This window comes from Anoplopoma fimbria, chromosome 18 (assembly GCF_027596085.1).
Source record: "Anoplopoma fimbria isolate UVic2021 breed Golden Eagle Sablefish chromosome 18, Afim_UVic_2022, whole genome shotgun sequence".
Taxonomy (NCBI): Eukaryota; Metazoa; Chordata; class Actinopteri; order Perciformes; family Anoplopomatidae; genus Anoplopoma; species Anoplopoma fimbria.
In genome coordinates, this window is record NC_072466.1 from 13,063,801 (window position 1) to 13,207,979 (window position 144,179).

The window sequence follows — 144,179 nt, forward strand, 5'->3', positions numbered from 1 at the left end:
ATCAATATTTAAATATGTCCAATACTTTCACATATGACCAAACACTGATGCTAAAGAGGTACGTAGAGCGTCAGTTTGAAGTGTAGGGCCACTTCACAAGCTGCAATACCTGAAGAGTTGGGAGTGAGAATGTATTGAGTGCAGGGGTCAAACAGAATTGAACAAGGGCCTTTCATCTCTTCAGATTTACTCCTCGGAAAGATGAAAGCTTATTCCTTACCCCAGCTCTGCCAATGACTACATGCACTCAAGATTTGGGCCATAATCTGCCATCAGGAGGAACGAATAAACCTGTGCAGTACAGAAAATTGCATCTGCACTTTTACTTATAACCAGTGATTGGTCATCAGGTTTTTGAGAGGACAAAGGGAGTCAGAGCAGATGTAAGACTTAGAAGTAGAAGACAGGAATGATATGGACATGGCAAAGAAAGCCAGATGCACAGAAGGGACGAGAGCCCATTCTTCTCTCCGCCAATGTCCAGACACAAGATAACTTTTTGTCCTTTAGCTGCAGCTCAGGCTATTCTGCTGTCACACAATGACACCATAATTACAGAGCAGGGACCGAAGGAAGACAGCCACTGCCCACTTAGCCTCCACAGTGGGAAAATCAACAAGCAGGGGCAATTATACAACTCCCCGCTTCACGTCTGAATCTAACAGTCTATGTCTTTATATCTCCTCTGGATCTTCAGTGTGTTTTCCTTAAGATAACAGGCGTTGTTTTTCCTCTCATGCCTTAAAGATATTGGATATTTCCTCACATATGCATATCCAAGAACGATGAAGTAATCTCTTTTCCTGCTGGAGGCCTCGAAAATATGTTATAGTATTAAGATTTAATCACCATTCTATAGACATGCCAAAGACTTCGAGCAATCGGGGGAATTATATTTCTGTCATTCTCATTGCCCTGCTCAGAGGTAGAAAGTCCTCAACGATATATAATGCTTTTTGAATGATAACATCTCCAGAGCTTTTTATTGGTGCACCTACTGCGATAAGTGTTTGGCACTGTACATGAATGGCTGATGTATGACAGCCCTGGGCAATTATTATCCCCACCACATTCATCTCACCAACACCATTGATTTGCAATTAGTCCAGGGGTGATGTTACATACTCAGGTCTCTCCTTTACAACCAGGTACAGTATCTATTGTGCGCTGCGCTCAGCTAGTGTTGTCGAGTCCCACTGTGTCGCCTCGGGCTCTAAGTCAGCGCGGATAAAGTATTCAGCAAGGGTGATGTTGTCGACTTCCATCGTGATCCTCTGAATTGCTCGCTGTGTGTATAAGTATGCAGGTGGAGTGGCGCTGTGTGTCTCCTCCGTCTCCCGCTCCTCCCCCTTCGTGATGTATGCAGGCGGTTTTATCAAACCCTGACTGGGAAGACAGATGGCTTTGAATAGGGGGAGCCTAATGTAAAAGTGTGTGGAGTATTGCGGAGGGGGAGATAAGCAGCAGCCGGCCATTTCTCTCTGGCTGTGTTGGGGTACAGGGCCTTAAATCACCTGTTATCTCCTGCAGCCTCAGCCAGACGCTAATGGTCATCACAGCGGGCTGAACCCCGCAGGCAGCAGCAGGGGGAGGCGAGGCGGGGGCTGGATCTGTGGACTCTCCGCTCCACAGCTGCTGCAGCAAGGCTTCACACAGAGGGGTAATGGATGCATGCTTCGGCAGCAACATTACTCTTTGTGCTGTACAGTGGAACCGGCGTCCCATCAACACAGGGCCCATTAGGTTACTGTAAAGTGTGACATCACTATCCAGGCAGACTTATAGTATAGAACACGGAATATTCTGGTTTCTTACAACTCGGGTCTCAATTTCTGAGATTTGGCCATCATTGTGATTGCTTTTGATGAACATTTTACCCACTAAAAGAATTGCTGAGATAGGGAAGAGAGCAACATGGCATCAGCAAAGTCCAGTGGGGCAAGAAACATGAGATATTCTGACAAGCTGTGAATGAGCTCAGAGAGTTTAGCAATATTACCTGAACCAGGCGCAAACAGCCATGTTGGCTAATTACAGTGAATACTTGTTCACACAGTAAGATAAAGTAAGACAGGGGGTCTCTCATTAGTTCACTTTTGGGTCAACAGACACGTTAACCAATCATGTGAGTTTTAACTCAGGACAGGAGTGACATTTTCTAGATTATCTTCTTAATAAACAATCCTTAATATGGAGTCATAAAATTACGGAAAGAGACAGACAAAAGAGAGCACAAAGGAGACAGAGAGAGAGAGAGAGAGAGAGAGAGAGAGAGTGGATGTGCATAAAAAGGGAAACAAAACATGAAATGGAATCCTTTATAGGTCTGTATTTCACTGTGGTTGATCACAACACACGCTGATGACAAACTGGCTTTCTTGCATGCTGATGACCCTCTGTGGTTAAAAATCTGTGTGTTGCTATAAGAGGCGTAACGTGGGATGATGTGGAAGAGTGCATCACAGACAGACTGCCCAAAGTGAATCCACACGCCAAAATTAATTGCCCTTAATAGCGTATGAAGTTGTATAATTAGTATTCAGCTTTTATTCCCAAATCAAACCGTTTCCCTGCAGCACAGTATCATATGATCCACGGTCTGCCGATGGTCCATGGCCTAGGGATTGATAACCTCTTATCCTAATAATTTTACTTAACGGTCAAACCAAACGTTAGAGGTAATTACACCCCATGGCAGAGGAAAACTGTGCATGGAACAGTGGTGAGTACAGTTGGACTGTAAACCAAGATGGATGTTTACTACTTACAATTTGGGGAATAATTTCATACATTTCCTTAATTTTCTCTCCAAAAAAAGTCTGAACTGGGGGTTTGATTACGGGCCCTCAAAACTTACAGTCAGTTTCTTACTATGTGTAGCAGAGCATGGGTCTGACATGAACACATTCTTTAGTGTGAACAGTTTTTTTCTCACGTTACGTGATGGTTTGAAATGGACAGGCTTTATTAGATGATGTCACATTCTTCCGCTCACCAATCAGAGTTTAACAACATTTGAATCAGAATCAACTATCCTCAGAAATGTAATGTGTCCGTCACATGATTTTAATTTGGTCACGACAATAGCTAATGTTTAAGACTACTACTTAGATTTCAGGCCTTTAAATCCTGAATAATTGTCTGCTCAAAGACACTTTCTCCATATCTTAACAACTACTGATAGTAATGATGGCGAAAAGTCTGAAAATAAGACCTACGCTTTACAATAAACAAAAATTATCCTTCAAAACACAATTTACAATATTACAGTCACTGCCATCATAACCATGTATTAATATGAACTATTATGACATCAAAGTCAATAACACACTCTGCAGTCTGCATCAGGCTGGCAACACAAAGCACTTCTGTCTGTTTTGCAACAAAGGAAGCTACAGAGAGTCGAGCGACTGCGGCTCCATTATCTGTGTGACATCACAGCAGTCTCAGGCGAGCTGTGCTCCTCATGAAACTGTCAACAACTCCACTGTTGTTACATGCAACTCATGAAACAGTTGTCAAGCACGTCCCGCTTATATTCCTAGCAAAAAAATCAGCGTACGACTTTCAAACCAAAATGAATATTCACATTGCTACTTAATTAGTCACCTTAACCCAGGGGTGTCCAAACTACGGCCCCATTTTTAATTGGCCCGCTACAAATTCTAAAAACATAATGGAATATGGCCCACACATGAAACTTGCACTTAATGCTGCATTCACACCAAAAGCGAAGCGAATATTTCGCGCGTCTAGTTTACATGTAAAGTCAATGACAGACGCGAATATTCGCGAGTAGAAGCGAACTCGAGCCTGGCGGCGCGAATCAGGTGGAATATTCGCGGGACGCTGTGTTGCGACAGCCAATCAGCGTTGAGCTTCTCCTCCTGTCACTCTGTCATCGATCAGCCAATCAGCGTTGAGCTTCTCCTCCTGTCACTCTGTCATCAATCCGAGCTCTGTTCACAAAACAAAACAGGCATTTTAAAAGTGATTTCCTTCTCCTCCTGCAGAGAGAACTAACAAAACATGAATTCTGACTTTTTACAAACCACCATCATTATGTTGTTATTTCAGCGTCCCTTTTTGTACATTTATTGCAATTAAATCACAGTAAAATTGTTTATTTTCGGTTCATACGGCTCGAATAAATCCACAGATGATGTTATGAACTCAGACAAGACGGCGTTTAGTTTCCCAGGATATCTGGGACTGCCACAACAAGTATAAAGCAGAAATAGTATTTATTTATTGCATGGTTGATGGTGAAATAAATGGATTTGTTGACGGAGGTTTCCATGGAGATAAGCCCCGCCCCCTCTCCTCTAGTGAATGGCCCAGCCTTTCGTATATTTTTCTATATGTGGCCCTCAGTGAAAAAAGTTTGGACACCCCTGCCTTAACCTTTTATCACCCATTCCTACGCCTGCAAGATGAGAGCAATATGTAGAACTTTTATTGACTTCTAGAACTATGTTGCATGACTCTAAACATTTATTCTTTGTGGTCTTTTAGTAAAAAGAATCTCGGCACAATGCATGGCAGAGTACACAACTGAGTGCTTCAAAATGTAGTGTACACAGCAGTCTGGCACTCCGACAATGTAATGCATCCTTGAAAACTTTATGTCCAAATACAATCCAAGATTCTAACGACACAAAGTAATAGAACTGATGGTTGTACAGACCTCCACCTCCAAAAGGAGAGTGGAGTAAATGACGTGTTAAACCCTCTGTATGAAGCAAATAAGAAAAATACATATTCCTTATTTTATTTATAAAGATTGGTAATGTGGTGAGTTTGAACAGGTGAATAACAATTTAGTCCTCAGGTGTGTCCGCTCTCCATTTGAAACACTGATTAATTGGATTCACAGCAGGGATCGCAGTTAAGTACAGTATGTGTGCCAAACAAAATGCTTTTGTTCCTCTGAGTGATGTAGTACTTCTCAGCAGCTTAAGTTGGCCCTGCTCTGTGCCAAGAATCAGGTTTATAGCGAGTCGAGATAACAGGTGGGATTAAAAACACGGAAGTAATAAAAGACAAACTGCGGCCGATTGCTGGATTGATTTAAGGTGAAGAGGAGCAGGATTCACACACTAAAATCGTCTTTGCCATGTGAAAACCCAACAGTTTCTTTTGCTCTAGTTCCTCCCCTCAGCTTTGATGTGGGCCAGGTACCGTAGGGCAGACTTCACTTGTTACTGCTGCGCCAACAGATTACTGATTGGAGCCGGCCAGAACTACAATAATCATTTCCATTTCCTCTCCCTTTTTTCATGAGTCAGTCAGAATTAATTCAGCTGCCCTTTACAAGATTAGAATTCCACAAGGCGATGGCGTACCCACTTATCTCTCTATAATATGAATTCCATCAGAGTTACACTGAAACATTGGAATCCTGATCCATGTTGTAGGAGCATTAAAGGAAATGTTCACAATTATTTTTGTCCTAAAGCAACACTCACATGACCATATGCATATTGAAAAAGTGATTGGTCAGTCTAATTGTTCATACTTGCCTTGAGGTGATTCCTCTCTGGGCCAATCAGTGAACCCGTTGTTACCCGCCCGAATAGCAAATTGAAATTAAAGACTGGAGTTGACAGATGACATGAACGACAAGTTGCCGGTTTACAAGCTCATTTTAAACTAATCCAAATCTAAATCATTGTCTGATAGCCAGGGGGTTCCATGACTGAAATTCGTCTGATGCGTTCCGCCTCTTTTGCTCTCCACACAGACTGTTTATCTGCATTCAACCAAAACCTGCACAAACGTGATTGGTCAACACTGCTCATACTACAAAAACTGAAACTAGAACACTTCCGATACTGAAACCTTGTCATGTTGCCGACAGATATGCATGCAGAATATGTTTATTGAGATTATCTCTCAATGTGATTCCAATGTTAGTGACAAAAAACTATGATTTCAATCTATGCAAAATGTTCAATTTCAGCTTCATGGATGGCATTGTCAGTCCACCACTTTGGTCCAGACTGAAATATCTCAAACACTATGGCATAAATTGCCATGGCATCTTGCACAGACATTCAAGATGCTCAGATGTTAATCCTTATGATTTAGGTGATTCTCCACAAGGCTGTAATTTGTGATTCAGAGTGAAATATCTCGTCAACTGTTGGATGGATTGCTATAAAATTTGCAACAGATACTCAAGGTCCCGTGAGGATAACTTCTATTGACCTAATACTTGATTACATCAAATACACAATAGGTCATTCCCATCAGCCTCAGCTATACTTTTTGCTTGATGCCAATTAGAAAACTTTAGTATGCTGACACTCTAAGATGTTGAACCAAATAATGAATACCTGCTAAACATCAGCACGTTAGAGGCATCTCTCTGTTAGCATGCTGATCTTAGCACTTAGCTCAAGGCACCGCAGTGCCAAAGTAGAGCCTCATCGAGCTCTTATGGCTGTAAAAAAAAAAATTGTTTGTTGCAACAGCAATGTGAGTATTGTTTTTACGACAGATTTAAAATAAATAAGAAAAGTAAAATGTTGATACATGCATTTTGAAATGGATGAGGCACTTAAATGGGACAGATTCCCTTTAAACACACATCTTAATGTACGAGGCAAACGGCCTCACTCTGCTCTCCAGAAATGCAACAATTAGACCACAAATACAGAGAAAGAAACCCGCCTGCGAAAAACCTGAATGCTCTCTATCAGGAGCGGAGTCCAATTAACAGAATAATTAACTGAACTAACGTCTCTCTTAAACGACTGTTGCAGGCCACTGTGACAGCAACGAGTGCATTTTAATTAAAGTGCCCTCCAGTTAGTGTGTGGCTTAGAAAAGCCCACGAGGGACTCTTTCCCAGTGAATTGAGACATTCAATGAACTGCTGTACGCTGCATGTGCATTATGAACACTTTGTCAACGTGGGCTAAATTGGTTGCGGATTGTTGTCAGGCAGGAGGAAAAAACAAAACAATAAAACTATTATTCTCCCTCGCACACACCAAACAGCTCATCTCCGCTCCCAGCGCTGTGGCTTTCCTTATGGGTGTCCAATGAAGCATGCAGATCAGCGTTGAAATTAAAGAGGGATCTGTAATGAAACTCCCAGAGCCCCCTCAGTAAGAAAGTAACAAGACAGCCCATAAATAAGACACGCAGAACGAGATCATAAACGATTCAGACATGCAGGAAGTAGGAAGTAGGACACTAGACGAGGGCAGGAAGTCTACGGGTGCACTTTGACTCCATGGGGAGAAATGTTTGGTATTTGGGGCAGAAACGTCATGTAGCTGTCACGAGGAATATCTAAATGAAGAGCTGTAATGTCTCTGTTGAAGGTACTGATCTCGGGCTTCAATCTGAAATTTTCAGAGTTTTTTCTCTGTAATGACACAAAAGTGGATTCACACTCTAAATGAATGATTTATAAAACAAACTACTGAAGGGATGAGTGTAGCTCTCATCCTGGATGCCAAAATGATTTCAGAGGCAGGGTTCTCCTTTTTATGGAGATATCAAAAGATGAACTTCAGGTAATGACTTTAACTCTTCAAAAATAGATAGATACCCTTCAGGAAATGAACTCTTCAAATATGAAAAAAAATTAAACGCCTTGATTTCCAGTTTGGAATATGTGTAATGTAGTTGAAGCATTTTCAGCCTGATTGAACAAGCAGGTGTCGCCGGTTAAGAGATGGAGGAGCAGATGCCGAACAGAATCAGACTGAAAGGAAAAAAAAATGCCGTGTTGGTTTCTCAAGTTTATTCGATCTGTGGTTATCAAAGACAATGCCCAAGAACATAAGTTATGAAAAAAAGCCTTCATGATGGGGACTCTGAGTTTGATATGACATAGCATTATCATTTTTAAACATAGGCATATTTTCTCATTTATTTTAAAACAGCAATGTTAAAAAGTAAAAAACAAAACAAATGAACAAACAAACAGATGGACAGAAGAGACAGCAGAGATGCCGAAAAAGGACATTATCTCGGTGGAGTGCTTCTTTTGGTGAGCGTCGGGACGGCTCCTGTGACTGTGTGTGTGCGTGCACGATGAGTTCACCATACTCCACATAATCTTACCATTGTTCACTAAAGGTCACCAGCCGAGTGACTGGAGTTCACCATTGTTCCAAGTGCTGGGGGGCTGAGGACAGGCCCCACTGTCACTGCCAGTCTCCTGCTGGCCACACAAACGCTATTCAGTCAGGAGGAAAGCCAGAAATAAAAACACACACTGCTCATCATTAAATCAGGCACCAGGTCGTGACATGGCCCCTTAGACTTAAACAGCACACACAGGCACACATCCATCCATCCACACACACACACACACACACACACACACACACACACACACACACACACACACACACACACACACACACACACACACTGTACAGTATACAATGCACAAGCCCCATACGCACAAAATTAAGTCAATAAAAACACTCGATAAAAGCACAATATGGTATTTAAAAAAATTAATTGCACGTGTAGAGACGAGATGGAGGAAGCACAGTGAGTGGAGCAGGAAGAAAGGGGGTGGGGGGGGGGGGTCAGCGGTGAGCATGGCAAAAGAGGCTACAGTACATTCAGTAAACAAAGAAAAAAAAACACAGGAGGAAAAAGGAAAAAAAAGGCAAGATTAGAATCAGAACCACTGAAAAGAATTAAATAAAAATCCAAAACACTTTTTTTTTTCCAGTTTGTCATCTTTTTTTTTTTTTCAGTCATTGATTTTGAAGCTCACTCAGGGGGCGTGCGAGTCTTACATTAGTCCCGGTCTTGTCTCGGGAGAGAGAGCGAGTTCGGTCAGTTGTGTAGATTTTAATTGTTTTCTTGCTTTAGTTAAAATCAATGTTCATGTTAACATCTCTACAGACCCCGAAGTCAGAGCGTTGGGCAGGGGGAGTAGTGGTAGGGTGCAAGTCTTCCATGGCCTGACATACGCACAGGCATTTACACAAGTACACACGCACACACGTTCGCGCACACACTCACACACGCGCTCTCATAAACACAGAGTGCATTCTCATTCCTATCACCCTTGGGTACAGGCTTTTTCTTTTCTTCCCAGCTTAGCGCACTAAGTACGCATCTCTCTTCTGTACAAAAGCAGCCTCCTTCCCTGGAATCGGAGTCTGCGTGTTTCTCCTCGCTCCTTCTCTTCTTTTATTTTTTTTTCATTTCCTCTTTTTTTACTTCTTTTGAGAGTTGAGCAGTTTGTCAGCCTCGGGGTACGTCGGGTACTTCACGGTCTCGATTTTCTCTTTGACCTTGTAGGAAGGGTAGAGGCCAGTGCGGCCCAGTTTGCGGTTGATGCCTTTGGAGTATCCGTCCCAGTGGTTGCCGGCCACGCCGATCACGTCTCCGGGCTCCAGGGGAATGTCCTCGCTGTTGCGTGGCTGGTGGGGGTAGATGGCGATCTGGTTGTGGGCGTTTTGACCTCCAAAGTAGTAGATGTCATCCAGGGAATAGAAGAAGGACGAAGCGTCTGGATGCAGCGTCTGCATGATCTCATAGGCCACGCGGCAAACCTGAGACGGAAACACAGCCAGGGATTATTTTCTTACATCTATAAATGTCCATGTATTTGTCTTGATAACAGAGCTGTAGAGGCGAGAGAACATGCTGTTAGAAGGACAAGAAGACTTCTCACTCTAAGACATACACTTTTTCGTTTCAACCCTGGTAAAAGAGGGATAAAAAGGTGCTAAGCGACTCAATCCAGTCAGATCCTTGCGGTGGACTATTAAACCCGGAGTGCGAATAGGAAATATGAGGCTCACACTTTATTTTTAGGTCTGGCAAAAAGCCTGATCACTCCCGGTTATAACTCACTATAAAACAGCACTTTAGAAGCTGAGATGATCAGGATAATGGATGACAAATGCCACTGTAATGTCAAAGCCGTAATAAATGAGCTTTGAATCATGTGACGGAAAATGGGACAATGAGGTTGTTGACAATCACACGATTGTGATTATCAAAAACGTCCAGGGTTGCCTTGTGACAAACTGGAAACATCAACTTTTATTGTCTTTCTTATATCTCTATCAGGCCATTTTAACACAAAACCTTTAACAGTTTGACCTAATTGTGTTGTTTTTTAAACTCTGCTCTTAATTAGTAATATCATCCAGGTGTTTCTGTTTTTACATGCGATATTAATTAAGGGTTATCTCCATTACTATAAGTATTTTTCTTCATGAACTGTAATTTAGTTCTTTTACTTATTATTATTGTTAATTCAACAACAAAAAACCTTTTGAGCTTGAAAGCCCATTATTCATCTCAGAAACAGCAGTTTGACAAATAAAATGTAATCATAAGGTCCATACTCAAGAGCTTTCAGGCTCACTTAGTGGACTTCATAAGTGGATGGAGTTCACTTTGTTTTCATAGAAACAGCCAAATCTTTATCACTTGACCTAAGCATGGACGTTTGGTCATGTGACAACAGGTGGTCACACTTAGGTCATGTGATAACAACAGAACCCCATGAAAACAGAGCTCCTTCCACTGACAAAGGCAATGCTTAAGAGTCAAACCAATAATCTATTTGAACTGTAATTTATGTGCATTCAGAAACATTTTAGGGAAGTTTTATAGGAATCACTTTACTTATGTAAACTTATGTCAAAACAGTAATCATGTTATCCCGCTTCCTTGCTTCTTTGACTTCTAGCAGGCATAAATCTAAATTCTTAAACCTAACAATGCAATCAGGACTCTCTGCTCTCAGAATACCTGTCTGTCCCCAGAGTGAAAAAGAAGTCAAAAGGCCAAAGGGCCTTTTCCTATCACACCCTCTTACTCTGAAATAACCTTAAAAGCCTTACTTACTTAAAATACAAACTCAGAACTCCTGTTTTTGCCTTCATTTTCAATTAGTTGTTTATTCTTTAAATTATTTGGCTGGCGGGTCAGTCTCAGTCTCAATGTATTATTTAAGTCTAGTAGCCAGAAATAATGATATCAACCTTAAAGCCGCTGCTTCTCAAGAACCCATGTTTGTGTCCCACAAGCACCACTGTGTGCCTGTCTTTGTGCCAGTCTTTCTCCCTGTCTCTCTCTTTTCTCTTTTCCCTTTGTGTGTTTGCTTGTTCTCCTCTCTGTGTGAACGATGTACTTGAGGTTGCTTGCTGTTTGTGTAGCCTGTCCTCTTCCAGGTTACATAGTGGAGAAGAGGCTGTCTGGCTCAGGCTCCATCTGGATCTGACATCCTCCTGGCTACATAATTTTCATACAGTACCAGTCAAAAGTTTGGACACACCTTCTCATTCAATGTTTTATTTTATTTTTTTTTTTTTTTCTACATTGGAGATTAATATTGAAGACATCCAAACTATGAAGGAACACATATGGAATTATGTGGTAAACAAACAAATGCTCAACAAACCAGAATATGTTTTATATTTTAGATTCTTCAAAGTAGTTGAATGAGAAGGTGTGTCCAAACTTTTGACTGGCACTGTATATGTTCATATCATATGTATCATTTTTGTTGTATGTATTGCCTATATTGTAATTTTATTATGTTGCTTATTCTGTACACACAACATCCTTTGCACATCTGTCGTCCTCAAAGAGGGATCCCTCATCAGTTGCTCTTCCTGAGGTTTTCCATTTTGTCCCTGGATTTTCTTTGTATTGCTTAGTCAAGTTAAGTCAAATTTACTTGAACTTGACCCCAAAACTTCAGTGTCATCGAAATACTAGAGAGAAAAAGTGGACTGACCTGTGAGGAGAAGGTGCAGACCAGGAAGTCGGTCTGAGACAGGAAGTGGATGTCCAGGATGACTCCTCTGAGCGAGTTCTCAGTGTAGCGGTTGTGAAGGCCGGCCGACCACGAGATGGAGTTATCACTGATGAACTCATAGTCTGGATACCTGGAAGGGACAAGAAGTCAAGAGTCAGAGTAATTCAAGAGAAGGTAAAATGATACACCCACAGAGGAAAACATACTCTCACATATCAGTTGGACAGACTCACAATTGGCATCAACACTATCACACTTAACACACAAACACTCTCAGACACTGACTTGGTCTTGGCTTCCTGCAGCAGGGAGGGGTCATCAGTTGCCAGGTAAACTCGCTTCTTGTCGATGTGGACACGTCTGGCCAGATTTTGGAACTGCTCCTCCACATGCAGCATATACTCCTCTATGGGATGGAAGGCCGCCTCTGTCCCCACTTTATCTGTCCTCCTCACATGGACTCTACAGACAGACAGGGACACAGACAGGGTTACAGACTAGTTTTATTATATCATTTTTGATAAAGTTGGTGTTAATATTTGTACATCTGCATTCTAAGCTAGTAGGGTCTATTAACACAGTTATGGCGGAGGCTCTGAAGAATACGTATGTGATGTTATGCACCTGTGCACTTTTCTTTTGCAGTCTTACAAACTTTGAAACAATTTCAAGTTAATGAAAATTCATGACTTGCAAGATTTATCTACACCTCAAACTTCAAGAACCTTTTTGCTTATTATGCACCAAGAAACATTATCCTCAAATTGATACCTTGGTTAAATTCCCATAAAGAAATTGAACCACAACTGGTAGCTTCTGTCTCACACCAGGGGTATTATGATGGATATGAAGCTTTTACATTTGTTGCACCAAGAACGTCCTGTTTTACAGCTTGAAGCAATGTTTGTACGTGCTGTAAAGCAGCACAGCTTGAGATCCATTTTACTTTTAAGTATAATCTTTTTTATTGCTGAGCCATGCAAATATGTCGTTTTTGCAGAAACAGACCCATTTAAACCCAAATAACACAGTCAGAAATGGAGTGGCATCTTGTCTGCTTTATCCGAACTTATTTTGATGTTTAAACATTCAGGAAAGAGAGCTTGCTGCGTATGATACTGCTATACATAATACATTTACTAAATGCCTGAAAAAGTAGGTCTTAAGTTGATTCTGAAAAATGTCAACTTAGCTTGCATATCTAATGTAGCTGGGCTGGGTATCCCGGAGTCTAGGAGCGTAGTAGCTAACAGCAGTTTCCCCACTCATTTTGATGGCTACTTTATGAATAGTTAAAAAACCAGCATCAAAGGACCCCAAAGGCTCATGTTGATTTCAGTAAGAAGGTGCTATATCATAATGAGCTTTGAATTTGAGTAAGAGGACCTTAAAATGTATTCTAACAGAAATACATGGTAGGCCGTTGAAGAATGTATTACAATAGTCCAACATGCTAGTCAGGAACTTATGAATACATTTCTCTGCTTTCTTCTTTGCTAGGAACCACCTTACTTTGGCAACATTTCTAGGGTGGAAAAATGCTGTCTTGGTCTCTTTGCTAATATGGACATTAAAGCTTAAATCAGAGTCTGAAATGCCTTCAAGACTTTGAGCTTGTGAGCCTTCACCTGCTGGCGAGCGACGCTCCCAAGTCTACTAAAAAGTGTCTCCTTCTTGCAATTAGGTCCTAGCAGCAGAAGCCTAGCAGTTTTGTTTTTTGTTTTAAATGTTTGTCACTCATCCATTATTAGTTTGATGGCAAACAGGCAGTCAAAGACAAAAGGCCATTTGGGTTAGTTGGCTCAATGGAAATGTATAATTGTGTGTCATCTGTGTAGCTACGGAAATTTGTATTAAACTTGTTGATTATTTTACCTAATGGAAGCATATATAAGTGAAATAGCAAGATACCAAGACAGATTCCTTGTGCAATAACAAACAGCAAGTAATGCTTCAAAAGATACAAGATCACCCAGTATAACAGAATTTTCTACCAGTTATGTTGGATCGAAACTAGTTAAAAGCACTGCCAGAGAGACCGACCCCTCTTTCAAGACGATTGATTAAAATAGTATGGATGATGATGTCAAACGGCTGAGCTTAGATCTAAAATGATAAGACTTCTATCGAATAGAGCGAGACAAGCTGTGAGATACAGTGGGGGAAATAATTATTTGATTAACGATTTTGTAAGTTTGCCCACTGACAAAGAAATGAACGATCTATAATTGTTATGGTAGGTTTATTTTAACAGTGAGAGACAGAATATAAAAAATTAAATCCAGAAAATCACATTATATAAAAGTTATAAATTGATTTGCATTTGATCGAGTGAAATAAGTATTTGATCCCCTAACAAAACATGACTCAGTACTTGGTGGAGAAACCGTTGTTGGCAAGCACAGAGGTCAGACGCTTCTTGTAGTTGGTCACCAGGTTTGCGCACATCTCAGGAGGGATTTTGGTCCACTCCTCTTTGCAGATCTTCTCCAAATCCTGAAGGTTTCGAGGCTGTCGCTTGGCAACTCTAAGCTTCAGCTCCCTCCACAGATTTTCTATGGGATTAAGGTCCGGAGACTGGCTAGGCCACTCCATGACCTTAATGTGCTTCTTCTTGAGCCACTCCTTTGTTGCCTTGGCCGTATGTTTTGGGTCATTGTCGTGCTGGAAGACCCATCCACGAACCATTTTCAGTGTCCTGGCTGAGGTAAGGAGGTTGTCGCCCAAGATTTCACGGTACATGGCCCCATCCATCCTCCCCTCGATGCGGTGAAGTCGTCCTGTCCCCTTAGCAGAGAAACACCCCCAAAGCATAATGTTTCCACCTCCATGCTTGATGGTGGGGATGGTGTTCTTGGGGTTATAATCAGCATTTCTCTTCCTCCAAACACGGCGAGTTGAGTTGATGCCAAATAGCTCGATTTTGGTCTCATCTGACCACATTACCTTCTCCCAAGCCTTCTCTGAATCATTCAGGTGTTCATTGGCAAACTTCAGACGGGCCATGTGCCTTCTTGAGCAGGGGGACCTTGCAGGCGCTGATTTTAATCCATTACGGCGTAGTGTGTTACCAATGGTTTTCTTGGTGACTGTGGTCCCAGCTGTCTTGAGATCATTAACAAGTTCCTCCCGTGTAGTTCTGGGCTGATCCCTAACCTTTCTCATGATCATCGATACCCCACGAGGCCAGATCTTGCGTGGAGCCCCAGACCGAGGGCGATTGATGGTCATTTTGTGTTTCTTCCATTTCCGAATAATCGCACCAACAGTTGTCTCCTTCTCACCAAGCTGCTTTCCGATGGTCTTGTAGCCCATTCCAGCCTTGTGCAGGTCTACAATCTTTGCCCCGACGTCCTTAGACAGCTCTTTGGTCTTGCCCATGGTGGAGAAGTTGGAATCTGATTGATTGATTCTGTGGACAGATGTCTTTCATACAGGTAACGAGTTGAGATTCAGAGTACTTTCTTAAAGTGAGAGGACTAATCTAACCAGTCTGTGGGAGCCAGAATTCTTGCTGGTTGGTAGGGGCTCAAATACTTATTTCACTCAATCAAATGCAAATCAATTTATAACTTTTATATAATGTGATTTTCTGGATTTTTTTTTAATATTCTGTCTCTCACTGTTAAAATAAACCTACCATAACAATTATAGATCGTTCATTTCTTTGTCAGTGGGCAAACTTACAAAATCGTTAAGGGATCAAATAATTATTTCCTCCACTGTACATTCTTAAGAAAATAGCTACGGATTGGATCAAGAGCGCAAGTGGAGGAGGATGTTTGAGCTACCATTTCACGGAGGTTGGTATGAGATATGCTGGTAAAACATTTTAAAGTCGGAGGGCTGTGATGGTGTGTGTCACCCAGCTTATTAGCTGTTCTAATAATGACTTACGTAATTAAGGCAACTCTGTGTTTGGAAAAGGTAGCTTACTACTCACAGTTTACCTCTAGCTTAGTTTTCGTACATGATTTTTCAGCTTTCCTACAAGGCCACTTTATTGCACAAATATCTTTATTTATCTTAGGCCTCGCCTTGATATGAGACCTTCTTTATGTCTCAAAGGAACTTTGACTTTATCGAGCATGTCAGTCAATTCACTGTTGAAGACATCCAGTGAATCATTAAAAACATTTATCCAAGGTATTTGTGAGCTCAGCAATTCATAGTTCTGTATGTATTTTATGTAAGTCTTTTTTTTTCCTTATTGAGAGAACCTAGTTTTAACGATCTGTTTTTGATGTTGACGTGTATTCGTTCTAAGAAAAAAAAAAGGCACCTGAACTTAATGGCATACCTTGGAAATCATTCCATTGTTGGTATAAATGCAAAAAAAAAAGATGGGACAAAAGACAAAGAAAGAAAAGAAACAGAAAAAGGCATGCGGTGACTGAGAGAGGAATTTTCAGAAACAGAGAGAGGAAAATTGACGGACAGAGAAATATCCAACAAAAGTGTATTTTTTAGGTTTCCTTGTCATCGCTTGCAGTACACAAGGACAAAGAGGGACTGCTGTCACCGGCTGTACGTATGAGAGAAAAAGCACAGCTGGTAAACAGACCAAAAGACTGCTGAGAATGGAAAAACATTTCCTCTCCTGACACAGGCGCATCCCTCAAACTGATGGACGCGGAAACACAATTTTATGCCGTCCACAACTATTCAATTACAAAACCACCCAGCCACATCTGCATTGTGACTTCTGGCCTTGAGGAGCAAATTCAATTTCAAATTCTAAAAGAAAAAAAACCAAAAAAACCTTTTCTTCACAAATGAGTGAACATGTGTACTTTCCCCCACATTCATATAGTGCCACCTGGGAGCTTCCCACTACAATCAGCTGTCTAATGCTGACCAAGGAGCAGCTCCACAAGAGCTTTTTTAAGGACACTTTGTACAATATTAGTCCTTTACTTCCACCAATCGCGATCTCCCAATTGGATTCAAATAGCTTCTCTAACCTCAAGGCAGCCTCTAACTCTTTTGTGAGAATGAGGAAGAAAAAAAAAAGTAAAAGAGTGCGAGGTTCAGAGAAGGACTCCGGTTTTACCAAATTTTTACCACTGGCCACAGGAATAGCTTCTTTATTTACTTGGCAAATAAAACCCAAAATAATGGAGTGAGGACAAGTTGGTGAGAGGGCTACAAGGGGTGTCAGAGCCTTTTATTCCGTGTCTCTTATCGGACAGAGGTCTTGACTCAAAGCTTTTCCATCCTTTGTTAGGGTCCATCTCTCCTGCTCCCTCACGTCTTTCATGTTTACTGTTTTTTTGTTCACGTGAATTCTTTATCTTGCCCTTTTCTCTCTCTGTCAGAGCAGCAGAGACCACACTGAGGCATTGCTTAGCTCTCAGCCATCGGCTCCTAGCCTCTCCAGATCTCTCCCACTACCGCCTCAATAATTCTCTCTATTCGTAATGTACTGGCAAAGCAGGGCAACCATCATGGTGGGCGTAAAAGCATGCATTAGAGACATCAAACACACCCACACTCGACCCAGCAATGCTGATTCTGCCAGTTTGTGACAATAACATATAGATTGAATAAATGATTTGTCCGACAATGACCTCTGGATCCCTATTAGCTGCCCATGAAGAAGAAATTACCATATTACATCTATGCTTGCTGCAGAATGACCTAAAAAGATTTCAGAGTTGTTCTGAAGATTTACCTTCACTGTTCATAATTACAGATGGGTGACAAATTAAAGTAAAGGCCAACATAAAGTGTCTTATTAAGGTGTTCTGAACATTTCTTTGTCCCCATGCACCCGTATTTGTCCTGAAAATGTCAACTACTGTAGTTTATTGTTATAAGGCTCTCTTGCAATGAGCACCAGCTCAAAAAAAATCAAGTAGCATTATGAGAAAGTTATTAAAACATTGTGAAAATGCAAATTACTTGCTAATTATTCACTCGAGTCTCTCTAAGTGAAGAATAAAGAGTACTTGATCTAGAATCATATTATCACATTTTTGTATTATTGTTATATATTATTTATTTGCTTATTGTAGATAATCTCATATATACATATACATACACACAATGTATTGTAATAGACCTGAAACTAGATATTATAAAAGATATATATAGTAATCCATCTCTTGGTGTCCACATTGCCATGGCGATAAGGCTACTCTGGTATCTGCAACTGTAGCAGCAACCCTACCCCCCCCCTCTCCTCTCTCTCTCTCTCTCTCTCTCGCCTTACTACCATTAGGACACATTTAATGGTGGCAGGATGGAGCCGTGCTGATAGCTGCTTTTAGTCCCAGCCTTCCAGCCTTCCTGCGTCTCACGTCCTCAGAGAGCAGCAGGGAAAGAGTGGTGGTGGTGACTGAGCTGGTGGGGGTCGGCTGGCGGTTGGGTTCTCCTGGGACAAGCTGCCTTTCTATTCCTCTTGGTACTCTCCCCATCAACCCCTGCATCTCCCATTGCTGTCGCTCCCTCTTGCCTTTTTTTTTTGCATTGACACCATGTATCTCTTTCGATGCCTCCCCTCGTCCCTTTTTCATACACACATACATATCGCCTTCCCCACAGTGCTGATAGAAGTGCAAATGCACTTTGTTGCAACATCAGTGCAGAGTGGAATGGATGTATCAAGAGCTGAGAAGGGATGGGAAAAGAGGGATGAAAAACTTTGTTCTACCCAGCACATCATTTCAATAAGCCTTTCCCTAGTGATATGGAGGGAGAAAAGGGTGGGATATATGAGTGTGTGAAGGGGGGTGGTGGAGTAGGAAACACAAAGAACAGTGATAGAGATGTGTGTAAAACCATGAGAGCAAGAGAATTGTGGGTAGGGATGTGCACCAGGGGAACGTGAGGGAGAGGTGAGTGTGAAATATAACAATTTGAAATCTTGAAGCGGGATGAACCAATAAAGACAGAGCAACGATCACGAATTAAAGGATGTGAGAGGACGGGGAGATTGAAAAAGTTGGGATGAGTCATAGAAAAAAGAAATGAGGGGGAAAAAAAGGGGGAGGAGAGTCTAAGAGCTGGGAGAAAGAGTCAGAAGCTGCCGGGTGATGAAAGGCAGAGGTAAAAACCAAAGAGAAGAGCATCTGAGAAAAAAAGAGAGAGGGAGACAGAAAAAATACAGAGAGTGTAACAAGAGAAAGTCATAACTAAGCAGATGAGGACAGAAAAAAGTGAGGAAGAATGGCGACGATTGCTTGCAGCAAGACGTAAAGAAGGACAGAAATAGAAAAGTCATGAGAGCGAAAAGCCAGAAAAAGAGACTATGAACATATGGATGTAAGAGTTATGCCGAGAATGACAGAACTAAACAAGGCTGACTTCACAAACTATAACAATATAACTCTTAGCGTTTATTTTAAACTACTTCCTTTACCAGGCAGGTGGAGTCAGCCTCATGGAAAAGTGCAGAACATTGAGAAAATCTGAGCCAAGCATCTCAAAGTCATTTTATATATTTTCCCCAGACTGACAGCTATCCATTATGTGCATTGTCCTAATGGGGTAAATCCCTTCGATCACTCTAATATACCAATTAGGTCTTTTTTTATCCAGGTGTGAAGTTTGACTCAAAGACTGGTGGAGTTATTTAAGAGAGGCTGGCAGACGGCCCTTTAATGGAAACAAGTTATTAAATAGCTTAATATGTTCAAGCCATTTCTGAGAAGCTGATACATTTTTACAATAATGCATACTGGACCTAAAGAGGTCCCCAATCAGTTTCAAGCTGTGAGAGCAGAATATCTGGGGACAGAATACTAAGCGGTCACGATCAAAGTCCAGACGATATCAAAGACTGAAATCTGACGTGATAATGGCATATTTGGAATGGTTGGTTTTATCTGCGCCTCTTATGCCAAGTTTCATGAAAACTAATATCTAAGTGGTGTACTCAAGTACCAGGTGCATTGTGTTGAAAGGTGGAGATTATCCTTTCTGTAATGAGGAAGTTCATTTGTGCTCTCATGTGGATTTTTAAAAGATAAGTAAGGCTCTGGTGATGGCAATGTTGGTCGGTCAGCCAGTCCACCACTTTGATCTGGACTGAAATATCTCAGCAGCTAATGGATGTATTGACTTGAAAACATGTACAGTCATGTTCCCCAAAGGACAAATCTACTGTATTTGGTAATCCCTAATACTTTAAATCAGCACCATCATAAGGTAATTGTTTTTATTTGTCCACTACCTTTGTTTAGGACCAAATATCTGCAAAACAGATGACATTCTCATCATCTCCAGCTGTGCTTTGTGTTTGGTGCTAATTAGCAAATGTTAGAATGCTAGCACACTAGACTAAGATTGTAAACACGGTATACATTATATCTTCATGCTGGTATACCATACCAGAATGTTAGCATTGTCATCGTGAACATGTTAGCATGCTGGAGTTAGCATTTAGCTGAAACCCCTGTTGTGTCTAAGCACAGCGTCACGGTGATGCTAGCATGGCTGTAGTCTTGTTGTTATTGTCAACAACGACCAGAATCAACAATGTGTTCATCTGTATAAAATAATGTTTTACTTCTCTTCCTGTCTGTGGCACTCAAGCCTGTTTGCCTGTATGTCCTTTCTAAAGAGACTAAATCATTCCCTAAAATAGATAGGCATTTTAGTTTGTAGAACACATTTTTTAGTAAAAGAAAGTAAAAAGTGCATTTGTTGGGACTATTTTAAGCAAAGGATGCACCAGAATGTGTTTGTGGGGTCAACTTTAAATAAACTACAGTGTAATAAAGGACCATATTGTCCTGTGCAACAGTTTGGGTAATTGATGTGTTTGTAATAGTTTCTGCAATAACAATGGAGCTCTGAGGCACAGAGGAAAAACAAACAATATACTTGTTAGTGGGATATATAGATTATTGTTGTTTCTTCTTGGGAATTGTTGGCAATAAGAAAAATATAGAATAAAGCCATTCTTATCCTTTATCAACATGACACTGAAGATTGAAGAAAAGCTGCCAGGCTATTATTTTTTTAATGCAACCATTAAAATGTTTTGTATGGTTCTCTTTCCTTGTCTTGATTGGTTTTACAGATAAAACTAAAATCTGTCAGAGATACTTTTACTTTTCAGCTATTCAATTACTTTAGCAACAGTATCTGATGAGGAGGTCTTCAGTAATAAATTACGTGGATTGGACTAGAGACTGAAAACCCTTCTGGGGACATTACTACATGAAACAGGGCAGAATCCAGCAAAGCACATTATTATAAAGAAAAGAATGATGAAAATGATTTGTAAAAGTTGATTTGCACGAATCTAGTATACAATAAAGCTGTATTAGTGTAAAGCAGAGAAGTTATAAAATAATAAGGAATAGAGCCAAACTAAACACTTCCATGCAATTGATTTACTTTTAAAACTATTGTATTAACCTCCTATTAACCTCACCCCAAGCAGTGTTTGTATTCCACCACAGACCCTATGGCTATGTTTTTGTTTTCTTCTTCCTGTGCCTTCTGTTTGCTTTGATTGTGAAGCATTTTGTAAACTTTATTGTAGAGATATGCTTAAGCAACGAAGTCATTATTATTGAGGCATTTCTAAGCACAGAAAAAGAGCAAAAAACAAAGCAAGCCACACTGAGAAGTGATGGTGTCCTTACCCGATGATGGGGTGTTTGAAGCCCAGCTTGGCGGTGGTCTGCTGGATCTCCTTCTCCAGCCACGACTGCGGTCGCACCAGGTACTTGACAAACTGGGACACCCACCAAACGGAGGGGTCGCCGTGCAGACGGTGCAGGCGTGGGGCCAGGTCCTCAGGGATCGCCAGGGGCAGGTAGGGGGGCCGGGGGTGGAGACTGTCCACTATAGGTAACTCCACCACCTGGACGTCCTTATCGTGGGCCTCTCCTGGATGGTCCAAAGAGGAGAAGGTTGAGTTAAAGACACTCATTATTCAAAACTTAAAAAAAATAATGTTTTAACTGCTTACATTTGGGGCTGTACCTAGTGATTATGTTCATTATGATTAATGCAAACATGCATTTTTATCTATTCAACAATTTATTAAATAATAATATATCCGAAACAAGAAAAACATGGTCATTAAGTCTTCAAATTGCTTGTCAGGCCAACAGATCAAAAAACCCAAAGATGTTCAATTTGGAATGACACAATAACGAGAAATGCAGCAAATAATCCCATTTTAGAAGGTAAAACCAGCAAATGTTTGACAGTTTTTGGTTGATAAACAACTTAAGTGATTAATGGATTATCAAAATTGTTGGTGATTTATTTTCTGCAGATTGACTAAACAGTTCAGCACTGCTCAAGTTAAACACCTTTATAGGCAACTTCCTTATCAAAGCCGAGGTTCTATGGATAAAGGGAGCGGCAGATTTTTGAGCCCTTTGAGATTTCTATTTTTTGCTCTGTAAATTAAATTGACTTGAGTAGGGAGTCAGACCCTGTATCCGTAGCAAGCATTTGTAGGATTAAGAAAACCACAGATTCAATTGAAGTTCTGGCATTATACCCGTTTCTGTAAGATAACATAGACCTTTTCTTCTTTTCCTTTTTTAAGTATATGGAGTCTGGAGACATCAGCAAGTTGTCAGCATAGCTCTCTGTCAAATAACTGACAAAACCTACTAACATCTTTGGGTTCACTGAACCTTTCAATGTCATTTCGACTGAAATAATTACTATACAATATGTTACTCTGTCTAAAACTAAAATATTATGTTGTGATGCAGTGAGATTTTATTATATTATTCTTCAGCCCTATTATATTCATTGCTGATCTGTTACTAGCATGAATCCAAATCCCCCCAGCCTATATGAATCCACCTTTTGTGATCGACAGCTGCTCTTTGCCTGTCCTTGTTTAAAGGCCAAGGTAAACTCCTTTTTATCAAGGCTGCTAAGGGCCAGGGGCTGATGTAAGGACCTGGATTGGAAGGGTGGGGTGATGGAAGGTGGTGGGGGGCTGTTGGTCTGGCATTGGCAATGGCTTGGCAGGAGCTCTGGGCAGCGGGTTGAGCAAAGGCTGATTACGAAGGTCACCTTTCTGGGCAGAAGACAGTCCCCGTGTTCTGCCAGGCCTCCATGCATATCTCCCTGCACACCAACTGTCCATGAACACGCATGAACCCCCCCATAAAAAATACACACGGGAATACACACACATAAACATGTATGTACAGGGTCCTGTGATCAGATGGAAATAAATGTGATCCAACTGACAACTAACAGGAATCCAAATAAAACAACAATAAAAAGAAATGTGTATTCACACACCAACACAAACACAAAAAGACACACACACATGCACATAAAGAGCCCCAGCTAATCTCATCGCACCAGAAGGGATATGCCTGGCAAACCTTCACTCTCTTTCAGTCTTAAAACCCAAGGAGAGGTTTTTTTTGGGTCTGGGTGAGTGAGTAAACCCCCGATTTACACAAAAACAAGTTTGAGGCCCGTGTTCTTTCAGACTAAAGTGGCCTCTCTAACTGCCACAGACAGGGCTTAATACAGCTGCAAACACACATCCACAACACACTTCCAACTAAATGGCATAATGAGTCATTAAAAATGGCCTTTCACAGAAAGGGTACATAAAAAAACATGTGAAAAACAAGGGCAGAAACAGAGGCTTCAATTTATGTGTGCGTATGCCTGAGCATGAACTGAATATAAATTGGTAAAAGCATTAAATATTGAACAGAAAAAATATTCCCAGGCCTGTCTTTGCTTATATAACAGCATTGGCATGATTCACATAAGGGGGAATGGGCATATTTTGAGGCCTGCACTTCCTGGCATAAATGTACAGAGATGCAGAGAAGTCTGCCTCCCACAGATACTTAATTAGATCACAAAGCTCTTTTAAATTTCATCTCAACTCCAAAGCATTGGCCTATTTTTCCTGTATGCGCCTTAAAGCGTATAGGTCTGAACTGACACAGAATTCCTACACTGTATTTTTAAGCCTATGACGCATACTGAGCCTAATAAATATTGCGCAAGATTAACACAGCTACTGGAGAACCAAGAGTGACACCATACAGACACAAAATACGCAGCCTTTCCATCCATAATACATTTGAAATGGGGTTTATGAACTTGGACAGCTCTTGTCCAAGTCTTTACATGGCAGGGAACATTATGTTTCCCCTGCTGCTCTGAGACTCACTCATAAGGCAGTAATATCTTTACAGAGAAGCTCAAAGGAATACACTCTCTTTGGCAAATTAGCTCTTTGATCAACGAACCATTGTTCCACAAGGAGACTAGTTTCCCCTTTGTATGTTCAAAATTAAGTCTGTTTTACCAGGCCTGTGAGATGGTGCTATAAACTCTCTCATGCTGTCCATTGAACATAAAGTAGTAGTAAAACGGCAACATGCACCAGTTGGTTAATAGACAGAAGGGCTGGGTTTGGAACTTATTCACAGATATGTTGCCTGAAGCGCAAATAATCTAAAATTGTCAAGTACTAAAAACTTGTATTGATTGTCTGTTCACATTTGTAGTCACATTTCCCCCCCAAAAAGTATTTAAACTGTGTTTTATTCAGGCAAAGATTATTGTTTTGGTGTCGGAACCAAAATGTGGATAATGTATCAGCACCATTATCCGGGATCCAGTCCCAAGAGACAAGGTGGGTCAATCTTCAACAATATTCCCATTATATAATCATGATTAGTTCCTAATTAAAACCAAAATTGACCAATTTAAGATTGTATTTTATTTAGGGAAAGTTCTTATCATGTTGTTTGAGTTTTGACAACGTTTAAGGTTTTCGTACTTTGGTTCTCTGTTTAAATTAGAAAAAGGTTTTGAAGAAAAAGGTTTTTTTTAGCACAAAGCTAACCCTTGAGGGGTACCCTGTATGTTATGATTACTGTATTCAAATGTGTTTTTTCTTGTAATGTTTTGTTTTTCCCCACTTCCCATTTCAGGGAAGAAAAGCAGCAGGTCCCATAATGACTTTATCACATTCTATATTTTGTCACAGATGCATATACCATGCATCCTCTCTCTGTCTATAAATGACTCACATCCTAGGGGAAACACTTAAAAGAAAGGCAAACCAAGTCAAGAAAAATGATAGGGCCGCTACATAAAATTCCAAAAAAGTTAATTTCCCACATGAACACAAGGTTAGGCAAACAAAAGCCAAAATCAGTATAGACTGTAAAAGTATAGAACATCCAGAGCAGTATGCTCATCACGTTTCTATGTGAAGGTTACTAGAAAGGATTGGTGGCCTTTACCAGAAATGATGAACAGGGACCCAATGTCTAACAAAATTAGAAAAATACTATGTCTTAAAGTTGCAAAGCCAACTGCCATCCTGGCACTATGCAAACCCTATCTCAAGGCAATTGCATGGTATGTAACAAAGACTGGCTAACCATAGAGTAAAAGCCAATAATATACTGTAACACTTGTAAATATAGGGGCCATTGCAAGGTTATAAGAAATCAGTATTCCTTACATCCAAACGCATTAACTGTTCTGGCATGGGTAAACATTCCACTTAATTAGTGAGATATTCAATGTATATCTACCTATTAATCCAAGGCTTTAGCATCCCTTTGTGGCCCAGTGTCCCAAGGAATGATTTTACCTACCCTGTTAACAAATCAGGCATGAACACAGGAGTAGCCAAGAACCCAACAGGCTTACATTAGCTATGCTTGGCTTGTTAGCTGGCTTGGTCAACGGAAAAACACTGCCCCTGCAAATTACAAGACTTATAAGGATAAGAATTCAGAATGCTAAAAAGGCCTGGGGAGTGGTGTTTGTAGTGAGTTGACTGTTGGCTACAAGCAGCCAGATAGCATATATGGATCTATAGGAGGCCGTTAGTAAAACAGACACCAGAGAAAGACATTAGATAGTGGAAAAGGACACATGAAAGGCAGGAGAATAAGAAAGGGAATGCGCTAGGAGGGCAGGAGATAAGAAGGGAGAGCCCAGGAGAGCACAAGTCAAATGAAGCGATAGGAGAAATATATAGAGCTGAAAGGATGCAGTGATGAGAATAAGAAAGCAATGACAAAGAAAGTGATAGAGAGAGAGAGCGAGAGAGAGAGAGAGAGGCAGCCATGGTCTTGTTGAAAAACCTCCAAATCATCACTGGTCTTTGGTTCTGTCAGCTTAACAGAGGCAAACACACCTCCACTGTAAGACTATCCATTAATCATATAAATTCACAATTTCCACTTATACCTATGTGCAATCGCATACATATATTATTCTGCTGCCTTTGCATTAGCAGAGAGATTCCTTTACTCCAAAACAAGCACATCAATCTTCAGTCTAAGGTATGCTGATACCAGGTACACATATAAATTAGCTTATGCTTGAACGTGGTGTTCATTATGGACAATCCATGACTGATGCATAAATTCTACATACATTGACTTTTTGCTTTAACCTAGCAAGCATCCTCATACGTATGTAGAATGCCCGTACACGGGAATGATGTCGTTCATAAAAATGACTTGTTTGGGCTTGTAAAAATGTAAAGATTAAACCCCTATGGGGTAATAATTAACCATGTTTATAGCTGGAGGTGTTCTCTTTTTACAGATGTCTCTTTTACAAAGTTGGTCCGTGGGGTGTATGTCCTTTGGACTGCAGGAGATTTTTGTGGCGGTGGTGTATTCAATTACACAAAAAAAAAAAAAAAAAAATCATGGCGAGAATTGTTCGCTTAACCCGCCAGATCGTACGATAACGCGCAAAACAGTGGCAAAGAACTCAAAATGAAATCTGGCAACTGTCATTGGATTAACACAATGTCAATATTGTATTCTGGTTGTTGATTGGTTAGGGAGGACAACCTCCATTGAAGCATCATTTTGCCCACCAACAAATTGGCATGAAAAAAAGTACATTCAATTGATAAAAGAGAGCCCGCCCCTAAGGAGGACAGCAGGATCCCGTCCTCCTTTGCCCTCCACCACCACTACACACAGACTAGCCTTTTCCTTCTCGCCTGTCCTGCAGGTGTCCCTGTTGAAGCATTTTAATTAGAATTTAAATCGATTTTTTCAAAAGAAGAGAGAAAAAAATATTTTCTAAATGATACTGAGATTTGGTAACAGTTTATTTCAACCACTAACTCTTTTTTTTGTATTTGATCTCCCCTTGAGTCTAAAAAATAAAATAAACCTCCTCTGCCTCTATGAACAGCCTCCTCTGCTGAAATAAAGTCACTGGACGTCTTGGCTCTAAAACCTCTGAACAGTAACCTGCTGCTGCTTCATTGGCTGCCAAAGTGCTTTAACAGGAATTGCACAGTCCTGCTTAGCCAGGGAATTCACACTTTGTTTTTTCGCTGTAGCAGCACAAAAGATTGGGTCTGGCAGACCCTATCTTCTAGCAGAGATGGACCAAAAAACAACAAGGCTTATTTGATTATTAAGCAACCAATCACAGTCGTTTGCAGGCAGCACTGAGGCTGTGGCTGTGTGTGTGTGTCTCACAATGGTGATGGGATGTGTGTGCGTTGGTGTGTGTACCTACCTGACCAGTGTCCGGTGGTGGCCCCGGAGCGGTCGGTGCAGGTGTTACTGACGGGCAGGAACACAGTCTCCCAGCCGCCGGGGGCGTAGCGCCAGTTGTGGGACTCCAGGATGAGCGTGCGCTGGGTGCCATAAGCGATCATGAAGCAGTAGACGACATGGTGGAGCTGGCAGCCGTAACCACAGCCCTTATTGATGTTACACACCAGTTTTCTCGCCTTACTGCAGTCTGGGGGATTCTGGGAGGAGGACAGGAAGGAATGTTTCAACATTTTTTATTGCTTGACCTTCTTCTTGTATCTCTCAAAGCCCTGCTCTCTGACTTGTAATAACACATGGCTGATATTGTTTTGTTTGTTCCCTTTGCCTGTCGGTCTCATACTCCAATTCATTCTAAGTTTATACCTGTTCACTCTTTTCCTCAGCTCGCCTCTCTCTCTCTTTACCCGCCAGTTTGTTTTTTTCTTTTTCTCCCTCCGTGACAGCCATTAAATTAACTTTTACTAACTTTTTCCATCTTTTTTCTCTCCTACCTCTTTTCTTCTTATTATTAAAGGTTACAACTGGTGATGTTCTATATTTTGAATGCTTTGGTAAATCATCTGTGCAGTCAAAAGCCTGATATATGTATATTATTTTCAATTGTTGTATAAACAAAAAAAAAAAACACATAAATGAGGCACACCGTTGCAATGGGTTTCAGATTTCTTCAATACTATGAACATGGCCACTGTAGTTCATTTTAAATTTTAACCCAATTATATTGTGCTGTTGCACTGGCGCATATCAATAGTTGGCTGAATATAGTCCTCAGAAAATACACTATTTACCCCTGTTTGAGTAAATTACTAAGCTGCAGTAAAAAGACACATTTGTGACCAGCTTTTTAAGATTTAAGTTGTCAGTACGAACCAATTTGCTTGGGGCAGTGTGCCAATGATGGGGAGGAAGGTAATTATTGAGATGGATTCATAGGATTTGGTCTTTTGGCATTTGTTTGCAATAAGAACAATCCCAGCCTAGTCCTTTTATATCTATTTGTCATTATTCTCTTTTTTTTGTTGTCTGTAATCTGTTTTTCTCTCATTAATTATCCCTTTTCAATTCAAAGCTAAGGCTGCACAATTTATTGAAACCACAATATGGCGAGACACAGTATTTGTTAAAAGGGAAATTTGTCACAAAGTTAATTTTAAATTAGATGTCGTTGTGCTGCAGAGATGTCCTGGACTACAAATCATAATATACAGACTTAAGAAAAACATCTTTGTTTGGTACAAATTCCAGCAAAAAACACAATAAATATGTTTTTCAATGAAAATGAGAATAATTATGTAAAAAATGTTTATTCCCTTTAACATCGCAAATCTTAACGAATTGTATATCAGTCAGAATAATCGCAATTAGATATTTTTATAAATCCTAAAGTGTTCAAAATTATTTAAGCTGTTGAATTGGCATGAAAGTTTCAAGAACAATATTACCATAGCATATATAATCTATGCATACATGTATATCCTATGCATGTATTTGTGTGTGTGAGTGTGTGTGTTTGTTGATGAAAGGGGAAGGATGAAGGGGTACATAGGCATATTGAAATGTATCTCCAGGTAACAGTAATGGAGAGTATTCAGAAAAAGAAAAATTCACTCAGTAATCACTTCTACAATTACAGTCAAACTCATCACATTAATTACACTGTGTGTGTGTGTGTGTGTGTGTGTGTGTGTGTGTGTGTGTGTGTGTGTGTGTGTGTGTGTGTGTGTGTGTCATTCACAGTCCCTCCGGTTGTGGCATGTTGATTCATATTGGGCAGCAAGATATTGCTTGTCTCTTTCTCCTAGGACTACTTTTTAATTTGAAAGGTCATTAAGCTCTTTAAAATCGGAAATTACAGAGGTGGTCTCGTTAAAGTAAATGTTCCTTATTAAAGAAACTAAATGTTCCTCATTTTGTTCAATGAATGAATTGTAGAAAGTGGATTTCTGTCACAGCCTCACCCGTCCAACAGTGACCACATGTTCTATTTTCTCTTTGTTGCGAGGATTTTTTCGGTCTTCCTTTTTTGATTGCCAATTTGCGGACACTGAGCCTGTGCTCGGTTAGGATTTGTCTGCTATTGTTTTAGAGAGATATGGTGTGAGTTCATAGTCTCTTTTTAGGACCAGATAACCTTCTAATCTACTACTATCGGCTTTTATTTTCTTCTTTCCAACGGTCCAAATGGAATTTTTTTACATTGGTTATAATTAGGTTTGCTCTGATTGGTCTTTGGAGAGCAGTGTTGTTGTGAGGCTGGTCAGTGTGTCTGAGAGGCAGAATTTAACCTCAGTACCAACCTTTCCCCTCTCTCTCTCCCCTCCTATGTTCTACCACCCTCTATCCTCAAAGCCCATTCTTTCGGATTCTCTACCTCCATTTCTGCTTCACTCACTCTCATTCCTCATTCTTAATCTAGCTTCAATATCTTACAGTCTGAAGGGAGGAATGTCAAACGAGAGGCACTGGGGAAGGATTTTTTCATTTTTCTGCAAAAAGTGGAAACCGACAGAGTGACACATGCTGTGTTGTCGACGGGTCGCCGGGCGGTTCGTGATTCGCTCGGCAGCCGGTCGGAGCGACTCCGCAACGCCGGTGCCAACCAGCTTCCTAAACAGCAATTACCGGCTGATGGGAGTGTTTTCCTCATTAGGCTGCTGCAGCTGTGGATGGTTCGCAGTAATCAGGCCGTGTGGCACCCACTGGCTAACGCTGCCTATCACACGCTAGCAGGCAAGGAAGAGAGGCAGGAGAAAGATAGGGAAGCTAAGAGAAGGATGGATGAGAGGATAAAAAAAAACAAAAAAATAAGCAGTGGAGATGAAATGAGAACGAGGACAGAGGCACGGAAAATAAGAAAGAGATGATTGCCACTGCTGTTCAGTGACATCATGGACATAGTTCAGCAGCCACCGCACTGAAAGGACAAGACGCACAGGTATATCCCTGGAGTTACAATTTGCCAGTTAACAAGTTGCTCCATACGCGTCAGGTGACTTATTCTACTTTACTCGCGTAAAACTTTTCTTAAGACAGAGCTTTTAAGCCGTAATGTCTGCATTCCTGTCATGGGCCATGTGGCGTTTAGGCCAGCATTGGATCCCTGGTTGATAACGATAAGGCTGGAATGACTCCGAACGCTGAGAGATTCGGTTCAAGGATAATGGCGGCAGATGCTTGCACAATGGCAGCCTCTGAGTAGCGCTCCGTGTTGTAGGTTAAGTGCCTGTTTAAATGGTGTGCTTTTTGAGTGTGAAACATAGAGGCAGCTGCAGAGGGATTCAGTTCAGAGAGACCGCAGTGATATTGTTTCTGTAGGGAATATGGCTAAGAACAACGGGATAAGAGAAAAACAGTATGTCAAGCTCAGGTAATTATCCCCTGTGATGCCCACGTTCAAAAACAGTGGAAGATGAAAGAGAGCTGCGCACGCTTTAAGATATGTGAAGTAAAACTCAACTTCATTTTTGGTAAATGTCTGTTTCGTCACTCTCTGTTGGCAGATTCACATTATATCCAGCTAATTAAAACATTTGCATTTTTTCCTCATGGACGCTTTTAGTGTAAAACCACCTGTAGTGCACGGGTTGTGAGACATTTGTTTATGCATGAGGGGGCAACATTGCTGTCATTTAGAAAGACAGGGTACTTAGCATAAGCAAAAACATCCACAATGAATGATCACTGAGCTCCTCTGAGAGAAATCTCACAAAATCTTATTCCAATTTTATTACACCAAACCCCATTTTTGTACGATTTACTGATGGCAATATTTCTCAGTAAAAGCCATTTAACGTTTTTGCATTCTGTAATTGCCTCTTTGTTTCGAATATCTCCGTGTTCTTAGTTTTTGCTGAGTTTGCACTACTGGATTGCAAAATGTACTTACACAAGGGATTCACAGAAAAGGATGCATGTGCGCACTGGACAAGATGTGAAAAACATAAGCCAGTGCAATGCGCAAAATTCACATAATGCAGAAGACAACATTTGAATACAGGTTCACTATTCTCAATGATGTCTGTTGTTTTCTTTAGATTTAAATATAAAAATACATGTGACGTGATGTTGATTGCTCTCACTTCACATTTCTCTGTCTTTGCTGTAAACAGATTCACTAGTTTCTCTCCTTCTGTTCTTTTGACAGACCGTGAGCTTTGAACTGACTCTGGGAAGCGTTTTAGTAACACTGCCATCATCATCGGTAACCGCAGGTGTCCTCGAATCAACCATGAATAAAATCTTAAAGCTGCAAAAACAGATTTTTTTTAATGAGCTGTAAACACAACATCGACATATCACCTTTAATTTGATATGTCAACTTAAAGCTGGAGTCTGGTCTGAAGGAGTTTCTGGGGAAACTGCATGCCGTAACTCTTTTCACTTGATTTCGCTGGGAATCAGACCCGATGGCAAGCATCAAGAATAACGATAAAGCCATCCTTTAGCATCTAACATCTTTGGGAGTGTTACAGCTCGTCTTGCTGGGCTACCAAGTGCATTAGAAAGTGACGCCAAGACTTCTAGCCAAGTTTCAGTATGTGACGAGTTGGGATAAGAACGTGTTGCAGCGGATCTAGATGATGGTCTCATTTATCTTGGTCATATAGAGGCATGAGTTTTAAATTGAGACTGTTTCATAACCAGTTGAAAGTTCCTCATAGTAACTCTAATATAAAAATACTGATTATAGCTGCTTCAAAGATAATATCTTTTAGGTACTGAACACGTTTGTGAAGCGACAAGTGATCTCTGGTAAATGCAGTGCAAAAAATGCCAAAGATCAAAAACACCGTCTTCCTCACTATCAATTAATAATCACCATATAAAGGCATATGAAGTGCAAAAATGAAAAGCGTGTCCAACAGATCTCCATCTGAAGAAGCCAGCCGTGTTCACTGAATGTTGTGAGTGGACAGATGGAGCAGACGCGGAGAACGAGTTAGTTAAGCCACGAGTGAAGGGAGAGGCTGGTGTGGATGGCAAAGACAGCAGGACAGGAGGGTGGAGTCCGTCAGTGTGTGTACATATAGATGTGTGAGTGTGTGTGAGAGGGACAGCAAAACACACACACAAACACACACAGGGAATCTCTTTGCATACAAGTATGTGCATCAATCTTGTGGCTTTGTGTGTGTGTGTGTGTGTGTGTGTGTGTGTGTGTGTGTGTGTGTGTGTGTGTGTGTGTGTGTGTGTGTGTGTGTGTGTGTGTGTGTGTGTGTGTGTGTGTGTGCCAATTGGTCGCGTAGGTGCGGGTGAATCCATCCGTACACGACTCAGTGTGCGTGTGTGATGAATTAGTGACGGCAGCTGGTGGAGCGGTGTGATCCCTCAGCGGTGGTGACAGCAGCTGTTAGTGGTGCTGTCTCCGCCCAGCCAGACTGACTGGGTCCTCTTCATCAAACACACCGGCTCATTAATGCTGCAGGGGCCCGGTGCCGCGGCGCACCGCCCCCCAGCCCGGGAACCCGGTAGCAGCACCAGAGCTGGGGGAGGGGAGCGGGGCGGCTGGGGGTGAACGGATGTGTCACGGGTCTCAGGGTATGTGCAGTGCTGTAAGTGTATGTGCATCTCTCTCATCCTGAGTAAATATGTGTGTGTCTGTCTAGACTTTTTGGGAATTTCTGCATATGCGCCTCTGCCGATCTGTCACTCTTACAAGTCTGCATGTGTTTCTGTCTTTTTCCGCTTTTATGTGTGTGTGCGTGTGTGTCACTAAATCGCTGACAAGCAACAAGAATCCCGCTTGTCAGGCCCAACTGCTGAGACAGTCTGCTTTCACAGCCATCACCTGCTCCTTGCGGAAACTGATGCTGACAGTTATGGATGGTGCAAATGAGACAAGCGAGTGTGAAAGATGTCCTCAAAAACACATATGTGCAGTTGTACCTGTGATGGAAACATCCACCTGAATGCTTACCATGTATTTGTGTCTACAGTACATGTGGTGTAAATGTGTGTGTGTGTGTGTGTGTGTGTGTGTGTGTGTGTGTGTGTGTGTGTGTGTGTGTGTGTGTGTGTGTGTGTGTGTGTGTGTGTGTGTGTGTGTGTGTGTAAGTAAGAGGCCCAGTTGGCTGAGCAGCATGTGTGTCTGTAGATACCTGTAGGTACGTGATTCGGTTCTGGACCAGATCCGAGACGTCTTTAGCCTCCTTCATTCTCCACTCGCCCACTCCGTCCGCCTGGCTGAGGTAGTACAAGTCTGTCATGATGGATCTGCAGACACATACACGTTTCAAAAGGTTAATTATTCATAAATTATAACCAGTTGTAAAGACGCACTGATTGCTATAAACTCTGTTGGGTGTTTTTTTTTAACGTTTGTTATACAACTTGAAACAGCGTTATCAGCAATCCACTCAAATCAAATCTATGAACATTGACCAGACAGCAACACTACATCTCTGATAGGTGTGAATTTCATAATCTTTGCAAAAAACATAACTTTCTTCCCAGGATATACACATCTCTTTTTCTCTCATTAACAATGACAATATCTGGCTACATCACATCAAAATGGCAAATATTTCTAAACAGCAGAGGTCCTCGTAACTAAACATTTTACATCATCTACTAAATTTCTTTGACAATGATAGAAAAATCTGAAATCCATCCATCATTTTGACGGATTAGAACACATCTACTGTAACCTTTAAGTAATTAACATTGACGTCTTAAAGAGCTATGGACTGGAGGCGTTAGAGCTCGCTGTGACCACATTCTCTGACAGTCTGATAATGGCGTGGATGAGTTTGCACGATGGAGTTGAAAGCCATGTGCCTCCGCACGTCGGTATCAGACATCAAGAAGCACTGACCAAGCATTGATATTTGATGAGATGGGAGTGAGAACCAGTTGGTCAGAGACGGGTGCAACACCGGTGCAGAAGGAGCGCATGCTGCAACATTTCCTCCCAGTGAAGTGAGTGCTTGCAGGATACATAAATTAAAGATTTTAATAGTCTAATTTGTAAAATTGCATCGTTCAAATTTGCATGTTTAGGCACAATGACCGCAGTGTTTTAAAAACGCTTTCGCTGGCCTCCTCATTAACTATAAAAAATAAAAAAAATGAATGAAAGAAAATGAAAAGGGACAGTGTCTGTATTCTCGATCAGAAAATCAAAAATAAGATTGGTGGACAGGTTTTCAGCCACATGCATACAGATTACACACGCACACACAAATGTATACTTACACATTTGGATTCTGTGTTTGGACTCAATAAAGCCAATAAAAACTTATAGTGTGGAAGATAAACATTGGTTTAAGGTTGGGAGATATGAATATATATATATATATATATACACCGTGATATGATAGATAGTTGTCAACCTTCTTTTTTTATTGTTAATACTGTTTGAGTAGGCCTTCACAGATCCAGTTGTTTCCTAGTAACCAGAACAGACCAGGGACTTTAGTCTGACCGGGTCCAAAGTATATTTACTCTAATTGGGTAAAACAGGGCGCCGTTGTAATACTGCGGCTCACAGGTCTGCATGTCAATATGTTAAGTGGATCAGAGTGGACTATCGGTGTGTCAGCAGAAAAATGTGTTTTAGGTGTGAGATGGAGAGTGTGAATGTGATAAACAGAGAAAAAAGAACAGCTTGTTAATATGTGAAGCATTATCTTGCTGCCAGTGTTTGTGTTCTTCTTCTATTTGGATCTATTTGGATCAACGGCATATTGGATCCAGCCTTGATCACACTATCTCCTAATCTCTTTTGTATTGTGTCTATTTTCTTTTTAAAATAATTTATACATGTTGGTTCTCCAGAGATCAATTTTAGATTGGCTACAAAATCTTGTAAATACTTTTAATCTCTGGTTGTACTACACCATTGGGATATTGCAAATCTATCAGCAGGTCTGTTTTATGGTAATATTGGATTTACATGATTTTTGCATCCACTTGATTCTGACAATACCTTAATCTTATTTACTGGATCAGCCAAAAAACAGGCATTCCCACCTGGTTATTAATAGTTTCTTAACTGTTTTTGGAAAGAACTTTTACAATATCACAGTACAGTTTATCTTTATCAAAATACAAAAGGCCAACCCAACTTTAATATGCAGAAGAGTTATGTCAACACAATCTTGACTAAGTGAACTTTCATATTTTACACATCTCCCATTACACAAATCAGGGTAGACATGCAGACGTTTCTTATTCTCACATAGAATTATTTTCTATTACTTCCTGCATAGGAATGTGATTTGTGTAAAACCCCTTTCTCCTACAAAAGTTCCCAAAACATTACATAGGGCTTTAGATAAGAACATCCAGCAGCATATATTAACAGTCAACTGAGTGCTTGACATTCCCAAGGCTCATCATGCTTTCAGGACATTTATAGAAAAAGTGTTGTTTTTCTAAATCCGACTGATGATACCAGCGTCTTTTTGGTTGTTAAGCTCTGTTTTGAATTAAGTCTGCCATCTGCACGCCTCTGACAGCAGATTTGTGTCATGCCACACACTGACAAATATCGTGACCATCCACTTACAAACATGCCTAAGAGCTCTGATACTTCCTGCTAAGGGCAGATGCAAACACATCACACTCTCTCTCTTTTCTCTCACACAAACACACACATTTATGCAAGCTTAATGTATTACTCACTTCTTTGACCCAAATCAGTCACATCCTGTGTGACTGAGAGCTCTTATGCATATATTCAATAGTGCATGCAAAGACACATACGCACACAAAGCAGATAAACGCAATATGTTCCATTGCAACACCACGGCAGGCTGAATAGTGCCTTTCTCTACAATAAGACAATATCATTATTCATTGTCCCATTTTGAAGCTGGAACCACAACGTGTGCACGGATGTCAAATGCTCCTCCAAAAGCACACGGGGGAGCAATCATCGACCCTCTGAGGGAGGGAAAAAAACTAACCTGGCTGGCCACAAAACCTTACAAGAAGGAATCAACATAAAAACCCTGATGAATTTGGCAGCAAGACACCACATAGCCCTGATGTCCATATGTATTGGTGATGTGTTTGCTTTTGTGTGCTTTGAAATGTGTGTGGTCCTGGGCATCCAGTATGTGAAGCTTGTGGGCTTCCCCAGAGCTTCTGATTGGCTCCAACTGCAGCCGCTGGGCTTGGCAGCAGAGTACTGATGCTGCACCAATGGGAGAGCATTTACAAGGTGAGAGCATGTACAAGGATTGGGGAAACAAGAGGAAAGGTAAAAGTGATGCTTTCACTGGCCCATAACACGCTGTTCTATGACATGATGTGAGACATTTTGTGGGAACTAAACAGTACAATGAGTTTACCCAACATAATCTTTATCTCTTAACTTGTTTTCATTTCTTGCTCTGCGTACAACACAACAGTTCCAGTGAACAGTATTCTGTTACCTTACACTGTATGGTTACACAGTTTATAATGCCTAACAACATTAAGGGGCTAAATCTTTGTAATATTATATTACTTTGTTTTTATTTGTATTCATTATAAGGATTACTACACATATGTTTTAGTTACTTTTGTTAATTGTTTTAAACAGTTTTTATTGTGGATTTCTAGTGAGATTTCCACACACTGCATTTGTTCTCAGCATATAATGTGTAATACAATTTAAAAAATACCCACTGGTCTAAATTGTGGTATCTACACAGTATTCACAGTTCTATACTAGAAATTCTATATTTTTTTTCTTGATTGATGATTCTTGCTTTACTTTGTTTTACAAGTATATAACAACTGCAATGATTGTGGATTCATTGATAAAAGAAAACTAATCTGTGACAATTTGGATTATAGTTGTTTAAGTTATTTATATGCTAAAATAGCAATACATCCACAGCTTCTCAAATGTGAATATTTTCTGTTTTTTTTTTATAGTAAACTGAGTATTTGAACATAGTTTTGGACAGTTGGACATATAAAACTATATATTAAGATGTTTGACAAAGTCACGATGAGCTTTGGGGACTTTTTACTAACATTTTAAAAACAACACTCATCAATAATGAAAATAATCAAAAGACGCAAATATAAAGTAGATCAATAGATCAAGATCACTTAATTACTTTACAATTATTGTTTGAAAACAATAATTGTGATATTGTGGTAAAATCTTTTGTAGATGCAGAAGGGTTCATTTCCCGTGAACTTTCACACCGTTTCTTCTCAGCTGTCAATGAAACTTTGTGGAATGGAAAGCTCTCAATAACGCAGTGATTGTTTTCATTTGGATGGCCGCTAAGTTACTAACAATTTTACTTTACTTGGGAAATGTTCACGACAAGGACCATACCACCCTTCCTGAGCTGAATTTAAATGAGGGAGCGTTGCATTTATTTGAGTCAAACATTTCACTGCTCTTTCCACCTCTGCCCCTATCTGTGCTGGCCCTCCTGGCCTTTGCCTGCAGCAGATACAAAGAACGCTGGGGGGCTTAGATAGAGTAGAATGAATGCATGTGGAAGTCTGTGACTGTATGTGTGTGTGTGCGTACATGAATTCCACAGAGTGAGGAATCAGTCTTTGGAAAGCTGCTTAAACAGCAAACACTAAGACAATGGGCCCTGTAAGCCACTTCAGCAGGATTACAATGAACCACTCTGCTAAGTGACCAGGCCTTACTTCATTCAGCAGTGTGGAAGCCATCCAGATAACAGAGAGAATGCATCTATGACCTTTGCCCTTTGTTTCTCAGCAACCACCGCCAGTGCTGCTTTCAAGTTCACCTGTCAAATGTGTCAACCTTTGACATCATCAGTAGGCAGAGCTGGTAAACAGTAGCCTGTGAGTCTGTAATCAACATCCACAAAGAAACAATGGGGAGGGACTTAAAACGCTGATCAGGATTCTGAGATATTTATTGTACAGACGACCATTAGCACTAACAATCTATCATCAGAGGGATTCAGCTAATGACTGTGTTAATCATCAATTAATCTGTTGATTATTTTATTTAAAAACTGAATGACCAGTCTTTAAGATAAGAAAGACAAATCTGAATTAGAAAAGGTAGAAACAATGAATGCTTTGAATTTTTGCTTTAAATTCCAATTCCAATTACAGAGCATATCTATTGCCTCCACACGGCTCTCAAAATGGCGACGGCTGAGCCTACTTTTAGGTCGAAAACACTTAAGTATTGAGGTTTAATACCAAGGCCTGTATATGCCATGTCGACCAGCTGATTGCTCAGTAATATCAGGTCCGCTTATATCCACAGAACTATTTTTAGGTCTTTTTCTTTTACTGGTTTCAGTGTTAGTGTTGCCACAAAATGTCATGGTTTTCTTCAAATTCCCTGTGACACATTTTGACATTTCCATTTTAAAGCAACTACATGCTCACCTCTCCTGGTGTCCCAGGTCCTGCAGGAGCGTGTCCACATACTTCTGCCTTTCGCTGAGCTCGGCGTTGGCCAACTTCTTCACCTCGCTGCGAACGAAGTACCAGAACTCCTTGACGCCGTTCTCCACCCTCCTACGCAGCTCCTCCTGAGTGGGCCCAGGGCCTGAAGGAGGGGGGGATAAGAGAAAACGGCTCACTACAACACATAACAAAGATACTCATTTGAAGCACAGGTAAGATCTTAAACAATGAACTGATGACTTCAAAGCAGCTCCATGGGAATAATACAGCTGGGAGGAGCAAGGCTTAAAGAATGCCAAGAGGTCTTTAGGAATGTCTGAGCATTGTATTATATAAGTCTAAATAGGCTAATGGTACAAAGTAAGGTTTTGGAATATAACCATTAAAATGTTCCTCTGTTATTCCTTGTCCCTGGGTTTTGCTTTGACCTCAATAAGAAGCACTTGATCACTGTTTTTGTCTCGTGGCTCTCTCTCATGTCTTTTCTTACATCATCCTAACAACAGAAAAAGAAACCCTATACCCCATCTGAGCCAAACAATGTAGGGTAACCCACATGGAGAACATAGCTGAATGCTCTGGTTTCTGCAGAGAGAAACAAAATAATCTAGGAATGGAAGGACAGCCTCAAGCAGGAGAAGGAGGTGGTGGTGGAGGAGAGGGAAAAGTTTTTTTTTTTTTTTACCTTACTATCATGCACTCCCTCTTCTCTCCTCACTCCCTTCCCTGGATGGAAAAAAAAAGCTAGAGGGTATTTTTAGCTTTTTCTTCCCCTGCGGCAAGATGGAAAGGCTGACCCTGCGCTGCCCTCCCCGCTCACATGTCCTTCTTTATTCTCTCTCCGTCTGTCTCTTCTCTCTTCTCCATTCTGCCATTGGGGGCATTCACACTGCTTGTGCTTCATTCACATATTTCCCCGCTCACCTGACAGCTTTCCTGCCCCTCCGACCACTGCTTAGAGTGGCAAAACACACACCTAACCCGGCCCACCCGACGGCACGGCTCTGCCATCATCGCTGCTGAGCCACAGCAGGTTAAACAGCAGACTAGACTGAGTTTCTGGCTGCAGGCAAAAGCTCACAAGAGCCGTTGACTGGTTTTTATACCGTACGTAGTCAACCCCCGCACCTTTCGAAATCAATCCTTTCATATTTCCAAGCTCTGTGCCAAATCCTTCCCTGCAACCCTTTTTACACGGCCCTGCTCTGCTTACCATCTCCAGTGAGTTTCTGGAAGCTGTGGATCTTCTGTTTGGCTCTGGTTAGCTGGTCCTCCAGGGAGCGCAGTCTCCCCGCAGCCAGGGACCCGGCCTCTGCCTGACCCTCTGGTATCCTGGGGGAGAAAGACACAAGGAGAGGATGGGATGGGTGAGCATGTGAAGCAAGTAAGAAAGCGCAAAAAATGTCTTACACTGCAGAAATACTCTGCTGAAAGGGTAAAACTCTATCCCAGTAAACAAAAATAGCTAATGGAAACATAATTCAGCATTATTATAATCAGTGCAGAGGTGTGAGACATAAACAATTTCATTTTCATAGAAGCCACTAATCTTTTTTGGATTACGTAATAAAGTAAACTAAATAATGACAAATCATTCCCGTCATGAGTTCATAATACCAAACTTGCTTATTTAGTAAACTAGAAAATCCAGCTGTTTACCATTTTGACATCAATTTACTTACTTTTATTTAGCCTAATTACTCTAAACAATGAAACATTTATTACAATTGCTGTCAATCACTGTCTAAGCAACTGGTTCAGCACCAACTTCATGTCAAACTACTGGATCACTTGTAAAATATGTTATTACACATAATATGTATGTTTCCTATGTAACGCAAACTCGACAAGAGGGCAGAGTTCAACTCGCTTGGCTGTAATTACCAGCCTGGACTGTGCAAGACGCAGTTACAAAACTAAAGTGGTGTAATTGAGATAGAAGTGAAGGCAGAGTTCAAAGATGGGTGTGGAAATAGGGAATGTACTAAGAGGGCAATAAGCCATTGTCCAATTTACAACAGTGCCCAGTTTGTCAACGCGGCTGCTGTGATTCCGTAGCAAGATGGTCTCAAGTGTTTTTTCCTGATCTTCAATCTGGAAAAAAACATGTTGGAGGTTGTGCTAATACTATGAATTTTTGCTTCCCGCATCAACCAGAATCAATCTCTGAATAAAACATGTCAAGAAATACTGCAGGCCACGCATTTGTAAGACCATGCTTCATTTTATATCGACAACACCAAGTTTAAATCGTCACTAATGAGGTGCAGGAGTTTGGAGAGGCACTGAGAATGTTTATCATCCCAAACCAGACAGCCTAATCTTGTTAGGTCCAGCCTAACTACTTCTGAACCATACATCCAATAATCATATACAGTTTCACTATCCAAGGACTCTTCTGTAATGAATGTGAAATTATGGAAACAAGTGGCAGTTAAATGCCATTCCTTTTTTACTTTGATTTAAAAACTCTACAAAAATATTGTAATGCAAGGGACCAATGTTTTAACACTATAATGGATACAATTTCAATTTAGTAGGGAAAATACACGATACAAATTAAAACAAATATAAAAAAACCACAACTACATCAAAGCTATTCAAGTGCAGTGAATAGATGAAATATTATTTGTTTCTGTACTACAATGTGAGCATACGACAGTCACATGTGCTCAAAAGAGTCATTGTTAAAGCGCTTGGCAAATTTACAGCTGCTTATTTTACAAATTGCTCATTATAGTTAAAATGATGTTTGGGCAGCTTTTCAGTCCATTTAATATTCCACATCAATTAATACATATTTTCACAGCTCTGTGTTGATGAACAATAAATAACTACTGCATGCATGTAATAGAACCACAAATAAGCACTATGACACACAACACAGACTTCAAATCAGCCAAGAAAGAAAAAGAGCCACGACGGAAATTATACCAAATAAATTCCTCTACATAAAACTATTAAAGATGGAATATGCTCGCATGCACAGGGGCATTGGTGAAATGCTGCAAAGGCCATGATAATGAGTCATCAGGGCATGCAAACTCAATTTGCTCCATGAGTGAGGAACATCAGTCGCTGGCAGGCATAACGATGAGACTTCTTTAAGATGCAGCAGCCCTTCTTGCTGCACATCTCCCCCCCTTCGCTGTTCAAGCCTCCATCCCTCAGAAGACCTGGCCTCCAACTTCACTGAGCACTCAATGAGCATTGTGCTTCAAAGGCATAGAAATTATGGAAAAGGGATGAATATGTAACCGTGTGATGGACAAGGATAAACCTTCCCATACCTTTGCATCATGGGTATCTATATATATAACTATGTCTTAAATTCACACTTATGGGAATGCCCATTCCAGCTGCCTGACACAGATCTCTTGAAATAAAACCCAGGTGTATTTCCTATTCAAGTATCAACTCTACTGTCTATTCTCACAGCCAAGTCCTTTCAAAAAAGAATCAACCAGATCTCCCAAAGGCCACACCCTAACCTGCGCGTTAGCCCATTGTACAGGAAGTAGGACTATTTCCTGAGTGACGTCATTTCCCAGGGGTTTTAAGTGCCGCTAAAACTGTAACATGAAGCAACATGATATCTACCTTGAACAAGGCAGTATAAATAGGCCACACCAGCACAGGCTAATGAGTAGCGACGTGACACAGAGGTTAGCTAACATGCTCTAAAGAGACATAAACTGCTGAGACACAATGCTGGTGCAGGCAAACCACAAGAATCCCCAACCAAGAGATGTAAATATAAAATATATCCAAACACTCGGTGGAATCAAAACCCACAGCAAACACACACACACACACACAACACACACACACACACACACACACACACACACACACACACACACACACACACACACACACACACACACACACACACACACACACACACACACACACACACACTAACACACAGGAGGAAGGCAAATACGGTACACAAATACACAAATGATCATTGACGGTGTCTCTAGAGGACCTGAAGCGAAGACTAGACGAGGCGGCTGGATTCAACAGCGTCTTAATCAAACGATACAGGAAAGGTAACAGATGAGAAAAAAAAAAACTCTGACTCGGGGGAGGCAGGGTGGAAAAGTGTGTGTGTGTGTGTGTGTGTGTGTGTGTGTGTGTGTGTGTGTGTGTGTGTGTGTGTGTGTGGGGGGGATACTGTGGAGTAAAAGACAAGCTATGAAAGCAGAGCCCCACTGGCACTAAGCACTGAGTCAGGGAAGCAGGTGAGGTTCAGCATGCAACACAGTTTCCTATGAAATGGTGCCCCAGCTGTCGCTCCACTGGCTCCTACCCCCCCTCAACCGGTAACCATGTAGTTCACAGGGTGATCAGAGGCGGGCGGAGCAGTTTGAACGGCGGAGGCCTGGGTGGCACTGTGTATCATACATATTTCTGTAGCTAGATTCGATATTATCTGCTCGACTTCAAAAGAAAACGGGGAAGCTGCTGACCTTGGAAGCCATACATATGGATAGAGATATAAAGTATTCTGGGAGGCGCAGATGAAAGCGAGCTACATTAAACGCAACTTGCTTTAACATCAGGAGGAACATTCGATTTAATGTTCCCTTACTCTGTACTTACTATACACAGCGATGTGTCCAAGAGTGAACTGACATGTTCCAGCCTCTGCTGTAAACTCAACTATGTGTTAAACCAAACCACTTGACTCCAATAAGTCAAGCTAATAAACCACGGGAATGTGTCGGTGGGAAAACACAAGTTAACACTATAAATGGTCGGAACATCTGGTGATTTCAATGAAACCCCACTACTTCTGAAAGACATGTTTAAGGAGGCATGAACAGTGCTATCCCCATGTAGAGAGCATGACTGTATAATACTGCATTGTATCTGTACTACAGTGTATCTGTTGTGTTTGTGCAAGTATTTCTTCATTGTGTCCAATCAGTTAATCTTGCCTGGACTTCCCCTTCCTTTGCTGTCGTCGTGTCCTGTCCACCGACTTAAACAGTAGGATTAGTAAAGTAAACTGATTCTGTATGGTGCATTCTTGCATCGCCTGCTTCAACGCCTCAGTAGACCCAGAGAGAGTCAGCTCCATTCCAGCCCGATTTGAAAGTGATGTCCTGACCACAGACTCCTCCCACAATGGGTCTTGTGTGTGTGTGGTGGTAGACCTTCCTCGCTGGGCCTTAGCGCAACCGGGTCGATGGGAGTTGAGGTCTGGAAGCTGCCGCAGCATCACTTTGGTGTGGTTGGACAGGGATATAAAAACCATTACCGGACAAAATGAGTGCTTCCATTGTTTCCCTGTAGATGGGTGGAGAGTCGCCTCACCTCACCAAACTACACGTCTGTTTTTACAGTTTAAATTTGCATTTTTTGTTTTACTTGAAAAGATAGGGACCCAAATGAGGCAGATATATGCAAAAGGTACCAGATAAGATTTAAGGGCAATGATTGTAGCCACCAAAACTCTTTTCATCCTCTGGTTCCACATCTTCCATTTTCTACTTGCTGCTCCTTACTCAGTGCAGGTCCTCACGCCATCCATCATGCTTCCCTCCTCCTCCTCACCCCCCTCCCTCTGTCCCTCTGTTGGCATGCCTGGGGGGATCGATCAGGTCCTCATCGCTCAACCCAGCTGTCACTCTCACCCCTTCGCTCTCTCCGATGTCACACCATCAGGCCGCCGCGTGTCATTGTCTCGGCGAGAGCCATGGCTTCATGCCCAAGGTGAGTAACAGCTGCAGAGAGGGTGGAGCCCGACAGACGGAGCGACTCGACCTCATGCTCACCTCTCATTAATGCTGCTGGGTGATTGGTAGGTTGGCACGCTGCCTGTCACTCAAATCACTCAGGAATGGCCTGAATAAGCGAATCGCTGGACTGAATCTGTACGCCAGCCAGGTGATACTAATTTGAATCTGAGTGGTGATTGATTGATTGATTGATCGATCTCACGTGACAATTCCATTGTAAAAATGATGGCGAGTTCAGCAAAAATAGGTAAACCATGAACAGCAGTGTGTGAAGAATCTGTTTAGCAGATTGAAAAACTAAGTATCTTCATCCTCTCAGTGATGCTACAAAAATGAAAATCAATATCTCATGCAAACTGCTTGAGCACGACTATCACTCTCTATCACAAAGTGAATGAGAAAATGTAAACAAGATCCCTTCAGGTATATGATGAATGAACAACACTGCCCAATAATGCATTACACATCCATCTCGTACTGCTGTGGTGTGATGACGCTAACCAAGTTAAATCCTACTCTGAACTATAAATCAATCTCAATGCAGTTGGTTTCTACTACACAACAACTCAACACAAAAGGTCTAATAATGTCAGTTTTATGGGATGGAATCTCTCCGAGGCCACTCGTAAAAAATGAATGCGGTAATGTGAAGGTTAGGCTCTTTGGATGATACCTTTACTGTCTAATGCCAGCGGGATGCTTGCAAAAGAACTGGTTCTGCTTCTCGTGCAACATTCAGGGATTCTTCTTGGCCCAAATTTGCAGAACGGGCAGGTCAGTGAACTGGGTAAGGCGTGCGTGGAGCTAGTCGATCAGTGAGTTAGTGAGTTGTTACGTAGTCAGTCAGTGTGTGACAACCTGCGGGGCTGGAGTCTGGCGCGGTGCCATGCCACTGTCAGCAGTTTGGAAGTGGAATGAGGAGAAGGAGAGGAGGAGACGGAGAGGAGGAGGGTAGTTGGAGAAAGAGTGAAACGAGGAACAGGAGGAGGCAATGAACTGAGAAGGGAGGGGCTGTGGCAGGAATGATGGGCAGCTCGCTAACAGCTTCTTTGTGTCTATTAGGGCTCTAATATAAGGATAAGAGACACTACAGGGTGGTGCGGTACTCTCCTCGGCCTGTATCTGACCACTGCAAAAACACACAAAACACACACACACACACACACACACACACACACACACGCACACACACAAACGCAAAGAAAGACACAGAAAAAAAATTAATAGAGGAAAAAAAACAAGCTGCCTCTGTCGATAGCTCATAAAGCTTAACCTCAGCAAGCCAGTGGCCTGCCTTCGGCTTGCTGTGCCGGATACTTAGTTGAAGCTGGAGCTTAGAGGGACTTGAGAAGGCACTGTAGCGCTGCCCCAGTAAACAACTGTGGAGGCCTCGGTCCCAGATCAACTACCGGACTTAATAACAAGCAACAAGCGTGCAGTGTGTCGGGGACCCATCTGGACACTGGTCGACTGAAAACTGCAGTTGTTTTTTCATGCCATGAATCTGCACCTTTGTTTTTGTGCCAATTTTAAATAATTACAAAAGCAAGGGATTTAATCAGGGACCAGCTGTCTGAAGCATCGTGTGTGCGTGTGTTTTTATGTTTGTGTGCGTGCCGATGAGGGCCCCGCATCAAAGTGAATTGGAATATCACAGAAGAGCAGCGATGGCAACATCTGAGGCCTGAGTTCCCTGTTATTGTGGCAAATACTAGGACACACGACACTACACCACATTCCCCCGCACATGCATGCACACTCAGGCGTACACACCCATGTACAGAGCCAGTGTTTATGTGCAAAGACAAACACTGTCATCATGCGGAGAAAAGAGCAGAACCATCTGTTTCTCTATTACACATTGCTTCAATGTGTGAATATTGCTGTGTGGTTAATGTTGTTGTCTGACAAACTAACACAATGAAATCTGGTGAGGTGCGTGACAGTCCATCCATCTGTCTTTCCCACACTGCATCTCCGGCACAGCTGATCAGCTTTTGATGAAAATCTGCGTTTGTTTAACTGTATGCGGCACAAGATGCCGATTTAATCATATCCTGATTAGATTTTCACAGAAACTAAAGAAACCATCATCACAATGCCTCATTCTGGGATTTGTTATGTTGATCTGATTGGGCTAGCAGGGAGCTAGAGGCTGTACTTAATTGCTGGACTTTGCAAAAACTTAAGGCGATGATGCATTGAGCCAATGTTTTCTTGTTTTTTTTACTTCAAAAACAAAAGTGTACTGACCAGGCAAGGAAAATGGATGAGTTACATGCGTTTGCTCAACTGTGCTTTTGCACAAAACTTCAGATCCACAGATCTAGTAATGATACAATTTTGTGAACTGACTCATAACCTGAACATTAATGTCCTGATTATTTTATATGGATGATATTTGAGATTTGATGTTTACACAGGAAGGAGAAACCTGCCACTTCATATCCTTGTATACAGGATCTGAACAGTATCAATGCCATCTGTGTGCAGGTAACTGTACGTCTTTTAGATAAGATAAGATAAGATAATCCTTTATTAGTCCCGCAGCGGGGAAATTTGCAAAATTTGCATTTCACATCAAGGCCACTTTATTATATCTGTACCGACTGTCGATGGTTGCTAATGAACCCACTTTGGTTTCTTGCTGCCTGGATGGTTGCATTAACCAATCTGCTAAATGTAGCTTCTCTGTTTAACATTTTGATTCTCTGCATTATGTGTGTTGTGTCTGACTTTTATTATTGTCATTATTATTATAAACACCAGAAATGATGTATTCAGTCGTGTGAGCATGTGCAGCGGTGTGTGCATCTCTCTGTCCATCTGCCTGTCGGTCTGTCAACAGCTGATCTCGCATACTGCTGGAACCTTCAGCCTAATATGTTTTGTGCTCAACCATAACTGCACATGTTAAATTGGACGTAACGCTGATTACAACAGTGCAAGTCTTCTTATGTCATAGGAGGAGGGCGAGTTAGCTGTTAGCAGCCGGTAAGGAAGTGTTAACAGCCAACGTGAAGCAGTACTCAGTGGACTGCAGTTTAATGTGACAACACGATTGGCATCATACATCTCCGTCTTTGAGGCAATTTTCAAGTAACATGATTTGTGAAAAAAATTGTTTTGTGTTGTTACAGTTAAGCAACTCAGTTCTAAACACATGGAGCTTGTTATTACCTGAGCGATTCGGCCATGCGCCGCAGGTCTTCATTCTGCTGCTTGAGCCGCTCTAGCTTGGCCAGGATTTTGGAGAGCTCCCGACTGGACCGCTCAGGGTGTTCGCTGTCCCTCACCAAGTGACCGCCGATGTAGAAGAGGAGCGTGCCCCAGGCCAACAGCACCAGGGTAATCCACCGCCATGACCCCGCCCAGGGCCGCATGGTGCAACCTCGCCCACCCCAAAAAATGCCTCTCGGTGTGCCTGTACACCCACCGACCCCCACCGGCCTGCCTGCCGGATGTGCACACACACTCTGTGCCCCGTCAACACAAGTGCCACAGTGCCAGCCTTGGCTTCGCCATCAGGGATGGTGTGCAGTAAATGACAGATGGGCAGAGATTTTGGTGGCCACAGGAGTTTGTGAGAAAGGGAAGCAGGTGCGTCTCCAGCGATCAACCAGCCTTTCCTGCGTGTGCTAAAGCATGGCTAGCATGCTCCCATGTCAGTGTGTTGATGTCCCTGTTGGTGTCTCCTCCCCTCCACCCTGCTCCGTGTTGACCAGGTTGTCCCACACCGTCCTGCTGGTTCCTTCCAGTCCCACAGGATTCCTTTACTGGAGTTGTTTCCTGTAGAAACAAAGAAAGACATGGTAATTAGTTGAGCTTATTGCACAATGTTTTGTCTGGCAAATACTTTTTTATGCTTGTTTGTCAAACAGAAGCAAAATTTTAACCATAGGAGAGCTAGGCCAGCGAGGAGGCTCGAAGTGGAATGCAAAGCATGAGACATGCCTCACAGTGCCATACAGAAACAGAGTGAACAGAACGGGGCAGACAGACCGACAGATAAATCCAAGATGCAGCAGACTGGTCCCGACATAACCCTGTCTCAGCAGCCTACAGGATTGATCAGCATGACACAGCAATTTGCATTTACATAGTGATGTGCAATCCCTGAGCTACAGTATGCTGCATTGCTGTCGAGGCAGGACGAGGATGTTCACTTTGGACGTCCTGCATGCCTGCACATCACACACACACACACACACACACACACACACACACACACACACACACACACACACACACACACACACACACACACACACACACACACACACACACACACACACACACACACACACACTTGTACTTATGCAGTCCCTAAGATGTCTCACTTTTACCGTCTCACTTGCACACACATACATAAGCCATCACACAACCAAGGATACATCTTTTATTTCCTCAAAACCCCGTACCGCATCCTCAACCACAGCCTACCAAAACCCACTTCCAACACTTTCTCCCTCACTGTAAGTTAAAGCACGACTAAGCCGGAAAGTTAATGGATTTGTTTGGAGACGGCTAAATCCTGCAAAGTTCTCCCCGAGCATTTCACCCCGTCGTCAGATGCCCGCTGCCATCCCCGTAGCCTCCGTGACAGAATTCAACATTGTCAAGGTGATACGGCGAGCTCAATGGAGCAGAGGGAACAAAAAAATCCCTAGATCATCACTTCCCTTCATCCCAAAGCAGCGGGGGGAGACGAGATGGACGCGTGCCGGGTTTACGAGGCAACCTTCGCTGTCAACTACCCAACAAAGCCCTGTCACGCAACTGAGACTAGTCGTGTGATGGGATGAAGACTGGCAGGTGTGTCTGTGCGCGCAACATCCCAGTGTGTGTGAGTACGAGTGTGTACCACAGCGTGCTGGAATAATGCCAAGCATCTTAAGACTTTATGTGATTGGTGGTGGTGGTGGTGGTGGTGGGGTAAGCATGCTCTTGATTGACATGTCGCAGTATATCTGGTGCCTCTGCTTGTGAGCGTTCAAGACGGAGGAAAGTGTTCCTGCCGGGGTTCGCCTGGCAGCACTGAAGTAGGTTAACAGAAGCTCGTCCCGGTTAGCATGGCACCATCGCTGATATGTAGGACGTAAATGGTGCCCTGCTGTAATACCATACAGACTGTTCATGCTTCACTGATGCAAACTGGCCAGAATGTAGCAGCTGAGATCACTGAAACAAAGAGCAGCAATATATTCTCCTTCATTTCTTATTGAATGATGTGGGATTATTGAAATCTGTGCAGACGTTCCTTCCTTGCCGGTGCTCCTGTTGTGACTAACCCAGGCTGACACATGGGTGGCTCCTCTTTATGCATGCGGCACAAGGATGTGCTGAGCTGTGTTTCATTATGGAAAATAAGAGCTGTGAGAGAGTAGCACTCCACCAGCTAATGCACGACTGGGACTTTACTAAAAGGCGAGCTGCAAAAACCCTTGTCACTGTGTTTGAGGAGCCATAATGAGGTTTGTGCTCAGTAGACTAAAACTGATAAATATAAAACTGTTGGAGGAGGAAGGCAACCGCTGCCAAATAGGACGTTTTTTGAGATAACGCTTCTAGTTAGTAGTTTGGCTTGTACTTGAAAGTCAAGCTAAGCTGGTTTGTATTTCTGCCATATTGACAGAACTTTGGGGAAATTAACATGTAAGCACCTGTAAATAAAACATGTCCGTTTTATTTACAGGTGCTGGTGATGTCTTGCTCAAATTAAGCTTCTGACTTCAAATATTTGACAAAAACCTGGGTTACAATTAGAAGCATGGAATGGGGCATTTAACAGGCAGGGGTGGTCTAAATAAAAAAACAAAACAATGGAGTTGCATCATGGGAATTGTAGGTTGTAGCTTATCAGAAGCTTCCCTCATACTGGGGACCTAAAGTCAGTATATCTCACCTTCTGTTGCTTTAATGTTTAATTAGTCTTTTAAGTTCCCCAACTTTATGAAAGTGCATCATTAAATTGCTTGAGCACCCCTTTAATAGTCTTAAAACACAAAGCAAACATCATTTTCCAAGGTTAAAAAAATATATAAAAAACCCCACATAATCAGATCAACCACATTGCAAAAACACATACATCACACTTAAGGTCATTGATGTTGGTTTTTGATTATTGGAAATGGCAGCAGAGTCTACTGACACTGTTGGTGAGACTGTTACACAGTCTGGCACCATTAATAGCCAAAGCAACTGACCTGTTTGAGTGAAGGTCATGTGTGTGCTCTGAGTGCGCTGAGTAATAAGAGCTTAGCTCAGTGAGTACAGTGAGGTTAGGTAACAGAACCTGAGATAAACTGCCAGTAACTAAATACTGGAAGCGCCCAATTATCATTATTAAAGAGATGTACTCTACTTCAGAGGGTAAATAAATGGCAAGATTATTGGCTATTATATTTTATATAAGATTTAAGACATCTTTGCTTTATGCACATTACTGCAATCATCAAATCCAGTAAATGGCTTTTGGAAATGAGTGATGAAGGTTTTTTTAAGGTTTCTTTTAAACATGTCTTTCATCTTAGCCTTGGCTGTGATGTAGTGGCAAAGAGGAGAAGAAACACAGTCATGGCCCCTCTTTGACAGATCGCTGTGTTTGATAACCACAAGAATGAGGAGATATCTATTCCTGTGTCAGCAGAATGTGGCCTGATTAAAGATGGTACTGTTTTTTTTTCCACTGATGAAGATCTGTCTGTGTAATATTCCACCAGAGATATTGGAGTGCGAGTCGAGCCCTCAAGATTTTTGCATATTCTTAAACTTCTCACAGTTGCCCTCGAGTCGCCATGAACAGGGGGCATAAATAATGGAAATTATAATAATGTCAGTTTAATAAAAAAATAAAGATCTCTACAGTGGCACAATCATTTCTCAGTTGGACTGTGTGACAGATATGCTGACAGTGAGATTTTAGGGAAATTTGTCATATTCTGCCTCTTTTTTTATTCCACTTTCTTCCACCAAGAAAGTGGATAATCATCCAAGTAAAATGGAAAAATGATTGGGAGGTCTCAGCTTCTCTGGACAAAATAAAATATGTCCCTGAATCCTTTTCAATAAGTAGTGCTCCTACTTTAGACATTAAAAGGAAGAAGTGGGCCTACGCTGCTCATGAATGCTCTGCTCCACCTCAACTCTCGCTCCCCAAATCTTCCACTCTCCCTTGCATTTCCAAACATCATCTCCCTCCCACAATGCCCTTGCCTCGCTGTCACGGCAACCGAGGGGGCTGCTCGGCCGGTAGAGGCTGGCGTGGTACATGTGGCACTGCGGGGGCGGACTGTCACCGCTGTCACTAAATGCCCTTGTGCTGCAGCAGCATGCAGGAGCCTGAGGGGTCAGCGGAGATGACCTGTTTTGAGTCCTGCTGGTTAATCTTTAACATGACTCAGGCCACAGCACAGGTCATCCATCAACGCGCTCCAGTCTCCAGGCAATCAGCACCGCGACCAGGTCCACTGTTGAATTATGCATGGCGCTTGGCTGTGGACGGCTCCTACTTCACCAACATTAACACAACAGCTCGGGGACAACTGCAAGGGAGCAGCATCTATACCATCTATATATATACACCTAACCTAAATGCCGCTTCTGATCCATGTTGGTGCAGGAGAGTGTATAAGTGTGTGTTGCTAGGGGCAACCCTAAGAGGGATATGCAGCAAGATGTATGGCATGTAGTATGGTGAGACAGAGAGTTATCAGGAGATCAGGAGTAAATGCATACCAGCATTAGAAGGATGCCAGTGGGAATAAATGGAAATGAAAAAAGCGGTTTCTATATCTTGGTTGGATTGGACAGCAGCTGTATTTTTGTGCTGATACTGTCAAAAGTGTTTGAAATAAATGTTCTATTCTGGCCAGTTTGATTGGAGAAGCCTGACTCTCTATATCAGTTTATGAGCACAACAGAGGGAGCATATTGCAGGTGTTTGGACTACAGAAATGCAGCAAGATCAACTCCGACTCTGGCAGCAACTTTTAACCATTATTTATCCAGGGATGGTTTGCTGAGCAAGCTGTTCTTGAGAAACAACAGTCTTTATAGCCATAAAGCTACACTCGTTTCCACCTGATAGCTGCCTGGTGCGGCCACAGTTTGCTACAAATGGCCAACTGAGCAGCTTTTTCTGGCTATTTTCTCAGCTGGTCTGGAGGTTCAATCCAGCGACCTTTCAGCCTCTAGCCCAGTTCCCAAGAAAAAAATAACATTTGTGTCAGGAACACAGGGGTTGACATATTTAAAACACAAGCACCAGAACCATAGTGTATCCAACAAAGACTGAAAATCATGAATCAGGCACTTAAAAACAAATCCAAATGTATTCATTCCAAAAAGCTGCTGCAACGTGGAAAAACAACACAAATGTTTCAGGGAGGGTTGTTAACTGAAAGGTTTGCTCCCTTGTTTCCTGCCATTTGCAACAAAAACATTCCGATTACACTTTGAGTGTCACTCAGTGATTTTATTTTTTCATCAATATGAATATCAGCAAACGTCTGACTCATGCAGCAGCAGAGTGCTTCCACTCCCAGCGCTCGTTTTCTCTCCTCAGTTGGCTCAGAGCCGAGACGCAGAGACACCTTTAGCTTTTTTTGGGGCGCCCCACATTTTATATGCATGTGTGTGCCTGTGAGTGGGGATGCAGGAGTCACTGGGCTCGATCGGGTATACCTGACTGCACACACATACATACACTCTCACACACAGCCTTACAGGAGAGTGGTGAATATTTCATGAGCTGCTGTTTTCTTCACAACATTTCTAAGCTAAATGTGGAGGAGTCCATTAACGTAGACCAAATGGAAGAGAGAGAGCCGGAAAGAGACGAACGCGAGCTGGGGGAGTAAAGACGCCCAAAGTAACCGCAATGGGTCTCAATACAGAAAGCCACAAAGCTCACTTTGAGGTCATGTCCTCAGAGTTGTTTGAGGGAAGTCAGGGGTTTGAAATGCCCTTCGAAGGAAGCTAGGTTTATAGTTTCGAAGCATATTACAGGTGGTGGGTTTTTAAAGACTAATTCTGATATTTTTAGGTGTCAATATTTTCCCAGTATTGGTGTACTGGTTTCACTTCACTTAACGGGAACTTGGAGGCTACAGTGTAGAAACAGGCTGCACAACAGATGGTAGGAAGGGGGGTCCGTAGGGGCCCGGCAGTAACCAGTCCTAACAGGTTAATTTAGCAATGAAAGTATATAAAAATCTTCCAATAGCGTTGGCCTGCCAATGGAACAGGCGGACTCTAATAAAGTCATTGTATAATTTGGACAGGGTTAACAGTCGGTACTAAAATTCAATAGTTGTCAGCTCTTTTCAAAGAGGGTTGTGTGTCCACAAAGCAGCACATCCTTGAGCCTCGACTATATCCGAGCAGGGCATCCACTCGAAGGCGCTGAAAGCAGCCCACCTCATTGTAACTTTTGAGATTAAGCCTCGCAGAAGTGGCTAAAGGTCTCAGAGAAGTTGTGGCCACGCAACCCCTGAGCCCGCTGCAGCTTGGCATTCAGTATCAGAGCTAAGCACACAGCCTCTCCTTCAAGGTTATCTCTGTGGAGAATTCGCTGACAGCAGGGTACACGTGCACACGCATTCACACACGCACGTGCACTCACACGGTGACACGAAAGATAGGTACACACGCACACAAACACAGCAGCGCACGCACACACACACACACACCTCATTGCTGCAGCATGTTTATGCTAACACGTTTTTAATTGGGATGGGAGGGGTGACATATGATTAACAGCACCAATCATTCCTCAGTTTTATGACTTTTTATGTCCAAATAAAAAAAAAAAAAAACGTGGACCCGGGCGGGGGCTCCACCTGCCAACCCAATCTGTCTCCTGACGAGTGAAGGTGGATCTCCAGGGCTTAGACGTGGTCAAGGACAGCATTGTAAATTCACCGTGTCAGTGAGGGTGATGAACTGGCTCTGCAACGTGTGTGTGTGTGTGTGTGTGTGTGTGTGTGTGTGTGTGTGTGTGTGTGTGTGTGTGTGTGTGTGTGTGTGTGTGTGTGTGTGTGTGTGTGTGTGTGTGTGTGTGTGTGTGTGTGTGTGTGTGTGAGAGATTGAGCGAGAAGGGTAAAGAACAAGAGCCACTCAAGCAGCTGCATTTATCATGCCTGGAGAGGAGAGTGCATTAACAAGTCCACGTGCGGGTATTAACTTGGGAGGGTTGCAGAGAAAATTGTGGAACCAAGCCTCATTACATATTGATCATTTACTTTAAGCACAGCTGTGTTGAGGAATATACAACTCTCTGTGAAAGCCACAGAGCGCTATATAAGGAACCTTGACCGTTATTATTTGCAAGAAGCAGAAAGCAGGAAGCTCAAGGTCTGTGTTATCCCTCTACCTTGAGCTACATTGCTGACTGAACACACACACACACACACACACACACACACACACACACACACACACACACACACACACACACACACACACACACACACACACACACACACACACACACACACACACACACACACACACACACTAACACACTTCCTGTCTGTTCCACTTTCAGTTCCTCGTAATGAGTCCCAATGACGGCTGACCTTTCACGGCCTGGGGTTCCAGAGACGAGCTACAGAGGGAGGGGGGTGGATGGGAATGTGATGACCCCATACAGAGAGGGCCAACCTTGATTCAACTACTTTAAAGTGACCTAATGAGTGACTAAATACACAAGAGAGAAAAGACAGAGCAAAAAAGAAGGGATAATAGAAGAAAACTCAGTGGCCAGAGAGGGAGGGAGAGGAGGAGGGAGAGGAGGTAAGAACAGCTCCTGTTACACTGTGCTAAATTGTGTGATTTTATCATCTGAATATGCGGTGCCGCATAATGTGATACGCCTGGATCCACTGAATATGGATTTTGTTCGGATTACAATCAGACCTTTGAAACAACACTTAGAAGTGGTCAGGCTCGCATTGTGATTACAGTTCTATGTGATTTGGCTGCAATCCACAAAGAAAGATAAATAAAAAGATGGAGTATAAAGTGTACTAACCATAGCAAATGACAGTAAATACCCCCCATAGGAAGTGCAATAGGCCTTTCCAGGTGAAGTGTGCATGCACAGCTGTTTGACTAAATGTAACACTATTTGCGATCAGTCCCACTGACGGGGGCCGGCAGGAAGAGAAAAGGGAGAAAATCAGAAATGGCAGCACAGTGAGAGCAGATGAAGGAATGTGTCTGAGGTTAGAGTCAGTGGTAAGTGGACACAGACGGAGAAAAGACAGTCAGAGAAATAGTCCTGATCTCCTATCGCAATCTCCAAATAAAAGCTAAGATTGACTAGAGCAGGGGACTCGGCGGTCTCATGTGCCATAAGTTACGTTTCCAACACAATAAGCAGTGCGGCCCTGACCCTGAACGCTCACTCACCCCCACCTCACTCATCTTCTGCAACACAATTTACGGTCAGTGGTTGACTCCCATTGGATCCTGGCTCAGGGAAAAAAAGCCCCCCGTCGGCCACAAGTCAGTGCCCTCTCAAAGGTGGAGGCTGGAATGACAAAGCAATGACTGAGGGGGGGAAGATGGAGAGGAGAGCCAGACAGCAGCAGCAGCAGCAGCAGAGGAGGAGGAAGGATAAGAACGAGCCAGAACAAAAAAATAAAACAGCAAGAGAATGCCCAGACAGCAAGAACACCAAGTCACAGAGAAAGACGGGGGGAATAATAAAATAAATAACAGAGTGTGGTAGGGAAAGTGGGAGCGAGGGAGGTGGTAATCAGAAGAAAGATGGCGGCTGCAGACACAGAGACAAGTGTGGGGGGGGATGATGTGTGTTCCCCTGAGGGTTGAGAGTCCTGACTAATACAGGAGAGGAGTTCTATAAACAGCAGTACAGACACACAGCGTCCACAGACTCATCGCTCTCTGCTACTTTACCTCCACTCTCCTGTCGTCAACCCTTAGCTCCTTCTCTCTGTGACCTTAAATCCCCACACTGCAAAAACACGTCAGCACTGACAAGTGACCTATATCTATTTTTTCCCCTCTGTTCCGCCTTAAAATCTTGCTTTTTTTCCCAGGGAAAGAAAGAGAAAATATGTAGAAACTGCAGTCGGCCATTGATTTAAAGCATGTGTTTAAAACAACTGATTTTCCTCTTGATATGACGCACCATTCCATATATTTGGAAATGTCACCGATTTAAATGAATTCTACTTGCATAAGGCACATACATTTTTAAAATTGTTCTTTCCTTGCATTAATGAAAATTTAAGACCGATCTATGCAGATATTGAAAATGACCTCCAAGCCAGAAGTCCCTGACCCTCAGCTCTGCTCTTTCATGCGTCAACTTCCGCCTCCATGTTTGCTCTTCTCTTTGAGTTTTCTCCAGGTGCTCCGGTTTCCTCCCACACTCCAAAGACGTGCATGTGAGATGAAATGAAAACTCAAAATTGCCCACAGCTGCATGCAGTGGTCCGTCTGTGTCGGCCCCTGTGATGGACTGTCGACTGGCATGAATAAATGCTAGAGCGGACTACAAAATGAATAATTGACAAGTTGAGATGGGTGTTTTGTGCGGCGCTCCTGCCCGACTGCTGTCCTCCTCTCAACTCTCCACTCCGCTCCCTGCTGCTTTATTCTGGTCGCTGGCCATCTCTTCGCTCCATTTCCTCTTCCTCGTCTTTGCAGATTTTTTTGTCAGAGCTTGACATTAAAACCCAAACCCACTGAGATCTGCCCAGAACAGACTTTGGGTAAATTTAAGCTCAGAATTTTTCGATTTAATTGCTTTGCTTCGGGTCAGGATTGTTTGAAAGTGTTAAAATACTCTTACCCTCTATATAATACTCTTATGATGAGAAAGTACTTAGCAACATTGGAATTCAGAATGCCTGGATTCAGCAGAGTTTGGTTTTAGATTAGAGTAAAAAAAGAATTTTTACAACTCCTAACCCAATGCTCACCACTTGCCCCTTTCTTTTTTTTTTTTTTTTTTTTTTTTAGCGTGCCTCTTCCCTGTCCCGCCACCGAAGCAGCAGCCTGCGTGCGTCACAACACAAGCCATATTGACAGAACTCCTCGTCCCCGTCAGGTTGTGTTTTCTGCTTGGGGTCCGTCCTCGTTCGTTCCCCTCCGTCTCTTCCACTCCGGCTTGATGTCTGGCTCTGTGTGTGTGTGTGTGTGTGTGTGTGTGTGTGTGTGTGTGTGTGTGTGTGTGTGTGTGTGTGTGTGTGTGTGTGTGTGTGTGTGTGTGTGTGTGTGTGTCTGCCCAGCCCATCAACTTCCTCTTGGATGCTCCTTCCACTTGATTTGACCTGCTTGCAAGTCTTTTGCAGTTAATGCATACAGTAGATTGTGTCACGTCTCCATGTTAAACCCTCATGCGGAAAGAGTTTTGTCATGGATGTGGCACTGCAGCGAGGGGGCGGAGTGATTTCATTTGACCAGCTCAAGTTTCTTCTAGTGTTGTAGGAAAAACAATCCTGTCATCGTCTTGAAGGAGTTTCTGCTCTGCTGGAGACACTCACATCCGCTACACTCAGCCTCGACTTGCTCAGCCTCGGATATACCGTCGGTTGTTAGTGTAATGAAACTGACAATTACAGGCTACAGCGCAAACATTCCCTCTGTGGCTTTTCATAACAAGAGGCTTTTTTTAGTGAAGTCATTCGGGCTTGACCCTGAGTGGTTCAACTCTGCATTCCTCCAGAGGACATTAAGAAAGACACAAGGCTCATTTGGAAAAAAAATAAATAGTAAAACCTGCCTCACCTCTCGGGGATGAAGTCTCCTAAATGCGATTAAAGAAAAAAAATACTGGCACACTGCCTTCCGTGACCCCTATTAACGGAGCCTGAGAAAAACAGCCGTCACATCTCTTCTCTGTGCAGACTCCCAACACTAAGCAGGACCTGTTGCTCAAATCACATTAACTAAAAACTCAATAGACGGAGTGCCGAGGCTGACCTAACGCTTACCTGATACAATCACACCTACAAACACAATCCCTCCTTTTACTACTCAGTCTCTCACAGAGAGAAAAATGGAGAAATTAAATCACTCTCTGCCTGAAAAAGGTATTTATTTCTAGTCCTTCCTTCTATCCAGCGAAGGCACCACTAAGGCCTTATTTATACTTAGTAAAGGCAGAGCAGGAGTTTGCACAACATGGCTTTGTAAAAGCCGAAAGTGAAGGCAGGGACTAACCACCTCAGCTGCTGGCGGAACGTTGTGATACAACTGGGAGCAGCTGCACCCTTGTTTCAGTAATTCACCAACAACAAACTGTCCTCGTTCCGGAAAAAGAAGATTCATCCAGAGATATCCCGAAGGGGGGGATTCTGTCGCTCTCCCTCACCAGGCTCTTGGACACTCATCCACGTTGCACATCAGACATAATATCAGTGTTACATATATGTATTGTCACATGTGCGTTTGTCATTTTTTCTTAGACATCAGTCCTGACTCTAGACAGCACAGGGAAGTCCATCAATCTACCGCTGGGTACCAATTTGGTGCGTATTCAGTTCCCTTGTTGGGGCTTTTATCCCCCTCACTTGCTTGCAGCTCCTCATCTCTGAATGTGTAACCAGTCTATGCGCACAGCTGTCATGTGTCTGGTGAAAGTGGTGTGACTGACATTCATTGTTCAAGATTGACTATGCATTTCTCCCTCCAGGACTGACGCATGCCAAATGAAGGACATTCCCCTGATTGATTGCATCTATTTAAAATAGGGCTCTCTTTTTTGCTCGCTCTTGTACAGACTTTCTCTCTATTTCTCTCAGTCTGCCCTGTTGACCTTTGAAAGGCCCAGAACTAAAATCCAACACTCCGTAAACAGAGGGGAGCTGAACTTGTAAGCCTTATCCAGAGTTATTGGAAATCTCTCACAGTTCACCTGATTTCCATTTAGTGGAAGTTTTCGCTGCAAAAATGATGCATGGGCAGAGGGATGGGGGAAGGAGGAGGAGGGAGTAAGAACCTGAGCACAAAGGTTAGATCACAAACCTAATCAATAATGCACCGCCTATTGTGTTCTGGCGTTGCAGTCGGCCCTGCTCAGTTCCAGTTCAAGTGAATCCACGGCGCCAGATCGGCCTGCTCTAAGTCAACAGTCCAGATGAATGATGGGTCTCCTGAAATCAACAGCAGTAGAAACAGCCAAGAAGAGGGGAGACTGAAGAAGGGATGATGGCCTGAGCAGATGAGAAGGGGATGTGGGCGGACTTGGCAGGAGGACGAGGCGCAGAAGGAGATCCTGGTTGCCTCTGCTGCAGATGTTGTTTGTGAATCTTCACACAACGTTGCACTTGATTCCCCAATCCACAAAAAAGTGGTGGAGACGATGGCCCTGGGCTGAGGCACTAGATAGTAAATAATGAAAATAAGAAAAATAAGAAGAAATAGCCGTCTTCTCTAGGACATTCACATGAGATAAATATCTAATTTGATACATTCAATTTGAAGTAAACTGCTAAAATAAGTTTTGCTTGTCTGTCTCTGCACTAAACTCCCAGCTCTCTTGCTCTGGTTCTTCCCTGCTGCGACCTATTGATAGTAGCCGTGCCGAGCAAAGAAATGCTTCCTCAACTTTCTAACCCAACCCGCAGGCAACATCGACGGTTTCATCTTCAGCTCTGCAAACCAAAAAGACTGGCAGGCAAAACCGCAGTCCACCGCATTAGAGTCTCCTGGATTCTGGCCCTCATACTGATCATTGTTTATGGGCCCTCGGAGTACATTAAAATGTGTATTACTATCCATACAACATCCGTATCAACACACTTATTACCACATGGCATACAAAAAGAGTTATTCCCATTGCTCTTCCTGGTGACCAGTCAATGGGCGCGGTGACAAACATGTTATTGCTGCTATATTGCCTTGTAATGCAGATGGCTTGCGTGTCTCCCACTCAATTATTTATCTGCACAGGTGTAACGCAAACACAATACACTTTCATGATAATACCTCTCTGCCACAGCACACAGGATATGAGTGTGTGCATAGATAGCTAATCATAGATAAACATGGACCATCCGGAAAAAAATGGAAAACTAAACACAAGATCATAGAAACGACTCAACCGTGAAATGCGTTGGCAAATTTATTTTATGTACAAAAACACCACAGGCAGGATTGGTTGATGTTGGAAGATCCTGAGCTAAGACGAAGCCCATTACAAAGTTCTCCAATTCAAACCGCCGCTTGGATTGGAAATTCTAATCACATCCCAGTGAATACATGATCCCGGAGAACCTACGAGGCATGTTTTTCTACAAAGTAGATTGATCTTAGCGCTGCTCAGCTCGATATAATGCCAGGCCTGTGAACAGGTGGGGGTGCTAGTTGGATCCCATGTGCTTGTGTGTGAATCGGTAATGGTGAAGTTTGTTCTTGGTCTGTCCGGAGGTAGAATATCTCCTCCTCCCTCTACGTTCTCCTCCTGCCTCCTCAGTCTGTCGGATCTGTTCCTCCCAGTGTGTCCTCTGCGGTGTCTACTTCTGTTCCCCTTCCTGTCCGTGAGCTGAGGGCCAACAGAGGAGAACCGGCTCCCCACAGCCTAGTCATTACTGCTGGCTAACAAGCTGAGAGCGAGGGATGTCTGCGGCTGCTCTTCCCCCTTAGCTAACAAAGAGAAAGACCGCACGAGTAACTGTGGTAGCAGCAGCGGCGGCGGTGGCAGCACAGAGGCACAGGCTCCTGCTGGACCCATAATGGTGCTTTCTCATTATATGCCGTCTCCTAGGAAAAAAAAAAAAAAAGATGTATCTGCTGGGCTACAGGTCCTTTTAACTAGACACTGTGAGACTACAGGGGTAAAGAGGAAGGAGCGCTATGTGCACACCTTGTCACACGCTACTGCTTTGAGTTATCTCCACGCAGTGATAATTGCGTGCATGCATGCATGTGTTTCTGTGTCGTCCTCATGTGCGATCAGCTGGATGTTTACACGCTTCCTTAATGTCATCTTGCATTTTTGTTGGTGACTGGGGACATCGGAGAAAATCCTTAGAGGGTGGGGGTTGGGGCAAGAAATTAGTTTGATTTTATTTGATTCCAGTGGCTCCATTAGAGCCGGGGGGACGGACACAAGGGGGGGGGGGGGGGGGGGGGGGCAGGCAGCTGCAGGGCTCACACAGTCCATGCGTACTCAAGCGTGCATGGCTAAAACCAAAGCACAGGCGCAAATGCCCACAAACATATATGTCACCCCAAAAAAACACACACACGCTTTCCTCAAGACCGACACACGGGTGGTAAATGCAGCGTTTCCTAACAGTTGGCAGTCAATTTTAAGAGATGGGGGATGGAGGGAGGCGTGGGATATGTTTATTTATGACTTGTAAAATACTCTTAAATCCTCGACACACCCCTTGTCTGACAGTTTGTTTTCATCAATTTTCCGTTGTGTGTCCATATTGAAGTGGGCTTTATTTTTGGCAGCATTGATGTTGACATTTCATTTAGTCAGCTCAATATCTCATCTTTGCTCAGGCACCAAAGACTCTCACTCTATTATAAGCCAACGACCATAGCGTTACCAAACTTGATCATGCAAATTTACTGGACTACTATACTCCCAACTGATCATCTGCAATTTTCTGCAACAAATATACCCTCAATTCTCTCCATTGCATGTGGTGCAGGCTATGGTTCAAATGTCTGTTTCCATACAGGAGGTGGCCAAAATAAAATAAGAAGTGTAGATTCTAATGCAACAGCCCTGCAATATATTATACTTTTGAGAAGGTTATAATACATTATTTTTTGTTGACATTGTGTCAGAGAGGTATCAGCTCAACTGTGTACTGTGTGGTGGTGGTGTACTGGACTACATTATGCTGTCAGTGTCTTCATTATTTTTTCGATACAACACGAATATCTTGGTATTGTATTGCAATATTTTTCCATTGGGCGACATAAGAATATACATTATAACAAACTGCGGCCTAAAAAATGACAGCAGAGTTGGATCAACTACTCTCATTAGTTTACAAGTAGTAATGTTATTGTTTCCATGCGCTGCATCTTGCATCATAAGTTCAATTCCTATGATCATTGGTACTTTTCCTGCTCAGCTTTGAATCTGCACATTTTTCATGTAAAAAATAAAGGAAATGCTGCTGCCTAAAAAAAATCACAAAAACTGCATGAAACGCAGATCAATGTGCAACGTTGCCACATTAAAGCCTGAAATCTTTGTTAGGAAAACGACCAGGGATAAATACCTGATTAATGTATCACACCAACCAAATTAAATATGAAACCAAAATGTACTTGAGGGGCCGATAATTTACCTCGACCAGCTGCACCGTTCAATTCAATATGTGGAAAAATGCAGAATCTTCAAACAGCTGTTGTTAGCTCGTTCACTAGTGAAACACTGCCGACACCGGTCCCCTCCTCACACTCCAGGCGTGCACCACATATGTACTCTGTGCACGCAGCTGATCTTTGGCAGGTTGCACACAGAGGCTTGCGCAGAGCCGCCCTGAGACCAGAGCTCTGACCCCTGGTAATGGGTCTCTTGGGTGGGAGGGGTGGGGGGGTGGGTGCAAAGCCTATTCTGCTCTCTATAGTTGTAAACCGGTTGGACCCTCCCCTGGGGCTGACCTCGACATGCTGCAACCTTCCTTCACCTTCCCTCCCTCCTCCATCCACCGCAATGAAGCAAAATGACGCCTAGGTGGTACGGATGAGGTGGTTTGTGGGTTATCTGCCTACGTGGTTGATGTGAGACGATATATGATTGTGTCCTGGCAGCAGAAGTAATGATGGGTTGATGGAGGTATAGGAAGGCTGTGCTGGTGAGGCCATCGAGGAACAGTAAATATGTATGTTTCTGTGGAATTGCAAATATTTCAGCGTATATATATATATATATGTGTGTGTGTGTGTGTGTGTGTGTGTGTGTGTGTGTGTGTGTAGGCAGAGCAAAGGTTGCTGAAGCTTAGCAGACTCTGTGGAATGTAAACTAGCCACTGCAGCACTGCTGCTTGGCCTCAGTCAGACACCCCCCCCAAACAGAGACAAGCATCCAGCACACAAGGCCGCCATCCCTGTTCAAACAGCCTGCCCCCCGCACCCAACCTTGCGTTCCAGTTGCAAAGGTGACTCTCTCGCCTTCTCTCCATTTTTTTCAACCACGTGCATGTGAGTAAGAGTTTGAACAAAAAGCGAGCCCTCTGCTCCCATGCATTATGATTTCAGAGCTATTTGATACCTGCGCCTCGCACGGCCGCAGCTATCTCCCCAGATGATTGCCCGAGGGAGGGTTCAACGATTTAATCTAATCTGATGACAAATGATTCGATTAGCTTGGCCACTGATTAACCTCTTCCTCTGTGTGTTGTGCACCGAAAGCACCATCCCATTTCATCCCCCCCTCCCCCTCCCACTAGATGTGGCTCTACAAATGTCAGTGTCGGCCGCATGTGTCATCGACTTGATGCATTGTGTTGTGCTGTGTGTGTATATAACGGTGGTCTACGCTGCACCTCATGGCTCACCAGCCATCTGCAGCCCACTGAAGGACACATGATGATGACGGGCTGAGTCACCCATTAGCCCAAATTAGAGCCATCCTTCCACCATTCAAGACAGGGCCGCTGGCAATGCCACGCAGTCAAAGCCATTACAGAAAACACGCGGTGAACTGATTTCGCTCTGCAAATACCATTAGCTGGTGCCCCAAGATTATAAATATCCCAACTTCCGATCCGACGAAGAGAATGGGCTCAGATGGGAAACCGTGTTAAGAAAATCTTGCATCAATGTCATGGACTTCTTCACAGGTTGCCAGAGGGCCCAGAGAAAGAGAGGGATGCGGGTAATGGCTACAACAAGCCAAAGATGAAGGAACAAAGAAAAAAAAACAGCAGTGAGAGAGGGTTTACATGGACAGCTACAGCTGCTGCTGGGGGAGTCTAGTGAGGGAGCTGTTTTAAAGACACAGTGAGAAGATGCAAAATGTTCAGCTTTGTGTTTAGCAGAGACTCCCCCCACACACATTTTAGCAATCAAAGCAGTTATATGCACAGCAGCTTTAGATCACTTTAAAACTCGCTGTCATCACTGTTACAAATCTAAGAAAAAACAGATGAATTGAAAGTTTCAATCTTTGAATAAGTGCTTTCTTAAATGGCTGCAATAATAGCTGGCCGCGCTGTTTAAATGGCCCCGGTTTGGTAAACAAATGTCTTGCATGTGGGACAATTTGTCAAAACAACATAACCACTTCAAGCCTGGGGATACTGCCATTTTATCCATACAACCTATTTTGATCCACCCATGTTTCCGTTTTGCCTCAAACGCACCCGAACCCCACCCGCCTCTTTCATCATTTCCTTTACTTGAGGGGTCCTGTCGAATGCCAACAACTGTTGCCTAGCAACTAAAATATTCACCCTGCAGAATCCCGCTAGATTATTATTTCTTTCGAAGTTTCCCATTTCTGAGAAAGAAAAAAAAAAAAGATATCGTTGTGATTTCAAGTTACAGCTCCCAACGGTGCACAAGCAGTGGTATGCTCTTCTAATGAAATGTAACCCCCCCCCCCCGTCACATCTAAACAGGGAAACCGTCACAGAGACGCTGTGGGTATTTCAGGACACAACCAATTAAACCAGTGTTAATAACCACGGAAACCAACCAAATGTTTTAGTTGTAAACACCACTTTACATAGATCTGCTGTACATGTGATGATAAATTAATACAAATCAGACAGAGGATTTGAACTTGCAGGGATTTTCTTTTATTGACCTGTGAGAGGCTTAAGCCAGAATATATCTAGCCATGCTTTACTCACGATTTTTAAAAGCTGCTTAGACTTCTAAATGTATTCATTTTCAAACAACAGTTAAAAAGAGCATTCACTTGATTTAAATGAAGCTCTAGCGTAAGTTCAGTCACAAAGACTATACTTTTGCATGCCTTTCACACACGCTCATTCATAATTTCCTTGCTGTCAATCATGATATCAGCTGATCTGATCAGCCTATCATCTTGCTGCTGCTTCTTTTTAAATATGATGGTCTTTCTACCTTTAGTTGGTTCGCGTTGCTGTTACGAGACTCTTCACCTCCCCATTTCCGTCCGGTCTATGCCAGATTCATCAGCTCATCATTCTAACAGCCTCATCAGACACCACCACCCCCACCAGTGTCTGGAGTCTGTTAATAATAAACAGATATCTTTTCTTCATCTTACTTGTCTTTCCTATTGAACTTCTTGATATCCTTTTGAAAATCAGGTGTCTTTATTGAAATAAATAATAACACTTATCTTAGCTTATCTTAATTTCTACCTAATGATTCTGTCATTTTTTTAACTGACTTCTGGTGTTCCCGTCTAAATGCTCGGTCAGTGAACAATCTTTTCCTTGAAGACTGAGCGTGTGTCTTCCATGAAGACTGAGCGTGTGCCTGTGGTGAGTCGGCAGTGTGGACTGAACTCTGGACTCCCAGTAATATGTCTATTTATTCAAGACAACAAAGGCCCTCTGTGATAAATACCGCTGGGTGGGGACTCAAAATGCACACAGTCAACACTGTGGTAATGTATCATTTCCAGACAGAATGTGTATCAGACCGCTGCAGAATGCATCTCATGCCGCAGACAGCAATGTGACCAATTTATTTGTGAAATTAGGTTTTCATGCTGATTGGTAACTCAGAGCTTTTTGAAGAAAAACACAGCGATGCTTTGATGGCTTATTTTTTTTCTCGTTGCTGCTATATTGTGTATCTGTTTATAACAGCTGCTGGGACATTATTTACTTTAATGGAAGGTGCTTCATACAAGAAGAGAAAAGGTATTGTACACATAATCTACTGTTAGAGATAATAAATAGCTAATCATAGTTCTATTTTAGCTTCCTTAAGTCACAAATGCATGTGAATCAAAGAGTTTCTGTTACGTAATGCACATGTTTAAGGTAACAAAAGAGAAAGAAAGATTACAAATTTGAGGGGAACAATTCATACATTCAAGGGAATTAATAACTAGTTAATACACACACATTTGTATTTTATGAGGTTATGAATTGCAAATTGGTCCCCCCTCCCTCCCTCTACCGTTCTATCTATAAGCTTTACTCTAATAAAAAGGCAAAAAGACCCAGAAATAATCTTTAAAGAACCATCAATATTTTTAGCAATACTTGCTGGAAGTGTAAAATGAAGATGGCATGTTCTTAAATTGAAATTTGCGAGCGTTGTTTGAAGATCAACAAGAGCAACAGTCTCTCTCTACGTACCAGCTGGGATGTACTTGAATCCAACTTTTCAGTGAAATTGATTAAACATTTTCTGTAAAAGGAATTTAATGATGCATAGGGGAGTTCTGGCGCTTGCAGTGGATACATCTGATCATTCACTGTTGTGACTTTGCACGCAGGGAAGACAAGGAATAAGACTACCAACACGGACAACTGGAGGGGCCGGTTCTCTTTTTTTAATAATGAATGATGTTCTTCTGAGACCTAAATGAGTCCGCTTATCTGATGTAGGCTCTATGCCAGGCTTCTTATTAGGATCATGCCATTTCAATCTCAAGCATAAATATTAAATTGACCCATGAGAGCAGGTTTAGCGCTGGAAAGAAGACTAGCATGAAAGGAAGGGTGTCACAAGTTCACGTCAGGACCCTCAGGGATGACCTCATCGAATCCTGAGCCTGGAAGCTATTAGCCCATCAAAGACATTTCTTTCTGGTCCTCAGATGGATATGTGTAGATATGAGCAAACCTCCAACCAAAAGGGGTGTGGGAAAAAAATCCAAGATGGCCGCACCACTCTCTGGCTGTCACAGAAGCCCACCTTGTGCGTTTGTGCTTATGCAAATATTTATCTGAATTCACACTTGGCTTAATTTGACGAGAGCAACCCATTCCTGAATGTCTTTGGATGCAAAATGGTAATTACTCCTGGAATAATTAACTCGTTAGCATGCTCAGCCTCCTGGAAATCATTACTCCGCTCCGAGCTGCACTCCTGATGGAGCAACACCTGATCGGTTTTCATTCCCAACAGCTCAAATGGACGCACTCTGGTTGTGAAATCTCCAGCCGGCACTGCGAACTACGCACAGTAGACTCAAACGTATCAGCTGATGTAAAGACACTGATGGGTCGTGTTGCATGTGACCGCACAAATACTCTTCACAGAAAAGCTTGATCCGTGCAAATCAGAGGATGGCAGAGCAAGAGAATCTCAACCGGTACATTTCTTAGCCCTTTGAAACAATGTAAGCACATGGCAGTTTCAAAACCGTCTTTTTTATTAAATGTCGGGGAAGGCAGCAATCTGACTGGTCTGCAAAATAGAAACAGTTAAGTGCTCTCTGGAGAATATAATACTTTCTGCATTTTCTGTCAATTACATTTTTATGTTTAGAATCTTTTTCAAGCATGCACCCTCATTAAAGACATTTTTCAAAGTAGTTTTACCAAATCTCCACATTGTCATTCCATTCTAAATGTCAAATAAAAACAAGACTAGCGATTTAAAAGTTTCAGTGATCCATCTTGTAAAATGGGTATAACTATGCACATGTTGAGAGAAGCTCAAGCTTCTGTTTCATATTAAAGCTCACATATGAGAACTAACTATCTGAAATGAGACAGTAGTAAGTGCTTTTCTTCCTCTTTCTGCTTCTTTAAAATGTGTTCTGGTCATCTATGGAGCAACCTCCTGTTACGGCCAACAGACAAACTAAAGAGACATACTTTTACAGACTAGGTTTTTTTTTTTTTTAAAGTTACATTTTAATTTACATAATTACAGCTTTAAAATAGCCACCAGCAGAGGCACTCCACTGTGACATTTATAAAGAGTTTGATGCTATATTGACAGTGAAAAACAACTCAATCAAGTAAGCAGCAAACATATCATTATATGATAAAAATACAAGACTTGTGACTAAAAACAGTACTCGATTGTAGAGATTAATAAAAACAACTGAACTCAGATTGGTCGGTAAATAATTTATCCAGGCTCTTAGTACCTGAACGAAAGCAAACTGCTGTCAAAGCACCATAGCACTTTTTTTCCTGCTGTACACGGTCTCGTTTTCTTCCCCACCTACTGTCGGGGTCAAGGACAGATCAGTGGCGACACACCTCCAGTCAGCATTTTGTTCATTTATCTAAGGAAAGAAACGCCGGCAAGCACTCCGTCTGTTTGTCCTGCGTTTGAGTCAATCACACCACCAAACAGGTTTACAATCAATGCACACATTGCTGATTACATTTCAGATGGGTATTTGGGAGGTAAACATTTGAATGACAGTACAAACAGACACAGTACCGCGACACCCGCCCTGTGGCTTGCCACGTCTGTCACACAGCAGCAACGACAGTTCCTTGTAGAGACTGACAGTTTGTGCAATATTGGTTCCTTTCAAATGTTGGCAATTTACAACTAATTCCATCATTCCCCCACTGTGACTCACTCTGAATACAAGCATTGGCTAAACGCCTAATATCTGTGAGTTATAACAGCTTTTTTTTTTTAGTAGAACTCAGCACCTGGAAGTGAGAGGGCTTTATTGGGGTTGTAGTGTATCTGGTGACAGCCAAAGAGATTTTCAGAACTGCGGCGTTTAATGGAAACAGCTGGGCGGCATGTGGGTTAATGTAATGGCCTTGCATGTTGAGCAGAAGTGGCGCTGAGTTCGGGCTATCAGAGAGTCATCGACGGAGCAGACCTGCCGCTCCATCTCTCCCTGGCGCACTGTCTCGCTGGCCCCGCATCTCCAGCTCTCCCTTTTTTCACTCCCCTCTAAGCACCCATCAATTGAGGCACTGAAGCCATCAGTGCCCACGCTTAGCCCGCCTGTCTCATTGCTTGGATAGCTTGTGTGTGTGTGTGTGTGTGTGTGTGTGTGTGTGTGTGTGTGTGTGTGTGTGTGTGTGTGTGTGTGTGTGTGTGTGTGTGTGTGTGAGAGAGAGAGCTTTAGTGTTGAGGGTGCTTGTGTGTGGAGCCCCTTGATTGGGCTCTACAGCAGAGGCTGGAACATTAATGAACACTGCCTGTCACAGTCACAGTCCTCTCTGCTGATCCCTCACCCATCACTCTGGGCGATGGATCAGTGTGGCCTGATCTAAATGGGCTCTCTTTACTTCTCTCTTTTTCTCCCGCTGCCTGCCCTGCTGGCTGGGGATCACCGAGATCAGTGGAGGCATCTAATCCTGGCCTCTCTGCCCACCTCCCTCAAGTTTTTGTTACAGCTTTACTTTGCCGGTGTTCCAAGTCAAAATCATGACCAGAGTGAGTCCCCGTCTTGGATCAGTCTGTGATATTCTGATAAATCTTCTGTGACTGTAACACCTCAATGAAGTACGTTTTCTGCTGACAAGGACAATGTGTGCCTACGTTTGCTTTAATAATCTAAAATAATTTGTATTCTGTTCTATTTACAAGCCAGGTTTTCGACAAAGTGTCAGTGAAGCGGAAGGAAATGTTTCATTATCGTTTAATGTCTGATGAAGTAAAAATGTGTGTGTGAATTTAATTAATGAAAAAATGAACAATCAGGATCAGCCCCCATACTGATCTCCGATGTACAGATCCAGATTATCAAATAATCATAAACAGATCAGGTGTGACTGATCCAAATGACTTACAGTTTTTTGTTAGATTCATTACAACATTAAATGTTTCAGCTATTGGTTACATTCATTCTGTTACAGTGGGCAGCCCACTCAATCTCTTGGGCCACAATCTCATAAACTGTCAAGAACAAAATATATTAAAAAAAAATGCACATGTCAACAAATATTGTGTATGAACATCTCAACTTATAGTTAAAAAGTAATATGGCATTACTTCCTTGTAGGGCTGGGTATCAGTACTCGAAACCTCAATCGACAGAAATAACACAGTAGTATTAAACGATACCTGCATTCCATCCTTTTGCACCCAGATCTAGAAAAAAAAAAAGACTATTCTTTTGATTTACCCCCTACAGCCTACAACACGGCTCCCAACGATGGCGCTATTAGCAGCAAACGGTGCTAATAGATCAAACAGTGCTGACAGAGCTAACAGTGTTAACCTGACAGGGTGGGTGTTATGCTTCCATGACACTGCCATATGAGCGCAGAGCAGAGCGGCAGAGATAAGCTAGCCAGTGGGACACACACAGCAAACAAATGATGTGTATCAAATGAAGTAGAAAAAGAAAAGGTATTAAATTAAGTACTCTATGGATATAATTTCCTTTTAAGGGTACTGGTATTGATACTATCATAATTTTTTAGACAATACCAAGTACTACCTCTTTGTGTTACTTACTGCAGTATGGAAGCAAAATGCAGATTTCAAGTTTAGGGAAAACTCGAAAAATCTGTTGTTCATGTAGTTGTCAGTTTTGTTTTCTTGAATAAGACCAAAACACTGAGTGCAATCTTGAGTGTCCTAAGATATACTGACCTCTACTATAATTGCATTCAGTTTGTCCATTGCATGTATGTGCTTCTGTGCTTACTGAAGAGGAGTTACTGTGAATACATTTTTGTTTCACAACACAACAATGTTTTTTTTCTGCTACCATATTATACGCTGAAGCATGAACAGAACAAAATACAGGAAAAAGTCAATAATGCAGCATTCTGGATTGAGAAGATCCTTGTTGCTTCTTGCTTGGATCAAAAGATTTACTTCCAGCAAAACCTCAGCTCGGGACCACTACAAAATCAGTATGACTAAAGTCTTTCATCTTCGTCTTAGGTATCAGTAAACAGAATATTCTTGTACTACGGTTGAGCTCGGAGTCTGCACAGCACTCACCCAAGAAGCACCCAGCCACATAATGTCAACCTGCGTAACATCCTTCCAGTCCGCATTAGGGAAGAGCGCTCATTATGAATATGCAAGGTTGCAGTAGAAGCAGGCTTTTGTCCTTACGCCCATGTTTTATTTAATGAGCCTGGGGTTGGTTTGACTTGATTTGCATGTGCTTGTTATAGAACCACACAGTGCCACTGCTCATGCCCACACACACTACCCAATATAGGGACGTTTTGATTCCATTTTTCGCTTGGCTTGTCCGTCAGTTTACGCGAGCAGAAGGACCATGACTCAATTTTCCACCGAGGAGGATGCTGGGGCTTTTCATGTGTGTGCACTTTCGCATCGAGGATGGAGGCGCTGCTGTTTGGAAGTCTATGTGCGCATGTGAGCATATGCGGGCCTGTGATCTAAAGGTGTGCCGTTTGAAGCCGAGTATGAAGGGGAAGAAGTGTCTCCCAAGTGATGGAAGGCTGTGAAGAGAATAGTGCTGATGTGGTCCCTCTCTCCGACGAACCGCCAGATCGTACCAAGTGAGGAGACAGCAGGATACGAACTACATGAAAAGGCCTAAAAACCTGCAGCCAGCTAGAATATATCTTTGATACCAGACAAAAGAAAAAAGAAAAAGACAAAGATGTAAAAACTCCCTCCTCTCCTTCCACTTCTAATCTGGAAACGGCGTGGGTGAAAATAGGGCTCGTTTCATACTTGGCCATTAATAGACAAATGTGTCACGCTTTGATGATGTCAGTGCTTTGAGGAATGTGGGACAGGTCAGCGTTAGTGTCATGGACATCAGAGGCCCTTAGCGCTGTGGCGAGATGTCAGCCTTGCTCGCGCCGTCGTCGTGTGATGAGGCCTGGACAGACGCGAGGGGGGCAAACTCGACAAGGCAAGCAGAAACGGGGATGATGATTCAACCCTGCAGCCAGGATGGGGGCAGGCAGGGGGAGACAGAAATGAGAGGAGAGGAGGATATGGAGAGCACATGGCGAAGGAAAGGAAAAGCTGAAAGGGAGAGGAATGAGAAAGAAAGAGGAGGAGAGATGATCATGATCGGGACAAAAAATGAGTTTCTATATACAGTAAACAGGAATTCACCAGAGGGGGGGTTGAAAGGAGGAATGCATTAATAAAGAACAGCACAGAGTGAATGAAGCATGTTAATGAAAAGGGATGCTGCTGCTAGAGCGAATGGGAATACAGCTTTTGAATAGCTGAACCTGGCAGCGATAATGAATGAAAGGCGTGGTGACGGGACGACAAGAATTAATAGACGAACAAGCGGACTGAATCGAACTTAAGAAATAGAATTCAACAACAAGTCAAAGAGATGATATTGTGACCAGCAATGGCCCCGGCTGAGGATAAATAAGCCCCCCTTTTAAGCCCACATGAACCCACAAGCGAAGCACACACCGTCCAATCTGCTCCGGTGTAGCTGCTGAGTAGCTCAAGGAGAAAACAAACATGTGGTTCTCCTGCAGAACTCCCAGAGCGAACGTGAGTTGCTGCATGAATGTGAAACAGGGCATTGCAGGACATGAGCGCACATCCTCTGGAAACTTTCACTGAATAATTTAATGATCTGTGTTTTAAGAAATAAAAGCCTGTTTTCTTTCTATTTTCTTTCGCTGACTGATACAACGCCGCGGCAATTCAATCTATAAGCAGTTTGTGAAAGCTTTTACATTTTCTTGAGAAAAACAAATAAGTGTCTGGTAAGGCCTTCACAGGAAAAAATACTCTTCCACACAGAAACTGACGGTTATACTTGTTTTTGGTCCACTTTGGTCTGTAAATGTGGCTAAGGAATGAAAATAAGATTTGATTAAAACACCAAAAATATTATACATAATAATTCATGCTTGCTTGCAATGCTATTAACGTCTTTAAAAAAAAATACCAATCAAATAAAACGCAGTTTAAAACTATAAATTAATCAGCCAGACATCTCAGTTTTTGCTATGTGTATAGTTAATTCTTTTTTTAATACTTTTGTATCGTTGGCATAAGAATACCTATTTAAATGTCAAAAGGTTAAAGGAGGACACCATGTTTCTGACAGACTAGCATATTAGCTCATTTGTAGTATAATTGACCTCTTCAGATCATTTCCCTTCTCTATACATCTTTGACGTGGGTGAAGTTGTTCCAGAAATCCCTTTTCATTGCCAGATTAATGCTCATGATAAATGTTGATGGTAAAATCTTTCATTTAATATGCATTTGTGTACTTTGACAGAGGTATCAGCGGGTGTGGGCGGGGTTTGGCGGATGTAGGGAGTGTCATGTGGTCACAGGGTGTGGTGCTGACACCATGGCCATCTGGAAGGCTGGGGGGCGCTGAGGACCTAACTGTGAGAGCAGACTGCCACCTCATACACACACCTGATCTCAGGCCAGTGTCCCTCTGTGTGCGAGTGTTTGTGCTGAGAGAGGAACTGAGAACAAGTAAAATTACAGATATCAAGGGAGGATGCTTATGTGGCCATTTAATACAACTTTATGTGTCAGCCGTCTGGAAAAATGGGTTGAGAGATAAAGAAAGCCTGAGGAGAAGTGACAGGAATCTTATGTGTGTCACATCATATTGACAGGTGTGTCCCTAACCAGAACTACTGTTCCTTTGATATTATATCAAATGACCTGAGCCATTTTAGTTCTCATGCCACAGAAACTCTACAACAACAGCGTTTTCCCCGAGGATGGAATGGTGTCTGCTCGCATTGCTCGCCCTGCTGGGAGGTTTCTATGATCTGCCTGCACCAGAAGGGCTCTAGAGGCCTAAGTACATACAGAACATTTGTGTCTGCCTAGCATGAGGTGACCAGGAAATTACACTTTAATTGAACATAATAAAAATATAGTCTTTACAACAATTATTGACATATTAATACTATTAGTATTAGTATAAATATCGAGAACCACATATGCACTGTTGTATTATCAAACAGTGTTAATTTACTTAAATGTCATGTCATTTTCAAAGATTAAATAATGTACAGTAATGTAATGTTTCTTTAAGAGAATCCTACATAAATAACATGCAAAGCTAATATTTCTACGAGGGAATTTGTCAGTTGTCAGCTTTTTCTCGTCACAATGGCCCTCGCGCATAAAACAACCCGCCACCATGAGGAAAAATGAATTCATAAATGTGGAAAAGCCTATGTGGATAGGGTTATTTATAGGCTATAGGATTGGATAATTGTTAGTTTCCAAAGAGATAAGTCGGAGCCCAATCCTCTCCTCTCCTGAAAACAAATTCATAGTGTAGCAGCAAAGGGACAATTCCGGGTTGAGAAAATAAAAAAATAGCCCAAAAAGGAAATAGCTTGGTGGACAGACAACAAGCTAGAATCATTCGCCACCATACTTTTGGAGCTGGGACCTATTCTGACAGAGTTCACTCCTACCAAAGTCAAAGGTTAACTTACTGTTAAAATGTATTTTAGCAGACAGAAGGAGGCATTTGGTTTACGGTAAGTGAAGGAAAACAAAGCCCTGTATTGGCGTCCACAGTGTGGACAGAATGGCTAAAACATCAGAGGTGCGTTGATAGAATCGGTAACATCAGTACTGGAGCTACTAAGGCACCTTGATACTCATAGGTTGCATCAGGAAATTAATTATTCTTTTTCAGATACCTGAACTGATACTTTTCATGACTTGTCCTTTGATATTTCCTTTCCGCCCTCCATTTTTCAATCATATTATTACAATGGTGTGAACATTTCTATATGCCAATGTAGTAAATGATAAAAAAGTATTTGATGCACACTTTTACACAACTGGTTGATCAATTTGATGAAATACTTTCTTTATAGAGTTTATATGCACCGCTTTCAAATAATCAGAAAATTGCTTTGCAGAGACAATATCTTTGCCAACATCCTGTAGTCACCTTTTTGGAAATGAATCCATCTGAAGCATCATTTGCTCAGCTTATTAAAAGGATATCCACATCTTTATAGCCGATACACCCTCAGCTGCCCGTGTTGCTATTTCATGAGAGCGTCTCTTTTTCTTGAGGTTTTTTGTGTAACTGTGTGGCAGGCTGTTAAATAAATGAGCTAAAACTTATTATCATTATCAGTTATTTTCTCCATCAATTTATTGATAGTTTTGTCAATGAAATGTCAAAATGTTTTAAATAAATGCTCAACAACATCCAAAAAGCCAAAGATATTAAATTCAGGGCTGCAACTAACAATTATTTTCATGACTGACTTCAGATTATTGATTATTGTGTCCATGAACAATTTTGGTCAATGAAATGTCAGAAAATAGTGAAAGATGCTTATCAGAATTTTCAAATACTCCACATTTTTAACAATTAAAACTGTCAGTTCTTTGGATCGACTAATCATTTCACTATTTCTGCTTCATTTCCTGGTCTCCATGGGTTGTGTTTTCCCTCTGTCTCCCTGCACCACCACTGCCATGGAGTGCATAAACAAACAATGCAGAGCTGCAGTAAGCCCGTGCTGCATTTGCCTTTTTCTTCTGGCAAGTTCTTAGACCGCTGCCTTCGGCCTGGTAAGAGCAGGTCTGACACAGTCTGGGTCTATTGCTTCTTGCAGTGTTGCCTACGTTGTAGGTCAATGCGCACACTAACACAATTGTACAGCAACACACAAGTATGCATGCAAACAAATACACAGCGAGGCCCCTTGGCTATAAAACCACTCTCCTTGCCTCGAATACAATATACGTTTGCTGGATCTGAGCTGACCAGCAGCATTACCCTGATGCAGCCAAGCGTAGCCTGCATTGGACACACACTCTGTCACCGGTAGCAAGCAAGCCAGAGTACTGCACTGCCAGAGATATGGAGCAACAAATCTATACCTCTCACAGAATGGGGGTATCTAGCTACAATATATGATAGAACTTGATAAACAGCGGGGGGGTCAGGAGGCAGGTCAGCGCACCATTAAGTCATCCTGACAATTTTTGATCCATTACACGCAGAACTGGGACGGGGTGAGAGAAAAAACAAAAACAAATGGAAAGAGGAAAAAAGTGTCAGGAAGCATAAAACAAGCAGAGTGTTTACTGCAGGAGATGAGCAGCGATAAGAGACATCAGAGGGAGAGTGTGCTTTATCAGAATGCAATGAGAAACCAGGAGGAGAAACGAGCTCCCTCCAGGGAGAAGGGAGGAGACCGGATGGGCGGGATATGGAGGGGGAGAGCTGAAAACCGTATTATATCACCTCCATTAACAGAACATGTAACAATGATACCTTTTGACTTATTGCAAGACTGTTATACTCGTTATTAAAATCTGAAAACGCAGTATATTGGACAATCCTATGGAATGGAAATGGGGGGGGAATAGGTGGAGTATTCATATTCTTTACTGTATATAATCGTCTTCAGCTCAGTGAGGGGAGCTTGGGACTCAATGGGGGAAATTGAGGCCTTTCTTTTAATTAACAGTTTAATTATCAGGCGGCTAATTGGTTGGGTAAATTGTAATTTTGTGAAGCTGGGGAAAGTACCAATTTAGGCATGTTAGTATGTCTGCTTGGGCGTGTATTTCTGTGTGTGTTGGTATTTCAGCATGTAGCCCAGAGCAGCAGCCATGCCTGAGGTGGGTTTTCCGATCTTGATATGAAATAGAAAAACTGAGCCAGTATCAGCTCTTAGTGGTACATATCGGGAGGTCATTTTCTGTAAGCCGTTGATCCTGGTGTTTGGCAGCCTGACTCGTTCAAAAAGCAGCCGTTAGCAGCTTGTGGAGTGGAGGTCAACTGTCTAAAATGAAGGGGGGAAAGAAATCTCTCCAGTCACTGTAATAGACAAAAAGTCTCTGTTAGGCGGAAATGGTTTTTATAGCCATTTATATCCTTAAGGTATGGTAGGTCATGTTAGTTTCAAGATAGCTTTATGTGCAGCGGATTCATTCAGATGAAGTACTGAAAATGTGTGTGTGTGTGTGTGTGTGTGTTTGAGGGCACGAGTGTGGGCATGAACCCAACGAGGCAGAAATGGTGCCAGTAGCCTTTGAGGAAGGAGCATGTGTCCGGCATCCATTGCTGTTGTGCTGGGTCACAGATGTCACCTGCTCCGGCAGCCTGCCTCACACCACTCGCCCTCCCCCACCGCTCGCCCGCTTGTAAAACAGCACTAGACTGGAGGCGAACACAAGTAGGCCACAGTGTTGGTGGTTATTTGGTTATTCTATCGTATTGTTTTTACCGATTCAAACGCCGGTCGCAGAATGATCACAAACGTCCACAACAGTCGCTCGGATTAAATACGTGAAATGCTATCCGGGGCTAGTGGCTATGTGATGCCGCCGTGGCCTTGCCAAGTACTGACACCGCAAAGTTAAACTGAATTAAACACTACTGGCTGTTGGGGTTGGTGGCCTTAAACACAGCAAATTAGCCTGGAAAGAAGCCCGGCAAAAGGAAAACATACTTAGATAATGTCAGCCACAAGGAAAAGTGTGAAACCACCATTCCACCAGATAAATCAACTGCGAGACAAAGAAGTGTGTGTACGTTTTTTTGTTTGTGTGTGTGTGTGTGTGTGTGTGTGTGTTATCTGTCTGTGGCAAGAGCATAAAGACTGCTCATCTTTTAGAGGAGCTCCACTCCATTTGTGTGGTCATCTTTTTGAGAGGGCCTGAAATTCCTTTTGCACGCTTCACCACTTGTTTGCTTGAGAAGCTGAGGATGGTTTACCACAGGAATCCTACATGGAGATTGTTGATGTGTGCATCTTTCTCTTCCTCTTCCCTATCTCTCTCTCTCTCTGTCTCTCACACACACACACACACACACACACACACACACACACACACACACACACACACACACACACACACACACACACACACACACACACACACACATTCACTGACATTTGTTTTTGGAGCCTCTTTACATTACCACGCATTTTAGGGAAGCACTGCAAAGACCCCTTTTTATTATTCCTCTTAATCCTGTGTGTTTACAGGGTCAGCGGCTGCTCCCCTCTCCACCCTACGTCTCCCCTACGTCTCCACCCTACGTCTCCCTCCCCTCTCCCTCTCCTCTCCTCTCCTCTCCTCTCCACACCTCCGCCTCTCTCTGGCTCCCCTCTCCCCTCTGGCAGCAGAAACAGACAAGTGGCTACGCCAGGTCTCCCGTGGTGCCCATGCTGCACTGCACCGACGGATCAGGACAGGACAGCATGGGACGCTCCTGCCACACACGCCTGCCTCCTTTTCCTGCTCTTGCCACCAACTGTGACTCGCTTCTCATAAAACCAGCCAAGCAGTTCTGCATGCCAGTTCAATCTTGTAAAAACGCCACGTGGTTATGTTTTTTATTACTAATCTGTTATTCAAGGTTTTTTGGGTTAGCAGTCGACTTTCTAATAATTTATGCTTAAGTGTTAGTATTGGAGATACGCCTATGCAATTTTCCGGTTCCAGATGTATTCAGTCTGACCTGCTGATTCACATTTTTGCTGATTCACATTTTCTTTCTAAGAACTACAATTGACCGCAAGACTCCAGACCAACCTCTTTTTAACACTGTCCTGGAACTGTCACAAAAAATAATTAAACCATCCCGGAGTCAGAGAAAAATGTGAAACATGTCTAAATGTTATCTTTTTGCTTTGCTATGGTGATAATTTGCATCAAAACACACAATCAAATGAGGAAATAAAAGATTGTAATTTGATTTAAATATTTGCATTGATCAAATCTTGGCATAAGTAGTTACAATTATATATTATATGCTGCTTAGAGGTAGTGTAAGCAAGTTATACAGGTCATAGGATTACATCGTACTACAACTCCCGTCACTTCCTGTGTATACAACTGAGTGCAACACAATTAATGATTCTAGGAAAACCTGATTGTGTGCTCCATTATCTCCATTTGAACGACTCATGGCATCACGTCCCTCTCTATGACAGCAAGCTTGCAATTTTGGCGTCTCTACTTTGACTGTCGCTATTTGGAACAGGTACAAAAACCTTTGACTAAAGACGTGTAAAGATGACACTTTTGTGTTTGTCTTAGTTCATTTGAAACATACTAAAGTACATCTTTCATTCTTTTAACTATTAAACCTTTTGTTGGTTATGAAAGGAGCTGAATGTATGCAAATTTAATTTAATTTTCCTGATAAAAATGTACCTCCAAAGGTTTTCTGTAACTTTAGTTTCTAGTAAAGAGAACAAGATAATGAAATCGTAGAACCTTAAAACTATTTGCTCTAGAGAGAGCTGTACAAGCATCTTGGACAAAGTTGGAAAATGTTTTTCTTTAGTTATGTAAGGATAGCCCTGTTAACTTCAGCTCTGTGAGAGAGGGCACGGATGGCACATAGGGGGTAACTCGCATTGTGTTGATTGAAATGAGTAGTTAATGGTGAACTTTTCAAGTTAAGTTTTTGAACAGAGTGCTAAAGTTTAACAATCAGGGTAGGGGTTCACAATACAATGATACGGTGAAAATTGCGATTTTCTGGATTTGCATGTAAGAAACATCCAAGGACACGAAGAAGGTTCACTGAAGAAGGAAGGCAGGGCCACTAGGAGCGCACTGTGGGGGCCTAGTGGGGCCTGGTGGGCGCTTTCAGCCAATGCTTCTAATCCCAGTTAAGACAAGCCCGGCAGGCAAGCCGACACAAAGGAGCTTGGTCCAGTGTTAGTGGAATTAAAGCAAAGCCTCTCCTCTGTTGTTATGCTAATCCACAAGACAATGATTATCAGCAGGGCAACGTTGCCACGGTGATAAACATGGCTCAAGAGTGCCTCAATTAGGGCGCCGATTGCCAGAGGAGAGCAAAGACCGAGTGAGGCCAATGATGCCGCCACTAACACTAAAAAGAGAAAAAGAGTGCGAAAAGGCGTTTTGTTATTCCAACCGAGTGGATGGGTCAGTTTTCTAATGGAAGAGTAAGCTTACAGATGAGGCTTGAACCTCACAGCTTGACCTAGGCCAGTCTTGACCCACTCCATGCTGTAAAAGACTTCCCCTATCACTGGGACAAGTGCAAGTACAAGTACATGTAATTAGCTCTCAAATAGAGACAAGGTACATTATTCTGCGATGCTTGTAGGGTACCATTAAGCACCACACTCGATGTTATGTTCTCTATACTGTGAATGGGGAATAATGAAGAGGGAGGGAGCATACAGGGTTGTGATTTGGCTCATTCATCCTCTAATGTGACAGCAGAGCAGTTCAGGTGGTTGCACTCTTAGTTTGTATTTAAACATCAAGAGTTGGAGGACAACCATAACACTGGATTCATCTACAATAATCCTTCATTTACTCTATAAATCAAAGTGAGGAGGCAAAGCACTCGCCGGGTGTTTAAAGCTCCTCACTGAGTTGATTTGCCAACTTCAATTCTTTGCTGTTGTCACAAGATCAAAGAAAGTAAACACCAGACTAGGGGAGGCAGTTTTCTGTCTCTGGAGCGGCTTGTCACATTTTACAGATGCATATTTGAAAACCTGGTAGTGTGGCTGGCATCACACGAGTGTCTCCTCCATCCTCGTCAACACTAGTTCTGGGTCACAGACAGACAGATAGTATACATCCCATTGGTTCAGGCTTCAGACGTGCTGTCTACCCCGTCTTGCGTCACACATTCCTGCTATTTCATGAGGAATGTTTCATGATTTTTTGGCATGTGGTCAGTCACTTGCTCTTGGTCTCTCCCTCCTTTCCTCTGTCCCACAGCTCCAACAGCATAATAAGCCTTGGACCGCTGTGTCATCTCATGGAGTCCTACTAGGGGCTCTTATATCTGACTGGCATGTTGTTATTACTCTCCCAGACCACAGCTAGAACTGAGGGATGGGTCTGCCAAGCGGGGCCTTTAAAGTCGCCTCTGCATTGATGGCACTGGGAATAAACAGCAGAGGGGGGTTCAGTGGAGGGATGGTACCATGACAACATGAAAAGAGAGGAGGGAGTGGGTGGTAACACCTTGTGATGCAACACTCCTGGGGCTACATGACAGCCATGTCAGATGCAAATGGTCTCACGCTGATTTTGCCAAGGGCTTTGCCATGGGTGGTCGCTGTGCTGCCACTCTCACAAATGCTGAAGGAGGACAACGCAGCAGGGGGATTTGTGGAAAAGTGCTGATTGGGGATGGTATCCGATCATCGGTTCCATTTTGGATCCCTTCCCCCCAAAAATACATGCATTTGACGCTTATTAATCTTGTATTGAACCATTTATTTATCCGCGTTAGTTTTTATCAGCTTTAGTTAATTGCAAAAGATGAGGGATTTGAGAAGATCCGATAAGTGGATTTGATGCTGGACGACCTGGTCTCACTCTCAACTCGTCAATTGAGTTGTTAGTCAAGTTACGCCAACCATGATCTTTACCCAACCCTAACTAAGTAGTGTTGTTGCCTAAACCTAACTGGAAGACAGCAGTTTATTTTCGGAAAGACAATATGCTAGTGGAAAATGACAAGTCAAAAACTAGCACCTAGCAGGTACCAAGCATCGGTACATAACGAGCTGGTGGTGAGAACTTTGTGTATGGGATTTGCTTGCAATGAAATACTGATGAACCCCAACTCTCGTCCTAATGTGGGACAGCAAGCACTGCCTATGAATCTAACTGGGAGCTAAGCGCAGGTCTTGGGTTATGAATAGAGGTCTAATCTTGCCAAACTAGCAGAGCAAGATGTTACAGTTGCAATGTTTTTTTTAACCTAATGATCTCCTAAGGAACACAAGTTTGAAAGAAATTAAGGAACAGCAATGGTGAATCAGAATAAGGACAGAGACACAGATCAAAGGAGGGGGGGGAAGAAACTAGAGTACTAGGGAGTGTTTGGTTCTTTTCCCTGTTCTGTGGACCTTGGATGCTCAAGAAGCATCAAAGAGAAGCAGCAACTGTACCTCTCAAATCCCAAATTGATAAAAGACCACACTATCCTCCTGCCCCTGAGACAGATCTTGAGGCTCAGGCTCATGCTGGTAAAATCACACTCCTCCCCACATGCAACCGGCTAAACTTTAGATGCACTATGTCTGAACTGAAGCTTCAGAGACACTAGAGAGCACTTAACCCTCTCCTGTATCAGTCACTATGATGAGAATATAACTTGTAGACAGATGGTTTGAGTTGATACACTGGTATAACAAAGGAAGATGTCTGTTTCTTAGACATTATTTGTGAAGCAATTGTTCTGCAAGGTGTGCGATTGCATGAAAGATGGCAGAGGCCAGGGGGTGTCATGGGACAACGATAATAAGTCAAACTTGCACACAGATTTCTAGCAAATGTACATCTCTGTTTACCCTCAAAATAATGATTACTACTGTTTACACAGCCCTTTACACATCTGCAATAACTTATTTTAGAAGTGATGTGGAATTGAAAAATGGATATGTCCCCTTTTTGATGGTAAAAACCCTGGCAACCAAAACGATCTGTGTTGTCTTTAATACAAGTTACTTCACAGAAGACATGCAAATTACTTATGTAAACTGCCCGTGCAAACACCTGCACACTACACTCTACAAGGGCAGAAAATTCCTATTGATGTTGCAGTATAAAATAATTCAATATGTATAATGCAGAGCCTGCAACGCGAGAATTATACATTCATTCTATGACTCGATCAATAACTGAAACCTTGGGAATGAGACTTTTCTGGCACACAGGACTCCTTAACACCCAGAAATATCATTAAGCAACAAGAGACTGGACATCCCTGAGTGGTCCATTATATAAATTATTCCCACAATCATCCAGAGGGGAGGCTCCTGGAATCGTTTCGTGTCTCATGTGTCATGTAAATATATCTTTAAATCTATTCTTCGAATCCTCTGCAACTGCAATATACCTCAAAACAAAGCTCATGTGATGTGTCGTCCACATTTTTCAGATCTGGCTCACTGTGGTGCCCTCTTCTGTCTTTGTGTGAGCAAATTGCAGAGGTACAAATTATTGTTGAATCATTGTGCAAGGATCACAGAGTAATCCACACCTTAACATTTCTGTGATCCCTCCATTTGTGTAGAAACACCAGAGCTGTCCACTAAATTGCTGCTGTATGCATGGAATGACCAGGTGTGTCTGAATCAGAGCTGATAGCAGTATACAAAAATAAATCTTGAACACACCATTCCCAGTTATCTAGTTAAAAAGTTAGTCCTTCTTTGTAAAACACCAGTGTTATCCTTTGCTTTGATGTCTTCAATTAAATCCACCTCAGCCCAAAAGTAGAGTTGTGAGAAAAGAACCCAAAAGAATAATACCCCCGCAGATACTCACTGGGTTGAAAATCTTCAATATGCGATGAACAACGTATGCCAGCAGTTGTTCTGTGATCGATTACGATTTTGTTGTACCCACTTTCTTTCAGCCTTCCCCGATCTAATTCGACTTCAGTTAGTGATTTCCTATATTTCCCAGAGCGCTTTTCAATAAGCCCCAGAGAAAAGGACCGACAAACTCAATGGAACTGTCGTATTCTGCTGTGGGTTATAGACCTGTATGTAGGGATACAAATATAGTAAATATAGTAAGCATATCACTGTTTTTTGTTTTTTTAAGTCAAGAGCAAAGTTTACTTTGCCAGAAATAAAAAAGCACTTTTGCTGCTTTGCATTTGGGTCTCTTGCGGCTACTTATTGGAGCAATTAGCATAACAGCGTGGTTAACAACAGATTCCTGCCCGTCCATTGAGTGATCATCATCATTTAAAGTGAATGAGCTGGCGCCTTCATACCCGTCTGATCTCCTTAAACCTTGTATTCCATCATGCTCTCACAGGGCTCCTGTCTGTGCCCAGAGTTACAGAGTAGTCAGCAGACTACAGGGCCGTTTTCTATCATGTCCCTTCCTCTGGAATGCCCCCCCCCTCACATCAGACAGTCTAACTCTGTTCAGCGCTTTAAATCCATTCGCCCTAAGTCCACTGTACTGTCCATGTTCGTCACTGTTTTTCTACCTCCCTCTGTGTGTTTGTTTCTTTTCTTTTCTGATTGCCCATACTGCATTTTATCTTCTCTATTGCTCTTCCTAGGATTTCTACCATTCATGTTAAATTTTTTAATTTTTTTATTTGACCTTATCCAAATGGTGGACTAAGCAGAATAGAGGGTGTTGTATTGTACACAGAATGTAAAGGCCATTGAGGCCAATTTCTGATTTGTGATATTGGGTTAAATTAATAAAATTGACTTGACTATTAGGAAGTTTATCTTCATATTCTGTAAAGTCGATCTTTCTATTTGAAATACCTTTATGCAGAGTTTGCTGTATATTCACAATGCGACTGCTTCCTGATTGCTACCCTGCTGTCTTCCAGAGTGCCATGCTGAGCCAGGTGACAGGACTCCTGCAACGGAAATCCAATCAGGCCAATCCTCCACGATCCCTTACAATCCTTTCAGCCGCCACCGTACACCATCTACCATCGGTAACACACACTGCACATGCCACACACACACACACACACACACACGCTTACAATGAACTCATTGATAGCTAGGGAGATGGACACATGCACATTAACCACCTCACCTCCTCTGAACTTGGCACAGCCGATTGGTGGGCTTAGCGCTCAGGGAAACATTGAATCCTCTCCAGCTACGAGGACTGCGCACTGTAGCTGACCTAACTTTATGACCTCGCTCTGAAGGCCACAGAGGTTAATTTATCGCTTGAGGATCAATGGTGTAGCGGCAAAAATTCACGAACACTCCCATGGCAAACAAACCCTCCAGGAAGCAGGACTGGCACCAGTGACATAATACCCCCACCTCCGCCTGTGAGAAAGATAATACAGGCCTTTCATCTTGGTCCAGGTCCCACTTTCCATGGGCCTGGGGTTGAACCCTCTCTGGACCTGTGTGGAGGTCACATACAGGCCACCCAATACTGGCCAGCACTGTATCAGATCCCACTGGCTAAATGGAGGCCTTTCAATAGTCCTCGTGTGTGTTGGTAGAGGTGGAGTGTCTGCTGGGAATTTGGGCTTCCTGTTGAAAACAGAATAATATCCACAATCCCCAATGCAGAGGCAAGCCTGTCACACAACCTTTCTACCCAAGTGTGGGATCTGCACCCATTCTGTCAGATGAGCTCAGAGTCTTGTTCTCTTCTATCCCCATGTGTGTGTGTGTGTGTGTGTGTGTGTGTGTGTGTGTGTGTGTGTGTGTGTGTGTGTGTGTGTGTGTGTGTGTGTGTGTGTGTGTCTTTGTGGGCTTGTGCATTCTGTGTTCTGGCTGCAGAATGAATTTTGGGCTATTGTCACTGTGATCCTAATGGCCAGCATCTGGCTCTCTGGCACTCTTTTTTTATTTCTTGGGGTGGGGAGAGTGGGGTGGGGTGGGGGTTGGAGGGTTGGAAGTGAGGTGGGTGATCTGACTGCTATACGCCTCGAGCTGTGCAGCTGTCCCAATTACTACCTCTCTCTTCACTCCTGATTTCCCCTCCCGTACCCATCTGCCTCTTCTGCACTCCAAATCTCTGTTCCCTTCCACCCGTAGATGCCGATAGTGCAGGTTTGCACTTCCAGGAGGCTCCCATGCTCGAAAGAGCCCTTTATAGACCGAAGAAGGTTTAGATCCTGTTTTAGGTTTGACGCTGTGGGGCGCAGAAGACCCAGACAGTGCAGCATCTTGTCATGCGGCTGAGCATTTTTAGCAGCATCCCTGAATCCCTCCAGCCCTCCATGCCTGCTCTGATCTTGGCCTGAGCTGGGGACTCGGAGGGGCTGACAAGGCTGTTTGGTGGGCCATAGGCAAGATGCATTAGGGGGATTTTTTGTGGTAGGTGGGCGGGTGTTTGGCAGGGAGATGGGGCTGTTTGTGTCCCACAGTGAGTCCCTCAGCAACTTCTGATGAGCAAAAAATTCTCAGTGTGTGTCATACCCATGTGAATATGGTTCATCATGCAGAGGAGGCGCAACACACTTCACTGCATTCTCCTGGTGCTGAGCATTCATAGGGATACATTAAAAAACTACAATAAATACACATATATACACACAAACACACATCAAATTAATGCAAAAGCATGCAGGGAGCGGTGCAACAAAGGGCAGTTAAGTGCTTCCAACTGAAAATGAGAGAGAAGAGAGAATTTTAGCGCTGCATGTGTATGGGTACATGACTATTTCTGGACGGCAACAATGAGCCAAGAAAAAAATTTACTAAAACTCACTTCCCAGCTCAGGCTGCAGCAGCAAAAACTCCCCAAGATACAGCAAAAGCGGGCACAAATAGGTGCCAACACACACACACACACACACACACACACACACACACACACACACACACACACACACACACACACACACACACACACACACACACACACACACACACACACACACACATACACACACAAATTCACATCCTTTCTGATGTCAGTTCACTGCAGGCTGGGCAGCCTTCCCACAGGGCTAAACAGAGCGGGGGCAGCACACTCTTTAAGGGTCCAGGTCAGGATCTCTGACGGGTCTACTCCCTTAACCGAGCCCACCACACATTCACACATCCCGCAAACCCAACCAAGACAGCTGTGGCTCAGGCAGTGTGTGATCTAGATCCAGTCCCTACACAAATCCTATCTGATGCCACTTGGCTATCAGGCCAAGTTCCTATTGTGCCTGTCTGAATGAATTTCTAATAAGAAAGCACCCTTTCTTCCAATCTGTCTTCACACATTCAGCTTTGTAAGACAGGTAGACAAGCAGCAAGACATTTAGACAGGCAGACAGCAGGGCAGGCCTGTTGGGGCCTTTTCTTTTTGCTGCTTCTGGATAATGCTATCAGTCTGGATCAGGCAAGGCTGCTCAAGCTGAGCTTCAGCCGCCTCACGGCCCGGCTCGCTTTTTCTCCATGGAAACCTGCCCCACACTCGCCCCGTGATTGGCTCGCATGCTCACTAGACAGACACTCTGTCTTACAATACAGATAATAATGGCCCTCGGGTAGGATGAGAGCGGGAGAAGAGTGATGGCAGAAATGCGTTTTTCCTACAGATTTTCGCCCCCAAGAGAGGCTGCATTCGGCAAGAAACTAGAGATTACAGGTATGTTTCTGCATAAGACATGATGTTTGTTAACCCATACAAACCCTACTTTAGCACAAGACGTCACTCCATAGACATCTTAAGAGGTAAATGATTATTTTCTCATCACTCTACTGGCGATTTCAAAAACCTAAAGGGTAGATGAGACAGAAATTGAGCAATTCTCTCGCAAAAGTGCCAGCCAAATACCCACACTGGACATTGTTCACTGAACCATATGGATGAACCAGCTTACTCTTTATCTTTCTTGTCTTGGCAAACCAAGTGTTTCATAATAAGACTCAGGAAATGAATGTGTTTCCCCGTATCCATATATAATAACTTCAGTCTTTCCCTTCCTCAAAGCAGATACACCAAAGGCAAAAAGCTTCTTTTCAGTGCTTCTGCTCTATTTACAGTTCATTGTCTGGAATAGGGGAGCAGAAATACCTTGCACAGAGATTAACAATACCAAGAAAACAATGCTTTCAGATGAGCCTTCCTCTTTTGGTAGCATTGTTACTTACTGCAGCTCGCTACAAACATTGCCGTGTCTTGCAGAGCCTCTTCACTTCAATTTTCTTTGTGTATGTAAGCATAAAGCCCCCAAACTGGGAACATGTCTTCGAAATGTGTTGTTTGTTTCCTCCCTAGCTCTATTCAGCCTACTATTTTCATCCACCTGATGTAAAAAAAAAAAAATATATATATATATATATATCCAGGACAACAGGGTGCAAAAAGGGGATGTATGAGCAACACACTGAAGCCAATACCAAGCATTATACACACACTGTACACTGAGCCAAAACACTGTGATGCTTGAAATTAGAATGGCTTTTCATGCAAACAGAGGCACTTGCTGTGCAGGTGACAGGCTGGTACCGCAGAGAGAATTGAAATGAAAAACAAATCCAACTGCTATTTTAAATAAAAGTCCACTTGGCAGTGGCTCGCTGCGTTATACCAAACAGAGAAACAGAGCTTGCCATGTGATTATATGTGCACAGTGTTAAATACAGATAAAACTATGAAATTAGTCGCCGCCCATTTTTGCTCACCACACCGCATCTAACCTCTTTGGCAGAGCAACACTAATATGTTTAATGAACTCATTAGTCAAAAATGAAGACAGACAGTGGCATGATCTAGGAAGGTGGAGGCACAAAGGGCAAACGATGGAAGAGGAAAGAGAGAAAATAAAGCTGAAGTAAGGCGGGGGGTGGGGTGGGGGGGGGGTGGGGTGTGTGTGTGTGTGTGTGTGTGTGTGTGTGTGTGTTTGTGTGTACCTCTCTAGAAAGCACATTCTCCTGTATTATAGATGCAGTATCATGTGTTACGAGGCACATGATATCGAGTGCAACGTTTGTCCAATGCAATCAGCTCAACAAGCAGAAACAACACAATCTGGGAGGCATTCTGCAAAAAAAAAAAAAAAAAAAAAAAAAAAAAAACCTGCCAAGTACATTTTCAAGGGTTAGTTTGAGTGTTATCGCTACTATTTAATTTAAGTGCTTCATCAAAATTACACAGCCAGGAATGAACTGCCCTAATGCAATTATTTGCACTTGGCTGATATAAATGGGGTCCAGCCATGGCCATGCCTATTCATTCCCAAAATGGCAAAGCCCAGATCAAAGCAGATTGCTACCAAAAGCATGAGTCACTCTGCTTTATGTAAAATAATTGGCCTCTGACAGTTTTAAAAACACTTAAAATTCAAACAGGAGTCTATCTGAAGCAGCACATTCCTCTGTAATCCAAGACAGAGCTCTCATGCTATGGCATTGACTGCTGTCACTGGAATATATATGACTGTTTACTTATTCATGAATGGGTTAGGGCTACTAACTCAATCAATCTACCCAGGCTGACTTCATTAGATAACATTAATGATGCATTAGTTGTCCATCGGTGATGCAGTTTTTTCCCCTTGTCAGCAACTACAATTCAAATGAGAACACAATGGATATTGACTTCAAATAGATCGAAACTTGGGGATAATTGTGGCACTATACAACACTATGAGCTGTTAATTTATCACCAGACAATATGCTGTCATGGAAAGAAAAAAAACACAGCGGAGTTGAAGTGTGTCCTATAATATCACCTGCAGACATTAGGTGATATTAAACACTACACTTATACAAAATACTGAAATAATAAAGCCATATGTCGTCCATATCGCAAATCGATTTCATGTGAAAGCAAAAAAGAGATATTGCACTTATTTCCCATTCATTCTGTCGTATTGATTTCGATTAAAAAGAACCGACGCCTTTTGTTCCTTGGAATGCTCTCAACTTCAGCTGTGGCGATCATAACAATATCATGACAACATTACACCCATCCATATACTGAGGATTTGCTATGCGAGTTGTTCATTCATCACAAGCCATTTGTTTGCACTTTTTCACATCACTATGAAGAACGGCATACATGTTATTTGGGCCCCTGCTGGGATTTGAACCTGTGGCCCTACCGGCACTGTGACGACAGACTCTTTTAGTTGAGCTACACTGAACCACATACACAGTCTGCTTTGCTGCCATCTATATCATCACCCGCTGTGTAAAGTGTGTGTGTGTGTGTGTGTGTGTGTGTGTGTGTGTGTGTGTGTGTGTGTGTGTGTGTGTGTGTGTGTGTGTGTGAGGAGCGAATGGGAAGCAGAAATCACCCTGCCTTCTTCCTCTGACTGTCCTGATGTGGTTTAGGAAAATGAAACTTGGACTGAGCTTAGCCCCATTTGTATTAATTGTTTTATCATGCTCCCATATCAGAAGGCCTTATTATACATTAACCACATGTCCAGATACTGAAAGCAAAAGCACGCCTGGCTTGCTGGGCCGGCAGCGGTTGCACCGAGGCTGGACACACAGGCAGCTGCTTTGTCCGCTCTCCACACATAAAACACATTAACGGAGAAGACACTGAAGGACACACACACACACACACACACACACACACACACACACACACACACACACACACACACACACACTTGTCAAGCCACCTCCCCATGTCATGTGTTTCTATTTTCCCGTTGTGTGTGTGTGTGTGTGTGTGTGTGTGTGTGTGTGTGTGTGTGTGTGTGTGTGTGTGTGTGTGTGTGTGTGAGGGCGGAGGTTAAATGCAATTCCACATTCATTTATCGGTGAGAACTCAATATTCCCACTATTGACAGAAAACAAACGCACACATACAGACAGCTAGCTTGTGTGCTACAGGCTTCTAGCACTGCTGGTGCCTCCACTAACACCGCCGCTCTGCACGGCGGAGGAAAGTACCGCTGCGGTCTTCAGACACATTTGTGGTCGTCGCTGCGCGGATACGATCTACATTGTTGTGAACATGCACACTTGGTTTTTTTTCTTTCTTTCTTTTTCTCCCCCTAACGCGAATGAGCAACAAAGGATAAGTCGGAGCAGTCCGTTTGAATGTAACGCACCGATGCATGTAACGGGACAGAAGCATCCGAGGATAACGGCGCCGACATAACGGGACCAGACGTCCCTACCTACCGTGACCGCTATTTGCTCGCCGCGGTCTCAGCAGCGACGCAGTCAACAGGCCGAGATTGTAGCGGGCGAATCTATGAGCCGAGCCTCCCGTTAGCTCGTGTATTTCCGCCATGCAGCGGCGTTGTTATCACCTACCTTGACATGATACACCGGCTTCCAGCGGCATCCGACCGGGAGGCTGCGGAGACTGGGTCCGGCGCAGCGGCAGCAGATATTTGTTGCTCCACAAAATTGGGCAGAAAGGCTGCGGCGGAAACAGGAACTGGGAGAGCTGGGATCTGTGAATACGGCAGCCGAGTCCGCTCTGTGGGGATCTGCTGGATGACTGGTGTCAACGCAAACCAGAGAGGGGGGACACTTCATATCCGGTCACGACTTCAGATTAAAAGGCTGCGTGCGGTCACTAAGTGACTCCTCCATACAGTGTTTCTGATATCAACAGTTTGAGTTGAGTTAGTTAGTTGCAGTTAACTGTGGCAGCTGTGATGGTTGTATTATTTGAGTTGATTTTATGTTATAAACACTGTTCTTTTGTTGAGCTTCATTCAGATGTTGTGAGGTATATTCGACTACTTCAGTCTAATGGAAATGAGTCCAGTTTTGTGTTTGGTGACCAGTCTAAGTTTTTTAATATAAGCAGTAGGCCTATAATGTAAAAGAATAAATAATAAGTCACCTTTACCTCCTCTCTACGTAGCTATTCGATTGTATTTCTTTTATTGAATAAGGGGCTGTTTCTTCTGCACTGAAATTGATTCAGAACTTCTTTTTACTGATCATTTTTTTCTATTTTATAGTAAAGTTATTTTTTTTTCCCTTTTTATTCTCTTCTTAAATATCTACACTTGTGTTCAGATCTTAAACACAGTGAATGCATTCCTCACATTACCAAATCTACTATTTTAGTGTTCGATCCCTGTGTCGTTTATTTTGAAGGTACGATGCTCTTGTTTCCTGTTTGTGTCTAGCTTTCAATTGCTGACTTGACTACTGATGGAGGTAGGATGGAGTGGAAGCTGCAGTGCGCACACCAGTGTCAGGTTGTTGTACTGCAGTCGGGCTCATAGACAGACAGGTCTGGTGCCACCGGGGCGATGGAGGGTACAACAAGGTACTAAAGTACCTAGGTTTAAAGAAAATCGTTTTTTTTATATGTAATTTCTTGTTCAATGGCCAATATAGAAAACATCCCATTCATCTTCACTGTGTTGAGGTGATGGCAGAAATCTCAGATTTCTCAGAATGGGGCCAAGTAAACCCCAAACTCTTTGCAAGATTCAATAGTTGTTGTATATGCATTTATACAATAACAACATTAAAAGATGGACAACAAATGGCAGGAACAATATTCAACATCAAATTTGTTTTACTGCCAATTTGCAGGAGAAAATTGTTAAGTAATCTATGTAGAGTATAATGTATAGGATGAGTACTGAACGCCAGTCTTATTGTTATAAGATGCAATTTACAGCTCTGCACGTGTCAGCCTTTTGAGATGTTGATCATTTCATTACTGTAAAAATGCTGGTGCATTGCTCATCCATTCATGTTTGTAAATAGCATACCTGAGTAAACAGAGCTTCCAGTCATCAGTTACAAAGCTATAAACCACTGCCGTAGAGGCTGGACATAACCCGAGCTCAGCAGTCTCCCTGTAGAGACCTGCTTATTCAGTAATTCACAGTCATGGTCCACGTTACATGATATCCATTTTAATTTGGTCATCTTTATACAGCAGAAATGTTCATTAACTGGAAACTGACTCAACAAAGACGTTTCTCTTTCGCTTTCATGTCTTTTGCCACGACATATGAAGAGTATTGGCGCTGTAGCGTCCATATGATATGAATAAACAACCATTTAATCCTCAAGTATGTTTCCAAGCAAAAGCAAAGGAGAGAGAAGCCAAGGACCATTCTCTGTTAACTACTCCATATGGATGTTTTTCTATCCTCCATTTTCAGTCTGACTTGAGAATTAGGCCACTAAATCAAATTCATATTACCCAAAAGGATTTTCATCTGGTGTTGTCTGGCAATCCATCTTTGAGAAATACCCAGCATGCCTCTGAGAGGTCTCACTCCGGTGGTGATGAGCTGAATCACAATAACAACCACCACCTACATTTGGTACATACATATTTTCCATCTTACTTAACGGACTCCCAAAGCTGGTGCAGTAGCTCCCTCGTGTGGTGCAAAGGCCACAGTGCACTGTCTCTGAGCAGGGAAGGGATAAACCAGGCTGAAGCATTTTCTTGGTATTTTAAAAAAAGAAATATGACTCAGAAGACCTTTCAGTTCTGTTTCATCAAACAGGCTTAATCTCAAACACAGGAAAATGACTCATGGTTCAGCGGTTCACCTATATTTGTCGGCAGCAAACATTCATGCGCAACACCAACCGTACATGCACCGCTGCAGAGGAACACCTGCCCCCTGTAACCCCGCACTCCCAAACCCCACACACAATAGAATGTCATCAGTCAGCTGTGATATCATCATCAGTGTTGTTCTCAGCGTGGGCGGAGGCAGGTCGATCACTACTGACCTTTTTTGTCTTTGCTGACCTTTTCAGATTGAGACACTGAGGGAGAGTTTCTAAAGGAGAACATGTGAACTCTATCCAACTGAAAGGAAAGCTGGAGTGGATATGGCGCAGAACTTGTATGGAGGATATGGAGTGTATGAAGTGTATGACACTGTATTATGTATGCAAATGTATTCTACTAATCAGACTGAATTGCTATTTAGTTCTCAGAAAAAAGACTTCTGTGATGTGGGCAGCCGTTCTGTGAGCCGGGCTCGTAGAAATGCATATCGGGGCAAGTGTCACTTTTCATGCCTCACGAAATACATCTCATGCTTTGAAACAAAATGGAACAGAATAATTAAAGTCTCATTAGAGTATCATTAGGATACCATTACCATATTAATCCATAACACTTGGAAAAGGAATGCATCATCATGGCACTTGTGATAATGCATTCTGTGCTACAGAGGATTTCATGAAATGTGGGACTCTTAAATCACTTTAATGAAGAAATATATTAAACACAGTCTAATGTTCTAGATTCACAACATGTAACTCAGACATCCTGACATAAATTCTGGCTAAACTGTGGTGGAAGAGCAGTTTGGGGATTGTTACAACTTCTGCATTCAAGAGACATTGTTAGCAATGCAGGATCTTTAAAGCTTTACACAAAGCAGTTCCTGCAGTTGGAGAGTTAAACCAAGGTTGAATGCCTAGAGGAGTAGCAAAAGACTGGAATATTAAGCACGATCCAATATATTTTTAAATACTGTAGGAGTGATTGTTGAGTGGGATACTGGCGCTGAGATAGACAATATCGTTATAAAATGTAGAATATCTACATGGTATTTGTAGTTCATCAAAATGAGGATTACTTGGTGGCTTCTATTAATCATTTCAATGAGGCTATGACACAACCTGTTTATGTCTTCAGACAATAATCTGTTGTCAATTCAGTAAAGTATTGTTATCTGCAACAATTTTACACAGCAAGAGACAATGTCATCTACTTTACTTGCTGCCCTATTCAACATAAAGATTTGCAGTATTACTACTACTACAGACCACATGATTGTTGCAATGATAGTTAATGGTGCATTACCTGCATTATTTACTGAACAATAGCAACAGTGGAAGGCTATCGGTCCTCAGCAAAAACATAGTAAAATAAGTATGCCAGGCAAACTGAGCTATGTTTTTTTTTTCTTTTATTACCTTTATTAGAGCAGCTGGTAAATGACAGGACAGGGGGAGAGAGGGGGATGACAGTATGGTATTTTTCTTGAAAGGCATACTGGTAAGTGAGCTGTGATCAATGAAAAGATAAAACATATAGTCTTTCAAAAGTATAGTGTTCTGTATATGCTGGAATCAAAAAAGAGATGAGAATACAACAAGGATGTGTTTGATAGAAGTTGCTAATTAAAAGTTAGAAGGAATTACTAATACAAAAAAAAACTAATACAACCCAATTATAATGTATAATGTATAATATAATTAAATAATATTTGGAGTGAATGGCACAAATGACATTCTTAATCTATGACAGAAGCATTATTATGACTTGAGCCTGCTGTTAATGATGTTCACTCAGTGTATGATGAGGTCTGATTAGGTATCTGAAGCAGGTTAAGAGTGTCTAAACTCTGTCCATTCTAAAGTAGCAGAACTACAGTAGAAGGTGAATGCCTTAGAAATAGAATAGGAGTAGAACTGACATTTCCAATCAAATCAAAGTAGCAGGATGGAGTGGCGGCCATTTTTATCAGTACCATTGCCATTGTGGATTCCATCATGCTTCAATGCTACACTGGTGACAGCAAATTGTACATAACAGCTAGCCGGTGGCCAGTGGCAGCTCTGGGTCTAACAGTCCCTACGCCTCACTCCCTGTCGCTCCGTAAAAAACGACAAGCTAACCAGCCATCCATCTTAGGCAGCATTTTACGGCCCCACTACCGTGTGTTATCACCATAACAACAATCTCCATTTTCTTCAGTACTAGTCATATGACCTCAGGAAACAGTTTAATGTAGATTCTACTCGTTTTCTATGTCTATGGTGAATGTTTTTTTCCCCATCTCCATGCACATCCTCTTGCCATCACAGGGTGGCACTGCAGCACTCACACACACACACACACACACACACACACACACACACACACACACACACACACACACACACACACACACGCACACACACACACACACGCACACACACACACACACAAACACACACACACAGGGTAATGAGTTTAGAGCTTGTTTCATTTGTAAGGCAAATTACAGATGGCAGGCAAACAAAGCAATGGAATTAATGAATGAACCCAAAATAAATGGTAAATGTACTTGTATAGGGCTTTTCAAGTCTTCAGACCACTCAAAGCTCTTTAACACTACATGTCATCATTCACCCATTCACACCCATTCATACACTGATGCCAGGGGCTATCATGCAAGGTGCCATCTGCCCATTAGGACTTTAACTAACCAACAGTGTCAGTGAAGTGGGAGGAAACTGAACTGACCTGACAAGAACTGAACTGAACTGACAAGAAGCAAATAATGAGGATAGTAAAAATGCAGATTTTGAGCAAATGTCAGGAGGTGAAAGCATAGAGGCTCAGGGAGAAAGTTGGGACATAACTAATACAAAGATTAATCTGCTCAGTGCCTCTGAATTAAATGCCTGCTTCTACACAAAACAAACACCTGCTTCAAGGTAAGACCGCTCGCTCTGCTTGTTCTAACAACCTAAATGCTTAGTGCTGGATTAATGAGCATTGCAACAGCAATTGTGCATCATCAATGCTTTGCTAATCAGTTTGCTTCCAGCAGCCTTTGTTTAGTTTCAATGTGTGAAGTGCAACTGCCAAGTAGTTTAATTGTGGTTTCGTATAGATGTGAAGCTGATAGATTTGGATGGGGAATAGAACATTTGTTATGATGTATCAGAAACCAGTGTATGGTGAATGATTCACAGGTGTGTGCACAGAGCGAGGCTGTTTGCGTGTTTGATGTTTCCCTACAGCTGATTCAATTCTGTATTGACATTCAGATACTTATTCAGATAGTGGAGCCTGTATAAATCAGCCATCTATGGCTTTTTATTAGATTTTTATTATGATGACATGATTATACTATGTTTTACAAAAACCTGTTTTTAAATAGTTATTTAAGAATATGGAAATCAGTCATTAATGTTTTTAAAGAGATGTGTTTAATATAATGCTTACGTTGTAACTTTGCATGCATTTACTTGTGCACCTGTGTACCTCTCTGCTATGAAGTATGAATAATAAGAGAAGTATGCAGACACTGGTGTGATTATTTGTTCTAAACAGTTGAGCATTAAATGCAACTAAATGTGTGCGATTTCATATAAAATGACATACACTGTGATCATTTAATACACAGTATATTCCCCAGTGTTTCAAAAGAGCATTTTCCCAGGCATTTCTCTGGTATTTATACACCAATTATGTTGTATTATTATTCCATGGCATTTTAGACCCTGAGGTTTATTGTGTGCATGTCAAAAACTGTATGCCACATTTCACGGTATAAATGCATTTAAAAGCAGCATGTGATCCTTGGGGGGCTTGCAATTTAGTAGGACAACTTATTTGCTGAAGCGTAACACTAGTCTAAGCATCTCCTAAAAGCACGGTTTTCAGTAAATAACAAAGATGATAATCTGCAAAATATTACCTCATGAATTCTAACTGATAAAACACAATAGAAAAAATATATTTTATAATCATCCAGCTGTTTTTATTTATTTGTTTCATATGTCAGTTCTTAAATTATGACATGCCAACTATTTGAATGAAGACATTGCACCTGCATTAAATATTGTCTGATTTTCAGTGTTGCTATGCCAATACAACCCAAATTCTGTTTGTTTTTTAAAGAAAGGGCAACTGTGAGTGACCACTTGTAAATGTGTTTTTTTTGAAGGTGCTTAAAATTAAGGTTCACACAACGTTAAGAAAAGCTATTACAAATAAATAAAAATTCATAAATAAAAAAGCGCAGTAAGAGCATTATACAACAACTGATCAAATCGAAAGGGATATATAAAGGATAAAGCATGGTGTAAGGATACATTTAAAAAGATTATATATATATATCCCACAAATTTTAACTAAATGATAGGTAAGAGGCTTTAGGTTTTAGCTTTTCATCCTCTGTTGATCCACATCTTACTGAGAGTTGTTACGTGGACGTCATTTGAGAGTCATTGGAGTCACTTGGATTAGGGTGTGAAGGGCTGTGAAGACGATATCAGGATGCAGCTGTAAATTTGTCATTCTGTTCAGGGCCGATTGATTTGGATTGACACAGATAACCTCCTCTTCTCTCCCAAACCATATGTCCTTTCTTTCTGAAATGTAATATTGCTGAGTCGGCTGTCCTCGAGGTATTGGTGGACTGCTGAAACTTAACCTGAGGAGGTCGGGCGCTTAAGACTAAGGTGATCGGTAACTCCCTGCCTAAGGGTCTGAGGCTTAAAGAATCAGTGACATCTTTTACTTTGGAAAAATCAAGGACACACTACAGGTGAATAGGGTAGACATTTTAACCAATAGATTACACCATTACATTTACCCAGTTTACTACTTAGACAATTATTTTTTTCTACTTTTCAGTTTTCTGAAATGTTATGTTTTATATTCAAATGTGGCATTATTTATCAAATATGTGCCCACTTGTAAACATTTCCCTAACAGACATCAGATTCTTGTGTCAATTTGTTGATATGTTATAGTCAAAGGATTTTACAGAGGGACATTTTCAAAACCCTTTCGTATAAAATACTGCCAACAGCCATAATAAAAATCCATTTTCCCCATGTTTTTAGGAAAAAAACGTTATATAAATCAGCCTATGAATGATACATAAAGAACCCCCTTAGCCAAAACCTTTAAAATATAGATTTGATTGAAATTGGAAAGTTTGGTGTATACCAGTGTGCTACTGAAGTGGAGATTTCTGGCTCAGAGTCTGAGAAAAAAAAAAGCCCTTTGAGGTAACAGCCTTGAAAGGTATGTATTGTAAGACACTACAGGTGAAGCGGGTAAAAATCTAACTAATAGATATCGAAAGAAAGTAGATTTCTTTGATGCAACATGCACTTAGTGTTCAACAAACTGCTTTTTGATGTGGAAACAACCTCTTGGTAAGTAACTATTCAGTGACATTGCCCTTTAATTTACTCTTGCTTTTTGAACAGTAGATGGCAGTGTTGCATGGTGTCTGCACAGTGTCAGTCTACTCCTCTATCACACTGTAAATCCAGTAGGCCACAGCAGTAATTATACATGGTGGTCTTTATATTTTTTTAATAATGTGTTGTGCTGGTTTGTGTGCATGGATTATACTCAGTTTGTTTGTTTTATTATGTGCACTCTTTAATCCGTGTTTACGTTGCTGTTTCATTTCATATACACCATCTCACCTTGGCTGCTTCTGGAGATAATGCAAATGTCCCATGTGGTTAAACTAATTGGGGAAAAGAGGGTGACACCTTACTGATGATCAAAATAAATGTTACAGTGACAGGAGTCTCTCTCTCTCTCTCTCTCTCTCTCGTGCATGTCATGCCTCCAGCAGGGGTCACTGACGCCTCAACATAGCTCTCACTGCGGTCTCCACTATAACTCTGTGACTTATGTCTGTCCACTCTCACTGCTGCCCTTAACACTGTCACCATCATCATTAACATCGTCCTTCCAATAAGGTAGGAATATGTTATGATGCCATACTAACAACATATACTGTACATATGATATAAGGATTGCAGGATTACTGAAGTGCAGAGACATAGGTAACCTTTTAAAAAGTAGAATGTCACTATGAATACACTCGACTACTGCACACGCTTCAACTAACATTAGATTTTTGTCCAGAAAATGCCAGGATAAATTGGAAAAATACTCCAAGATGACATCTTCTAATTGCTTGTTTGGTCTGCCCAACAGTCCAAAACCAAAAAGACATTTAGTTTATTCTCATATAAGATTAAGAAGAGCAGCAAATTCTCACATTTAAGGAGGTGGAATTTTCTGCTTTTCTCGTTTTTCTATAATTTAAGCATTTGGACTGACGGTTGAAGAAAACAAGCAATTAGAAGACACACCTTGGGCTCTGGGGGATAGTGATGGGCATTTTTAAAGATGCTAACTGTCACGTTACTGTCAAGTTGCTTACTAAATGTTACAAAATTATCAATAATATACTGGTTGATAATGTTAGCTGCCGCCTTAATTGGAAGCAATCGAAATTCTCTCAACCCCCATGTATTACAGTAATTGAGGGAAAAGTACCTACTTGCTGTGTAGCCTGTCAGACATTTCAACACTCATTCATGAGGGTTCATTAATTTTACTGACTCGTGGCCAGTTGCCTCCGTCTGCTCATTTTCAATCCACACTTCCCAGCATTTCCCATTTCATCTGTGTTGTGACATTCACACCTTTATTTCTCATAAAAGCTGATGCTTCACATGGCTGTTCTTGCTCTGCAGAGTAAATAGAGTGAATGACTTTGTAGCACTGCTCCACAATACCTCAATGCCAACATCTTTCAGTATTTTGAACTGAGTTGAGCGATTTCAAGGTTTATGATATGTGATTTCAACAGCTCTCCGTCGACAGAGAAGCTGACATCTGCTCTCAAATAGCTCCACCTGTGGCACTAATGTTTACTGTCACAAGTTGCTCTAGCTCTTCCATCTGTGGCAGTGGCTAACATTTAGACTTAATGAGGAAGTAAACGGTGCATCTCATCAGAAGACTCGAAAAGAAAAGAAATGCCTCCCATTTGAGTGCATTGTAAAACAAAATTACAAAGTCAAGCTCTGTACATAAATCCAACACATTCTCACTTGGAACTCGTCAAATACAACATCATGGTCAGTGGCCCTACGCTTCAAACTTACTTTTTTACCCTTAAGCTTTTGGAGGTGTCACCGGTGGCAAGTCACTTTCCACTCATTACATCCGTAATGTCTCAAATAAACTTTCTACGTTGGTTTACTAGTTTTTTGGTTTACTTAGGCACCAAAACTACTTGGTTAGGTTTAGGATTTGTTACGTAACATGTTTAACAGATTGATTAAAGTACGTAGTTTAAGAAACAATGCTAAGGTTATAAAACTCAAAGTTGACTTGGTCTGATACGGGACAGAAACAGCTGTCTGCTGTATAAGAAGTACTATCTTTGTTTGACCCAACCTCCTTTGTCGCTCTGTATACTACATCAGTTTCTCTGACCATCTCATAATGATGCGGATGGGTTTACATTAAAGTAAGTTGAAAGCCTGATGCGTCTCATACAGATGCTAAAGGGTTCCTCGGTGCGTCTGTATCACCACCGAGGAGCACTGATCAAATGTCGAAACTTGATAAATTGGGAGTCAGTTGCCAAATCAGGTTCTGTACTCAGCACGGAGACTTGCCTTGTTGGAAAACCCTTGTCACCCCCGTTAGAAAGATTGTGCTGAAGCACCATCTCATACCTGCATGTCAAGTGGAGATTTAAATTGAATCCTGGTAGTTGCGACTGTCACAAATGTGCAGCCGTTAAAGAATGTGCTGAAGGGGTGCTGGCTGAGTGACTATTCTAATTTGTGAGATAGTGGGTTATCTGGGAGATCTCTTGCTGTAAATGGGAGGTGCAGCGGCAGTGAATGCTCGGAGAGATATCGTTTGTATTGCGTGCACTGTGTGTGGCAGGTATCAGCTTTTACTGCATGCCTGTGCAGGTTGTAGACTGTATGAGCATACAGAGAGGAGAATGTATTTATATTCAAGAACTTCAAAATGCTCTGTGTTTAGTTAAGAAGGTGTGGAAGAATTAGAGTAACTTCTACTTACTTCTTCAGTATTTAAAGCGTTCTATAGTAACATAGATAGAAGCAAACATGATGATGATGAAGGAAGACATCACAACAACTGTCAAACAATGAGTCATCTGTCAGTTTTATAACTGACCATGTTATGGTCCATTTGTAAAAAGTCAAAACGAACCAGACAATGTGCCATTTTTTTCCCTTGGTCCGGACCAAGTAAACGGAACTACAGGAGTGAAAGAATTGTAGCAGCTGTCAGTCTTGTGTTTGACCAGACAGTGACCCTTGGAAAGTACCATCCCATATGGCTCAAGAACTAAATCCATTTACATGGATGTATTTTGAAAGCCTGGTGCATCGGTCCGCAGTGAAACTGGGTTGATGGATGTATACAGTGCAGATTTCATAATATTCAACAGATCTATTTGGAAATGTGTAATGATGAAAAAGAAATGCATTCACTGCTCCACGCAATGCATTTTGATGAGAAACACTAAATTCATAGAACTGTGATTGTTCACAAGAAAACCTTCCTGTGGTCATTTAAAGGTACCCTCTGCTCCTACAGTATTATTTAAACCCCATGTTTGTACTCAAGTATTATCATTCTTTAACATTATTATATACTATATACTAGAGCAGAAAAACCCCTCAAAAAACCCTTTCTTTTAAACCTGGACACAGCATTCATTCCACCAAATGTGTTATCCCAACCGCCAGCTGAGCCCAAACTAACAAAAAATCAACTAAACTGCATTTGATTTTCTTCTAGCAGAGCACACAGACCCTAGGATAAACCCACTCACCAATAAATGCGTGTTATCACACAGAGCATTCAGAAGCCTTAAAACAAACTGAACTCCACGACACTAAATACAAATACGCCTAACAGTTTCAGATAGACAGAGAGAGAGAGAGAGAGAGAGAGAGAGAGAGAAAGGGAGAGACAGCTGCCAAATCAACGGCCGAGTGACTTTGTGTTTCGTTCCTCCCAGCTATCTGCCTTCTTTTAATGATAACACACCCAGAGTGACAAGCGTGGCTGCAGTGACGGCCATGCTGGCTTCAGTCTGCTAACCAACAGGATTGAAGACAGAGCTCCTCTCCCACTGATAGCAATGTTTAAGAGGACGCAAAGCACAATAATGACAAGCCACCCATGGAAACACAAAGATAGCGAGGCGTTTGCTTGTGTGTCTGGACTTTGATTTTGGTACATTTGCAGCGAAAGCGATTAACAGCATGATACTAAAATGATCAAAGCATGTCGACTGACTTTGTGATTTCAGTGACAAAATAACAAAAGAGCCATTGCTTCACATGACAATTGGACGAACAAACACACACATTTACACATCCTGTTCCCCATAACAAAAGAAATCCCTGGGGCCTAATCACCGTGACTCAGCACAATGTGAGAGTATGAGTCGTAAGCGTATGCAAAGTCATTGGAGGATGAAGCTGTAAAGATGTCAATGGCGGCCGTCATCGCGCGCCAGCTTCGTTTTGGCAAGGGCGTCCCCTCCCTCCGACTGAGGAGGGAGACCACTCAATAAAGCAGGATGGCAATCTGGAGCGGAAATTGAGCCACATCCCTGGCTTCTGACAAGATGAATTTACTTAATAATGAGAGCATTCGGGATTTATGGGTAACGGCGAGGTGAGCCCCATCTCTCAACGGGCACAGGCTCTTATTCAGCCAAAGCCAATGACTCACGCCCTCGCTGTGGATGTTCGCTGTCATACACACAGCCCCTTTTTCTTTTCACTCCATCTGCACTGCTCAGCACCAGTGATGTCAGTTCCTTCGATGAAGCCTGACCTGCTCTATGTTTGCAGATCTCAGTGAGAGGGCCCTGTTGCCAAGAAGATAACACCGTGAAAGAAATATTGGGCTCTGGCAGAGCATTAACTTGCTTCTGTTTTCACTTGCTAACTTTTTTAACACTTCTCAGGTATCAGAAACGAGGGATAGGTAGAATACACATTTGCTAAATGTATACAAACATTGATTATACCCTGAGGGGATGTTTGGCCTGGATACTGCTGTGCCCAGAAAACACACATTTTTTCCTCCTAAGGGAGTAGTTTCTCATCATGGCAAAATAATTTAAGAGCAGATCCCTGACACGTTTCTGCCGTAAAGCAATGTTTCCCATCCAGGCGGTTGGGACCCCCCAAGGAATTGAAGGATAAAACTGAGAGATAGAGAGATGATTAATAAGATAGGAAAGCAGGAAAATGTTCATGCTACTCAAAATTAATTAAACGTGTGGCTTGTTTTCCTGTCCAGCGCTGGATAACTTTATCTTTTCAAGCCTCTAAAAAAATCGAACAGAAAAGGAATATCTCTTTGGTTGGCCTGGTTATAACACAAAGTGTGTCATTGGGTCCCAAGAAGACACTGCTTTATTTTAAAGGAGTAGTAGGGAGAGTTCAACAATTCTGCTCTCTTTCCTAGAGTCTCTTGAGTTCCTAGAGTGATGGTTTCTCGTTAAGTGGTTACACCCGAAGAAAAAAGCATTGCTGATGTGCACCTCCTCAAAAATGTAAATCTGGGCTATGGCTCCGGCAACCTACATTTTCTAACAAGGTATTAGCCGTTCCTCTCAGGGAGGCCCCAGAACAATTTGGTCCGAAATTGCCCAATGCCACAATCATGCGGTCAGAATGTTAAAACTAAATTAGACACAGGCGTTCCATGACCCCCTCCCTTGTTTTACACTATATTTTTTACACTGATCAGGAGTTGGTGACGCTAACATGCCAAGAAAGGTAGCAATGCACCACCAAAATGTAGAAACAAAGACTTCTAGCCAGATGTAAACATGGACATACACAAATACACATAACAAATGGGCTTTTCAAATGTGTTATAATGAAAAAGAAATGCACTTACTGTGACCCAATGCATGCATGCACAATGCAACAACTGTGTTTGTTCACAAGAAAATTTCACAGGGGTCATCTAACATTTACCCAAACAGTATTAATAACTATTAAAACCCCATGTTTTTACTCAAGTAATATCATTCTTTAACATTTAACATCTTTAACTTAATACTATAGACTAGAGCACAAATCATTTAAACCTGGCCACATTATTCCTCGTACCAAATTAGTTGGTTTCTTTGTCAGCTTCAGAATCAGAGGTACAATGTAGAGACTGCAAAAGCTGTGATTGGCTGCTTGTATTTTCTACTACAAGTTTATGTTGCAGAGAGTAGACGCCATTAATGTGGTTTAACGTCAATGTATACTAAACAACGGTTCGCATAATGTCTTGTGAAAAGTTATTGTTATTTTTTGTAAATTTCCCTACAAATGTCCAGCAACACAAGCGATCAGTGCTAGCCCTTGAGGAGTTTAGTCAACAAAACAACTTGGCTAGATTTAGGAAAAGACTGTAGATTGGTTTCAAATAAGGAGTGACATTACTGAAGTACAGAAGTTACGTGACAATGAAATGAGTCAACGTTGACTCCTGGGTCTCACTCCAGCAGTCTCCTTGGTGAAAGTCCATAGTTTCTAGAGCCATCCACCTGTCCTGGCTCAGAATTACGTGGATTATAAACAAATGAATTACTTGGGTTATGAACAAAGTATAGTCCATTACTTTTCATTTGTACAGCTATGAACAGTGTATGAGAACGGATTAAACAAACAAAATGTTAATACACATGTTAATTAGCGAGCTTTAGATGTGTTTGTATTTTATCACTTTTGACAGACCCAACCTAGCAGTTTTTCCCCCCTACCTCCAGTCTTTATGCTAAACTATGCTAATTTCACTTTCAGATAAGAAGGAACTATTGAACTATTCCTTTGGGGGTCACATGCTAAAAAGCTTGGGCAGCACTGGCAACATCTTCATCTTTGAGGTTGAACAACAACAACTCACTAACAGATGCCTTTCCTGTCTCTGCCTGACTTTGAGAAGAGATGTTAATATAAAAGGTGGAGGAGAGCGAGCAGGGAGGCCACAGCAGGGTTCTTCAGTCATTATTGCACAAAGGATAGGTGCTTACTGTGAGCGAAGCATCTTCTTACTCATATCTTTGCCCAGCAGGCTCATTTCCTACACAACTCCACCCCATGCCGCTTCAAGGCGTAGACTTGATCTGTATATAAACCATGCATAGAGCTGGGTGAAAGGGAAAGTCACACCAGAGAGCGTGCCTATATTCATATTGTAGCAATACAATGAATAATTGCATATTGTGAATACCCAGTGTTTCATTACAAGCACATGACGGATTGAAGTCTTGTAGACTGCAGATGAAAGCTGCAGTTCTGTTTTGGCCCGGCTAAGTGTCGCTCACCCTGCCTTAACCATTGTAAATGAGTTCTTGCTCACAAAGGGAGGCTGCCCCGCTGCTCGGCCTCGCCGGGCCCCGCCTCGCTCCACTGGCCCCTCGGACTCACCACTCAAAGCCTCCCTTTTTCCATTTTCCGATGCAGCCGGGAGCCAGCTGGCTTTATTGGAGTTTTTAAAAGCTATAGCCTCAAACATTCATCCTCCGTCTCAACATGTCCTAGACAGTTTCCCCCTTTTTCTCTCTGCCTCACTTCATCTTCATTTCTCACTCACCTCCTTCTCTATGCGGTGTAAACTCTCTCTTTCTTTTTAAAACTTATTTCCCATTCGCCCCGTTCTCCCTTTTTTTTACCCTTAATCCTTCATCTTATACCCAGAGCGCACTCCACTGGTTCAGTTTGGCCTAGCTTCTTCTAAGCCCCTCTCATACAGACAATCAAGACAGCCAACACAACTGCAACTTTCGGCCATATTAAATTCTCCTCCCTGCTTCGTTCGCACTGAAACAAAGTCCTCAGAGTACCGGGAGCTTGCTCTCATCTACTCACATTTAATTTAGGTTTCACAAAATGATACACATTCTGCTGTCTGACTCATGTCGAAAGAAAGACCTGAGACTGGAGAGGCTGGCCTCAATTTTCTTCCTGTGCTTTATTATTATTCTGCTGGCGGCGTGTCCCGGTGCAAGGTTGTGGTCAGCGGCTCTCTACGGTGCTCCAACTAAATAATTGCAACGGACAAACGGAGACATCACAATCAATGGCAGATGAGGTGCATTAGACACGGTGATTCTTTTCAAATTGGCTCACTTCTGTGCTATTACGAGCTTGTGTGCTCACATTTTTGCACGTTCGTTAACGCCTTTGAGACACTATTCCGTAGATCACACAACATGGGGATGTTATTTCAACCTAATTACCACTGTGAACTTGAAAGGGACATACGGACACAGTTTGAGTCATAGAGCTGGTTACTGCAAACAAAATTCTTGCCAAATGAGACAAGATCCGTCCCCAGCAGAACTGCTTAGTGGTGTATTTCTATATCATTAGTGGGGAATATGTCCAAAGTCTGCACAGAGGCATGCCATTCCCCCTTTGCCTAGGGAAATGAGCACATCTGTGGGGGGTTTGAGGCTCTCGACGAGGCAAACAACACAACATCTGTGTTCTTGGAGATGCATATCCGCAACGAAAAGGGCCTGCTTCAAAGCCCCAAATGAATCTCCTAAAAAAGAGAGAGACAAATTGGAATGCCATTTGTAGAATAAATTGGGATGATAATTTAGTGGGAAATTAGCTAAATGCAAGCATGAATTGAAGCTTTGTAACTAATTTGGACCCTTATGCCATCAGTAATATTATACTGAGATAAATGGTTGCTATGGTTGCCTTTCAGCTTTCCATGTCATTTGTTGGAAATAAGCTACTGTTTTCTTGCAAGGATTATTTAGACACAAAATGGCCTCCATTCAATTTTGCCTGCCACTATTTTTTCTATTCCCTCTGATTTAGATATAAGTAATGGTATCATCCTTCTTTGTTTCATTCATTATGTAATTTAGAGAAACAAGCCTCAATTACTGCAGTGGCATGTCACTCTACTGCATTTAAATGATTACAGTTTCTCAGTGCTTCATCTAGATCCCTGTATAACCCGGTGTGTGTTGAAATGCTATTGTAACAAAGATTATATGTAATCTAAATCATGCATAAAAGCATGCATTGCTTGTGGAGAATTTAACTCGAGAATTTACATTTAATTTGTTGGTTTTTATACGTATAAATGTGTTTAATCTGATTACATTGCAAGAAGTCATTGTTACAAGTTTGTTGATTTATAACCATAAGCTAGCAAGTTCTCTGTAATGCTGGCCAAGTCTTATTCACTGCACAGCAATTTAACAGCCCTCCAGCAGCAGTTAGAAAAAAGTGGTACATTGATAGTTTTTCCTCCTAAAGCCAGAACAAACTCTTATGAGAGAAACTTATGTTTTTTATTATGGCTGAACAACATCCACATTCACATAGTTTTTATGGATCTGATAGAGAGAGTGATTGCCAACCGTGATCAATGCAAGCATCTGTGCATTCACATGGGTGAAATTTTGCTGTTCTGTTGGTGTCACAAGAGAGCTCGTCACAAAAATGAGACAGAAGATTAGTCTATAGCGAACCAGGTGGAGATATTTAAGGTTTCATTCACTCAGATGTTACAGTCTAATAGGGTTAAAGAACTGTATCATGCTGAGTAATGTGTCATGCACCCGGAAAAAGACCAACATTTATGTCAGGATATTATAATATTCCCAGACAATACATAGTCTCATATAGCGATCTCATATTTCAGCTCTGACTAAAAGCATCAGAAATAGCACAGAAGAAAACACGCCGCCTCCTCTCACTTCGCTGCAGTCATGTTGGGTCAGATCCCTGAAATACCAAACCGGTGGAGGTGAGAAATAGACCTGTCAGACAAACATTTGACTCCTTGAAATATCTCCTGCATGGACCTGTTTTTATTAAAAAACGTATTTCCGTCCTCGTTTGTCTCCTTCAACTTGTCATGATTATTACAGACAGCGTATCATCTTCATCAATCTCATAATGCTCATCACCATTATCATTAGCATCCTCATCATAAATGTGAGGTGTGGGTGGTGATGGAGGGACCTGAGGCATGCTGGCATAAGCGTGTCTGCAGAGTGATAAAATGGCTGCTTGAAAATGATTGGACATTCACTAGTCAGCTGGTAGCCAAACAGCTGATGAATGAGTCAGTGATTGTGAGAATGAACCAGCTAATGCAATCAGCTAATGCCTGCGCTACTTCGGTACTCTGCTTGAACAAATGCCACGCTGCAATTATTAACATTACAATCAGCCTTTACATCATCATCATCTGAGCATTTCTTTGTCATACAAATGCTAACAACATAAGCCGCTAAAAACAAAGTTAACCCTTGAAATAAGATAAGATAAGATAAGATAATCCTTTATTAGTCCCGCAGCGGGGAAATTTGCAGGCTTACAGCAGCGTAGAGTAAAGTGCACACAAGAGACATAGTAGAAGAAAGACAAGATAAAAGTAAAAAATGACAAAAAAAAAAAAAAAAAAATCCTTTTAAAAGGTTAATTCACCCAAACAACAAAAACTAAAAAAACACATTTTCACACTTGCGTTTTATGGTATTTATTTGTCCATGCTGATAGTTTGGGTTTATTTGTCCAGGTTTGAAGATGTCTGCCACTGAGATTTCTGTTGAGTGACACGGTGAAACTGTTCCTTGAACACGAGATGCAGCTGTTGAATTTAATCTTGCGAGGACCACAGAAAAATTATTATTCAATTCACGTCCATTGTTTTGAGGTGGAGGCAAAAATCGGAAAATCTGATACACAGATATGTCAGAATGGTGGCGAGAAAAATCCAAAGCTCTCTGCATGGCTATATACCAAAAGAGGTAAGTGGGAAAATATGTTGTTTGTGTTATATATTTGGGTGAACTGACCCCTTAACAAAAACAATGTATTAAATCCCCGACCATTATCACTGTCAGCATCATTGATCCTATTTCTATTATCTTCATCATGATAATTTCTATTTGCTCATCGAAAGCTATTCATCCTCTGTTTTATTGTGTCCTGAGGCCCTCCATCATCATCCTCATCATCATCATTCACATTACTTCTGATGGACTACAGAGGCGCAGAAAAATGAGATGATTTCCTGCACCATGTAACAAGGATAGAAGTGGATATGTCAGAGTAAATAGCCCGAAGGAGAAAGAGAACAAAACAAACAGGGGCGATAGCGAGTTTGATCTGCTATTTATGAGAAAGCGGAAAAACAAAGCAGGACTATGAAATCGATAGCTTCCTAAATCACCTAAGAAAGGGCAGAGACTCCTGGGCAGCCCTCCAGATCAGGGCCTGGCAGTTTATGGATCCTCCATAACATGTACACACACACACACACACACACATACACATACGCATAACGACCAAATCCTGAAAATGTCTCTCAAGTAAACACATTCCCACATTCCCCTCTCTCACACTCACAATCACACACAGAGACAGAGAATCGTACACCCACACACACATACAGTAATTCCCTTTTCTGTCACACATGCACACACACTCTGACATTCACAGTGACAAGCCCTAAACAAAATCTTGAAAGCACGTCCTTCTGACTGACACACGCAAACACACACACAAAGTCACATGTTGACACCCACACGCACACCCCAGATTTCACACAGAAAATCATAAATAAACAATCCTCTCTCTATCTTCCCCTCTGCCACACACCCATAGAAACACACACACACACACAAACACATGCAATTGCACGCACAGTTCTGCTCACTTTCTGGCACACACACGCTCATACTCACCCACACAAAATCATGAATGCACAACTTTTCTCTCTCTCACACACAAACACACAACACACACACACACACACACACACACACACACACACACACACACACACACACACACACACACACACACACACACACACACACACACACACACACACTTACGATCATAAACACCTCCCAAACATCCATCCAACTCGCACAGAAACACAAAACCCTGCTGAGATTGAGTCAGTGCAGTAAAAAGAAAAAAAAAATTAGTTTGGGCTGGGAACTAGATTAGGCTTGTATTTTTAGGCAAAAGCTGTGTGTTGAAATGTGACATGGGGGAGGGGTTGTAGGTACACACTGTAAACTGCAGCATGGTGATATACTGAGCAAATAAAAATGATGTATTCAACTTTTGATTGTTACTTGCGCTTGTGTACTGTTTACTCACAGCCCAGCTATAAATAGCTAAGCTGCAAATTTCCCCTTCCTAAATTACCTTTACTGCCACCCTTTGACACTGCTTCAGTGTTTGAGGAAGTGAGTTTCTGGGCAGAATGAGAAGAAAGTCAGTGCGTTTCTTTTTTCATTAGGGATAAAATGCACTAATCATGTTGATCTGATCCTTTGTTGTCTGTGTTTGAAGTCTGTGCTATTCCGTGTGTTTGTATGTGATGAAACAGCTACAATTCTACTGAGAGTTGTCTGTTCTGGTTTTTTTTTTTTGCACCAGTGCTGCTCACTCAGCACTTTGCAACTGGTCTCACGGTGGGGTTGAGGTGAACGCCTGGTCACCTAAGTTTAGCACTTGATTTGTATCTGCAGGCTCATCTGCAGACATTATCCTGATCAGGGATGACACACATCCAGAGCATTGCTTCAACACTCCCTCAGTGGGTGGTAATTACAGCCACAGTGCTTGTGGCATCCCGGAGTGACCGGACGAGAGTGACAGGTTAGAGGAGGAGAGAGGGAATACAATGAGGCGGAGTGTCAAAGAAAAAATGACAGATGAGGAAGTTAAAGAGATGCGGTGACAGAAAGAGAGAAAGAGTGAAGGGAGGAGAGTCGTACTGCCAGATAAACAAAGGCGGAGGCAAGATATTTGTTGACTGTAGGGATGCTGAGGGAAAAGTGAGAAGCTGTGCCTGTATCCTGCATAATATACTGTATGCTGTCATATCTGTGTGAGGGCCCCTTTGGTAGAACTGTGAATAGGGAGAGGGTGATGATGAGGGAGAGAGAGTGGGAGGCCAGCGCTGTTTTCTCCTGGGCAGGAGGCAGGATGTGAATGCCTAATCAATAGCCATCGGGGCTCGGGAGGATTTACTGCCTTGTGCTGCAGGACCCAGACACCCCAAGGCGAGCCGAGCACTCAGACCAGAGCAACCAAGCATGAACGCTCCGGCCAAGAGAACTCGCTGTGATACACACTGGGAGGAGGGTCAAAGGGGGACGGAAAGGACAATCAACCTGTTTTTTAATTTTATTTTAAGCATCCCCCAGACAGCATAAGATGTGACATGCTGCATACAACTGTCAGTTTACGATAGGAACCAATGTCCTATCATATTTTTTAGTACGAGCCCTGAATAAAAACCATCTTGTCACCCAGCTGACCTAACAAAAACCTCTCCACTCTACCATACTGCTAAGTAGGTCTTCTGAAAGGAAACAAATGCACTTTTGTGTCATTATATGTACGATTGTACACTGTGTACTTTAACATGACAGCAAGTTACACCCTTTTTAAGACTATTTAAAGTGGCCCTATTATGCTTTTCCACTTTTTCCCTCTTCTTTAGTGTGTTATATATATATATTTTTTTTACATGTAAAAGGTCCGTAGAGTGTAAAACCTGAAGTCCATGCCTAAAAGGAGTTACCCTCCCCCTCAGAAACACTGCTCCTGAGCTGCCTGAAATGGCTCAATTGAATTCTCTCCTTCACTTCCGTAACGGACTTTATATTATAATGTTACGTAACATTATGAGGTCATAATATGTACGTGTGACGTAAAACTCCTTCCGGCTAGTTTGGCCCGTCCTCAAACAACAAAAAAAAGAGAGAGGAAGACTTTTTTGAAATGTGAAACGTTGACCAATCACAACAGAGCGGGCTAGCTGACCAATCAGGGCAGACTTTGCTTTCTGGAGGGAGGAGCAAGCGCTACAACGGAGCATTTCAGAGAGAGGGTGCGAAGAGGTGCTGCAGGACAGCCAGGATGACAAAAACAAGGCGGATTATGAGCATTAACGCATGTAAACATGTTGTAACTGTAACTTGAAAAGAATATGCACCCGGAAAATAGAATAATAGGGCCTGTTTAACTAGAACTTTAAGGTACACTGTGTCAATTTTGACCACTAGTAGCGCTGTTGAGAAATGTTTTCATGAGCTGGAAACATGAAGTGAAGTCATCTTGTTCAGCTACAGGTTGTTCTGACCACACCAGAGGGCCAGCTGTTCAACCTCACATCTGTACGCAGACTCATCACTGTCCCTTATGAGACAGATGCACGTTGTGTCGTCTGCAATTTTTCATTTTTGTTATAATAAAATATTGATATCTGTACAAGTTTCAAAGATCCACTTTTCTTTCTGTCACTTTTCAAATATATGACACAAAAATCATATCAGTTATGTGACTGCCTAATAACACTGGTAGCAATAAAGTTGGTACATAGGTTGTCAGTCAGTGTGGTACTGCCTAATGGCAAAGACTTAGGTAATGTAAGTAGCTGACGTAAGCAAAAGGACTCAGCACGCTGTGAAAAGTTAAGCATTGACTAAATTATTCGCAAAAATATCTAATTGAAAGGTATCCGACAATGCAGATGTGCCTGAAAACACCTCTATCAACAACCAACTTTGCAATCATACAACCGTCTTGAGTTGTCAGAATATGTGATACTTCAGCTGTCAGGGATTTGAAATAGAAAAGTCCATCTTTGTGAAGGAATGTGCTCTCCAATGACCCTTGCAGGAGGGAATGATTTACAGGTTCATAATATTTTAAGACAGAGGATTTTCCATTATGACTTTCATCATCAAGCTCGTTCTCAGTCTTCATGTCAGTTTTTTGTGTTTTAAATGAAGCTGCTGATAGTGATGAAGATGAGGGTAGCAAGGAAATTGTAATAAGTCATTGCAGGCCTAAAGATGTTTGAACTAAAAACATTCACAGCTTTAATAAGTTTGCAATCTGCATAATTATAAACAGGTACTATCATTTTACAAGTCCTGCAATAATTGTTGATAATGGATGAACATATTGGCAGGATGCTTGCATAAATTGGTGGTTGTGAAGCCTTTTATTTTGGAAGCTAAGTGAACAGAACCAAGAAATACACTGGGTAACTAGTGTTCAGTTTAGATTGAAATCCACTCCCCACTGAGCACTGACAACGAGCTTGAGGGATTCAATTGTAATACAGAACATGAGGAATTATATTGTTTGGCACCAGCTATTGAACGAATTCCATTATGAAACTGCAGACACAGTTAAAAAAAACATGTTATTGTGGGTGGCACAGCATGGCTACTACATGGGTGACAAAAAACTGGCTGTCAATTACTTACTTGTAATATATGTACTGTATAAAGCACCTATGTAGCACCTACCATAGTGAAATGGGTTGAGGTAATTATGATTTCAAATAAACATTGATAAATGATTATTTCTGCAAACAAACACACATATTGACACCTTAAGTACACACAGACACCCATTTATAGGCACACACACACACACACACACACACACACACACACACACACACACACACACACACACACACACACACACACACACACACACACACACACACACACACACACACTGCCTCCCCAAGAGACCCCTCGGGCCACACCAGAGCGGCCTTGACGTTTATGCTGATCTAGCATGGCAACAGCAGATATTGCTCTGCACTCCCTCTTCATATTGTCTGTGCTCGGCCCGGCACGGTTCACTTACTCACCGCTCCACAGCTTGGCGGCAAATAGACTGTGAACATCCAGACTGTCCATCATGGAGGGGAGTTTGACAGTCCTCTGACATGCACGCTGAATTGATTCTTCAGGCCCGCTGTTTATTTTCGCCTGCCTTGCCAGCCCGATGCTCGACTGGGTCCGGTCTCTTGCTTCGCTCGGATTCAAGGTCCAACCGCCCACCCACCCGCCTCCTCCTCCTCAACCCACCCAACCTATCCTTGTCACTGCACCCAACAGCCGACAGTGACAAAATAACGGGGGGTACGTGTTTCCCTCCTCTGTTTTCTCAAGCTATTTTCAAAAGCATGCAACATGACAGTGAGTTATGAATGGCAGCAGCTGGTAAAAGCGAATGAAGCACAAACTGGGTTCCCTGGTTCAAACACACACACATTATCCGATTTACACGTATCAGCCCAACAGAGCATGCATTTACACAAGAATGATGCCCCAGGACAAAGCGTCTACTCCCTATAGAGAAACATGACTAATGAATAAACACACAAAAACAAAATTACCTTTACGACAACCAATTTGCAATAGCAAGCATATTTATAATATTCCCAAGGCAGCCAAATGATTTTTACACAGTGTGTATATGATGAGGACATGCTTATAGTAAATGCATCTGCAAACTGTTCACACACCCATCTGTTCTGCTAAAATTCACACTACTCCTTCATGTTCCTGTAGAGCCAAGTTACCTCACCAAGCCTCCTCCAGCGTTATGATGAAGTATGCTTTCATGACTTTATTATTATTATTGATAATAATAATAAAAATCACTTAGCTTTTTTCTTGATCGTGATGAAATTCACGTTGTGTTTACCCCAGTGTATGAAATGTCCAAAATAAATAAAGCTTTTTCCTTAACATTGCTTAAATGATTAATCATTCATCAAAATGGTTGCACATTAGTATTCTGTTGATCTATTAATTGATAAATTGTTTCAGCTGTTCACTGCAATTTCTGCTCCTGGCACAAAGCATGATTAATGTTGTAATGGTTATATTTAGGCAGTTCTTGGTTAAGGCCCGGCTAGTCTTACTCACTGGACTTAGACTGTGGGTATAAGCTTGGCATTGGCCATGTATCTCACGCAGCATTCTCCTCCCCTATTAGTATGTAAGAGAACTATAGCTGCATCCTGTACCGAGCGCTACCCAATATGATTGTGATTGGATTTAAGAAATACAAACATGCCAGAGTATTTTTCCCTTATAACAGAATGCTAATGCTTGGAGCTGGACCTTTCTGTAGTGCTGACACAGTGCTATGGAGATAGGTCTGGCTTTGTGAGACAAAGGCAGAGCAAAGTTTTTGGTCTTGGTTAGATATTGTAAAATTCTATTGTGACCTCTAGTTTCATATATATAATGTAGGATTCAGATTGTGAGCCCATGTTTCTGGTATCAAAAACTTTTTCCCTACCACTTTCAAAATATCACATTTTCTGGAGAGGTAAAAAGAGTACCAAGGCAAGGCAAAAATTAAATTCATGCATGCAGACATAATGCTGCCATACATACTGTATTGTTCTTGCACACACACATTTACGTAATACACACTTAGTCTCACAGAAATATATATACATAAAGTCAAGACAATTCACAGAATGATTTCAATCATTCTCTGGCCTTTCTCACAGCATCAGGAATGCATGAGCAAAGGGTGGTCATAAATATAAGATAGCCAATTCACAGTCTCAGTCAATACCCTCTCCAGTCATTCAGGCCGATGGTAATCAAACTAAGGAGTCAGTGCTATGACAATATCGCCCTGACCTCAGACCTGTCTCTCGCAGCTACGGGCATAAAATCACACTACTCGTTTGCTGCACCGCCGTGAGAAGCCTTGACAGCTTGACTGTCTCTCCATGAATAAAAGGAAAAAAATGTATGAGACAAGCTCTTTTATGTTTTACATCACCGACATCAGCCTTCAAGAATAAAAAAAAATAATTTCCAGAGGGAGTCTTTAATCTTGTTAGTTTTGATTCAACCACTGTAACCTTTATTTATTCATGTGTGTCCTTTGGAGGTCAAGCTATTTCCCTCCCAGCTAAGGTCTGGCTTGAGACTTGTTACCTGTAGCATGTTAAGTTACGAATAGAGAATTAATTAAAAAGCATGTCCTTATGACCTGCAACAGGCTAATATTTACAACAATACTGAATAAAAAAGTTACATTTTTAAATCATTCGAAATAATCACTTTAAGCCATGAACCCACATTACATACAGTTGTGTCACAGGCATTTCCACCTGAGAAGATCTGTTTTGTCATGTTAAGCAAGCTAGATATGATTTAGACCAGAATTCTAGCAAATTGTTACTTAATTCTACTAACTTTAGCCAGATGGGGTAATAACTGGAGAGTGAACAAGATGATGGGATCAATGATAGTTATTGTACATTCTATCATTTGGTTGACTAGTGAATGCAATAATGCTGATATTCCTCCTTTTACTAGGGACCCCATGGGATCTCCTTTAGTGTCCAAATCAACTGAGCCCACTGATAGACCAGCAACGAAAACCTTCTTATGGAGTCCGGCTGCATTGCCCTTACTTATCTCCCTTTATGAGCAACATCGTCCGAACTTCATCTCACCCAAAATTAAAAAGAAAACCGTCTGGTAATTGGTTGAATTGGCGATGAAAAAAAGGGGTACAACATCTGACTGGGGCCCTGTGTGACAGCAAGTCGAAGGGAATTACGAGAGTTTACAAAGGTGCTCCGTCAAACAACAAGAAATCAGGGACTGGCAAGGTAACATGTCCCTATTTTCTTGTCTTAGATGAAATGTTACACAAATACCATAACATTGTACCTTTGCAACCAACTGCAAGCACCACCTCAGGTTTTTGATCAAAGAGACTAATTACCTGCTGGATCCCCAGCTGCCCTGGATACCAACTTGACATACCTGAGTATTCCCCAAACGAGCACTTCCTGAGACCAATGACGGAACACAGCACCTTCCTGAACCTACAAAAGAAAGGTTAAAGACGAAACCTTGCTGGTTGAAAGACTACAGAGCAGTTTTTCAAGCCCAATAGGAAGCATTACATACAGGATGCATCACATACAGGATGAACAGCAAACGGCACACAGAAAAAACCGGCAATGATGCAAATGATCCTGGATCAACAAAAAGCTATCCTAAACTTGCTTTAAACAAGAACAAGAGTAGAAAAAACAAATGAATTGGATTTTTGTATTGTTACTATTTCTATGATTATTTTCATTACCCATATACATTTATGGATTTAGTTAAATTTAATATTTATTTTAATATTTAAACATATTTGTTAACTAACATTGTTATATTAAATAATAATAATGACATCGTAAAATAACAGATGCCAGATGAGAAAACAGATGTCTTTTAAATTATCTTCTTGGTTTTTGCAAAGGTCTCCACGTTTTAATGGGCAGCAATAGTGATGCTAGTACAACACTAAAGACCCCCGGGCTAGAAGCTGATGAATGTAGTTACGCCTCTTTCTCTCCCTGCATCAGTTCATCCAGGTGGTGATCATTGACTACACAGATGTATTATGGAGTACATAGCATTCCAGACTGCACATGGGGATAAGGTCAGTGCTGTCCATGTGGACAAATTTAAACCTCCTGAACCTCCCTTTAAGTAGAGGATTTTATCTCTCAACAACTCCCTGTGTTGTAGTTTGACTGAAGTCTAGTGAGTTGTCTGTTGTCTGCGGCACCAAAGGCCATGGCTGCAGCGGGGGAGCTGGATCTCCTATGATGTGTGTATCATTGGGGTATTCTTTTCTTGTGTCAGCAACTGCCCTTTTGTTTAGGTCAGACGAATTGTAGAGTCTGGCATCGTGCAACAATCCTGTGTACCCTGTGAAGCAATCGATGAACACTATTTTGTGATCACACAGAGCTCGGAGCTGAACAGAGTGAAAAAAGCTTTCTGTTTATGTAGGTATCAGGAAACTCGTGTGGGGCCTTAAAAGGAACATAGGTTCTATCTATGGCTCCTATCAACCAATGAAGCCTGCAATGTCTGAGGAGGCCTGGCTTATCTTTCTAGCTCTGCAGCCAGACTCTAAGGGCCAGGCGATGATATTTGAGGCCAGATGAGAGACAACCCAGACGACCTGCAGAAAGGGTCCTCAACTGTTGACTTTGACACATCAAACCCTGATTTCCCTGAACAGAGATATTGACCATTAGCCTGTAATATGCCTTTTATTATTATAAAGGTTTAAAGTTCGTATTTTCTTTTATAGTCTTCAAGGGGATTGTTTTTATTCAGTTAATTATTTGTGTGAAAAAAGACAACCAGACATTAAAATTCTACTGTGAGCAATGGTGAGACCAAGGTTGAATTACACAGAGTCCTTGTCAAGGCTAAGATGTTGAATGTGTTATGCATTTATAAGCATATTAGTATTACTGGGCCAACTGGAAGGAAGGGAGGCAAGGTAGAACCAGCACCAGAACTGTACTGGGCAGTTGGCAAATGATCAGCGAACTCCCTGATTTGTAATCGCAGATGGTACCTCACTGCAAAGGGTTTGAAACATTGTCCTCTTCATTTGCAAATGCATCTTGAACTCATTGGGGGTATACAGAGGTACAACTAGCTCAATGTTATTTTGTATTTGTTTACTGCACTTATCCTATTCGTAGTAGTTTGTAGCACTTACTATATTCGAATTAGTCTGTTGCAATTATTGTTTTCCTAGTAATCTGCCTCTGCACTATACTTTTGCTCTGGCTTATGCTTTAAGATGCTTGTTTAAGAAAGGAGATGCACTTATGACTTCTGGTGACTAGTAGTTCTCTTGAATACCTATGTTGAATACACTTCCTGTAAGTCGCTTTGGATAAAAGCGTCTGCTAAATGACTGTAATGTAATGTAATGTAATGCATCCCTGTCGGTCTAGCTCCTCTAGGCTGTTGTCTCCGAGGTGAAGCATTGCACCTAGAAGAGCAGCATCTACTTGTCAGTCCTAATCCTGCCACACAGAGGAAGAAGAGAAGAGAAAGGAGAACGGCGGCAAAGGGGAGAGCAGAAAAGTGAGTTGTTTGTGTGAAAAGACTCCCATTTTCTCACAAGTGCAATCAACAGAAATGAGAAGGAAGCGAGACGATTCTTTAGCTACTTCCATCATCAGCTGCGGGAAAACATCTGACCAGGAGCAGATTAAAATGGGCCGATATAAATACTATGAGAGGTGATGGGGGAGCTAGGAACAGGTGAGCAGGTGGACAAGAGGGTGAGGTGACTGGGACAAGTAGAGAATGGCAATGAAAGGCCTGGGGAAGTGGGAATAAGTCTGGAAGGAGAGAAAGAGAGGCAGGATGGGCGGAAACACACAACACTGTGGAAGACATTATGACAGTCGAGATATTTAAAAAAAATGATAACATCATGGTGATACTGAAAGAAAAGTCAGAGAATCACCAAAGACAGCAGGCTTGAACCAATAGTTAAGAAATTTCAGCTTGGACTGAAGTGGTGGATCGACAGATAGATGTCTAGAGAAACTCTACAGTGGCATTTATGAACAACACATTTGATTAAAGCATTGACCAAACAAATCTAAAAACCTTTCCAACTTGATTTTTAAGCTAAGGTGCTGTTGACTCATGGGACGTGAGGAAGTGTTGGCAGCTACGCCAGTTTGGTTTTCCGGTTTCCTTCCAGAACAAGCTGATATTGGCAGCTTGGATCCGTCTCTGTTTCGGTGCCATTACTATTTTTACCCTCCATCCGTTAAAGCTTCTTCTCTCCTCAGTGGTTTTCTGGGGATAAGGGCTTCTATCCCTGCGCTGCAGCTGGTATTATCTGGATACAAACCTCTGTAGTAACATCCTACCTGTCCCCGTGCCAAAGCACACACGCACACACTTTTTACTAAGCAGTAAAGTTTATTTTTTACAATGCCATCCCTCTGCTGTGAATTAAGTTCTGTTGAATAAATCACTGAAACTTCTTTCCCCAGTGTTGAGATTTTGCGGGTCTTTCTAAGTCTTTGTCTTTGTCCCACTGGTCTGATTCTTTGTGTTGCTTAGAACAGTATTCTTTTATCCACCACAATCTATCACCACTATATTTTGAACTTCAAACTCTACTTCTTCCATTTATCCCTCCCCCACCTTTTTCCTCCTCCCCATCCACCTCCCTTTCTTTCCGTCCCTCCAGCTGCCTCCATTCATGCTCTGCCTGCTCTCTCCTGCTCAGTTCCTCCAAGTTTTGCAGAAGTTAAGTTAACTCTGAACTAAACTTGGTGGGCGTGAATTTGGAGGCAACCACAACATTTTTTACTTAAGCACATTAAATCATGAAATACTTAAAAAAGCAAATCTTTGCACTCAAAAGATTTCAGTGTTAAGTTTAATGATTGTAATTATTAAAAATCTGATATCACAATAATTGCATTTGTATTAGAAAGGACATTTCTCACAAATTACAGAAAGCTGTTGCTGCCAAACCCTTGTGATTACCTCCCGATACAAAACGCTATGGGAATCTTTGGAGTTGTCAGTTGTACTAATTGTGATAACATTAATTGTTGTAATTCTTGTGTGCCTGCAGTTATACATTGTGTAGTGATGGTTCATTTAATGCCATACAGACAGAAGAACCACGGGAGATTGCCAAGGCCAAATCAAGGGAGAGAATGTAATAAGGTGACGAGTAGGAAAATGGTGTTTCATGATGCAGCGTCTTGACCCTGCTGGTGTGTGGACATACATAGAAACGATTAGGTTGGCATGTTGTGCACACACCATAGCACTGCCACTGTGTGAATCCTTTAAGATACAGAACTATTCAGTCCTCTATTCAAGTCCACCAAGGAACATTTATTGTGCAGCTTAATCCTTTCGCTGAATTCCCTGGTCCTCACTACTGTTGAATGTAAAACAACAGCAGTATTTAAAGGCAGGATACTATAGACTATAAGAGTATCCTGCCTTGTGCAGCTTTAAACATGTACTTCTTATAATATATACCAGCGTGATATTGATACTTACTAGCTTTTTTTCCCCTGGAGAGGAATTGATGTTAGCCTGGGGAGTATTACAAGCCACAACATGGCCTATAAGCAACAACACTCACACACACACACACACACACACACACACACACACACACACACACACACACACACACACACACACACACACACACACACACACACACACACACACACACACACACACACACACACACACACACACACACACACACACACACACACACACACACACACACACAAAAACACAATAGCATTCACCCACATGTTTACATCTTATATCTGTGATCTGTGACCTCTGACCTATAGGGTTCTGAAATTCTGGCTGATCCATATGTCATCTGTCTCCACAGCAACAACCTCTCCATCTGTCTTTATGCTTCCCTGTCACACTACCCAGAGGAAGAAACACAAACACACACTTCCACAACGCGACCATGCACCTCCACATCCTGCTGCCATCTGATACAGTATCACCCTCCCACCAGTTCCTCGCCAGAGTAAACAACCCCCCCGCCACACACACACACACACACTCATTCTACCCTCATACTGGCAATGTACTCATGAATATTAATCAAAGCTAAAGCCAGCGCCCAGAGGGAAACCTCACTGTGTGGACTGCAGGGATTGGACACTTCATCTTCAGGAACAACACTCGGTTTGTTTGGGTTGTTGTTTTTTCCCCTCTGGTAATGAACTTGCACTAAAAGAATGGTTCACTGCAGCGTGTGGGTGTACATGTTTGTTGTCAGCTAGGGTGTATTTGTCTATATGTCTCTAATGTGTGCATAGATTACATTTGGGTACATTTCGTAAATAAAAGCAAGTATTTTCACCCATAATCTAAGTGCACTACCACAACACAGCTGTTACTCCGTCAGAGGGAAGCAGATGTGCAGTGCTTAGCATTATTCTACAAGTATTTAAAAGTACATGATGCTGCATAAGCAAATGGAGACAGGCTAGTATGAGAAACCTGAGGTGTAAAAAGCCTCCATAGCAGCTCTGGACTGAATTGGTTGATAACGAAACAACATAAATAACATCTGAGTGTTATACTGTGCTGAAGATGTGAATTATATAAATTAATTTCCATAAAGTTAGCTTTTCATCACAGTGTACCACGCAAAAGCTTTTGTAAGACGAAAAAAACAAGTCTGCTTATGACGCATACAGCACACGTCTCCATTGATTCATTAAACTAAAGGAAGAAGCAGAGTTTGTTGCACTGATTAACATATTTTGTTTTCTGCCTGGTAAACTGTCATCCTCCGAAAATGGGATTTCATGGCAGTTTGTAAAAGTATAGCAACCAGAGGAGGAAGCCTCTGTAATGTGTTCAACGGTACCGACATAGAGGAAATACACTGGAGAGAGTGGAGCAGAGCGTAGGCTGTTTTATGTAACAGGCTATTATATTCTAGGAATAAATGTAAAACAATATTAAGGAAGGTACTGGTGGATTACCATTGGGTTTTTAGGATTAGGAGTAGTTTTTGCCCCAACACCTAAAAAATAAATCTATTGTTGTTAATAATAAATGATTTGAGTTTGCATTGACGGCAAACAGCATCAGCAGCAAATTACAACGGGAAGAAAACAGAGACAGTAAATATTATAATACTTAACATTTATTTACAATAACAATAATAATAAAAAATAATAATATTAAAATGTAAAAAAAATCTATGTGCCCATCTTTAATAAGTAGAATTGCTTCAACTTGCAGTATGTGTGTGTAGGATAAAATATGTGAGTAATGAGCTTCTGAAATTAATATTTACCAACTACAGGTTACTCAAAGATCGAATGATCCCACAGGTGCATCTTGGTCACTCCCTCGGTTTGTTGCTGTTGTCGCACTGTTGCTACTAGCGGCCGTTCTGCAAAGGTATCACTTCTCAACACTGTTGACCTCGCAGGAAGGCAAAATATGTAATAGTTAACTCAGCTTCCACAGGCAGAGAATAAGAGGAACAAATACAGTATGATTTGTTTCACCAGTGATCGGGAAATAACGTGGGTTCAGTGGGAACTTAAAGTAAAAGCTGGTGATAACTGAATAACCTCTGTGTATCTGTGGGGTTAGGTCCTCTGGGAGGATTGATTTATGAGTTTGGCACTGGCTTGTGATCACTGTTGGTGTTTATTCTTCCTTTCTAGCAGAGTTCTGACACAACAGCACCAGTACAAAGGTCTCCCCTCTCTTTCTCTCTGCACCCGTCTCTCTTGCCTGTGCTATTTCAAGCCTTGTGGTTTGAATTACCTGCAGATGAGGTACAAGACCTGACAGTGCCGACTACGGATACACTCTTGTCTAATTCTGGTACATAGCATTATCTGTAAGTGTTGCAGGAGCAGCAACAAAGGCCTTAAACACACTTCTGCATAGAGCAACAATATACTGTGTAAAGCTCAATGGAGCATTAACGGCTGCACTTGTATCAATTACACTGTAGCAGAACGCCTGTGCGAACAATGGCGACTTCTGTGCAATCCTCCCACCTAGAATCATTACCTCAAGTCTCCAATGGGTCTAATTGCAGGTCCTTTCTGAGATTCTGCCTTCTGAGTGTTGGGAAAATCCAATAACTGTCTATCACGCCATAAAAATCCTCACTTTTAATAAAACTATGGTTCACTTGTTCTGTTCATTCGCACCAGAAATACAACACAGCAACCACATCTTTTTCGGACTTGGTTCTCCATCTCCCCTTCCCTCTTTACTCCTTTTGTCGTCTCTCTTTGCTTTTTTGCTTTTTTTTTATTTTGCTCAGACACACATCGCTTCCCCAATCTCGCCATAAATTGGATGGCAGGCAATTAAGTGAGTTGTCGTAGGGCTCGCTGACTGCAATTACTAGGTGTGTAAGAATTCATGTGGAGACGCAATGCCCTGCACTCTCTCCTACACTCCCTCTCTCTCTCTCATCCACCGGGGATACTAAGTTCAACGAAAAAGTGAGGAAGTACAAAGGTTCAGGAGGGGCTGATAGAGATGAAGCATGGGGGAGTCAGGAAGACAAAGGAGGCAGGATGTAGATGGAGACAGAGAGAGGAAAAAACAAAGGAAAGAGAGGATGCCAGAGAGCAGGGTGAGGAGACGAGAGGGTGAAAAATGATCAAAGCCCAGTCAGGGTATTGTCAAAGACTGTAGGCCATCTAAAAGTAAGCTGAAGATAACTTCCACAAACTGTAAAAACACAAACAAGGCTCTTATGGAAAAGTATGGGCATAAACACAGGGGTCACTTAAGCAAACCTAAAATATTCAAACACCCCCACTCATTGCACTAGAATTATTTTTTTGATTTCTCAAAAATCAATGCACATATTGGCTGAATATGTGCATTTTAAGATGTTTTGAATAGCTCTATAATTATGTCAGTAGGCAGTAGCATTAAGAGAAAGGGGTAAATGGGGTAAATGTTTCAATGAATGATCTGAAACGAGTCTGAAAAGATCACGAAACATCTGAAAATGAATGTTGACCATGTTTAATTAAAGTGTTAAGATACAATAAAATTGTTCACACTACAGACAGCATTTAAATCGAATCATCACCAAATATGGGAGCGACAGGTTGATTGTGTGTGTGTATGTTCTTGGCCATATACGGGTAAAGACTGAGGGGTGAATTCACAAAAGCATTGCGCGGCTTTTGCGACCGCTAAACCTGTACAGATAAGACAAAAAGAAATGGTGTAATTCTTCAGAGTGAAGTGCACCCTAACTTTAAAGCTGAGCAAATAGTGTCTCTGTGCTCCTGTGCTATTTGCACATATTTGAATTAGTTAGTATGCATACATTACAGCACAAAATCTGCCCCTTTCTATGCAAAATGAGCCTCATTGCCAGTCCAAATCACACAGATCAGCGCCACACTTACAGTGAAATTACTGCCGTCTTCAGAGTTGGTGGTAACTGAAGTGTATAAGCGGTTTGGGCTGTAGTGACAGAATGCAATGACATTTGTGTCATGAGATATCATTCAATAAAGCTCCCCTATGTATTTTTTGAAAATGCATGAGCAAGAAAAATAAGATTTTAATAATCAATGAAGTTAGGCTGCACAGCTTCTCTCTTAATGAAGAGATGCACTAATCGTTTCTGCTGCGGTGGAAATCGCAATCATCAAAAAAATGTGCATGAGTGCTCTGCGGCGCAGCGAAGTATATGGGCAGAACGTTATTGAAAGGAGAGAAAATGATACGCAATGGTAGCATCACAAAAAAATTATAAAAAAGGCAGGACACCAGGACAGAGAGTTTTCCATCAAATAAGTAAGAAAATGTTCCAAAATAAGATTAGCGTAGGGGAGAAAACACATTACTGACTTGCTGCATGTTAACAAGAATGACATGTACAAAGCTAAGCAAAGCATGTGAACCAATTCTTCAGTAACCTGGTTTCTCAGAGGAATCTGGTGACTTATGGGGGAATTCCACAGTTTTTTTTTACAAATCAAAGTCTGTTTTCAGGTCATTTGGAGTACTACTGAATCTGTGAAAAAAGTGGTATAAAACCTTTTGGTGCTTCAGGGAGAGCCGCGAAAAGTCTAATAAGCCTGCGTCTGTTGGGGCGGAAGACTACAAGTTGAAAAATTGAAGAAATATTCTGTGGGTGTGGAGTAGAATAGAAATAGGGGTATAGATAAGGAAGAGGAATGCATAGAACAAAAAAAGGAGATATCTTCCGGTTTGGTGCATATATTTTGATCCTTTAAAAAAAGTTAATTGAGTCCGGCAAACTTATAGGAACGAAATGCTGAATTTGTAGAGTACTCTTTTAAGTGCATGCAAAAACGCTGAGTCAGTGGCAAACACAGACTGTCTGAAGGGGCAAAAAAAAGAAAAAGGGCAGCAGCTGCATGCTTTCGGGCACCACCACGCAGATAGTTTTCTAGCATGTAGGGTAACTTAAATGGCACTGCATCATGTTTTCTCTATTTTAACGGCAACCTAGAGGGAACTTTATCGTGGTGTATCTACCATAGGGGCATCCAAGAGTGCACTTTTGCAGCTTTTTGTTTCGAACATGGGGCTGCACGGTGGTGTAGTGGTTAGCACTGTCGCCTCACAGCAAGAGGGGCCCGGGTTCAATTCCCGGGCTGGACAACCTTCTGTGTGGAGTTTGCATGTTCTCCCTGTGTCAGCGTGGGTTCTCTCCGGGTTCTCTGGCTTCCTCCCACAGTCCAAAGACATGCAGGTTAGGTTAATTGATGACTCTGAAATTGCCCGTAGGTGTGAATGTGAGCGTGAATGGTTGTTTGTCTATATATGTCTGCCCTGTGATAGGCTGGTGAACCCTGCCTTCGCCCTGCCATTGACAGCTGGGATTGGCTCCAGCACCCCCGCGACCCTTAACTGGATAAGCGGTTACGGAAGATGGATGGATGGATGTTTCGAACATAGGGTCGACATGTAACATCAATAAAAGACAAAATCACTAGACAGCTATCAGCCAATGCCCATTTTTTTCCATTAGTGCTTCATTATTTTTTGCAATTTACTCCCAACAAAAGGTTTGTCAGACCAAGGTGGAAAAATAACCCATCCTCCCAGCCCAAGTGCTTCAGAATATGAAGCACGTCAAAGGATTTAAGGGGCTAATTGATATTTGTTTTCTGTCCTTTTGGAGCCGTGTCAAAGACCGCCTAACACTTTCATTACCATGTATATCACGCCACGTTTTTAATTTCAGTAATAGCAGCAAAGTTCCTGGTTCATTAACGGTGTCCTTGTGGCCACGGTCCACGATTGATGAACTCAAGGCTGACTCTTGGGCAGTGACTAATAACACAACACACACACGCACTCATGGGCTCAAGCGTTTATTTTGAAAAGCTTTGTTTGAATTCAGAGGTGAATAATAAATCATTACACACACATACAGAAGCATTCTTTATGCACCCACACAGATTTTAGATGCTTTACTTGAATTCACCGTTGAATAATGCATCAAAAACATGGTTTAAGGACATAAAGAAGTACACAACAAATGCACAACCTCAACGCCTGTTTTATATATACATAAATTAAGTTCTATACAGCCGTATTGTTCTGTAAACTCAACACACTGAAAACAAAACAAACCCCAGAGCACAGGAAAATAGTTTAAACACACAGTTTAAAATAATCCAAGCTTTCACTCACATTCTCACACAGGCTCTCAACCGTCACATTCATACCACTGAAAGTCTCTTACTACATGATGCAGGGTCGTATCAATCTAGCAGAGAGTTTCTATGTTTTTGTCTTTTTATGCAGAAGCATCAAGGTCAATCAAAATTAAAATGCATTCCAGATGATCATAACAGAGCTTCTTCTTTAATTTATTTAGATGCTCTATACAAACACCATTTCTAAAGGAAGGCTTTTTCCATTTTCCCTTCAATGGAAGAAATCTGCATACTGACATTATTTAAAAGTAACCTCAATCCTTACATGTATGCCTGTGTCTACACAATCTCAAGGAATAAATAGTTCAATAGGCTTCAGTAATTAAATGATGGCAGTGGTGGTGTGGTTTATTGTCAAACAGGTAAACTCCACATTTCCTGAGAAACATCTGCCGAATCAACAACTTATTTTCATCTCCTACCTTTGGGGGTTGTCTGTTACTGCATCACTAATAGCAATATCATGTTGTTGTGATTGGTATTTGGCCTACTCACTTTGTGGTAGCCTTCTGTGCACAGTCTGACTGACCAAATCTGTAGCCTGATAATCAGACTAAACTGTCCTTTTGTTTCACTTCATTCAATCATCCTGACCTGGTGGTCATGTCGGCCCTATTTCTGTTTGATAAGATTAGGAATGTATAGGGATGGAAGATTGAAGAGGAGGTATGTATCAATGACAGAGTAAAACATATGTGATACATCCATGATGATTGGCACGTGAGCACTAACCTGAAAAGTAGGCATTTCTGACTGAGAATGTTACACAACACAGCTGATGAGAGCAACATGTTTGTGTTTGTTTTTGTGTGCTGGAATACATGGACTCAGTGTGGGTGATGGATTAACTGAACCACGGTTAATGTAAACTGACAGTGACCTTAACCAAGAAGCAAAGCTATGTGCTATGAGCTTGAACACAGAGAGAGAGAGGGACAGCAGGTGATAATGGATGCAAAAAGAGAGAGAGCTGAAAACAGGAAGTCGGGGAGAGATACAGAGAGACTGGGATGAGAGAGGAAAAGGAAGGCATGGTGGTAACAGGAGGAAAAAAACAAGGAAGAAAGCCAAGAGGGTAATAGACTACATGGCCAGTTAAAGTTCAAGATGAGTCATCAAAAAAAGTCAGTTTTGCAGGAAGAGAATAGAGAGGGATTTTGGTATAAAAATATTCACAATTTGGCCTTTACCAAGAGATAACTGAATGATAAACATGGGGCCACACGTATAGTAGGTTGTGTGTTGCGTTTACATTTCCAAAACATGTGGTTGAAACACATCACAGAAGTTAAAAATACTCTAATTTCTGTTTCAATGCATTTTAATGCTACCCAATACCATTTAACATAGTAGACAACTTTGTGGCAACAGTCTGGGGTAGGCCTCTTTGTGTTTCAACATGTCAATGTTCAGATTCTTACATTGCATTATTTGCTTTTGTCTAAAGCTACTTTGATTTTTTACAATGGGAGCAATTAATACCTCCTTGCTTCAGGGACACCCAACATGTGGAGCCAGAGATCAAACCACCAACTCTTTGATTAACGGCCCACCTGCTCTGCCAACTGAACAACCGCCTCCCTTTCACTGGCCTGCACAGAGCCCTGATCTGAACAGACACCTCTGGGATGAATTGGAACAGAGACTGCAACATGCCCAACATCAGTGTTAAACCTCACTGATGCTCTCGTGGCTGAATGGGAGCAAATCTCTTCACCCAAGTGCCAACATATTGTGGTATACCTTCAAAGAAGGCTCTTTTTTGGAGGGAGATGTTAAACAACAAATTACATTACATTACATTACAGTCATTTAGCAGACGCTTTTATCCAAAGCGACAAATATGGGTGTTATGTTTGTGTGTCCTCATACTCAAAAAATAGAGGTGTGGGAGGCAGGTACTTAGGGAAGGCATGATAGAGGAGGGACAGGAGAGAGGGTTAAAGATAGAGATGGATGGATGAGGAGGAGATCCGGGCATCCAGGATAATTTGTAACGAGTACATAAAGAGTAGCTGGGGAGGAAAAAGGAGAGGCAGAGATGGATGAGTGAGAGCAGGAGGGAGCTACAATGGGACAGGTGAGGTAGAAGAACACAGAGATGGAGAGATGGAGAGGGGGAGGGATGGAGGGCTTAAGTGGAGGGGAATGAAAGCAGTGTGTGGCCCTGTGTTGCGTCACTGCAGGGTGTAGTTGTGGGCAGTCTGCCAGCGGCGGGGGGTGGGGGAACCAATCCAATCAGCTGTAATGGAGTCAAAGGTCACTGTTCACTCTTGCAAAATTGCTCTGGCCAACTGCCTGTGCAAGACATCGAGCTAAAAACACACATACACACAAACACACACACACACACACACACACAGATCACTCACTCTTCCAGCAGCTGTAGTATGTCTTGATAATTAGAAGGGTTCATGTGTGTGTGTGTGTGGGTGTGTGCTCCTGTCCTTGGATGTCCTCACGAAATATAAACAGAGAGAGAAGAGATATGTTTTATGACTTTGGTCTTGTGCACGTCCACTAGTGCCATATATACAACCAGAAATGATTGATGATATTGGTAGTTAAGAATAGGTGTTATTGAACTTTCTGCTGCCGTTTTCTGACACAGTACAGTGTCAACCGTGCCCAACTGTTTTTGGTAGTGCTTTACCCTTTTTTTTATTTTTTTTATTAAAAAGTGTATGACCATTTTCAAAGATTTATGGCAGCGTATACTGGTCGAACACCTTTGGAAATCCTCCCCAACTACATCTTTGCAGAGTAGAGAGATTGACCAGGTGTTTGTAGGTGAGAAAACAGCCAAGGTTTGAACTTTTCTCTCAAGCTCTATTTTTTCATTCTTAACACAACTATTTAGTCAATTTTTGTGTGAAAGAATGAGTGCAACATCATGAATAACTTCCAGGAGAGACTGTTTGAAAATCTGTGCCAATATTTCCATATATGCACAAGTGTAGAACTTTGCCTCTCTCTATAACGGACAACTTTTAACCCTGCGTACAAGTGTTGCCATTCGAAACGGCTACAAACACTTAAATGTTGACTGTTTGAAGACAGTTGGTGGCGGTTGATGCAAAAAAACCACCCAAATGCAACACCAAAAGCTGGTGACAGTGACTACTAGGTAATTCTGTAAAAATGCATGTACTGTCTGCAATGCAGGTTTTGAAATATTCTACACATTGACTCTGCAAATGTTTTAAAAGTGAGGGTGTTTCCACATTAACTTGCATGGCATATTAGTTCTTGCGATGCCATTAGATCATGCGAGAATAGCATAATCATATATCACACAAAAATCTATTATGTCACGCTTCAAGTAATGTGTTTGTGTCTGGCAAGCCAGTGGACCGTCTAATCATCATCCTGTGAGGAGATACTTGCAGCTACGGGCGTGGCGAGGTGACCTGGCGAGGCCACATCGGCTGCTCCTGAAGAGATTTCTGTAGATGCTGCAATAACATCAGTTATATCAGACCTGCAGAATATTTCTTCATTGAAATAAGAACAAAGAACAAAGAACAGCACTGAAGGCTTTTCATTATGTGAACTTTGTTTTCGCTCTTCTCCAGGGTTGCTTAGGTAAGAGTTTGATTGACGGATGTTCATCCAATTATCTGCCACCTATTTGTTTTCTTTTAAGTGCATGTCCTTGTCCAAGCAGTTTCCAATGACGGCTTTTCAGATGGTTCTGTGTAACAGACAAGGTGCCATGCAAGGTAAGATAAGGTAAGTCCTCTTTGCTAATCCAAATCAGGTTGAAATTGAATGTTTGGTTTGTTTTTTATTTAGTCAGTCTCAATTTGACAGTGCATTAATTAAGCGGCCCAAGTAAAAAATTTGCTGAGGGGCGTGTAGGAAGGAGTCCCTTTGACTCGTCTCTGATCTACTATATACACGAGTCTGCAATTGAACAGCACTAGGATTTGCTTGGAAACGGACCGTCACTCAAGACCATCTATCGCAATTGGTCTTAGCAGTTGTTTTGGTCTGAACCAGAGTATGATTTCTGCGTACACAACTGCGTGAACAAACCGCACAAGGAGTTGTGAAGACCATAATTTGTGGGTAAAGTCTGTTTGCGGGGAAAGAGGACACCTACTGTACAGATCCCAATTTGTGCAACCTTGGATTGCAGGGAATTGGGGGATACATTCCATGCTGTAATCAACCATTTTTTTTATTGTTGCTGGACAGGAGGAGGAATGAGGGAGCGAGGGAGTATATTACTGCTGTAGCCTCATATGACCTGAAATGGAATCTCACTTTGTTTGGCAACCTACTTGATTCGACAAAACTTTTCAGACTGAACCAAATGGATGGGTATGGTTAGCTGTGAGAACATCACCTCTTCATGTTTTGAAGGTAGGCCATATTTGTACTGTGGATCTTATTTTACATTAGAGGGCCATTACAAACTGGGACAAAAGGTGTTTTGTGCAGGGAAAACAGCAAAAAAATAATCATCAGAATACATTAAAATCTAATATTCAAGTTTTTAGGTCAACAGTTTACTTGTCTCTATTGCAGTGAAAATGTGTCTTTGAGTTGGTTTAATTGGCCAACCTTTGATCCACTGTGCGTGCGTGGCACGAGGCAACAAGAAAAGCCTTTTAGAATTATAATGTGTGCTATAATCATTATCCTTCCCCTCAAGCCAAACTGCACAGTAAAAATAACCCATGTCAATAGTCCCCAGCCAGGCTACAGTATCTGTTCCCATTCTGAGTAATGATCACCAAGCTGCAGCGCACCAGAAAAAAATCAGTGTTCAAACGTTGAGCCCAGAGGCATCAGGCAGCGGGGCAGCTGGGCTCGTGCTGCTCTCATCCACTTTGCCTCTCAGGGTCCAAGACTTAAGATATTGTCAAGTAATTAGATACTACACACTGTCATGATGCGTTCCCCTTGACAACCTGATTAATGTGTCCCACTCCCTTTGTTTCCTACTTTATCTGTGACTTTGTTGACTTGCCCACTCTTTATTGCATCTTTGGTTAATCTCAGAGTGCATTTCAGGCATGAAATATTGCTGCTTTATTGTTTTTAATTAAAAACACATTTTGCTCAATTTCCTCTCATTACCACATGCAGTGAGGAGAGGAGGCGAGGCGAGGGGTTGTCTTCTAAAGAGCAACTAGGACCTTTTTGCTCAAGGGTGTCAATTTACGGTGATTTAAAAGTACTTTTGGATTAATGGGGAGAAAACAACATTAGAGGGTTTTTATGAGGTGCTTAAGGGACAAATGGTCTGTTATTTCCAAACTGTCCAATCATGTAGTGGGGAGCTAATAGCAGAAGAACCTCAGCAGGGGCACTTATATGAGACCTCACAAAAAATCCTAGACAATCCCGTCCGCTCGATGCTGCGGAAGAGCTTCAATGTCACCTCTTGACTTAAAAATTCGAAAATTTAAAAAACAATCGGATGTGTAATTGATCCTCCTTCACTGACCTGAAAAAAAGTGTTTTGCGCTTCTCAGAGCATAAGTGAAAGAGACAGCCAGATGCTCAATGGGAAGTAGCCAGGATAAAAATCAATAGGTCTCAGCATCTATTACAGCAAAGGAGATGGAGTGATTTGAGGGAAAGACAGACGAGAGGGACACAGACAGCTCTACGAGGCAGCCATCGCCTAGGCAATGAGGCCGGCAAGAATGCAGGATGGAATCAGGGAGGAGGGGCACATAATGAACACATGTCATGTTTGATGTGCAAGCAAGCATCAACCTCCGGTGCTAAAAAATGAAGCCAACTTGAAGTGCCAAAAAAAGCAGTTCATCAAAAGGCCACATTGAGTCAATCCCCATAGACCCTGTGTAAGAAAAAACAAAAACATTACAGCAGAAATAAACATGTTCATAGAAAAAAGCGTTTTGTCGTCTCTATTTTTATTATAAAACTCACTTGTTTTATTTATACCAAGGCTTAAATTTTAGGTATAATGAGTGACTGATGGGTGCTGTCTCAAGTCCCTAGCTTCTAGCTGTAATCTCTGCTGGGTCACCTGAGCTGGTCTCAGCTCCACCAACGATCCACCCTTTTTCCCATTTTTTGATTTGGCAGTAGTTCGGTCCTGATGGTGACTGTTGGTGATGAAGACACCCAGCTTAAGCTTCACAAAGGCTCCTCAGAAACCCATTTGTGACATTTCAGAAACTCTGCCCATATCTTACACACGTGACAGTGTGTAGCAACTGACTATTTACTCTCCACACACACCCCTTCCTCTACTTCTACGCTGCAGCCTAAAAGCACAGTTTCCCTCAACTACACTCACTACTGGCTCCACCTGTTATTAACCCCCTCAGGTGCAGTTCTTCCCATTCAGACTCGTGTGAAAGACAGGCTATCCCATCCACACCATAAACAAAAGCAACCTTTCTTACATCTGTCCCAGTTATGGTCATATTGGCCCCCAGCGCAAGTTTATCATTTACAACTCCACTTCTGTCAACTCCATCCCATCTCTATAAACAGCACCGGTGCACAGCAATTCCCTTATTACGTCATCATAACAAACAGGAAGTGAATTCAGCCAACTTTAGAACACTAACCAAATCCTCACAACCAATCACAAAACACACACACAACAACCTTGATCTCCTCTGTCTCACTGAAACTTTGCAAGAACACCCGGACTGGAAAAAATAATTTAAAGACAAATAAAACTGAAAGTAATCAAAAACAACAAGCTTATTAAAACGTCAGCCAACATAATATAATTTTTTTATGTGGTACAGACTCAGCTTACCTGACAGTGAGGGGGAGGCTTTGTTTTGAGCGTGTACCGTCGGATATTTAAGAGCGAATTGCCAAAAGATCTGAGTAATGTTGTTGCAGACCGAGTGTTGGGTTACAAGTTCAGAAATATAAGCTAGTTTTACTTGTGAGACCTTGGGCAGAGAAGAAGCTCATCAGGGGATATTATTGATTTTACGAACTCTCTTACGTCATCACAAAGTACAGTAGTAACAACTCTGAGCTGAGAACGAGTGAGTGTGAATGTGAGGATTTTTTGACACTTGTAACCGAGGATGTAATTAACAGATTGGGTTCGTGTGAATGTATTGTTATTTCCCTGGAGGTTTAACCAGGCTGAAAATTGGGCTTAAAGAAGGGTGAAGAAAAACACTAAACTATAATTGTTATGAGTTTTTCTACTGGAAAACTGGCTGTTGTCTATCTACTATGTGAGTCCACTAATGAGGGCTGTAAAAGTAGAGATGAAGTGAGTTTGAGCCCAAAAAATAGCTACAACCCTCTTTCACTAATTAGACAACATCAATGTACTTACCATCTGCCTTGATATCAAATAGCCACATTTGGGACATAAAATGATGAAATGTTTTAACCCCCTGACCCTCACTTTTCTATTTTTGTTTTCCCCTAAGTAAAAGTTGGAAAAATCATACTATTATGCTGTGAGAGTATCCTCCCCATGCAGGATGAATTTTTCACTAAAATGCTGCGATTGTTTACCTCAGTTCCCAGTGTCATTCTGCTAAATTTTATATTTCCAATCACGCTGGATGAAAGCATTTCCCTGCAAATAGTGCTCACGTGATCTTGCAAAATGAGCAGCGACATTTGAATGACCATTGGAATATTTTATGACACAATTGCATGTTTTGAAGACTGTAAATGCGTGTGAAGTTTTCAAGTTCAGATTGGGAATGGTGTGGCTAGCAGTGTTGCCAAATCATTTCCAATAATGAGTAGCTAGCAGTAGCACCCAAAAAAAGCTAAAAGCCGCCTGATGACGTCCAATTATGACAGCCATGGACTGTGATTATTCTGAGCAGCATGTATAAGAATTAATTAACATATAATATATTTCAAGCTTTTCCCCTTATGGTACGGTGACCAGACGTCCCCGATTTCCGGGGACAGTCCCCGTTTGGTGATCTGTCCCCGGTCAAAGCTGTCCCCGGAAATGTCCCCGATTTTGACACTGAATGGGGGAAAAATGCGCGCAGACTCAAACACCAGTTATTACGGTAGTCATTTAACGCATCACTAGAGAAGACGTCGTATGACCAGAGCCCGTCTACGAAGAGCCTGGGCACTCCCTATACGCCCCATTGTACCGATTTTGGTTGTAGTTCCATGAGACATCCACTGGGGGTGATCGCGGGCGAGTCCAGATTGAATGGGAGTCTATCGGGCTAAACGGCTAATTATGCCTCTTTCACCTGCTTGTCGTTGAAATATCGCAAATTTTATTGTAGATTCCGCAAGTTCAATATAGATTATGGTTCAAAAGTCAAATGAGTGAGTACTTATGTCCTTTCGATTTCTTACAGTTTGGGCCGTTGTTGGCCGTATACGCTAGCATTCTGCTAATGAATGCTGATTGGTCAGGGACGGACTTGCGACTGATTACGACCAGAGACCCCTCTTGACGGCATCTGAAGCTGAAGCGCATCGGAAACATTATCTTAAGGAGGACTTTCCGTCGAAGTTATTTTTGCGTACTGTATTTATATTATATATATATATATATTATACTATTATATGTTAATAAAAGGAAGTGCCGAAGTGATTCAGAAACTGCCGTAAAGCAGTACCTCTGACAGTGTGACGTCATCGCATTTTTTGAACACCTTTTTAGAACAGATACGTGACCTTAAAAAATGCAATATTCAGCTGAGTTTATTATTTTAGCCCCACCCTTTGATAGCAACTTTCAAATTACTTGACAAAAAATTACATCGTGAGAAAAGTGGATTCTGAGGATAAAACCCCGTTGGCTCCCATTCATTCTGGACTCGCCTACAAGCGCCCCGCATGGTCAAAGATTATTACTGCAACCAGTCCGGAAACCCGGAACTAACCCGCGAGTGCCAGTTCTCCTCATATTAGACATTCTCTGGTATGACGTACAGACGTTATCAGGACGTACGACCAGACGCAGCAGCGTCAACAACAACAATCTAGAGGCGGCAAAAAGGAAAAAGAAGATCAGCGGTCATAAAATGGTATGTGTATGAACTTATTTATTTTGTGTGAATTGGCAGTAGACTTGGCTGTGTGTGTGTGTGTGTGTGTGTGTGTGTGTGTGTGTGTGTGTGTGTGTGTGTGTGTGTGTGTGTGTGTGTGAGTGTGTGAGTGTGTGAGTGTGTGTGTCTTTTGCAGGGGCTCCACCAGGGATGTTGGGCCCAATGAAAATATATCACACTGGGTCCCACCATCACACACAGGCAACGCCAACCATGTGCTGTTTCTGTAACCACACCTCTACCTGTGAAGGCTTCAATTATCTTATAGTCCGATACTAACTTTGCAATATCTACTGACACTGAGCTGTGATAATATAACACTGTGAAGACATGCAGGAAACATTCTGCATACTGATATAAATTAGATTTTCTGTTAAAATCCATTAATGATGTTTTTTTATTAACATAACTAATGTTCTAATATTTTTTTCAGGGCCCCTGTCATTCACGGGCCCTCAGAATTGTCCTAACTTTTCGCCCCCTAATGGCGCCTCTGACCTTTTGTGTAATAAAAGCTGGTTAAAATACATGAAAAAGTACTTGTCCCCATTTTTTATTTCATAATGATAATATGTAAAGATTTTTCACCGCCGCATTGAAAATGTCCCCGATTTTCATTTCAGAAATCTGGTCACCTTACCTTATGGTCTGAACACATTACACAATTTATCACAAGTTGCTTTTAAGAAATTACCTAAAGTCATAAGGAGGGTCTGAAAAGTTGCTAAACCTAGCGAGAAAGCCGCCTAGACAACACACCACAACATTGGTAGCTAGCTTGACGCGGTATATGTTTGTAGCAAGCTAGCAGGTGAATGGCTGGTTACTCATCAACAACACATGCTTTTTTTCATGCAGAATTTGGCTGTTGCTGTGTATCCATGGAGCAGAATCTTTGACTCATATTGGTTACTCGTCTACATATTTGCTTCGAAATGTAACTAGAATCTTCAGGAAAAGTTCTGTGATCTTCAACAATATTTGGCCCCATAGCATGACTTTGAAATGACTGAAATGTCAGTGGGGGTTGACAATTAAAAAATATTAAGCATGTTAATATTCTGAAGCATTTATTCAGTCTGAGGTATCCAAGGGTGTGTGATTGTGATGGTGCTGGTGGTTTGTGTATCTTCTTAATATTATTCATGTAATCTTCTGAAGCCATACGGTCTACATTCAGCGTCGGCAATACAGCGTGTTCTTTTGTGTGGGCTAAGAAGGGATTGTGAGCGATTTGAGAGAGCAAACATTCTCCAGAGATATAGCTGAGCTGAACAGGTGATCCGCAAAAGGTCGGATGTGCAGCAACAAAGGTCAGCTCCCTCAGAAGCTCTGTCTGCTCAGCTGCTCTCCATGACAGATCAGTGACTTCCTGTTCACAGCTACTGAAACCGCAGAGCTCAGACTGAGGCTACTGTTTGCATTTGTGCATGGGCATACTTATATGTGTGTATTTTATCCCCTGCACAGTGACTTCTTGTGTGCATTCAGCCGTCTGTGCCTGTTTACATATGTTCCTGTGCCATACTGTGCCATGTATGTGCAGTAAGTCTCTGCCTTTTGCTGCTTCCAGCTTCCTCATCAGCATTCTGTCCTCCTCCCTCCTGCCACCTCCGCTGGTGACCACCGGTGTGTGCTGCTGACATTTCTGGCAGCCTAAGACAAAAAACACACATCTCCCTGCTCCGTCACCCCACTGGTAGGGGAAAGGTGAGTAGCTGCAGTAATTATGGAACTTTAACTTTATTTTCATTGTCACATGAACATTGACCTCTGCATTTAATCCATCCTAAAGCATTTCGGAGCTCTGGGCTGTTGGAAAGCTCCCAGGGAGAAGCTTGGGGCTCGATGTCTTGCTCAAGGGCACTTTCGCCTGTGGAAAGTGCCTGTAAAAAACACCCGGCTCTCCTCCCAGAGATACAGCCCCTCGGTATTATTATTTCTTTTTTATTTTTAACACAGTGTTCTGTCTTTTAACCAAAAATCCTGCTGAGGCTTCCCCATAGGAGAGGAGAAAATACAACAGAAATACTCCAAAATCACCACTGTGGGCTATTCAGGTTTGTGTTAGACAACCAGCCAGCCATGATATCAACAAAATCTGACAGTAACGCAAACATGGTGCAATGACATTTAAATCAAGTCCACTTTTTATTAGCCTCTTTTATATTTTAATTCTAGGAGACAATAGAGAAATTGAAGAGAGTCTGCAGGCCTTCAGTCTTCACAGGGCTTGCTTCTTACTACTGCAGTCTATCAGCACTCTATATTAAGTCTACCAGAAATTTGTCAGCAGCATAAAGCTCATCAGGGAAGCGGGGTCCACTCATTACTTTCCTCTCGACTATTTCATTTCCGATTTGAACCTCATTTGTCTCTCAAATTCCGGATGCTCCCTTGGGGTTTGTCTTTGAGAACAGGAAAGCAGACTGATTGCTTTTTAAACAAGATGATATAGAGCGAGTGGGGTATTTAAACAGTCCATTTGTCATGACGTAACATTCTTTTTACCTCACCTCATCACAAATATTGAAAGACTGCTTCCTTGTATTTTTAACCAGCCAGACAGCAACAACGGCAATAAGATCCAGCTCAAATACTCACAACCCGATACATCAAACACAGCAGCTATTTCTCACTCTGCACGATTCCTCATTTTCTTTCCTTCTCATTGAAACTTGTTCCCACTCTCTTTATTCCCCTCTCCCCCTTTTTCTACTTCTCTCAAGTTGTTCCCTCTAAATCTATGAAAAAGCCACTGCAATCATCTTCTTTCATTTCTATTTCTGGGCGCTTCCCTCTTTTCACTGAAGGTGTGTGTACGTGGGGAGCGATGAATGGGAAGGTTATCGGGAGCGAGCTGAAATGGAACCGTCTCTTCAGATTAAGACGCGTGCGACCGCGGATCGTGCATTGAATGAGAAAATATTTTAAGGCTGAGTCGTCTGGGGGGGGCAAGCAGTGTCTACGTGAGCTGGATTGAGGGGAATGCTGTGAAATATCAGCAGTGATTCGGGTGTAATTTGTGCTATTTCATCCATTTCAAACCCTTTGTTTACTCAGACTTTCAGAGCTCTGTTGAGTCAACCGCAAAATGTCAAGAACTAGAATTGAGTAGCAGCGAAACACTTCGAGGTGGCCTATTTGGTGGGGAGTGTATTTCTATCAGGATAAGACGTTGGGGATGGATTTCACAAAAGAACAAGCAAACAAGACATTTGAAGATTAAGATTAAGATAGAGTGAGATAGGAAACTTTTCATATTTAAATTCATCTGCTAACTCACAGCTTGGAAGATTTTGGGAATTGCTCCTTTATACTTGCGTTGAGTTGAATGAATTTCATGAATCCTGGGACAGGTACAGCTGTTTTGAGCTCCGCATCCTGCTCCTGACCAATCACAATCATAAACGCTTTAATAAGGAGCAAACAAGTTAACAGACTCCAGCTCTCATAACTATTGACATACAGTGGGCCATATGCTCCTCATGTTGCTTCCCCGCTGCCACTTTCTCAAGGGAAAATTAACACTGGTCCCATGAAAAGCCTTATTCAAACAACCACCTGGTTAATGAGCAAATACTAAAGGAATGATTCATGGCAGCTGGATACAGGCTATCACTCTTTGACTTTCTGTGACACTGACTGATAGATAAGGTGACACGGCATGAGAAAATAAAAACAAAATTCTCACCTCTGCAATAAATTGTTCAATTATGGATATAGACAAGGTGCCACAAGAATTTATGACATTTGGGCCCTCATTTGTTGGAGTGGGGTGATATTGCGGATGACATTAAATGCGTCCAGCTGCATCTGCAGCTCACATTAATCATAATCTGGAAGTCAGGACCTGTCAGCCCAGATTAGGAAGGGAGCAGAGCTAGTTTCATTACGCCTCTCATTCACTCCTGGGTCAAGCAAGAGCACAGAAAGTCAATTGTCGGACAGATGTTAATGTTTTTGGGCACAGACTTCATAAAGTTCTACGATCCCTTCCCACAGCAGCACAGGAGCGCCTGCACTTTAACAGACGAGTTTGTTCATTTATGGGGTTTGTTTCTGTGTCTTTTGGTAATATACCGTTAGAAAGGTGCTGGGTTGTTATGAAACGACGGCTGGGCGGGTCAAATCTCCGATTGGTCGTTCCATGAGAGGCACTGGAAAGGCAATCGACTCTGGGAGCAGTCAGCCACAGCCCATCAGCAGGGTGACCTTACCCCCGCTCTGTAAATTTCACAGCGTTTTTCGGATGTCATAAAGATTAAACTTAAACACCAGATAGCAGCTGATAAACAGTAATGCCTCATAAACTTCTAAGCATCAGATAAAACCTCTTGCTGTGAGCAGAACATATTTGATACAAAAAAAAGCTGTGCTTTAAAAAAAGTTAAACTTTAGCGTGATTGACTGCAGTGGAAATAGAGTTTTGGAGCTTGCGGCTGTTTTCTACTCTGGTACAAGGAGTAGGCCCTCAGCCACAAAAAGTTGCCTCAAATTCTGTGACAAGAATTTCTAAAGCAGTTATGACAGATAAGGTGCTTTAGATGGCATCAAACTGTACAGGCTGTTCTGAGGCACTGGGACACATATGCATGGGAGAAATAGAAATTATAGAAACAGAATTAGGAAACAGAACAAGTGTGAAGTAGACAAAGACAAAGGGCAATGCATATGAAAAATTCAAATGCAAAGTATCATGAGTAGACTATCACTCCAAGGCACAAAGCTTCATCCTTACTCACTTGAAGTATCATGCATATCAATGCATGTTTTTCAAATTCCCTCTTACAATCAATGATCCATTCATGTCCTCAAACATCAATAATTACTGTTACAGCATCATGCAGCTTGGGCGCCCTCTTTCTGTGTCGCCACCATGATTCAGCAGTGGGAGTTGACAGATTTGTGGAATAATGAACAGCGGCATGCTGGGTGAATGCCTGTGTTCGCACATGCCTTCTTTTGCTCTTCAAACTTCTGTATGCCAGCTACAGTGGCAGTCTCCCCCCCTCCCCCCTCCTCTGCTCCAGCTGTTCCTGAACAGTATAGACTCAAGCATAGAAACTCTTTGAGCGAGAGCAACAAAACAAACAGGTTTGAAAACTCCCTCTCCTTTAGAGGCCCCAGGTGACTTTACAGCTTTTATGTGATCTGGGAGCCTTTGGTTCTGTCACACTTTTCTTTACTTATTAATCCATCTCCGTCTCGCTGTGGCTTTGATGCTGCTGACGGCAGAGCTGTCCTGATTCTGTCACCAAAGAGGCTCTAAAGGTGGGGTACAGTCATTGTGATGGGGACAACAAGGGCTCTGGAGAACCCCCAGTGGTGAGATGAGAGAATTTAAAACAGCCAATAGTCCACAGACAGCTTCTGAAGGCACCCCTGCAACAAAGGCAAGGTACATTAACTGACAAATTGTCAGTGTTAATGTACAGTACAGCTCTGCTGGGCTATTTGGAGCAACAAGGAGATGTCTGAGATGTCACACAAACACACACACTTACACACACAATGCCAGAGCAAGGTACATTAGTGGATTAAACATTCCTCCTCTGCAGGAAAACCCTCTGAATCCCCCCCATGCAGATGGAACAAGCTAGATGGAAGGCTAGCAGGATGGAGAAATGGTTGAGCTGGATGGCAGCCAGAGAAAATATGTTTCAGAAAGGGACATAAATGCACACTGGCTGGATTAACACTTAACACTCACAGCTGGGGGATGGTCTGTCAAAGCTCCATGGAACGTGCAAGAGTCCACTGTTGACACAACACCTTGATATCTGTGCATGCTATTTGACAGACCGTAGAAATAATTGATGAGAACAAGTTGTAAATGATTAATAGAGATATTTGTTTTGTTTTGCTCAATGTTGTCAGACATGTATCCTCTGGCTGCAGCTATGTATGCTGTTTCTATTTCAAACACACTGAGAGGCTATTTCAGAGATGGCGGTCATCCCAGTTGTAAATTACTTTGGAGTGGAGTCAAGGGTGAATGTGTATTTGTGTGTCTTGGTCTACATGTGAGGGAAAGGGAACCGGAGACCATGGCTATCCATCATTTCTGCTATTGTATACATTTGAATGATTTCAAAAGTGTTGACATGACAAGTTTGATGTTTGGAGAGATAACTTCAGAGAGCATTGGTGAATTAATTTGCTCAGTACATGAACAACTGTTTGTCTCTGCGTACTGCAAGTTTTGCTCGGAATACAAACAAGTAATTTGATTTGCTATGGCAGGCTGCATTTGATTTCCCTTTTAGCGACTCTGCGCCTTTTTCTGAGCTGCTATCATCCTCACATCGATGTAGAGGTATTTAGTTCATAGGGCTCCCATTGGGACCGACAGCAAATTATAGATTCAAACACCTTAAACACAAGCTGTTCAAGCCTGGGACTTGATGAGAATCTCAACACTTTTCAAGGCAGGAAATCACTTTGGCTAAATACGTTTATGGAAATGGCATTCAGGAGGGAACTAGATGGATTGTCAAGTCATTTAATATTGATGCAGGGATGTAAATGTTATCCAGATAAGGAAATTGCCTCAACTAATTATTGATCACACACATAGCCTACCAAGGGTTAGAACATGCAAAGTGGCAGATTCATGGAAGGTGCACCTTTCAGGATGTCAGGTGTAATTGTCTTGTACTGTACTGTCTTGACAATATAAATGACCAAGAGTTCAATCACTTTACTGCTCTCTATAGGTACCAGCTTGACGTAAAAGTAGAGTGTCACATGTCGATACAAGCAGAAAAGAACAGAATTGTTTTAAGAAACTTGTCTTCCATGCATTTATAATAGAGCATTAGCAATTCAGATATTTTTACTTTGCTGTGTTTCATGGTAATATTTGGTACTTAAACTGATTCATCAGTATTTTGGAACTGATAAATTGGAATTAAACAAAAGGACACCAGCACTGGTATCAAAACTTGAAGGGGGAAAAAAGAGCTTTGGCTTTAAGACATTTGTATTGGCAAAATTTGCACTGCCACTGAAATAGGTTATAATTAAATATAAGACACAATATTAATATTCAGACAACTTAGTAGGCTGTAAATAATTAATGTAACACACTATTGTGTTATCCATCCACAATTTGCAAGAAGCAGGGAAGGTTCTGGACTGGTCACCAGTCTATTTATATCAGCACTCAATATAGTTGGGAAATAGGGGTGTTAATCAGAAGTTTCATCTCAATACAATATTTAATTTTTATTTCAATGATACGCTATTTGTTTTAATCAGCAAGTGGCAAGTAAGGCACGGAAACTTGGCTTCAGACTTGAGGAGTTGTGGCATCTATTCAACGACAGATAAACTGTGCACACACTGCAATGCTACTGACACAGCTATAATGTTGTTGCTGCGCACTGCCACACACACTAACCCCCCTAGCAGTGCTCCCTTGCCATGGGAAGCATGTATGTGATCAAATCCACATGCACAGTGTCAATGCATTCACGTAAGAGTGACAACCCAAATCAATTGCAAATTAGGCCGGTGACAAAGACGTGTGGTTTCATGCAACTAACAATAACTAAATGGGGCTCTGATAAAAAACAATGCATGACAAAGAAAAATGAAAACATCCATTACAAGAAAAAATAAATGCAAAACAAAAAAATGCTCTAAAATGAAAGAAAAAAAACAGCAAAGACGTAAAAAAAATATGCAAATGAAATGTATTTTTAGTGTTTGAGGAAATGAAAATATCTCCCCATTGAAGATAAAAAGATGCTCTGATGTTTTCAAAGGCAGCTCTATCATGTTTGATTGATTAAGGAGGTGTGCATGAACAAGTGTGCAGATTAATAAATATTTTTACTTTTCAGGACCTGCAGAAATCCTGTCCTCTGTAATAATACTGCAACTTACTGAAGAGAGTAACCAAATATAATTGTTATCATTAGTTGCAGACACAGTGTAAAAATACAATTCTACCCTAACTGATATTTTCCTGTTACCCTAAGTAACGTTAGTCTATATCCATTTATTGTGGCAAAACACAGTTGATTAATTCATAGGTAAGCTGTAATTGTGCTTTTTTTATATTGCAATGCAATAGCCTGCTTAAAGTGATCATATACATCCTTTATCTACCTAGTATGTTGATAGATAAATAAGTGATTGGTACAGTACCTTCTTT

The 144,179-nt window shown here is 42.0% G+C and overlaps 1 protein-coding gene across 1 annotated transcript; it reads right to left on the minus strand.

The window, feature by feature from the left end:
- Positions 1-7,744: 7,744 nt before the first annotated feature.
- Positions 7,745-91,023, minus strand: fut8b (fucosyltransferase 8b (alpha (1,6) fucosyltransferase)). The gene is made up of 10 exons (XM_054618388.1): positions 90,860-91,023; positions 47,571-48,179; positions 39,854-39,972; positions 38,620-38,782; positions 33,384-33,498; positions 27,245-27,482; positions 21,364-21,610; positions 12,050-12,226; positions 11,744-11,894; positions 7,745-9,539 (listed from the first exon to the last, which is right to left on the minus strand). Exons 2-10 carry the CDS (start codon positions 47,771-47,773, stop codon positions 9,201-9,203), a joined length of 1,752 nt encoding a protein of 583 aa, XP_054474363.1. The 5' UTR covers positions 47,774-48,179; positions 90,860-91,023; the 3' UTR covers positions 7,745-9,200.
- Between the last annotated feature and the right edge of the window lie 53,156 nt (positions 91,024-144,179).

Coding starts and splice junctions, on each gene's coding strand:
- fut8b (XM_054618388.1), bottom strand. CDS start 47,773: ATGCGGCCCTGGGCGGGGTCATGGCGGTGGATTACCCTGGTGCTGTTG. Junction 39,973..47,570: donor CGCATGGCCGAATCGCTCAG/GTAATAACAAGC, acceptor TTTCTCCCCCAG/GATACCAGAGGGTCAGGCAG. Junction 38,783..39,853: donor CCAGAAACTCACTGGAGATG/GTAAGCAGAGCA, acceptor CCCCTCCTTCAG/GCCCTGGGCCCACTCAGGAG.